The sequence below is a fragment of the Delphinus delphis genome, chromosome 1, assembly GCF_949987515.2.
Source record: "Delphinus delphis chromosome 1, mDelDel1.2, whole genome shotgun sequence".
Classification (NCBI taxonomy): Eukaryota; Metazoa; Chordata; class Mammalia; order Artiodactyla; family Delphinidae; genus Delphinus; species Delphinus delphis.
The window spans coordinates 27,684,971-27,829,149 of NC_082683.1; the positions used below are offsets into that span (position 1 = coordinate 27,684,971).

At 40.0% G+C, this 144,179-nt stretch overlaps 5 protein-coding genes and 1 pseudogene across 32 annotated transcripts; 1 reads left to right on the forward strand and 5 right to left on the reverse strand.

Annotated features, from left to right (window-relative positions):
- Positions 1-9,604: 9,604 nt before the first annotated feature.
- LOC132419751 (transmembrane protein-like) lies at positions 9,605-12,782 on the reverse strand. 2 transcript variants are annotated; one of them, XM_060003647.1, is made up of 2 exons: positions 12,113-12,782; positions 9,605-11,568 (listed from the first exon to the last, which is right to left on the reverse strand). In XM_060003647.1, the coding sequence occupies exon 2, from the start codon at positions 11,553-11,555 to the stop codon at positions 10,722-10,724; it is 834 nt and encodes a 277-aa protein (XP_059859630.1). In that variant the 5' UTR covers positions 11,556-11,568; positions 12,113-12,782; the 3' UTR covers positions 9,605-10,721. The 2 variants fall into 2 exon arrangements, with proteins under 2 accessions (XP_059859630.1, XP_059859624.1); XM_060003641.1 differs by lacking the exon at positions 12,113-12,782 and having other exon boundaries at positions 9,605-11,594.
- A 3,402-nt stretch (positions 12,783-16,184) lies between these two features.
- TMEM35B (transmembrane protein 35B) lies at positions 16,185-19,510 on the reverse strand. The gene is made up of 3 exons (XM_060003656.1): positions 19,370-19,510; positions 17,780-17,960; positions 16,185-16,800 (listed from the first exon to the last, which is right to left on the reverse strand). Exons 1-3 carry the CDS (start codon positions 19,475-19,477, stop codon positions 16,703-16,705), a joined length of 387 nt encoding a protein of 128 aa, XP_059859639.1. The 5' UTR covers positions 19,478-19,510; the 3' UTR covers positions 16,185-16,702.
- A 1,448-nt stretch (positions 19,511-20,958) lies between these two features.
- Positions 20,959-64,570, reverse strand: ZMYM6 (zinc finger MYM-type containing 6). Of its 13 annotated transcripts, none has more exons than XM_060018858.1 (17): positions 64,547-64,570; positions 63,228-63,394; positions 61,788-61,881; positions 52,779-52,863; positions 51,710-51,959; positions 48,395-48,569; positions 48,105-48,296; positions 43,425-43,575; positions 42,385-42,500; positions 41,291-41,566; positions 40,968-41,118; positions 37,741-37,913; positions 36,436-36,586; positions 35,075-35,209; positions 34,294-34,334; positions 25,476-25,620; positions 20,959-22,908 (listed from the first exon to the last, which is right to left on the reverse strand). In XM_060018858.1, exons 2-17 carry the CDS (start codon positions 63,302-63,304, stop codon positions 21,077-21,079), a joined length of 4,044 nt encoding a protein of 1,347 aa, XP_059874841.1. In that variant the 5' UTR covers positions 63,305-63,394; positions 64,547-64,570; the 3' UTR covers positions 20,959-21,076. The 13 variants fall into 13 exon arrangements, with proteins under 13 accessions (XP_059874841.1, XP_059874830.1, XP_059874808.1 ...); XM_060018847.1 differs by having other exon boundaries at positions 64,451-64,561; XM_060018825.1 differs by lacking the exon at positions 64,547-64,570 and adding an exon at positions 64,179-64,348.
- LOC132419774 (ribonuclease P protein subunit p20-like) lies at positions 54,914-56,449 on the reverse strand (annotated as a pseudogene).
- A 17,394-nt stretch (positions 64,571-81,964) lies between the features above and the next one.
- Positions 81,965-117,479, forward strand: ZMYM1 (zinc finger MYM-type containing 1). Of its 14 annotated transcripts, none has more exons than XM_069540951.1 (13): positions 81,986-82,043; positions 94,070-94,239; positions 95,360-95,432; positions 95,637-95,886; positions 102,293-102,467; positions 102,557-102,769; positions 105,470-105,623; positions 106,511-106,648; positions 106,828-106,862; positions 107,217-107,448; positions 112,116-112,170; positions 112,880-113,015; positions 117,341-117,479. In XM_069540951.1, exons 2-12 carry the CDS (start codon positions 94,144-94,146, stop codon positions 112,992-112,994), a joined length of 1,536 nt encoding a protein of 511 aa, XP_069397052.1. In that variant the 5' UTR covers positions 81,986-82,043; positions 94,070-94,143; the 3' UTR covers positions 112,995-113,015; positions 117,341-117,479. The 14 variants fall into 14 exon arrangements, with proteins under 14 accessions (XP_059874964.1, XP_069397052.1, XP_069397054.1 ...); XM_069540953.1 differs by lacking the exon at positions 117,341-117,479 and adding an exon at positions 114,357-115,617; XM_069540952.1 differs by lacking the exon at positions 117,341-117,479 and having other exon boundaries at positions 112,880-114,302.
- A 5,103-nt stretch (positions 117,480-122,582) lies between these two features.
- Positions 122,583-138,070, reverse strand: SFPQ (splicing factor proline and glutamine rich). Of its 2 annotated transcripts, XM_060019081.1 has the most exons (13): positions 137,148-138,069; positions 136,265-136,453; positions 135,596-135,897; positions 135,397-135,492; positions 134,307-134,503; positions 134,120-134,204; positions 133,675-133,792; positions 133,217-133,265; positions 133,015-133,136; positions 127,370-130,550; positions 124,222-124,269; positions 123,595-123,683; positions 122,583-122,672 (listed from the first exon to the last, which is right to left on the reverse strand). In XM_060019081.1, exons 1-10 carry the CDS (start codon positions 137,967-137,969, stop codon positions 130,413-130,415), a joined length of 2,118 nt encoding a protein of 705 aa, XP_059875064.1. In that variant the 5' UTR covers positions 137,970-138,069; the 3' UTR covers positions 122,583-122,672; positions 123,595-123,683; positions 124,222-124,269; positions 127,370-130,412. The 2 variants fall into 2 exon arrangements, with proteins under 2 accessions (XP_059875064.1, XP_059875071.1); XM_060019088.1 differs by lacking the exon at positions 127,370-130,550 and having other exon boundaries at positions 137,148-138,070.
- Positions 138,071-144,179: the final 6,109 nt, after the last annotated feature.

Sequence of the window (144,179 nt, forward strand, 5' to 3'; positions counted from 1 at the left end):
GGTTGGGAAACCTGATGTGGGGCTTAGAACCTTCACTCCAGTGGGTGGACTTTTGTGGTATAAGTGTTCTCCAGTTTGTGAGACACCCACCCAGTGGTTATGGGATTTGATTTTATTGTGATTGCACCCCTCCTACCATCTCATTGTGGCTTCTCCTTTGTCTTTGGATGTGAGGTATCTTTTTTGGGGAGTTCCAGTGTCTTCTTGTCAATGATTGTTCAGCAGTTAGTTGTGATTCTGGTGCTCTCGCAAGAGGGAGTGAGCACACGTCCTTCTACTCCGCCATCTTGAACCAATCTTAGGAAAACTCCAAACTCCAGAACTCCACACTCAAGAAGCCCTCCTTTGGACGTGTTCAGTTTTTGTCTTTATTTCACTTTTATTTTTGAAGGATTGTTTTTTTTAGGTTGTCAGTTTTTTTTCCCCCAGCACTTTGAAGATGTCATTCCATTGTCTTCTACCTTCCATATTTTCTTTGGAAAACTACATATTAATCTTATTATTGCTTCTTTAATTGTAATGTATCTTCTGTATGATTTTAAGATTTTCTACTGTCTTTGGATTCAAGTTCTTTGACTAGAATATGACTATGACATTTTTGCTTGGCTGGTTTGGTTTGTTTGTTCTTATTTATCCTACTTGGGGTTCACTGAAGTTCTCAAATCTGTGCGTCAATGTATTTCATCAATTTTGAAAAATTCTTGGCTCTAATTTCTTCAGATATGCCCTCTACCCCCATCTTCTCTCTTCTCTCTGGCTCTCCATTACAAGCATATTGGAGTTTTGATTGATCTCATCATTTGTGTTCTTTTCTTAAATTTTTTTGTTCTTTATTCTCTTTGTATTTCTATTTAGATATTTTCTATTGACATTTCTTGAATTTTATAATCTATGTCCAATCTGCTGTTAAATCTATCCAATGAGTTCTTAATTTCAGGCACTGTAATTTTCAGTCCTAGAATGTTTATTTGATTCCTTTTCTTTCTTTTTTTTCAAGTAAAGAAAGGAAACTCAAGTTTATTTTTCATTTTCTTGGTAAATGGTGATGCATGGGGGTTTTACACAAAAATGAGCTACAGGCTCAACTTGGAAGCCCCAGCTCCAACCAGTCATCTTCCATCAGTCCTCATCAGGAGGTAGTTCCAGAAGGAACTCTCCCTTCAAACAACATTCTCTGTACCATTTGCAATGGAAATCTGTGAGCACTTCTTTTAACAGAGGATATAAGCTATTGTCCCTGTTTGTTTAAGCCTGTCCCATCTCTTAATAACAGCAGCATTTTCAGAATTGTCAATCCACTCGGTTGGCCAGAGGAACCTGTTTTTTCAGCACATCCTCTTGTTTTAGTTAAAATTCATAATGCAGAAGATTAGTTATAACACAAAATCTCAAACATCTCCACTTCTGACATTGTACTACTAGTTTATTTCTGTTGTTACATTCCAGCTTCTCTGTTTTATTTTGAAAAATATATAGATGTAAATTCATTTTTACATGTCTAAATTTCCTATTTAATATTCAGAAGTAGGTGTATAGTTTTGTGTCTGTCCTGAGTGTGTGACCAGTGCTTAGATGCCACATTTTATATTCCATTATATTGCACTTTATTCCTACAGCATTGTAAAAGCAAATCTACTCAAAGAAGTCCAAATTAAGAACAAAGTCTTCAAAATGAGCATTTAATCTTCAAATATTAGTTCCACCACAATAGTAAGAATTAGTACCACCACCCATTGACACCTTTTTATATCCAAGTATTATATGACACACCTTACGGATACTGTCTCATCCTTTACATCTGGGTAAAACTGAGCATGTGAGGGGGCAGTACTTTGCCAAGGTCCTATATCTGGAACATGGTGGGGCTGGGATTTCATCCTAGGTCTCTCAAACTCCAGATCCCATGCTTTCCCCCTCTGTATCCCATGCTTCTGTCATGCCTTAATTTCCAAGAAAAATTTAACAATTCAAGCAAAATAACTTGAACTAACTGGAATATTAGATTTTTCATTTTCTTTCAAATCACAGTAATATATCATTTTTTTTCTCAGTTGACATTTTTACAAAGACAGTTTGCTCATACAAGTGACCCCTTCCCCATGAAAACTGCTGCTGTTTTTGAAGTTTCAAAGGTAACCTACCCCATCTCTGATTCCCTCTAATGCCCCAGAACAGAAGCCCTGGCAGGCTGCAACTAAAAAGGTTATTTGACCCCTCATTGTCTTAAGTGCCTGAGACCAATAAAGTATTTGATGACAGACTTTTCTTACGTTGTTGCCATCAGTGTTGAAATGCTAATGATCCTTTCTTCCCAGAAAAATTACCTTGGTAAAAATTTACCTTGTAACATTAATTACTCATGTTTATTGGTAGATTTGCTTCTAGCAAGAGCTCGATTAATTTGTTTTACTTTTTTTTTTTTTTTTTTTGCGGTACGTGGGCCTGTCACTGTTGTGGCCTCTCCCGTTGCGGAGCACAGGCTCCGGACGCGCAGGCTCAGCGGCCATGGCTCACAGGCCCAGCCACTCCGTGGCATGGGGGATTTTCCCGGACCGGGGCACGAACCCGTGTCCCCTGCATCGGCAGGCGGACTCTCAACCACTGTGCCACCAGGGAAGCCCTGTTTTACTTTTATATATAGTTTTTTGACTGGGTGAAATTATATGTGTGAATTCTGCTTATTAACTGTTATTCTGTTAATAAAAGAATCCCAAGTTTTGCCAATATTACCTTCTCTCTATTGTTCTCAAATCAATCACTTGATTCCTTTTGGGGAATTTCAATTCTCCATTGAAAATGTCTATTTTTAATTCATTTTGTCCATATTTTCCTCTATTTTCTTTAATCATTTTAATTAATTATAATTATTTAAAATCCTTGCCTTGGGGACTTCCCTGGTGGCACAGTGGTTAAGAATCTACCCACCAGTGCAGGGGACACAGGTTCAATCCCTGGTCCGGGAAGATCCCACATGCCACGGAGTAATTAAGCCCAGGCACCACAACTACTGAGTCTGCACTCTAGAGCCCACGAGCCACAACTACTGAGCCCATGTGCCACAACTACTGAAGCCCACGCACCTAGAGCCCATGCTATTCTACAAGAGAAGCCACCGCAATGAGAAGCCCGTGCACTGCAATGAAGAGTAGCCCCCACTCGCTGCAATTACATAAAGCCCGCATGCAGCAACAAAGACCCAATGCAGCCAAAAATAAATTAATTAATTAAAAATAAATAAAGTCTTTGTCTTATACGCCAACATCTGGATCACTTATTGATCAGTTTTTATTGTCTGTCTGATGATCAGTCTCATTTTCCTACCTCTTTGCATGTCTAGTGACTTTTTATTGTGTGCCAGACATTGTTAAAGTCATGTAGAAGGTCTGTATGATATCTCCTATCACAGAAAGTTCCATCTTTCCTCTGTTAGGCAGACAGGATAAGGGACTGGTCACCTCAATCCAGTTACAAGTTAACTATGACAGAGCTGGGTGACAACTTCAGTATGATTCAGTCCACCTCCGACTCATTGTTGCTTTCAGGTTGGGCTTTCCTGGGCTTTTGACTAAGAGTCTAATTGCTCTCTGTCACCCCAATCCTGAAAGACTCACTGGAGATTCGGTTCTGCCCTTTAGAGGCTCTGCACCTGGCACTTTAGCTTTTTTTCCTACCTCCTCTTTACTCCCACAGCTTCAAAGTCTAGAAATTTTCTTGAGGGGAATATCAGCTATGTTTTTGCATCAGGCCTCATTCCTCTAATTGGACTTTGTGTCCTAAGCATCTCAAGATTATGAGAGATTTCACTTGGCCTTTTGGAAGCCCTCAGCTTAGCTTCCCAGTCTTTCACACTCAGACTCAGAACTCAGAAAATGTCCTATGGTTACAAACAGCTGTGTTTTAGAGTCCCCAGTTTCTCACAACAGCCCCACTTAACTGCCAAAAGACATGTGGTTCCTTTTTCTACCAATATAAGGTCTCTGCATGGGTCAAGCTCAATACTCAACTCATGCACAGAATGAGCAAATGTTCCCAGGGAAGAAAACATCCAGTGACTACCAACTCTTCTACCAATTCTTCTAGTCATTGCTGCTTCCACAGCTCTTCAGTATCTTTAAAATATGGTATTTATAATTTATTTGGCTTTTTCCAGTTATTGCAACCAGAGTACAGTATGTGTTAGGGTGCTATACCCTATGCAAATCAGAATTCCAAAATACAAGTATGATTTGAATGAAGAACGAAAAAACAGCTTTCAGTTTTGAACATTGATTTAAAAGATTGCCAAGGGGCTTCCCTGGTGGTGCAGTGGTTGAGAGTCCGCCTGCCGATGCAGGGGACGCGGGTTCGTGCCCCGGTCCGGGAAGATCCCACATGCCACGGAGCGGCGGGGCCCGTGAGCCATGGCCGCTGAGCCTGCACGTCTGGAGCCTGTGCTCCACAACAGGAGAGGCCCATGTACCGCAAAAAAAAAAAGATTGCCAAGGATAAATCTATGGTCATAGTGCTAATGTGATTAACAAAGAAAGGTATACAAGGCAAAAGTTGGGCCAAAAATCCAGAAATATTCTTTGGCCATGTATTGTACATAGTTTGGATTTACTAAAAGACATAGTTTCAATTGTGCTGATAGCAATGACATTTTTTGGAGTAATTCAAAGATTATATGTAATATTTTCTGGACATGCCCAAAGATAGAATATATTGATGAAACACATCAAATATGACCTCAGAACCACTCTCAGACACATGGTAGAAATCTCAACTAAATGCCATTAAATCAATTACATTTAATTTACTTAAGATATGATATGTACCAGAAAAGTTAAATGAAACAAATAAAATTCTCCACTAAAGAACAAACTATGTTCATTGGTGGAAAAATATATTAATTTTAAAGAGATATTAGTAAAAAAAAATGTTAGTAAAAGTTTATAGAAACATAAGAGTTAACTATTTCACTTTTATTTATTTATTTATTGGCTGCGTCGGGTCTTTGTTGCTGCGCGCAGGCTTTTTCTAGTTGGGGTGAGCAGGGGCTACTCTTTGTTGCAGTGCCCAGGCTTCTCATTGCCGTGGCTTCCCTTGTTGCAGAGCACGTGTTCTAAGCGCGCGGGCTTCAGTAGTTGTGGCGAGCGGGCTTCAGCCCTAGGCCTCTGTAGCTGTGGTTCACAGGCTGTAGAGCGCAGACTCAGTAGCTGTGGCACACGGACTTAGTTGCTCTGCGGCATGTGGGATCTTCGTGGACCAGGGCTCGAACCCGTGTCCCCTGCATAGGCAGGCAGATTCTTAACCACTGTGCCACCAGGGAAGTCCCTGGACTGTTATTTTAAAATAACAGAAAATGACGACTCGTTGCTAAATTTGTTCAGATCTCTCTTCAATCAAGATTATACCTCAATCTATAGTACCCAAAAAGTAGTCTGTATTAAAAATTAGTTTTGAGATTTTTATGTCTGTGAATCTTATTCATTGTCAGACATTTTCCTTTCATTGTTCTAATTGCCTCATATTTTATTGAAATCTCACTTTGGTTGTATATTTCACATGCAGTGTTTCTCAATTTCAAAAAAAACATTTTCTGATATGTATAGATATATGTTTTAGTTTTAAAAGTGAAATAGGGCCTTCCCTGGTGGCGCAGTGGTTGGGAGTCCGCCTGCCAATGCAGGGGACACGGGTTCGAGCCCTGGTCCGCGAAGATCCCACATGCCACGGAGCAACTAAGCCCGAGCACCACAACTACTGAGCCTGCCCTCTAGAACCCGTGAGCCACAACTACTGAGCCCGAGTGCCACAACTACTGAAGCCCGCCTGCCTAGAGCCCGTGGTCTGCAACAAGAGAAGCCACCTCAATGAGAAGCCCGTGCACCGCAGCGAAGAGTAGCCCCCGCTCGCCGCAACTAAAGAAAGCCCGGGTGAAGCAACAAAGACCCAACCCAGCCATAAATAAATAAATAAATAAGTAAAATTAAATAAATAAAATAAAATAACAGTAAATTATTGAAATTTTTGAAAAAAAGAACTTAAGAATTTCTGTATGAGTATAGAAATGGCTTGAAGAAATGGTAAAAAAATATTTATATTATGAATAATGGTGATTTATATGATGAAATTAAAATAATTAATATTTTCTGTAATAATAATTTATCATACACCACCCAAACACAATGTTTGAACATAATATGTAAAATTAGATTCTCTCACCTTTGATAATTTGCTGATTTTCAGTCTTGAAAACCACAACTTTAAATGTATTTTTCTATTCTGTCATTATGAAGGTATATTTTTCAAGGAAGATGAATGGAATGCATTTCATTTAAAAATGTGCTTGCTTAATTTATAACTTGTAAATATTTAGACATATAGTATCTGGGCCTCCTTCTGCACGCTCACCCAGAACCCCACCAATGCTAGGGGCCAGCGTGAGCCCAGCACCCCAACCACTAGTACATTTCAGAGCTAGCCTGGTGCTCACGGAAAATTAGGGGCAAAGAAGCATGACTTAACGACAGCACTAGGGCCAGATGGTGGGCATGTTCCATACCAGCAGAGGGAAAGGGCAGGCCTGGGAGAGCCCTGGAGTGACTGGTCTGGGGAGGAGGTCCCAGTCCCTGAAGCTGGAATGTAGTCCATGGAGCTGGTTTCAGGACCAGTGAAAGACAGCTGCAGCCACAGGGGTATCTGCAAAACCCAGAGGGAAAACACTATCCTCCTTCCAAGGCTAGAGGAGAAGGAAATAGATGTCAAGGCAAAGAATCAGCTGCAGAGAGAGCGCCTGGGGCCAGGGCCTGAATACAATAGAGAAATCAAGCTGAGGTGTGACAGGCTTCCTGCAGGGGCTGAGGGAACAGGCGAGGCTGGTCTGGAGAGGCGGACTCAGGAAAAGCAAGCAGGGTCACTGAGGAAGCACGGCTGGCTGAGGGGCCCTAGGCTGGCGTGTGCAGAGCCGAGGACCTGGACCAGCCCTAGCCAAAGGCAGGAACGGGCTTGGGCTGGGTTCAGAGACCTGGACAGTAATTGAGCTGAAGGAGAGAGCGGGTTCCGGCAGGAAAGGAAGCGTTCTTCCTTCGGTGTCAGGAGCATCTTCTCTGCACCACGTTTGGACCCCACAGCTACAGGGTGTGGCCTGGGTGGGTAGGGGTGGGAATTGGGCGTTCCTGGCCCTACAAGAGGTAGCGGGGTCCAGGGCATACTGAAAACATACCCTAGACTCCCCCAGCTGCTGGGAACAGTTGGCAGATGAGTTTTCCCTGGATCCTGGAGAAAGAGGGTGTCCAGCATCTAATCAACGACCAACCTGGGCTCACTCTTCTCCATCCTGGACTGAGGGAGGGTCTTGGGTCAAATTCTTGAAAGTTTAGAATAAATAAGGCAAAAAGAATCCAAAAGGATTGACAGTACAAAGCCATCTGTTCTCTCTCATCCCTCAAGCTCTTTGCCTCTGGGTTCTCACCCCAGGTTCCTACTCTCCTGAATCACCAGGGAGAGGGGAGGGTGATTCCCAAATGCACTAACTCCAAACAGAGGCCTTCCTTCCACTGTGTCTGAGCTCCCAGAGGCAATCGACTCTCAAGTTCTTTTTCCTCAGGTCAGACACAGAAGACTAAGTTAGACATTTCCCAAAGGAAACTGACTACTAAGGGAAAAGTCACATCAAAAGCAAGATAGTACAAGACCACGGGGATGGATGATGCCACAGGGAATCATTTTTTTATTTGAACAGAATCAAATTTGGCCTCAGGAGATTCAGCTGGCTCTAGCGTGGACACGAGATCATTTCTCAGAGACCCAGCAAGAAGCAATTCATTCCACCAGAGCAAGTGAATTCATGACGTGGGCCCAGGCTGCCTCCTGGCCTTGGCCTGAGATGATGGTCAGTGTTGCATGGAATGAGCCAACCTAATTCCCAAGGAAGGAGAGATGACAATTACCAATGTGTATTTGGGCTTTTGTTTAATTCCTCTAGCAAGCAAGACAGGCGTTTGGCTGGTATGAGGTCTCAGGTGATACCCTTTCCCTTCCCACTTCTGCCCCCACTGGCAGGTTTCAGATATGGAGGAGACTGAGAAGACTTCTAGGAAAAAGAAGCAAATTAACCATGCCCACAGTTGAAATGCAGACAGGAGTCCAGATTCAAGGAGGAGGCAGGTGACAATATCCAGTCCTAGTGAGGGTGTGATAAAACAGGGACTGTTACGAGCTGTTGATGGGTGTGTAATTGGTGCTGCATTTTTGGAGGCAATTTGGTGATTTAATTAAACCATTTAAGTGCACACACATACTCCTTGACGCAGCGATTTCACTGCCAGGAATTTATTCTACAGATTTACAAGTATGCAAAGATTTGTGGACAGGGACACTCATTGCATTATTAGTTATCACAGTAAAGCAAATGCCCAAGGGGTGGGATAGGGAGGGTGGGAAGGAGACGAAAAGAGGGAGGAGAAATGGGAATATATGTATAGCTGATTCACTTTGTTATACTGCAGAAACTAATACACCATTGTAAAGCAATTATACTCCAATAAAGATGTTTAAAAAAATGCCCATCAACAGGGGGATCAATTGAGTGAAATCAATACTCTGCATCTATTAAAAAGAATGAGGTAGATCTATACGTGCTGATATAAAAAGAAGTACAAGATACATTAAATGAGGAAAAGTGCAGAAGAGCCTTGTAACACTATCCCATTTGTGGATTTTTGAAGGAAATTGACTATACCTATATCTGTACTGTAATAGAAAATCTCTGGAAAGATACACAAGAAACTGAATGGTGGTTACCACCGGGAGAAGCTTTATTTTTGATTTTGCATTTTTCTCTACTGCTTTGAATTTCTTTTCATGAGCATTATTTTTAAAATGTAAAAGAAAACAGTTAAAGGAGGAATAAGGGAACAATGAAAGGTAATGTATCAAAAATTAAAGAAATTTCTCAAACTTACCATTAGAAGGCAAATTCAGCAATAGGACCTGAGGTCAGTAAGACATGGTAGCTGACTGGTGAACCCTTCCTGACCCATCTGACTTGGCAACATGAACACGCTGCCCTCACTCATTAAGCTTGAGATCCAAGCAGCCTTGTTATGGGGCCCCCTATAACATGGCCGAGGAGAGGGAGTGGTTCCATTCCCCCACTTGAAGCCAACTGCTAAGTCATCAAGGCACGAGGAGGGAAAGCACTGGTGGCCAGAACCATTGCCAGGGATTTGCACCCAGTGACAGAGTCCCGGCTAAGCTGAAGCAGAAGGCAGCAAGTCTGACGGATCCCTGTCCCAGCTAATGGCAGGATGGATCTCCAGCTTGGTTATCACCAAGTCTTGGCACAGGACTCTTGGGACAGTGGAGGTGATGGCAGAGTCGTGGGTAACCAGCAACTGCAGACGGAAGCAATCATCAGGACTGCTTCAAGAATGCATCTGGGGGCTTCCCTGGTGGCGCAGTGGTTGGGAGTCTGCCTGCCGATGCAGGGGACGCGGGTTCGTGCCCCGGTCCGGGAGGATCTCACGAGTCGCGGGGCGGCTGGGCCTGTGAGCCATGGCCGCTGAGCCTGCGCGTCCGGAGCCTGTGCTCCGCAACGGGAGAGGCCACAACAGTGAGAGGCCCGCATACCGCAAAAAAACCAAAAACAAACAAACAAAAAGAATGCATCTGGTAATACAAGCTTGGAGAATCCCAGAAACACTTGAGGAAAATCTACCGGAGACTAGAATGTCTGAGTGAGTCCTTGAGCATTTTAAGCTAATGATATTCAGGTTTCATGCATTCATCTGACATACTGAAGTCTTACTACATGCAAGGCACAGTAGCAAGCAGTAAATATGACAAACATGGAATTTATTAAGTTGAATTGGATGAAAATAAAACTGCCACTATTCAACCCTTTTGGGTCTACAAAAATGGCACTCTCTTATGGATCGACATAAATACAGAGAAAAAGAACAACAGAAAAAAAAAAAAAGAACTAACCAGTTAATTGCTTGATTGCAATTGTGGAAAGAGCTATAAAGGCGCAACCAGATCTAACCCAGTCTAGGGAATGGTGTATGTGGTGCTGGTCAACAAAGGCTTCCCTACAGCTACGTTTGAGGAAGTGAGAATGGAAAGGAATTAACTTAGCAAAGGAGACGGAGGGACATCATTCCTGGCGGTCAGCTGCAAAGGCTTTGAAGAGGAGGAAACTGGTCTGTTCCAGGGACTGATAAGGTGACTCAACCCACGGAGACGGGCAGATGTGGTAGAGGAGAAGAGGGAAAATGAGGATGAGAGGATGCTGAGAGAGAAGCAGGAGGCAGTTAGCCCTTGTAGGCCCTGTTTAGGACTTTGGGGTTTATCCCCAGAGATTTTGAAAGCAATGGCATATTATCTGTATCCAAACACTGGCAAAGTCTAGGAAACATTCGGGTCAATAAAGAATGTTCTTTCCCCTTTTGACAGAGCCCGGAGGTCTACAACTACAGGCGGCTAGTATGTGGCTGCGTCAGGACTGGAGTCTAGGTCCTTGCAAAGAGCTTTCACCACCCAGGACGCCACTGGGAGGGTGGCAGGGGTGAAGCAGGCAGCAGGCCAGGGGACTCTCTAGGAGGAAGCCGTGGAGGCCGAGGAGACCGAGTGTGACCCGGACCTCCCTACCCCCGGGAGGCAGCTCAGAGCCCAGCAGTCCTGGCAGAAGCTGCGCACAGAGAAGCAGTAGATGAGCGGGTCCAGGCAGCCGTTGAGACTCAGCAGCGCCAGGCTGAGGGTGTGCAGGACGTCAAGCGTGGAGGTGGCCTGGCACCCTCTGTCGTCGCGGCCCACGGTGTCCTCCTGCCCGGCCACCCAGGGCGCCAGCAGCAGGTGGTAGGGCGCCAGGCAGAGGGCAAAGACCAACAGGTGCCCCGAGCACCATTGTCCTGGCCGCGCGCCGGTTTGGACCGTCTGGGGCGAGGGCCGGGCCCGGGCCCGAGGGCGCCGCGAGCACCCGCGCCAAGCTCACATAGGCCGCAAGCACCAGCAGGAAGGCGGCGGGGAAGGCGGCCACGGTGTCGTAGGCCAGGTCCGCGCTGGCGCTGCCCGGCCTGGGGCGCAGCGCATGCGGGGCGGCCAGCGAGGGTGCGGCACAGGCCTGGCCGGCCAGCCGGGCAGCAGCACACGTGGCGCGGGCGGGGCCCCAGCGGCGCAGGGCTGGGCGGCCGCACCGAGCCGCAGCGGCACACGCTGGTGAGCGCCGCGAAGGCCAAGACCGCGTAGGTGGACACGCAGTAGGTGGTCCCGGCCGCGCGGCAGGCAGCCTCCAGGAAGGGCCAGTGGGTCGGGCCCAGGTAGTACGTGAGCCGCAGCGCCAGTGTAAGCATGAAGAGCACGTCGGCCATGGCCAGGTTGAGCAGGTGGAGACGCAGGGCCTGGCCCAGGCGCCTGCCGCGGCGGACGAACACTGCCAGGGCCGCCACGTTGGCCGGCAGCCCCAGGCCCGGCGCCAAGGCGTAGGCTGTGGGCACCGCAATGAAGCCAGCAGGGTTGCCCCAGGGGCTGCGGCCGCCAGCACCAACACCCAGGTCCCCAGCGCTGCTGTTCATCTCAGACCTTGGGCTAGCAAGAGGAAGAGAGGTCACCATGGAGGTTAGCCATACAAGAGCCCTCCATCCCGCCTTCCCCCACCCGACCCCCGTCCTCTTTTCCTCAGTCGGTGGTGGTGGGAAGCCCGGCGAGGGGCTGAGGCCTGAGCACAGCCAGCACCAGCTGGGGATGGAGAGGAGGGGATGGGCTCCAGAGTTATCTGAAGTAGAATGAGCTTGGTGACAAGATGTAGAAATGAGGAAGAGACAGGAATCCCAGGTAGTTTGGAAATTTCCAACCTTGGCGACTGGGAGGGTGAAGGTGTCCCTCACAGATGGTGTACGGTTCTGACTTGTGGTGCCCAGGTATGTGCATTAATAAGCCTAAGCAAGGCTGAGCCAACAGGGAGTTATGGAGAAACCAGGCTGGAATATAGGGTCCTTCCTAGAAAAAGCCCACGCCTCCCTGCTCCAGTGCCATCCAGATCAGTAGGGGGGAGAGTGAGGCGTGGATGGAGTTATGGACTTAGGATGCAGTGACCCAGAGGCAGGCCCATGCACAGTGACCTTGGACTTACCTTGGTGAAGGTCCTCTCCTGGGGCTTGCCTGGAGCACCCTGGGCAGAGCTGAAAAGGTTTCACGTCTCACAGGCCTTCCAGTCGTGTTTCCTTCCCCCTTGCCTTTTGACCACAAAGAAGTCCTGGGTCTGATTTAAAACTTTGGACAGCAAAGCAAAAAGAGCACAGGCCCGGGAATCAGGCAGATCCTAGATACACACATTTATCTGCCATTATGACCTCGGGCACATTACTCAGCTTCACTGAGCCTGTCTTCTCTGCTGTAAAATGGAGATTAAAATACCTGCCTCACAGTGGTGTTGGGGGGATTATGAGAAAACATAAGTAAAACTCTGAGCACTGGCTGACACTGGGGAGATACGCTCCCTTCCCCTCTAGGCAGCACAGAGATAAATGTGTACACTCACACAGGCACACACACAGCGTTAGAGACACGGACACCCCAGTCAAACACAACAGCACAAACACATCTGGGCATATTCCCCCTCTCCCCAAGGGGGTAAGTGCACAAGCCAATGTCCTGTTCCTAGTTGTGGCACATAGTCACACTCCTAGGGTGTTCCAAAACATGGTTCCTCCAATACCAAAATTTGTACTTCTTACCTTTGAATCTCTCAGGCTCCAGTCCTTTCTGGGACCCTGAGTGAGTGTATTCCCTTCTGCCCCTCGCACTCAGCTCGGCCCACCATGGCTCTGGCCCTAACCATCCCACCCTGAACCTCTCCCCGCCTTCCCACCAGATCACTCCTCTCTTACCTCTTGCTGCTCTGGCTGCTGCAGATCTCTTTGGGTTCCTGGGGGCCTGGGTTTAAGGAGCTGAGACAGATGAGAATCCACTGCCACCCACATATCCTAGGCCCTCCCATCAACTGACTAATCCCAAGACACGACATGAAGAATGGGCTCAACAGCTGGAAGGGCTGGAGTCCACCTGTGGCAGCTGTGAGCAGGGTTTGTGGGGTGCAGCCAGGGCCCCAAGGGAAGGGAATGTCATTGCAAGGCAAGGGGGCACAGGGAGGGAGATAGCAAAGTATAAGGAAGGCCTCGCAGCTGAATGTCATTGTGCCAACCTGACCAAGGCTTAGGCTGTGGTTTGGGGGGCCCGTTTCCTAAGGCCTGGCTTCTCCTTGGGGTGAGGCAGCACAGCTAAAGCTAAGGATGCTCCTGCTGCTGTCAATCCCAACGGCTCCTCCATACCAGCTGGCCAGCCTACTCTTCCAGCACCCTGCCTTTCCTGAAGCTGCTAGGTGGGCCCTACAGCCAAGCCTGAAGGGCCCTGCAGCTGCTAAGTCAGCTTACAGGCCAAGCCTCGGTAAACAGGAGCCTTCAATCTAATACCAGCTGTGTGAGGTTTCACTCAAAGTCCTGGTTGGAGACAAGCTGGCTATGGAATCCTGGAAGGGGTAGAGATGGGAAGAGGCCAAGATCCCAGGCTTTCCAGGCTCTACTTTCAAGGGCTTCAAAATTTTCATGCAGAAGGGCAATTCTGGGAAGCAATGGAGATTTAATTACATTGAACCGATCATCCCATCTACCTTCAAGTTGAAGAGCAGGGGTGCCACACCTGCCCACTTCCAACTTTGGCAACTGGTGCAGTGGAAAGTGTGGGTTCTGGAGTCAACCAGGTCTTAATTCTAGTCTCAGGTCTGACACATAGGCACTTAAGCTTTCTGAATCCATTTTCTCATCTGTAGAACTGCTATTTAATAACAAACGCTATTTAATAATAGCATTTACTGAGCACTTATTATGTACCAGGCACTACTGTAAACACTTTAACTCACTAAATCTTCACAGCAACTCTATGAAAATATTTGCCATTATTATCCATATTTGCAAATAAGTTAATAAGTGGCACTATCTACTCTCTCCCTTCTTCTTTGCTGACCACTTGACCAGTGTGGCTAAATCTTAACTTGTCTAAGTCCAACTTGGAAATTCCATTCTCCTTGCCAGTGACTGGTCTAAGAATGGAAATGTGACATAATTCTGTACAGTGGGATGCAAGGGGAAACCTAGGGTCTTCTAAGAGAGCTTTCCTCTTTCTTTTCACCTTTGGATATTATGTGCAAATGTGTTGTCTGGAGCTGCTTCAGCTATTTTGTAACCCTGAGGGCAGAAGTCAATAAATTGAAAGCAGCACAACTACTGAGCCTGCGCTCTAGATCCCACGAGCCACAACTACGGAGCCTGTGAGCCACAACTACTGAAGCCCAGGCGCCCAGAGCCCGTGCTCCACAACAAGAGAAGCCACCACGATAAGAAGTCCGCACACCGCAACAAAGAGTAGCCCCCACTCACTGCAACTAGAGAAAGCCCATGCACAGCAACGAAGACCCAATGCAGAGAAAAATAAATAAATTTATTTTTTTTTAAAAAAGAAACTGAAGCTATGTTATCTCTGGACCTCTTATGTGACAGAAAGTTTCCTTATTGTTTTGACACACTGTACATGTAGTATACATATACTACTACATATATATGTATTAATATACATATATATGTATACACACACACATACATACACACACACACACCCCTAACTATAGAGAGGTTGCATCACTGTGCTTTCAGACACAAGAAGACCTAACTAAGAGTGCCAGCTTACCTGAGGTTCCCAGCTCATCAGTGTCAGAGCAGAAATTACCCTTCTATAGTGAAGATGAAATGGAGTAATATACATAGACTTCTCTCACTCCTGTGGGCTCCCAAAAGCCATTCCCTAACCCCCAAAGCAATTTGTAGGCTGGTGGCTAGAGTATTTGCATAAATAAATGATTTCTTTTTCTTCACTATTTTCCCTTATGGAGGTACATCACTTCCCAAAAGAACCCCACTGAGGTGAAGATGGTTGGTGATGTGATAGTAGGTACCCTAACATGGTCACTTGCCCTCGAGAATTGTCTCTCACACACACCCTTCCGACTCCCTAGGACCTCTGGGATTCATCACAGGTTCTGGCACTGCTTTAACGTGCAGCATGCCTTAGAGTTGGCTGTCCCCTGCCTCCATCTAGGTGCCAAGGAGCACTTCCCTGGCAGTTTCAGGTCCTGTAAAATGACTTAATGCCCATCTCTGTTAGCTTTACAACTCTCAAGTGCACAAGATAAAAAGGAATGGGAGGGGGCTTCCCTGGTGGCGCAGTGGTTGAGAGTCCGCCTGCCAATGCAGGGGACACAGGTCCTAGCCCTGGTCTGGGAGGATCCCACATGCCACAGAGCTACTGGGCCCGTAAGCCACAACTGCTGAGGCTGCGCATCTGGAGCCTGTGCGCCGCAACAAGAGAGGCCGCGACAGTGAGAGGCCCGCGCACCGTGATGAAGGGTGGCCCCCGCTTGCCGCAACTGGAGAAAGCCCTTGCGCAGAAACGAGGACCCAACACAGCCAAAAATAAATTAATTAATTTAAAAAAGGAATGGGAGGGACATCCCTGGTGGTACAGTGGTTAAGAATCTGCCTGCCAATGCAGCGGACACAGGTTCAATTCCTGGTCCAGAAGATCCCACATGCTGCGGAGCAACTAAGCCCATGAGACACAACTACGGAGCCCCCATGCCACAACTACTGAAGCCCACGCGCCCTAGAGCCCGCGCACTCTAGGGCCCACATGCCGCAGCTACTAAGCCTGTGTGCTCCAACTACTGAAGCCCGTGCGCCTAGAGCCCGTGCTCCGCAACGAGAAGCCACCACAATGAGAAGCCCATGCACCACAACAAAGAGTAGCTTCCGCTCACCACAACTAGAGAAAGACCGCGTGCAGCAACAAAGACCCAACGCAGCCAAAAACAAATAAAATTTAAAAGAAAAAAAAAGAATGGGGAGTACCCCACGTGGCTCAGCAGGCAGAAGCAGGTATACTCAGTACTCTGCCGTACTCGATGTGTAAATTCTGAGCATATAATAAAAACCTTAAAAACGTGCATGCCTTTTGAATCAGCACCCTCACTTTTAGGGAAAGAAAATAAATATGCAGAGATGATTAACTGTGAGGTTTACAATAGTTAAAAAATTGGGAATAATCCAAATGTTTCTCATTGGGGGCTTGTATAGATACATTACAGTACATCCTTACAATGGAATACTATGCACCCATTAACATCAATGAGGTAAAACAGACAGAGAATGGTATTACAGTGTATTAGGTTTAAAAAGCAGATAATAAAGTAGTATATATGGTCTCATTTTCATTTAAAAACATCTGTATAAAGGCACAGAAAAAACTGGGAGGTACAGTTATACAAAGGAATTGAAAGTAGTTATTTGGGGGCATTAAAAGTTTGGGTGATTTAAATTTATTTTCTATTTTCATATGACATGAGGAATGCTAGAATATGTAACATGTACCCCTCAAAAAAGAGCAGTAAATGTCCAAGAGACAAAGCAGGGCCAGGTAGACCAGATGTCTACTTCAACGCTGGCCAACCTTGGGTGTACTGGTAACAAGGTGACATTCTGTGTTCCACCATGTTCCTGCTTTGGCAGTGACATGGCATGAGGAGGCAAGACAGACTCTACTCCCAGGATTCCTTGAATGCACTTGGAGACTTCCTCCTAGGGTGTCTGAACATCTTTTTAGTTTGGACTAAGAGCTAGCAGATATCCAGCAGCAGCAGGAGCCCCAGGCAGACGATGGCTGGGATGCAGGTGTTCAGTGATTCTTTCAGAGACACCAAAGTGAAGATAGCCCCTGGAATGGAAAATGAGGTCCCTGAGGCTCCCTGGGAATGCTCAGGAGATCCAGGAGCTCAGGGCCCTCCAGCCAAGCTGACCCACTCTACCTTAAGCCCTCTCTTGAACACTGCCCCCCACCAACACACACACCCTAAACTAGCTGCACTCATCTCTCTGACCTCCCAGAGAAAGCAGAACCAGAAATCAAAAGTTTCTTGAACTAACGTAGACCCTCTCAGATGGCAAGAAATAGTAACAATCCAACCAAACAGGGCAAGGTGAGTAGGTGGGCATTTTGGAACAGATTCTCCCTGATCCTTCTCCTTTCTCAATCCTAGTGGAGGGAAGAAGGCCCAGGGATTGGTGGTGGAGGTAGTGGGAAAGATCTGAAAATGAAGGAAGCTGTGGAAATGGAAAGAAAGCCTGGAAGAAGGTTGGTAGTGGCAGCAGCAATGGTGACACAAGGCCAGGGGACATAGAAGAGCCTGAAGATGTCTGGCCTTTGAAGCAGCAGCTGTCTTTGTACATCAGCAGTTCCTGTGGGCAGAGCCACTAAGAGGAGGCCCTCTAGGAATGCCTGCCACAGGGAAATCCTCTGCCTTTCTGGTCAGGGGGCCCAGCTTCCTTGCTCTCTGTTTCCACCTGCCAGACACATGAGTCCAGTGGCAGCTGCTACTCCAACCCCTCATCTCAGGGTAGGGGTAATGAGAAAGGGGTAGGGGCTTTTAGGTTACAATATATCCTTATAATGGAAATACCATGCAGCCAATAGAATTGATGACATAGAAGGTATATCTGACATAGAAGAGGGTTATAGTATATTAAGTTTAAAAAGCACTTGGCCTAGTCTGAAGACCATGGAAACTGCAATAGAGCAGGAAATGCTTCTGGTTCCAGATGAAAAGAGTGGCAAAAGTAACGAGAACAGCCAGACTTTTTGCTATCACCCTCGCCTAGAAGTCCCCATTTCACCAGCCCAGTTGCACCCCCCTTACCCATCATGAGCAGTGTCAAAAGCAAGTTGCTGATCTCTTGCAGCATCGGTGGGCCCAGGACCAGCAGCAACCCAGCTAGCAGTTCCAGCCAGCCCACAGCCACTTGGTAGCTCATGGGATCTGGCTGGTAGCCGAACACCTTCAGTGGAAACACCTCAGCGAACTGCACGAACAGGGCTTTCTAGGGGCGGCAGGGAATGCCTGTCAGCCAGAGTCACCAAGGATCCACTGCCCAGATGCTCCACAGAGGCATTCTGTGCCAGTGCCCTCAACGCCCCCAGCAAAGGAGATACTACTCTAGGCCAGGTCCAGGGCTAAGGTCAGCCAGCCTGGAAAGGAGACGGCCTCCCTGGGGGGCTGAGCTTTGGAATCAGAAAACAGGCTTTACGCTCCAAGAAGGGTGGGATGGTGGTACAGAGATGGACTGATTTTCTCACCAGATTACAACCCAGCCCCAAATTCCGGGAAGAGGAAGCTAGGCTTGGGCTTTCTCATCTAGTGCCAAGGCCTTGGGAACTCCGGCGCTTCTCTTTCTGTTTGGCCTGGTTTCTCTTCAGGCTACTACGCAGGGAATATTTGGTGAGGAGGAAGGGAATGGAAGGGGAGATTCTTGTTCATTAAACAGATTCTACTCAATATCATATGCTGGGACCTGGCTCTCATTGCAGTAGACAGAAAGGGAGTTGAGGGGGTCAAAGTGAGTGACTCAGCTCGCTCGCTAAGTCAAGCTCTGTCCTGGGCCACATGACAACTTCACCTGGACCCTTAGGTTGGCTACCTTTGCTGGCTCTCCCACCTCAGCTCTACCTCCCCTACTCAGTGCTCTAAGGAAGAAACTCTAAGCTGTCCGGTTCTGAGGATGTACTTCCCCAAACAACCCCCCACCCTAAGCCAGGCCTGGAAGAAGGAAACTGGCAGAGATCTAGAAGTCTGGCTTATCTGAGGGACTGGGCAGATTGGTGGGCAGAAGGACATGACAGCTTTTCGGAGAGTCTGGAACTAGACAGGAAGTCGAAGGGCGACTTCTAGGCCTCCCTCTCAGGCTCTGGGAAGGGCTCTCTGGATTCTAAGTTAGGAGAGTATCTAAAGTTTGGGTCCTGCTTCTTGACTAGTTGTGTAACCTTTAGCAGATACACTTCACCTTCAGGGCAGGTTTCCTACTCTGATAAGCAGGGATTAATAACCCCCCGCCTCATGAACACCCCCAAGAACTCAAGCAAAGGAAGGAGGGCGCAAAGGGAGCTCGGTCCCTCTCTCTCCCCAAGGGTCCCAGAGTATTCCTCATCGGCTCCAGATTTGCCTGGGGCCAAAAATGCCCGAATGGAAGGGAATGTGACCGTCCCCTTCCAGGGAAAATCCAGAGAACTCGGAGGAACTCCCCAGGCAGGGGCCCACGCCTAAGTAGCTGTCCAGGTGCTCCCCCCAGCTCTAGCGCCGTCTGGCCCGAAGACAGGCGGGTCCGCGGGGCGCGGGCGGGCACGGAGAGGCGGGGGCCGGCCGGGCACCTGGGTAACGGCCGGGGTCGCAGCCCCCGCCGCCCTGCGGCCAGTCCCCCGCCCAACCGTCCGCCGCCCACCCCGCGCCGCTCACCATCTGCTCTGACACCGGAGCCGAGATCTGCTCCGAGAGCTTGGCCGCCCCCGTGAGCGCGAAGAAGCCGCCCAACAGGACGCGCAGAGCTGCGAGCGGGAGCGCCATGGCCGCGCCGGCCTCCGCGACGCGCCCGCCTCAGGGTAGGCCCCGCCGAAAACCCGCCCCCTGCCGCCCGTCCGTTTCCTCCCTCCCGGGGCGGCCGGAAGACCTGCGCCAGAGCCGCCGCTCCTCGCCCCCAAGGGGGTTGCCGCCCTCTTTTGGGCCAGCACCAAAAGGCTGAGGCAGGAGACGGCGCTTGGGCAGGGCAGCCCCATCTCACAGATGGGGATACTGAGGCCCACTTGCTCTTAACTAAACGGGCCCCTCCGAATTCAGGGAAAGTCTCCCAGCTAGTATGGACAGAGTAGAATCAAACATGGGTATATGGACGTGACGTGCAGAAGAGCTCTGTTACGGTCAAAAGACGTTGCGCGGCGGGGGTTAGGGAGGTAGGGGAGGAGGGAGTCGCTCCTGCCCTTGCCACACTAGCTTGGCGATCCGAGCTGTCACCTAACCTCTTTGGGCCTCAGTGGCGTCTGCATCTGTAAATGGGGATAATGCCGTTATCAGTTCCGAGCCTAGAGCAGGCCTAGCAGAACGCCTGGCACATGTAAGAACTCAGAATTATTTGTACATTAGTAAATTTATGAAATTATTAAGAATAAATCAATAACTAGTAATTTTAAAATAAGTTGTTCTTTTCTATCATTGCCTGAAATGTATTTTCCCTCTAATATCTCTCAGCTGAAGTTAAAATGGGAAAGGTGTTTGAAAATTCAGGTTCTTACAGCCATGGGTAGAGAGGCTTTCACTGAAAAAAACCCTACAGGCCACTCCTGGCCCATCTGCTTTTACCTGGAAATCTATCTAGACCTGGATGAGAAAACTGACAAATTCAGAAAGCGCTCTGGTTTTACTCCCTTCCCCGCCCTCAGCTAACAATGTTTGTTTACATTTTTTAATAAAAATTTTTAAGGCAGCTTTCATGACACATGAAAATTATATGAAATTCATGTTTCAGTGTTCATAAATAAGTTCATAAACTGTGGTTTATTGAACCACACTTTGCGTATGGTCTACTGCTTTTGTGCTGCAACAGCAGAATTGAGTAGTTCCCACCTTACAGCCTGCGAAGCCTAAAATGTTCATTACCCAGCCTTTTATGAAAAAGGTTTGCCAAGCCCTGGTCTAGAGAGCCAGAGAGGCCCCTAACAGGGGTCTCAAACTCTCCTGCTGCTTCCACTTCCTGATAGCCGAGCTGCTTGGATCTTTGTTTTCTACCTACCCACAACCTGCTGGGTAGGTAGCCGGCAGGCTGAAGACTGAAATGTCCTATGTGCTTCTAAAGACCAAGCAGTTTCAACATCCAGGTGTGCTAGCTATTACATTATAAACTGGGCCTTTCATTACCTACATCTTTGTCACTAATCCAAATTATCTGATCAGTTAATAAAATAGCTAAGTTCTCTACCTTGGACTATTATATATAATTATGTATAAATGCATAATTATTAAATTCCTCAATGAAAAGAGAAAAATTATTAAAACACTTATTTAATCACCGAGAACACACATCCACATTAGGAATTTATATTTTAGGATACTTATCTCATACAAAATTTAACACAAAAGTATAGACTTTGATAATAAGCAATATGCACATTACTATTCTTTCTCCTTTACTAATTTTTCTATCCTCGGAATTAAAGATGTGACTGCAAGTCGTAGGGCAGGGCCAGAAACCAACAGATTTCTTTGTTTTGACTCAGTCAAAGCTGAAAATGTAGCATCGCATAAATAAATAGTTGAAAAAGGCAATAAAAATTTCAGTGCCTTTTCATGGAGTTCTGGGTAACTTGCCTTTGCATTTATCCAAAACTGAGTTACAGACATTGATTTAAATACTGATTGTAATCCTAAATCTGACGATAACCGTGCTAGTTTTTCTTCTTCGAAGTCCGTGAGATTACTATTTTGGTGATTCATAAAAGGATTAATTATCCACAAATTTCCTGAACACAAGTCTTCTTCTGGTGGGTAACAGTCATTGAGCATTTGAGAAAGTCCTTCCAGGTGCTCAAAAATAATGCTTGCAATACTGCTCATATTTAAGCCTGATGAGTTTGAGAATTCAGAAAATGAAGGGAACATGTCATAATCATTCTCTTCCATGCGCTTCAACCACATTTTTAACTTTTTCTTAAGTATATCGATTTTATTATACAAATTGAAGAGAGTAGTCATAGATCCTTGGAGACTTAAATTTAGTTCATTTATAAGTGAAAAAATATCTGATAAGTAGGCCAGCTTTGCAACCCATTCCTCATCAAAAAAATATTTGGCCAAATCTGAATGGTTTTGATTTAAAAATATTTCAATTTCATGTCGTAATTCAAATAATCTTGTTAAAATTCTCCCTCTTGATATCCAACGTACTTCAGCATGAAGTGGTAAATTCACGTGCTCAGACCCCATCTCTTCACACAAAATTGTTAACATTCGTGAATTCAACGCATTGCTCTTTATAAAACTTAAAATTTGTGCTGACTGCATAAGAATTTCATGTAAGCACGGAGACAACTTTTCTGCTGCTAAATGTTCACGGTGAATAAAACAATGTGTAAATGCCACTGTATTCATGGCAACTTCTTGAATTTTTGCCCTTAAACCAGAACACCTACCAGTCATGCTTGCAGCCCCATCTGTACAGAGACCAACACAATGCTTCCAGTTCAGAGATTTACTATCAATATATTTATTTATTAGTTCAAATATTTCAAAACCAGTCATCTGAGAAGGCATTTCAATGCAACATAATAATTCTTCTTTTATATCACTACAACCATAATCAATGAAACGAATATAGCACAAAAGAAGGGTGGTATTTGAGATTTCTAATGACTCATCTATCTGAAGGGCAAACCACTTTGATTCTCTGACTTTCTGAATCAGCTGATCTTCAATGTCTGCAGATAGTTCATCAATCCTGTGTCCAATTGTACTATTAGAAAGAGGAATGGTTTTCATTTTGTCTCCAGCACTGGAACCCAAAACTTCTGAACACATTTCTGCTAAATATGGTTTAATTATTTCTTCAGCAATGGAAAATGGCTTTTTGCTGGCAGCAATTTGGAAAGCAATTAAATAAGAAGCTTTCACAAGTGACTTTTCAACTAGTAAACACTTTTTTAAAGCACTGTTTTGACATTCCATTTCAAGAGATTTTTGTTCAAAAAAATCTACTGGTTTGTTTTCTAATTCTGAATGCTTTGTCTTCAAATGATGAGAAAGATTTGCTGGCTTCATGTTTTCACTGGATAAAATTTCTCCACAGATGACACACTGTGGTCTTGGTGAGCTTTCTTTTGATCCCGGACAGATAATAAAACCAACTTTTAAATATTCCACATCATAAGTCTGGAAAAAACCTATTCTTTTTTTCTTTGCAGGTGGAGAATCAAGTTCCGCATCATTTTTCTCATTAGGCATAGATAAATCTGAATGAAATATTTGAATCACTGTTATTTTCAAGAACAAATAAGCAATGTTCTTTATGTTTTTCCCCCACGTTTAAAATTTATATTTTGTTACTATTCATATTTGTCAAAAGCATACACTAATTAAGGTTTAAACACAAACCATAATACTTCCATGATGCCATTAAAAACTGAATTTCTTGGGACTTCCCTAGTGCTCCAGTGGGTAAGACTCCACACTCCCAATGCAGGGGGCCAGAGTTCGATCCCTGGTCAGGGAACTAGATCCCGCATGCATGCCGCAACTAGGAGTCCACATGAGGCAACTAAGAAGGCTGCAGGCAACAACTAAAAGTCCACATGCCGCGACTAAGAAGCCCGCATGCCGCAACTAAAAGATCCTGCATACTGCAACGAAGACTAAGACCCGGCGCAGCCTAAATAAATATTTTTAAAAAACAAAAAAACAAAAAACTGAATTTCTCTTTGCCCAAAGCTTGGTCACTGACTGTAGTAAAACTGTAGGCAGTGGTATGTGTCCTAGCAGTGCCATGTATTCAGTAGATTAGTGGAATTAGGGCTGATGTCCATAGAATACACCAAGTTAAGAGTAAACTATTTTAGGGACTTCCCTGGTGGCTCAGTGGTTAAGAATCCGCCTGCCAATGCAGGGGACATGGGTTTAAGCCCTGGTCCGGGAGGATCCCACATGCTGCGGAGCAACTAAGCCCATGCGTCACAACTACTGAGCCTGCGCTCTAGAGCCCCCAAGCCACAACTACTAAGCCTGCGTGCCACAACTACTTAAGCCCGCGCACCTAGAGCCCATGCTCCACAACAAGAGAAGCCACCGCAATGAGAAGCCCACGCACCACAATGAAGAGTAGCCCGCACTCACCGCAACTAGAGAAAGCCTGTGTGCAGCAACAAAGACCCAACGCAGCCAAAAATTAATTAACACCAAAAAAAAAGAATATACTATTTTACTTTTTAAAAGATGGGGAAAAAAACTGAGAGGAGAAAAAAATTTGGCAAAAAGTTAACATTTGGTGAATCTAGATGAAGGGTATATTCATTATGTATATTCATCTAAGGGTGTTCATTGTGCTGTATTTTCAATCTTTCTGAATTTTGAATTTTTCAAAATTAAAGTTGAGGGTAAGGGGGTTAATTATTAGTTTTAATACCCAGTGTCAGTGAAGGTGTAGAGAAATGGATGCTCTCAAACATTGCTGATTGGAGCATAAATTCATATAACTTTTCAGGAGGGCAATTTTGCAATACATATCAAAATCTAAGCCTTAAAATTCTATGAGAGCTTTTGAATCAGTAATTCCACTACTTAGGATTTATCCTAAGGACATAATTAGACAAGTGGAGAAAGATCCATTTATACAGCTTAACTCAATACTGTTTATAATATTAAAAAACTAGAAGCAATCTAATGTCAACCTTAGGAGGATGGATATACATTATATATATCCATACGTTATATATACTGGAATCTATGCATCCATTAAGAATCTCAACGTATATTTAAATTTACGTTGATGTGGAATGATGTTTTCGTGCAATGTCAAGTGAAAAAGTAGTTTACAACAGTATACAGAAAACATCCTAATACTTAATCTAGAAATTCAAAAATGTATAAGCACACACATACCCACATATACAGCTGTCCACAGATCCCTTACTACCTTCCACATGTGAATGTGTATTTAATATAAATTCATGTAAACGAAGAGTGTATCATTTTTACAGGAATATAAAACAATCAAATTTACTGAGGAAGGAAAAGAGAATTCTCCTTGACTCCTACCAAAAGAAAGGCATCCTACATAAAAACTCATGGTTAGCTGTTGACAGACTAAGCTTTTACTTTCATCTTTTGGCTGCGCCGCACAGCACATGTGGGATCTCAGTTCCCCAACCAGGGAACGAACCCGCACCCCTCGCACTAGAAGCGCAGAGTCTTAACCACTGGACCACCAGGGAAGTCCCCCGACTAAGCTTTTAAATATATTCTATGAAGTAAAAGTAGCATTAAAAACAAAAATCAAAAAATGTTTTGGGCAGAGTAGCCTATAAAAGTAACTGAAAACATAAGGGTAGTGGGATTAAAAGCAGTTAACATGGATTGGGGCAAGAGTGTACAATATTTTCAAGTATGAATTCAAATAATTTTCCTAATCACCAATACCTCAGACATATAATTATACTCTTAGTAAGTCAATTCAGTATTTAAAAAAAGAACCAAGGTTAAATCACTAATACTTTTAACTAAATTCGTATCTTAGTAATTATAATAGCCTGTCTATACATTTGAAAAGCAGTGCACATGTACAGAAGATGCTTGTCCACTCTACACATAATGCTTTGCGTGCATATGGATTCAATTCAGTAGTTATTAGTGTTAATGACAATAAATACAAAAGGAATCAACTAGATGTTCAAAGTATGTGATCCAAGAATTGTTTTCACATTTAAGAAATTGTCAATGACTTTCTTTTCCTTTCTTAAAAAATCAAAAACAAGCACACAAAACAGAAAACAAACTTACTACATGTGGAAAGCACAACAACACATACCTGTCTGACATTCCTTGTGTTGTGTATGTGGTTTGCAAGAGGTGGCCTTGGTCTGTGTGACGGGTTTGCACAATAATGCTTTGTTCTTTAAAAGCTTCAAAGACTGGGAAGACAGAAGTTTCATGGCATCTGTCTGTGTACTTCCCTAGTTAAAAAAATCCAGAAACCAGAGAGATTTTTTTTAGTACCTTCTCACTGACTAATATTGCTATCAGTTGAAAGGTGACATATATCAAGAGAAATATAATTCTCTAAAAGAGTGGTACAAGAAAGTTGCTTTGGAAAATATATACTAATTCCTAATTCTTCAATCAGTATCAGTACCATTTATTGATTTAAAAAAATACTCTGCCAATAATAAGTACAATCAAAACAAAGAAAACAATCTGATTAGGACAATTGGCTATTCAGAAAACTTAGATCCAACTTCAGACCATATGCAAAAAAATATTCCACATCGATTAAAGACCTCAACGTGAAAAAAATAAAACTTTAAAATCAATGGAGAATTTTCAAATAACCAGAACTCAGAGGAAGTATTCTTAAATAAAACACAAAAGAGTTAAAAATATAGTAGAAAAGGTTGATACAACTGACCACCTTGAAGTTTTAAGCTTTTGCAAACAAAGGTCTTAAAGGGTGAAGGATAAACAACAGAGTGGGAGAACGTATTTAAAACATGTTCTTTCATTCAGTAAACATTTACTGAACGTTTACGACAAGCCAGGCACTGTCCTTAGACCTGGGCATACAGCAGAAGACAAGAAAAAGTCCTGCTCTTATGGGCCTTACCTTCTAGAGGGAGACACAGAATATAAACAAGTAAAACAAATACATAATGTATAATTCCAGGTAGTAATAACTGCTATGAAAGAAATAAAGCAGGATAAGAGAATGGAGAGTGACAGCGTGGAGCAGAGGTAATTCTGGAGTAAACATTTGAGCAAAGACCTTATGAATATTCAAAAGAGCATGTCATGCAATGCCTGAGGTCAGAGGATTCCAGGCAGAGGGACTGAGATGCAAAAGACCTGAAGTGGGAAAGAGCGTGACATGCTTAAGGAACATCAACAAGAACAAGGCTGAAATAAAGTTAAGCCAGGGCTAAAATGATACATTTGGAAAGGTCGGCAGAAGCCAACTTGTATAGGACCTGGAAGGTCTTAGTAAAAAAAACAACAGAAAATTAGGATTGTACTTTAAGCATGATGGGAAACCACCGAACGGTACACAGTAGCCTCCCTCATCTGCAGTTTTGCTTTCCTTCGTTTCAGTTACCCATGGTCAACTGCAGTCTGAAAATATTAAATGGAAAACTCCAGAAATAAACAATTCATAAGTTTTAAATTGTACACCATTCTGAGTAGCACTATGGAATCTCTTGCTGTCCCATTCTGTCCTGCCCAGGAAGTTAACCATCCCTTTGTCCAGCGTATCCTGCCCATTAGTCATTTAGCAGCCATCCTGGTTGTCAGCTTGATTGCCGTGGTGTCACAGCGCTTCTAGTCAAGTAACCCTTATTTTATTTCATAATGGCCCCAAAGTGCAAGAGCAGTGATGCTGGCAATTCAGATATGCCGAAGAAAAGCCCTAAAGTGTGTCCTTCAAGCGCAAAGGGAAAAGCTTAACACTTCATCACAACACCTACGTTTTTCACCTCACTTCATCACCTCATATCACCACCACAAAGGTGAATACAGTACAATAAGGTATTTTGAGACAGAGATCACATTCATATAACTTTTATTATAGTATACTGTTATAATTGTTCCATTTTGTTATTGTTAATCTCTTACTGTGCCTACTTTATAAATTAAACTTTATCATAGATATGTATGTATAGGAAAAACATAGTGTATATATAGGGTTCGGTACTGCCCATGGTTTCAGGCATCCACTGGGGGTCTTGGAACGTATCCCCCACGGATAAGGGAGTACTACTGTTATTTAAATTTACTTTTTAAATAGGTGATAGAGGCAGTAATTTTGAATGACGTAACAATTCAAAAGGTATAAAAGTGTATACATGAAAAGTAAGTTTTCCACACCTGTCTGCCATCTATCCAGACTCAGTCTTGAACACAGTGTTCCCAGTTTCGTATACATCCTTCTAGAGATGGGCTATGTAATTAAATAAGTTGCTTCTGACTACACATGGTAGCATATTATTAGCAAGGCTCAGCACCTTGCTTTGCCACTTAGCGAACTATCTTGGAGGTATTTTCATAAAACTTTATACAAAGCTGCCTAGTAACAGCTTTATACACTGAATGTACTACATGTAATTTGAAGAGTCCCTGCTGCTAAACATTTAAATGTTACAAATCTTTTGCTATTATAAACAATGCTACAATAAATATCCTTACATACAAATTGATTCTTCATGTGCCAGTGTATCTGTAGACCAAGGTCTTTCTCTTTTCCTGCAAAAGCTTTCTTGTTTCCATTGGGTCCATGGCTTGGGAGAGGGCTCCAGCGTGGTTAAAAAGCTGCCTAGTGGCTGCAGGAAGAGGCTCAGACAGAAGCCCTGACACCGGAGGATAACAGAGGGGCCCCTCAAAGGCAGCTGGGCTGGAGGCTCCTAGCCCTTCTTGAGTTGAGGGTGGCCCCCTCAAAGATATACTCGCCCAGCCCAGCCTAACACCAGCCAGTGTGTCAGGTGGTGGCCCATCTTCTTTATGAGTTTCATCTCCTCATCTATGAAGTGATTCTCCAGGACGTCACAGAGATGGGGGTCTGCACAGGCAGAACCAGGGTATGAAGATCCAAAAGGGCCTGGTTCAGGCTCTTCTCCACAACCATGGTGGCTTCCATGGCATCCAGGGTTTTACCCCACTCATCTTGGGACAGTTTCTGCACACCCTGGAAGAGGATACAGCCACTGCGCTGGTTTTGCATCTTCAGGAGACTCGGAAGAAGTGGCCCACACTCTCCAGAGCCACATGACCACGGCGGAAATGGATGCTCAGAGAGTGGTACGTGTAGGAGGCCAGCAGAGGCAGGCTGACCAGGCGATTGACGGAGGCCTCCACCTTGGTGGAATAATTCTGACCAGTCTGGGAGTTCTTGGTTGACTGGCAGTAAGGACGATGAATGTGCAAAATATACCTGAAAGATAAATTCTTAAAATTGGAGTTCCTGGGTAAAACGGTATTTATGTTTTAAATTTTAATAGGTTTTACTAAATTGCCCTCTGTAGCAGTTTTACCAACTGCCATTGGCAATATGTAAAAATGCCTTAACAGTGTAATTCATCATTTTTATCTTTGCCATCTGATAAAACTGTAGTTCTAAATGGCATTTCTCTAATCTTGAAGTTGAATTATGTTTGCATGTGTTTAAGAACTATTATTTCCTGGTCTGTAAACTGATGGATCATACTTTTGCCCATGTTCCTAATGGGTGTTGGGTCTTCTTACTGACTCACAGACACTCTCTACATATGGAAAAAAATAGCCTTTTATGGCATAAATTGCAACCTTGTTTTTTTCTGTGTCTTTGCCTTTGAAATGTAGTTGAATTTTCCTTACAAATCTTTTATGGCTTTTGGGTTCTGTGACATATTTAGACAGACTTTCCCCACTTCTGCACTAAAATTCTTTCCTATACTTTTTCCTAGTACTTTCATTATTTTTTAAAACTTAAAACTTTTCTCCATCTAGACATCATTTTGGTTTAAGAGGTAGAAATCCAACTGTATTTTCTTCCATATGTCTACTCAGTTGTCACAACACTATTTACTGAATAATCTAGATCTCTCCTACTGATCTGAACTGCCACCTAGATTGTTTCTAAATTCGCATATATATATATATATATATATATATATATATATTTTTTTTTAGGTCTATTTCTAGACTTCTTTTCTATTGAGCTGTCTATCCATGGCTTCTTGTTGTTTCAACTACGTAGCCTTATAAAGTCTGTTGTATAACTGATTCACTTTGCTGTACACCTGAAACTAACACAACCTTATAAATCAACTATACGCCAATAAAAATTTTAAAAACATTTTTTTAAATTTGTAGTTATCCTATAGTTTTGGGAACTAGCTCTTCCCCTTCTCTATTCTTCTTTTTTCAAAATTTCACTGAAGGTTTTTAAAGCACTGGAATGACAATCTGATTTGCGTTTTAAGATGATCATTCTGGCAATAGTGTGGAGAAAAAAACTGCAAAGGGCAAAAATGGAAGGAGGAAGACAAGTAGGAGGTCACTGCAATGCAGAAGAAAGGTGATGGTGGCTCAGACTAAGAAGACAGCAACAGGAGTGATAAGAAGGAACACTGGAGAGGAAGTGTGGGGGAAATAAAACAGCTCTGCTTTATTTGAGATGGCTATTCACAATCTAAGAGTAAATGTCAAGCAAGCAGTTGGATGGATACGTGAATCTAGAGCTCAGAGGTCAAGGCAAGAGAAATAAATCTGGTAATCAGCCACCATCTAGGTGGTTTAAAACCACAGGACTATAATGAGTCCCCTACAAAGAAATGTAGATTGACAAAAGGAACAAATGATTGACCTAGAAGCTGAAGAAGGTATTTCAAGGAATGAAGGAGAGATCAACTGTATCAAATGTTACTGAAAGGATGAGTAGAATAAGAACTGAAAATTGACCACTGGATTTGGCAAAATAAACACTGATGGAGATCTTGACAAGAATAGTTTCAGTGGAGTGGTGCAGACAAAAGCCTGACTAGAGTGAGCTAAGGGAAGATACAGATAAGGAAATGGTGGCAGCAAGTAGAGGCCACACTTAGAGGAGTTTTTCCAAAATGGAGAGCAGAGAAATGGGACAGTAGCTGAAAGGTCATGGTGTTAAAGAAGGATTTTTTTCAGGTAGGAAAGATTACTGCATGTTTTTGTGTTGGTAAAAATTGTAAGTAGAAAGGAAGGTAAATCCAGAATATATAAAGAAACCCAGGACTTCCCTGGTGCAGTGGTTAAGAATCTGCCTGCCAATGCACGGGACATGGGTTCAAGCCCTGGTCCAGGAAGATCCCACATGCCGCAGAGCAACTAAGCCCATGCACCACAACTACTGAGCCCACAAGCCAGAACTACTGAGCCCTGCGTGCAGCAATGAAAACCCAATGCAGCAAAAACTAAATAAATAAAAATAAACATATTAAAAAAAAGAAATCCATAAGAAAAAGACAAACACAAATATGGGGAAAAATTAAAAACAGGAAATTCAAAGAAAATTCAAATGTTCAAAAACAGAAATATAAGCAAACACACTAGTAATCAGTGACATGTAAAATAAAACAAGATATTACTAAACAGACTGGCAAAAGAAAGTTTAAATCTGACAACATAAAATAACAATAAGGCTGTGGGAAATAAGTACAAAAATAAACTGCTGGTGGGAATGAAAACTGGAACAGCCACTCTATAGGGCAATTTGAAAACTAAAAATGCAAATGCACTTTGTCGCCAAAATTCCATAATTCCATGTCTACACTAGACAAACACCTGCACACGTGCACAAGGAGACACAGAATGTCCACTGTAGCAGATATTTTTGATAGTGAAGCAATCTAATGTTTATCAATAGGCAATAGATAAATAAAATATGGTCCCTATATACAATATTATACAGCAGCAATGGGAATGTAACAAATCTATTAAATATCACATGGATATTTTAAAAAATAACATTATTTTCCATGGATGTGTATATATGAATGTGAAAGATTAAAAATGGTCTGAAAGGACACACACCAAACTCAGAACAGTAGTTGCATCTAGGGTTGTGAAAAAGGACTGAAGGTAGTGATTCATTTTTTAAAAAGGAGAAAAAAAGGGAGGGTAGAAGAAAAAACAAAAAAACTGTGAGCTAATAAGCCAAATCTATCAATGGTTAATTCTGGATGGAGGGAATACAGTAGAACAGGGAGTTGGCAAAATACGGTTCATGGGCCCACCACCTGTGTTTGTAAATAAAGTTTTACTGTTCCAGTGTTTTACTCACTCATGTATTGCTATGGCTACTTCTGCACTACAATGGCAGAGGTGAGAAATTGTAACAGAGACTGTATGCCCTGCAAAGTCTAAATATTTACTCTCTAGACCTTTATAGAAAAAGTTTGCTGACATCTGCAGTATATTCTCTTCTTTGCACTTCCCTGTATCTCACCTTTCCCCCAAATTTAAGACCACTTAAATAACCTGAAGAGATTCAGACCAAAGTCCCAGAGAAACAAAGAAAAAATTCTAAAACTGTCAGGTTTTTTTAATCATAAAAATACTACATTATTTATTATTATACTTTTTATAGACTAAACTGAAAATATTAATCAGAACTATTCTGTAACATAGTTTAAATGATTGGTGAATTACAGAAATACTCCATATAGGGAAAACATATATAGGGCAGTCACATTTAATATGAGGGATGTGTTCCTGAAAATCCTGAACAATTCAAAACCAACATAATTCAAGACTAATTGTCCCACACATATAAAGTAGAGGAGGGATGCATTATCAGAGTCATAAGCCTATAACCAATATAGAATATTTTTATAATACATATTAATAATACTTATTAATATAAGGTACATTAACAACGATTCATTATACAGTTAGGCAGTTAATAACAAAATTATTAATTCTACAACATGGCGATCTATTAATAATGTAATTTTAAGATATAATTTAATGTACAATACATAGCATACATATAGACACAAAATTAACTTACTGATAGTTCATTAACTAATGTAGTATACTGCCTGAAAATAATTAAGTAGAGTTATCACCATCTTCCAACAACACTAATAATGGGAGAGTTAAGAGATATCGAACTAAGTAGGATAAACTATCTCTCCACATTACGGCGAAAGCTGGTCTGATTCCCTGGAAGACTTTTGCTAAAGAATGAATCTAATGAATCTAACGTGGTTTGTTTTTTTTTTCTCATTTTTTCTTTTTTCACTGAGGATTTCTTGATATGCAGACACACTGTCCGTCTTTCGCCTTGCCACTGTGGAACCGCAATCCACATTTGGATCATCTTCAAATATAGCAACTGGTTGCTGAAATATGGTCAAAAGTCTATGCCAGTCACTTCACTGCTAGTTGATGTGTTAAAGGCCCAGGCTAATTGCTGGGGCCCTCTTCCTTTGTTTTTCTAATTCTAGCAAGTCTTCCTTTATTAATCCCTGGGCAACAACCCAAGCAAAATTTCAACATTCCTTTCAACAACCTTGCACAAATTTACCTTCTTTACCATTTTCATAGCTTTTTTTTTTTTTATTAATTCATTTAGTTTTGGCCGTGTTGGGTCCTCGTTGCTGCATGCGGGCTTTCTCTAGTTGTGGCGAGCAGGGGCTACTTTGTTGCGGTGCGCAGGCTTCTCATTGCAGTGGCTACTCTTGTTGCGGAGCACCGGCTATAGGCGAGAGGGCTTCAGTAGTTGTGGCTCATGGGCTCTAGAGTGCAGGCTCAGCAGTTGTGGCTCACAGGCTTAGCTGCTCCACGGCATGTGGGATCTTCCCAGACCAGGGATTGAACAAATGTCCCCCGCACTGGCAGGCGGATTCTTAGCCACTGCACCACCAGGGAAGTCCCTTATAGCTTCTTTATTAGCAGATGTTATGGTGTCTTCCAAGTTAAAGCCTCTTTAAATTCTGGTAAAGCTGAAATGTTTTGATAGCTTCAGTGTTAGCAGATACAGCTGGCCTGCTCATTTTTATATTCTTAAAACCTTGGTGGGCTTTAAAATTGGAAAGCCAGCCATGACTTGCAGTAAACCTTTTTGTCTCAGTGTCGCCTCCTTTCAAATCATCAAAAATACTTCATGCCGTAGCACAGATGATAGCTTGGCCTTAGGGACGCATTATGGCAGCACTGATTTTGCAGCTGTGTTGCCAGGATTTCTTCCATTTATTCCATTATCCTTGCCTGGTTACAAGATAATTTTGTGAACTAAAGAATGTACCTGCTTTAATACTGCTTTGGGGTTTTTTGAGCATTATCTCTAATACTCTGCAGGGTGCACTCTCCTAAATTAACAGCATGAGATATCATAGCAATGGTCTGGCCTTCTTCACAAAGTTTTATCACATCTAACTTCTGCTCCAAATTTAGAATTTGGGGCACATTTTTTAGTATAGCAACACCACTTAATGAACATGAATGACGCTGTTATATGATATCAATATTTAAAAAAAGATTTGAATTGTATCAAGAGCAAATGTTAAGAGAGCAACACAACAGTCACTGAAAACATTAACTCAAGATCTGACACATTAGGTTCGTGTGATACTGATAAAGGATGATAGGAATTTTGTTTTCCTGCTAAAGTGATGCTGACATAGGACAACAATGAGATAGTCTGCAATTCTTTCAGCCTGCCAGATTTGAAATTATATATTTCTTTAAATTTTTTTTTAAATCTTGGGAAGTTTCACAATAAAGTGGGAATTTAAATATATTTTTATTTTGCACTATTTTCAGCCTCACGTAATTCAAAGATGCATAAAACAACAATATACTGAACTTTTTCAAGAGACCTTCTAGTCTAAAAGAAAAATACTTGAATGTAGTAAAAGAGAAAAATAAGCAACCAGACGGAATTAACAAGTATTTAAAGAAACTCAGGAACCAGAACACAAACAATAAAATCAGGAATGCATTCTTATTAATGATCTAACTTTAAGATTCAAAAACAAAAATCAGTGTATAATATATTACTCTACTTTTTAAAAAGACTAAGCAGCAAATAGACATGAACTCAGACATATATTAGAAGGCTATATCCAAAATGAAACTAAACCCAAGGGGCATTAATCAGGAAAATATTTAATAAAACTTACATCTTCAATGATCTTTGCTGCCTCTTTAGTATTAACTGCACCTGTTATAAATTAAAACATACATTATCCCTAGAATATACAGAAGTAAACACTAAAACCAAGAGGTTACTTTCCTCTTGCTAAGGTGGTCTACAGCCTAGTCCAGAATTTCTCAAAAAGTGGTACAAGGAAACTTGGCATCAATACTACCTGGGGTGCTTGGTAAAGGTAGGGATTCCTGGGCCTAATCCCATCCTACTGTATTAGAATCTCCGAAGGTAAAGGCAGTGATATTAAAATCAATTGGGAGATTGGGACTGACATATATACACTAATATGTATAAAATGGATAACTAATAAGAACCTGCTGTATAAAAAAATAAATAAAATAAAATTCAAAAAAAGGGCTTCCCTGGTGGCACAGTGGTTGAGAGTCCGCCTGCCGATGCAGGGGACGTGGGTTCGTGCCCCGGTCTGGGAAGATCCCACATGCCGCAGAGTGGCTGAGCCCGTGAGCCATGGCCGCTGAGCCTGCGCTCCACAACGGGAGAGGCCACAACAGTGAGAGGCCCGCGTACCGCACAAAAAAAAAAAAAAAAAAAAAAAAAGAGATAAATAAATAAAATCAATTGGGTTCTTAAAAAAATAAACTATACATGCCGCTTGCTACCCACTTCCCTCAGAGACAGAGGGGCATGTTTCCTCATATAAACATATATGTAAACATTACCAATAAGAGCTATTTACCCTAGACAACACTCACCTCTACAGTCTACCCAAATGCCTTTACATCAAGTCATACCTTTTAAAACAACATTCTCTGTGAGCTGGGCAGGAGATATTTTTGCCAATGACACCACATTGGTTATAACTGGTATTGTATTTGTCCTTGCAGAAGGGAGCTCCACTGAAGCAGTTTGTGCCTTAGAAATATTTACTGATTAAAATAGACAAAAAGGTAAGACCTAGTATAAACAAAAGGATCACACACACACATTAAAAAAAACCCTGTTTAACAGCTAAGTTTCAAGGTACAATGCAAATATCTAACTCTGTATAATGTTGGGTTGGGTGATTCTGTTCAGATTAGTGTTCATTAGGACTTAAAGGGTACCTGATTCTCTAAAATTATAAACTTCAACTGATACTTAATAGGTGAAAATACAGGTATCAGCTTCAGGATTAACCGGACTTTTCCGTTAGTGAATACTAAAATTCCTACACCTAAGCTTGATTCAAATAAAAATTTAACATGCTGATTTTTATAAGTAAGTTGGTGATGTAGCTGTCCATCCACATAAAAACAGTGACTTTGTTAACCCACATTATACAATGAAAATTCTACCACCACCCTAACTGGTCTTACGGAATGAATGATAACACAAAAGATTAGTGCAAGGCATATGTGATTAAGGTGATGATTAATAAGATTGCAAAGGCAGACAAAGGCCAGACTTTAATGTCAAAGCACATGAATTCTGTCAATTCAGCAGCATGCCAGGCTTTGAGGAGAGAACATAACATCAGATGTTTTTAGTCTAACTCAGAGAAGTGCTACTTCAGAGAGCTACTTTCAGAACATGCCACATATCTATTCATCTGGATATTCTGACCACATTAGCTGTCCTACTTGCAAAATTATTTTATTCTTAGCCAGGAAAAACTTCGCTACCTGTGAAGAACTGGTCTACTTTATTTTTTCTGATATAATTAATGTGTTGTTCTTTTTTCCTTGGCTACAAGCAAGCTCTGGATCAAATCTGACACCAGTCACAACAACCATATTAACATACTTATATCCTCTTCCTTTGTTTGCCCTGATGTTCTGTTTTTATTTCTGGTTTATTAACTGAATAGCATATATCCCTTAGTGTAAGTTATTTATGTACAGATAATTCAATCAAAAGCAATCAAATCTAATTTTCCTACAAAATCAGTGCTTATATGTTTACTGATTCCTTGGTGTGTTTGATTTTGATAGCAAAAGGCATCAGGATTAATTTTCCCTCAAGAGCAATCTTTAAGAATTCTTACAGGAAAATTTAAGGAAATTCAGGCTATTTGACTCCAGTGAAATTTGTTTTATTATATTATTTACAACTGTGTGTGCTGATAGTAACTTAGGACTGACATAAAGACCCCCTTAGCCAAGTTTAACTTTACCTTTATTTTGTGACAGAGGGTCATTCATAATTTGCTGACGATGACAAAACTCCATGACACAAAATAGGTTACAGAAATGTTTGATGTTTCCTCGCCATTTTATGGACTCACTTAGCTTACCCTGTCGTTTACAACCATCACACTTGGCCATCTGAGAAAGAAACGTAAAACAGGATAGGCTTAAAACTGTAAAATAATGAAAATATAACAATAATCATAAAATCGGAGGAACTATGAAAACAGGATACGTGAGTCAGTTGAGATCACAAAATGTAAGGTTCCTACCTTAAGACACTGTACTTAAAAATATATACACTATTTGTTTCGTATAGATGCCCTCAATTGAGAGGATATAAAAGTTATCTCCTGTTTTCAAAATTACTGATGAAGGAATCTAAAGATAGGCTTTTTTTTTTTAACGTTAAGAGGTAGCCTACTGCAGTATAAAGAATATGGGCTTTGGAGTCATAAAGATTTTGACTCATTCAACAAATATCTAACTAGATATCCTTCGTCTTGAGCATTGAGATAGGTCTTGGTCATATAATTATGAAAAAGACCCCCAAAGAAAGTTATATGTTAGGAAGGTAGACAAGTAAACAGGTGATTTCACTGGAATGTTACAGGTGCTGTCCATCACCTACCAGCTTCTTCAGGGGCACATTACTTAACCTCCCTGGACCTTACTTTTTTTCCTTATTTATAAACAGGTAATACTATACCTACCTCTTAGGATTGTGGTGAGGAGTAAATGAAATAACACTTATGAAGCACTGGACATGTATTAGTGGTTCAATTAATTATAGCTTTCTTTGTTAGCCTTTCAAAAAAAAATTTTTTTAAGAAGGCAGGTGAGGGTTAAGGAGGTCAGAGTCATTTGACCTATGAAGTGAGAACAAGGTCTGACTTCAAATTTCTCAGAGTAACTTTCTGAATGAGAGAGCAACTTAAGGCAACATAACTATGTAAAGTTCTAACTAAAAAAAACCCAAAGTTATAAATAAGGTCCGTGTGCCTTATAAGAAAGCAAAAATTAAAGGAACATATCTTCAAACAACAACAAAGTCTCCCGAAATTCTATACTCTTTTTTTAAAATTCTTTTATTTATTTATTTATTTATTTTAATTCTATACTCTTTACCCCAAAGATTTCATGTTTATATTCAATTGAATTTTGCTTTAGGAGCCCATAATTTATTTACCCAATTCTAAACACCCAATTTTTCTTCACATAATCTGAATATATTTCAAATAGAAAATAATTTGTATGAACTTCAGAAAGCCAAAGAGATATATTACATTTACCTGATAAAACAGAACAGTAAATTTGGTCATGCAGTCTTCACAACAAAACTCTTCTAACTTGCCCTCCAATCGATTTTCTACCAAATTAGGGGATGTCTGTGAACAATAACTGCACATCTTACAGTAGTTTCCCCATCGTTCTCCAAAGTCACGGGCAGAGAGGAATTTGCAAACTGAGAACCAGAGGGATAAAAGCAAGAAACATCAAGTTTATATAAACTTGAAGACAGTAAAGTGAGTTTCTACAGTCTTAGATAGCAACTTTAAGCTAATTTCTAAATACTTGACACAATTATTTGCCTCTAGGTTAAAAGACAGTCTTATCTATATTCACAAAACAAATATATCACTTTTGAAACATATACTCTAAATATTAGGTCGTCTATATTCAGAAACATCAGAGGTATTGGGTTGGCCAAAAAGTGTCTTCAGTTTTTAAGTAAAAATAAAAGACACATTTTTCATTTCCACCAAGAACTTCATTGAACAACGTATTCACCCTTTTGTTCCACTACCTTCTGACATTTTTCAGGCAACTTCACAATTCCATCTTCACAAAACTTTTTTATCTTTTTGAGCAAAGAACTGTTCAGGTGCCTTTTACTGTCTTCCAGGAAAATGAAATTTTTCCCATTAAAAGAATTTTGTAAAGACCAAAATAAAAGGAAATCCGAAGGTGCAATGTCTGGTGAATACAGTGGATGAATCAAAACTTCCCAGCCAAGTTGTAACAGTTTTTGCCAGGTCATCAAAGAAACATGCGGTCTTGCGTTATCCTGATGGAAGGTTATGCATTTTCTGTTGACTAATTCTAGACACTTTTCATCAAGTGCTGCTTTCAGTTGGTCTAACTGGAAGCAGTACTTGTTGGAATTAATCGTTTGGTTTTTCCAGAAGGAGCTCATAATAGAGGGCTCCCTTCCAATGTCACCATATACACAACATCACCTTCTTTGGATGAAGACTGGTCTTTGGTGTGGCTGGTGGTGGTTCGTTTTGCTTGTCCCACAGTCTCTTCCATTCCACATTACTGTACAGTATCCACTTTTCATCGCCCGTCACAATTTGTTTTAAAAATGGAACACTGGGGCTTCCCTGGTGGCGCAGTGGTTGAGAGTCCGCTTGCCAATGCAGGGGACACGGGTTCGTGTCCCAGTCCGGGAAGATCCCACATGCCGCGGAGCAGCTGGGCCCGTGAGCCATGGCCACTGAGCCTGCGCGTCCGGAGCCTGTGCTCCACAACAGGAGAGGCCACAACAGTGAGAGGCCCGCATACCGCAAAAAAAAAAAAAAAAGGAACACTGGGACTTCCCTAGTGGTGTAGTGGTTAAGAATCTGCCTGCCAATGCAGGGGACACAGGTTCGAGCCCTGGTCCGGGAAGATCCCACATATCACGGAGCAACTAAGCCTATGTGTCACAACTACTGAACCTGCTCTCTAGAGCCCATGAGCCACAACTACTGAAGCCCACGTGCCTAGAGCCCGTGCTCCGCAGCAAAGACAAGCCAGTGCAATGAGAAGCCTACGTACCACAACGAAGAGTAGCCCCTGCTCACCGCAACTAGAGAAAGCCCGCGCACAGCAACAAAGACCCAACGCAGACAAAAATAAGTAAATAAATAAATTTATTTAAAAAAAAAGAGAAAAAAGCCAAGTTCAAAAAAACAAAACAAGGGCTTCCCTGGTGGCACAGTGGTTGAGAGTCCGCCTGCCGATGCAGGGGACACAGGTTTGTGCCCCGGTCCGGGAAGATCCCACATGCCGTGGAGCGGCTGGGCCCGTGAGCCATGGCTGCTGAGCCTGTGTGTCCAGAGCCTGTGTTCCGCAACAGGAGAGGCCACAACAGTGAGAGGCCCGCGTACCGCAAAACACAAACAAACAAACAAACAAAAATAAGAACGTCTTCCTTACGTTTAAGTAGAGAATTGCATGCGGAAATACAGTCAAGGTTTTTTTCGCTTAACTTATGTGGAACCCAAACATCAAAGCGATTAACGTAAGCAACGTGGTGCAAATGATTTTCAGTGCTTGATTTGGATATTTTGAGTATGTCAGCTGTCTCCCGCGTGGTATAATGCTGATTGTTCTCAATGTCTCAATTTGATCACTATCAACTTCAACTGGTCTACCCAACCGTGGAGCATCGTCCAGAGAGAAATCTCCAGCACGAAACTTCGCAAACCACTTTTGACACATTCGATCAGTCACAGCACCTTCTCCATACACTGCGCAAATCTTTTTGTGTTTCAGTTGCATTTTTACTTCCTTGAAATAATAAAGCATAATATGCCAAAAATGCTTTTTTCTTCCATCTTCAATATTAAAATGGTTACATAAAAATTCACCAATTTTTTTATTTTTTTAATTTTTGCCCGTGTCGGATCTTAGTTGTGGCACACAGAATCTTCGTTGAGGCATGCGAGATCTCCTCGTTGCAGCACGCAGACTTCTCTCCAGTTGTGGCATGCGGGTTTTCTCTTCTCTAGTTGTGGCACGCAGGCTCCAGGGCACGTGGGCTCTGTAGTTTGCGGCACACAGCCTCTCTAGTTGAGGTGCGCAAGCTCAGTAGTTGTGGCGCATGGGCTTAGTTGCCCCGCGGCACGTGGAACCTTAGTTCCCTGATCAGGAATCAAACCTGTGCCCCCTGCGTTGAAAGGTGGATTCTTTACTACTAGACTACCAGGGAAGTCCCCCAAAATTCACCAATTTTCATAAGTCTTTTTTTAAATGCACGCTGATATGACAGCTGTCACATACAATCTAACAAAATTGTTTCAAATGAAGTTAAAGAAAACTAAGTGCTACAAGAGCCATCATACAGAAAAAAACGAAGCAACCTTTTGGCCAACCCAATATAAAAGTTTCTTAAGCCAAGAAGCAGTAATTGCCTAAGTACCCTCTTTATGAATGGGTGCAAAAACAAAAAGATCTCTGAAGTCATAGCTAAACTTACAAAGAGATTTTCTATATACGAATACCATTGACCTAATTATATTTTTTTTTTGACCTAATTATATTTTGAAAGTTTTTCTTTATTGAGATTATTATAACATTTAAAAGGATAGAATTTAAAGTGAATTAAGTATAAACTCAATAAAAAAGCTTCAAATTATACTTCATAAAAGAAATTACTTGAAAATTAATTGTGGATTAACAGCTCAACTCATCATGAATTACTTCATAACAACCATATGCTCTGCGGCCAAAACTGAGCTTTTTTCTTTACCTTCACTACAGAATGGCTTATCAACCCCTGAGAATCGTACAGTCTCCTTTATAATTTTCTGCAGTTTACAGTAGTCACACATTGCCATAACTTTATTTCTCTTTTTGTATTCATCAGAGCAAATCTTGCCACAAAACAGAAACATTTTACCCTGCAGAGGAAGAACAGTCATTAATATCTAATTAAATTAAACAGTTGCTTTATTGTTAAGAAATCCTTTTCTTTCTCATTTCAAAGCAAACCAAGGGACTGTCAAAGATGAAAAGACGAAAATACTTCTTTAGATAAACTCATATTCAATCCCTTCCACGATCTCTCTTTACCTTGTAGAAAAGAAGTTCTGGTTTTGTGGCAAACAGATGGTTACAGTGCTGACACTTGAGTTTAACAACTGTATGGGTTAAAGCAACTTGCTGGGACTGAGCAGAAGGAGGCTGGAGATTGGCTGCGGCAGAGCCACTGACGGAGCTGGGGGAAACGGCAGAGGTGTTACCTCCTCCTGCTGACACTGCTGACCCAGAGGGTGGACTTACAACCACTTGGCCCTGAGACAAGGGCACTGCTGAAGAGTTTGTTCCTTTTGGCTTGTTAAATACATTCTGAATGAATACAAATAAGGCAAAGATTTTATCAACTGAGAAATAAGGTAACTTGATCAATTTCATTTTCTCATTTTAATAAATTAATTCCCCCCAAACGTTTCTTGAAAATTTTATTGAGTAGTTCACAGAAAGAGTTGAAATGGCATACTTCCAGAATAGGACTGAGAAATGCAAATTAAAAGATTGAGGACTAAAATTCAGGCTTTCCAGACAAAGATCTCTAGTACATGACTAATTAATAAATTAAAGCAGCCCTCTCCTTTCCCCCAAGATACCCCTTCACCTGCACTCCCATTACCAACCAGCCTCTCATGGCTATTAAGAGCACAGTGGCCACCAGTAGTCTCTTTCTCCCTGGTGCCAGGGATACTACATCAGGCATCTTCCCACCCAGGAGGATGGGAAACTCTACCCTTTCCCTGTGTATCAGAGAGAAGAGAATGGGACAAGTACGTGGAAGCTTCCATATCCACACCAGGACTCATTATGTATCTGGCCCAGGATGAAACAAAGGGACACATGAGCACATCACCATGCCACCTATCCAAACCATAGCCTAGCTTCCATTCTTTTGAAAGGGAGAGAGCCAAGGGAGAAAGTGGGAGAGAAAGGTAGTTTAGGTGAGCACTCTGAATTAAGAAGGACTGAGGGTCAAATCTTGGGCTCAGACATTTTGCAGAAATGACCTCTTGGATCACAGCTGAATAGAATTTTTTTCTTTCTAACTTAATAAGCATGGTCCTTCAGCAGTTAACATTTGCCATAGACCAACGCCTAAGAGAACTGCAAGGGTAAAGTACTACCTTAGCTCATACCTGGAAAGCCACCACACAACTGGAGCTGCAGAAGCTGTATATAGTTCCATTGGACATGGCTAGGTGATACTGAGGGACTGCTGAGGTTTTGCAACTATGACACAAAACCTGGACACCTTGGTAGCAAAAAATAAAAACCAATGAGTAAGTTACACAGATGAACAAATGATCCAAAAATGTATTAGGAGAGTAAAAAAACCAAATATGCAGTAATATGCAAAACAAAAAAGAAGAAACTTTACAATAATATGTAAAGCTAACCTCAATTAAGTCCCACTTACGCAAAAATTAACTTGGAACTTATACGTGTTTTTTCTCTCTTTCACATATGAAATTACAAAATAAATACTTCAATCAAGAGAATCACTGAAAAACTTTGTCACTTAAAAATCAGCTCTTGGGCTTCCCTGGTGGCGCAGTGGTCGAGAGTCCACCTGCCGATGCAGGAAACGCGGGTTCGTGCCCCGGTCCAGGAAGATCCCACATGCCGCAAAGCGGCTGGGCCCGTGAGCCATGGTCACTGAGCCTGTGTGTCTGGAGCCTGTGCTCTGCAACGGGAGAGGCCACAACAGTGAGAGGCCTGCATATCGCAAAAAAAAAAAAAAAAAATCAGCTCTTTGTGGGACTTCCCTGGTGGTCCAGTGGTTAAGAATCCGCCTTCCAATGCAGGGAATATGGGTTTGGTCCCTGGTGGGGAAACTAAGATCCCACATGCCACGGGGCAACTAAGCCCGTGCGCCACAACTATTCAGCCCGTGTGCCACAACTAGAGAGAAGCCTGTGCACCACCACAAAATATCTCACATGCTGCAACTAAGACCCAACGCAGCCTAAAATAAATTAATTAATTACTTAAAAAAAATACTGCATGGATCCTTCAAAGAAAATAAAAATAAAAATCAGCTCTTTGAAACTAAAATAACCTTGGGTCTTTATTTAACCACATAGATCAGTTTAGTTTGTAACGAAGTGAAAGAAAAGCAGTCACATTCTTCTTTAACAGTTACGAAATCTATAAATTTATCAAACTTAAACATTACCTGAAGAAATAACTGTCTTAACTCTGTAAGCAGATAAGCAATTAATAGAGCAGAAAAGCTCTGTTTTTCCTGAGTCGTTCGTAGTCTCAATCATTTCAGCTGAGGGCCTCAATGATTTCCCCAAGGCATATGGAGGAGTTTGGGCTGAATTCTATTAAAATAAAATAAGATTTAGATACCTAGTACAAGCACACGTATATATATATGGTTTAAGGAAGGAAAAATAAAATCTACCTACAACCAAAGCCTTTGGCTAAAATATTTGAGCATGACAATGATAGCAGCTACACTAAGTACAGACTTTCCTAAAAGTTGGGATGTAGGAAAAATAAGTTCTTTTAGACAATAATACAGGCATACCTCATTTTATTGTGCTTCACTTTATTATGCTTTGCAGATACTGCATTTTTTACAAATTGAAGATCTGTGGCAACCCTGTGTCTATCAGTGCCATTTTTCCAACAGCATTTGCTCACTGTGTCACATTTTGGTAATTCCCACAATATTTCAAAATTTTTCATTATTATTGTATATTTTATGGTGATCTGTAATCAGTGATCTTTGATGTTACCACTGTAACTATTTTGGGGCACCATAAACCACGCCCATTTAAGACTAGCTAAATTGATAAACGTTGTATGTGTTCTGACTGCTCCACTGACCAGCTATTTCCCATCTCTCTCCCTCTCCTCAGGCCCCCTATTCCCTGAGACACAACAATATTGAAATTAGGCCAGTTAATAACCCTACAATGGTCTCTAGGTAGTCAAGGGAAAGGAACAGTTACACGTTTCTCACTTCAAATCAAAAGCTAGAAATGATTAAACTTAGTGAGGAAGGCATGTGGAAAGCTAAGAGAGGCCTAAGGCTAGGCCTCTTGTGCCAGTTAGCCAAGTTGTAAATGCAAAGGAGAAGCTCTTGAAGGAAATTAAAAGTGCTACTCCAGTGAAGACACAAACGATAAGAAAGCAAAACAGTCTTACTGCTGATATGGATAAAGTTTTAGTGTCTGGACAGAAGATCAAACCAGCCACAATATTCCCTTAAGCCAAAGCCTAATCCAAAGCAAGGCCCTACCTCTCTTCAATTCTATGAAGGCTGAGACAGGTGAGGAAGCTGCAGAAGAAAAGTCTGAAGGTGGCAGAGGTTGGTTCGTGAGTTTTAAGGAAAGAAGCCATCTCTAAAACATCAAAGTACAATGTGAAGCAGCAAGTGCTGATGCGGAAGCTACAAGTTATTCAGAAGATCTAGCTAAGATAATTAATGAAGGTGGCTACATTAAACAACAGATTTTCAATGCAGATGAAATAGCCTTCCATTGGAAGAAGATTCCATCTAGGACTTTCATGCTAGAGAGAAGTCAATGCCTGGCTTCAAAGCTTCAAGGACAGGCCAACTCTCTTGTTAGGGGCTACTGCACCTGGTGACTTTAAGTTGAAGCCAATGCTCATTTATTATTCTAAAAATCCTAGGGCCCTTAAGAATTATGCTAAATCTACTCTGCCTGTGTTCTATAAATGGAAAAACAATGCCTAGATAACAGCACATCTGCTGACAACACGGTTTACTGAATATTTTAAGCCCACTGTTGAGACCTACTCCTCAGAAGAAAAGATTCCTTTCAAAATATTATTGCTCATTGACAATGCATCTGGTCACCCAGGAGCTCTGATGGAGATGTACAATGATATTAATGTTGTTTTCACACCTGCTAACAAATCATCCATTCTGCAGCCCATGGATCAAAGAGTAATTTTGACTTTCAAGTCTTATTATTTAAGAAATACATTTCGTAACGCTATTGCTGCCATAGATTGTGATTCTTCTGATAGAGCTGGACAAAGTAAATTAAAAGCCTTCTGGAAAAGATTCACCATTCTAGATGACATTAAAAGCATAAGTGATTCATGGGAAGAGGTCAAAATATCTACATTAACAGGAGTTTAGAAGAAGTTGACTCCAACTATCATGGATGACTTTGAGGGGTTTAAGACGTCAGTGAATAAAGTAACTGCAGATTGGTGGAAATAGCAAAAGGACAAGAATTAGAGGTGAAGCCCGAAAGATGTGACTCAATTTCCACAATCTCAGGACAAAACTTTAATGAACAAGGAGTTGCTTCTTACGGCTGAGCAAAAACAAGTGGTGTCTTGAGATGGAATCTACTCCTGGTGAAGATGACTGTTGAAATGACAACAAAGGATTTAGAATATTACATAAATTTAGTTGATAAAGCAGCAACAGGGTTTGACAGGATTGATTCCCATTCTGAAAGAAGTTCTACTGAGGGTCAAATGCTATCAAACAGCTCTGCATACCACAGAGAAATCGTTTATGAAAGGAAGAGTCAATCCATGCAGCAAACTTAATTGTTTTATTTTAAGAAACTGCCACAGCCACCCCAGTAATCACCTTCAGTAATCACCACCCTGAGCAGTCGGCAGTCATCAACATCGAGGCAAGACCCTCCACCAGCAAAAAGATTACAACTCGCTGAAGGCTCAGAGGAATGTTAGCATTTTTAAGCAATAAAGTATTTTTAAATTAAGGTATGCACATTGTTTTTCTAAGACATAATGTTATCGCACACTTCACAGACTACAGTATAGTGTAAACATAACTGTTATATGCACTGGGAAACCAAAAATTTGTGTGTCACTTTATTGCATTATTTGCTTTATTGTGGTGGTCTGTAACTGAACATGCAGTATCTCTGAGGTATGTCTATAAATGCCCTCTCTTTCTAAAGGTGAAGAAAAGACATAATCTATCTAAGTTAGTTATCTAGTAAGCTGCTTTCCTAGCTACAGAAACTGGATGAACTCAATCACATGTCTCTAAAACTCTTAACTGATGAAATGTCTATTAACACTATTTTAGAATTATTTAAGGATTAGCTCTTTACTTTTTGAAAGGACCCACATAGACCAGAAACATACCTCTTTCAACCAAGAATATATATCAATTATATATATAATATGTATATATATAAATTATATTCGTGTGTATGTGTATATAAGAATTGATACATATAATCTTGCTTTATCGCAGTGGTCTAGAACCAAACCCACAATATTTCTGAGGTATGCCTGTAAAATGTAAACTGAAAAATATTAGTAACTACTCATCTATATTAGCAACAACAAAACACATTAAAAGTAATAACTAATTAGTCATAACATACTTCTCTTATCACAAATAATCAGAGAGGACCAAGTAATCCATGAACCGAAGGACCACCCTCAGGACAGACCTGGACATCAATCTAGGATAGAGTCTACCACCTTGAAGGTTACTTAACTAGGAAGACTCTTTATCAGGAGATAGAAAAGATGTTTAATGTATATTAGGAGATTCTACAGAACTACCTGTAGTTCAAGCTGAGTTTCATAATAAAATTTGCCTGTAAGGTTATTCATGTTTTAAGAAACAACAACAATAATAATGCTACCATTTATATAAATTACCAATGTTATTACTTACTGAGTGCTTACCATGAGCAGGCCCCACACTAAGCAATTTACATACACTGTACCATAAAATCCTTTCAATAACATAGTGAGATACTTTAAAAAAATTATATATATATTTTTAATTTAAACAAACTTTAAATTAACAAATAAACAATAAAGTAGGAGACTAAACTTACTTCATCTGGCTCCTAAGTCCAAGCTCCTAACTGCTACCCTGTCACTGACACAATATAAGGTCTTTTAGTAATGAATTAAATAGGGAAGTAAAAGGTAGGAAAATATAAATTGCAAAGTTACAATACATAATCTTCCTGGTAAAAGACGAACATCATTCATGCAGTTGATAGGGTATAATACCAGTAACAAAATCAGGAATGGAAATGATTTTTGGAATACATATATATATGTATATATATATACACACACACATATATATAAAACATGGATTTTATTCTTGTGAAAGTAGTAGCCAGACTGCAAAAAGTGGCTAAGTTTCTAGAAAAGAGATACTTTCCAAAGATGAACATCTATTACCAACTGCTCAAAGGAATTAAAAATAAACCAAACATCCTAACTGAAAAAAACTTTTAATTATCATTTATACCTGTTTAAAAAATAACTTTTTAAAGACCCCATATTATTCAGCAATAATTAAACTGACACAAATTAATATATTTAGTAACGAAACTAATAAATAAAAATTAGCTAAAATTTTAAAAAGGCAGTTGGAAAATAGAAAAAAGAAAACAAAAAAGCTACAGTATTCTAATAAGGCAATGTTGCCAGAATAATTACAATTCATTCCAAAACACATTTAAAATATATATTTTCTAAAAGGAAAAAGATGTTTTATATTTGCTGATTTTATCATCTTTTAACTCTTGGTCATAGTTTATTCACAATAATATGGGGTTTTCTTCACTATCAATATGTCACAGAATATTTCAGACTCATAGCAAATCATGAAATTATATTTGTGAATTCTTGGCCATGAAGGAAACCCTAAAAAATGACCTAGTTCACCTATATCATCTCACTGTCAAATCAACCCTTACAGCATCAGAATCTATCCCATTTTTCAGGAGGGGAAATCACACACCAAGATCAACTGATGGGAAGAGCTCACTCTTTTACGCTGCACTTCATCCCTGTGCAGCCATCTCAGAAGGGGTAAGCCCAACTGTACACAACAGACTGATATTCATACCTGTTTATATGCTGTGATACTTGTTGAACTAAAAACCTTCTGGGACTGGCAAGGACCAGAGCTACTATAGCAATAGCTTCCACAGTTCTCACAACAGTTCATGGTAAGGTTGTTGGTAGAATGAAATTTTGAAAAACAGGCATCACTACAAAGACCATGTACCACATTTTGATATTTAACTTCAAATCGAATCTAGGAAATAAAAACACATACAGATACAAAATAAGCAAAGCCAGTTAAAAACATCTAATCTGTGAAGAGAATCCCAATAAAGGTGAAATTCAACTTACATCAGCATTCTTCTGGCACATACTGCACCTAGTTGAAATGCTATTGGTATATATGGTAACAACAGGTTTTTTCTTTAGCTCATAAGAAGAAAGGCATGATTGGCTGCAGAAATCCTTGCTAGGAGAGGAATTTTCAAATCGGGTTGTGATCACATCCTTTGGATTTAAAATGTCTCTAAAAATAAATAACAAAGGCAAAATGAAATGTGTTCTTCGTAATTGTAATTTCTTCCTCTTTGTGAGCTAAAATAACTACATTTACTAAGGGCAGCTATTGTATAGTAGTAAATGGGCAGCCCTGGAAAAGGCATCTGGGAAACTGGGTTTGATGATTAGTTCTATTACTTATCATCTGAGTGACAATGAGTGAGGCAATTACTGTCTCAATTTCCTCATGTATAAAACGGAGTTTATAATACTGAATTCATAGATGTGTTGAAGGAGAGCTACATTTAAAATATATCTAGCCAGATGCTCATGAAAAAAACATTGAGGCTTCCAGCTCCAACCAACTTTCATCCACTGGAGCCAACAGAACAAGTGGCCATCCCACAACTCCAGACCACAAAACACTTGTCCTCTTACTACCCAGTAGCTGCCAAGAGTAGAAACATGAATGAAATAAGGAATGAAAAAACTTTTTATTTAAATGTAAGATTTGGGAAACAGATGAACTACCAAAGATTAGCATTAAAAATTAGCATGGTATATAAATCTTCACTATAACTGAAGAGACCGAAGAAACAAATGACAGACAAAAGCACTATTAAGGCTTGGTATCAGAGGACAGATGGAAACAAGAATGAAACAAAAAGGATACAAATAACTGAGTTGTTCTATGAGACTTGTAGAGTTATTCTGTAAGAGCTAATTGTTACAATAAGCACTGCCAGTAAAAACAGAGACTAAGTTATTGCCATTCTTCTGACAAGTATAAAAACTGAAGGAAATAGTCATTAATTAGAAACACTAGTTTCTAATTAATGACCACACAGTAAAGAAAATTAATGGCAATAATATTATGTACTACAATAATGTACTGGGTAATTTCTATGTGCCACACACTGGTCTCTTTACTCAAATTATCCAATTTAATTATCAAAAAACTCTGTAAGGTAAGTATTATTAGGACACCAAATCAGAAAGGTTAAATAATGACTTGCCAAAGTCATTCAGCTGGTAAGCAGTGAAGCCAGAATACAAATCGAGGCAGTCTGATTCTACAGTCCATGGACTTCATCATTCCACTATTCTGCCTTCCATCCTGTACCTTTATTATACAGAACTCCATGGTAAACTACAAAAGAATAACAACAGCAACAGGGACTCCCCTGGTGGTCCAGTGGTTAAGACTCCGTGCTCCCAATGCAGGGGGCTCAGGTTTGATCCCTGGTCAGGGAACTAAGATCCCGCATGCTAAGATCCTGCATGCCGCACCACACAGCCAAAATAAAAAAAAATTAAAAATATAAAAAAACAGCAATAGAGCACTACTTTAATGTTCTAAAACTCACCTAGCCTTACTAATATGACAGTGAATCTTGGAAACCAAGTGGATATGCCTACATGCAGATGAAGTATTAATTTTGAAAAGTAATTTTTCTACTAAAATGAAAGCAATTAAGAATTTTATTTAATAATGTAAATCTGCCAGTGCTATATATATATAAGTAAACCAATGAGAATGACTTTTTAATGAAAATCTGTGCACATAAATATAAATGCATTCTAAACTTTATACATCCAAATATATGTTTCCTCTTAACATTCACCTTAGAGAAACCATACCTCTCCCAACAACATGGCTCAAACATTTTTTCTAATTTCTCTTTTAAGTTATAAGAACTCTAAGCACAACTTTTTAATTTTATAGTCAGAGACCATGTTTAACAGTATGACTCAGTTTAATCATCTACACTAGTCAGCTGGTAAGACATCAAGTAACTTTTGGCAATGTGCAAAAATCAAACCCCAGCTTGAAAGATAGATTTATCACCTAACTTAGTCTAAAGGAATGTTTCACAGCCTCTGAAGGCAATGCAAAATCAAGAGACAAAAAAAAATTTTGAATAACAACAGCATTGTGGTAAAAAGCCAATGACAAGAGTCTCTACTTTTAAGAGAATATGTATTTGGATGTATAGGCGGTGTTATGTTCTTTAAAATTTAATTAATTTCCTTTTGATATTTGATATGTTGAGATTGAATATCTAAAAACAAAAAACTAAATTTACTCTTCCAGATCAGTTTCATGAGAATGACATAAAAGAGTTAAAGTAAGGTATTAGAGGGGCATTTTGGAACAAAACTAAATTTGAATATTTAAGTAAAATGTTTTAAAATGCCTCTTTGCTTTTAGTCGGGGATTTCCATTTTAACAGGATCTACTTTTAGATACCTAAGGCCAACACACCAAGCAGATAAAGAAACTATCATATATCGCCAAAGACAAAATAGAGACCTATAAATTATGTTAAATATACATAATACCAAATTTATTATTAAAAATAATAGGATCCCACTTATTAAGCATTTGCTATGTGCTAGGTCCTGTGCCAACACTGTCTCATTAAAACCTGAGGAAGTAGATATTATTTACCAATGAAGAAACTAAGGCTTAGAAAGGTTAAATATCTGACCCAAGGTCATATAGCTGGTAAGTGATAGAGCTACAATCTAAAACCAAGCTCTTAACTTTCCTTGCTCTACATTAGTGACTACTGACAACACACTGTATTCCTAGAATTGCACTACCACACAAATAGGTAAAACGTGCCAAATTCTTCAAACTTACTGAGGCAGAGAAAGAAGTTTATATAACTTCATTGCTATTTCTTCCTTTCTCTGCATCTATGCATTATTATAAAGTAACAATGACCCCCAACAAAAGCTCACAAGGACTTTTCAGGAATAAATGCATTATTTTTGTGGCCATTTACCTTCTAAAGAATTAAATAACTTTCATATACTATTATATGGGTGATATTATTTCATTCTATACTTCAATAACATTCACGATAACAATTTTGAGTATTGTTGTCTACAATTACAGTAGACGTACAATATAGGAGTGGTCCTATAGTTTCTCACAAATAATTTATTTCTTTCTAATTGAAAGAGATAGGAAAACTGGTCTAAACAATACTTTTTTACATCAAGTCACTTATTTAACTTTACAAAACTTTAGAATTTGCAAACTTCTCAATTAGCTAAAAAGTATTTCCAGGGAAATGAGCTAAAGAGATTTAAAATAGCAATAGCATATTTGAACTAAAAACACTTAAAAAGTAAGGGATATAATTAAGAATTTCATACTTTGAGCAGTTTGCACAGGTTTTCTTGGGAGGAGGTGGTAGGCAGACAGGTGAAGAATATCCGATGATGCACCTTGTGGAGCAAAAGAGCTGAGTAGATCCTGTCTTATGAAATGCAGTTTGCCCCTTATAAAGCATTTTTTTGCAACCAGAACAAAAAACCTGAATAGCTACGGCTGGAACTGAAGGAAGCGATATATTTGGGCCAGATGACGCAAGAGAGAGCTGAAAGCCTGGGGTCAACTGTTGGGCTATAAAAACAAAATAAGAAAAAACAACAACAACAACAAAAACTGTTTTCACATCAACATGAACATATACACATTCTCTATTTTTTAGGACAAATTCCCTCAGTCTTGAAATCCAATATTGAGGCAATAACCACTCTAAAACAGGCAGCTTCAAACTTTTGAACCATGACACATAGTTAGAACTACATTTCACATTATAACCCGAGACACACACATACATCTGTATGTGCATGTGTGTGTATATGTATATAAAATTTAATAACTGAAACAGTAGTTTCATGAAATAATATGCTTCCTTACTATATGCACCACACTCTGATATACAGTTGACCCTTAAACAACTCAGAGGTTAGGGGTGCCGACCCCACGCAGTCAAAAATCTGTGTCCTGCTATCTCTGTCTCAAAAACAAAAGAATTGATAAATGACTCATCCAAGGGCAGGAAGCTGAAACAGTCTGGATAGAATCAGGACTCAAACCCTAGTTCTTCTGATTCCACATACTGTGATCTCCAATAGAACATAAAAATGTCCCCACACTTAGTTAATTTACAGATCTGTAGAATAAAAATACAGGTACTATATTTATTGAAAAAAATCACCTGTAAGTGGAACTGCGTAGTTCAAACCCATGTTGTTCAAGGACCAACTGTAATTATATTCCACTTTTTAAAATACTGGTCAAGACCAGCTAGCCAGTTTGAAAAGCACTGCTTTGTCTAAAGGAAGAAAAAGATTTACATGAGGTACTTTCCCTCAATTCTACTGGTCAGAATATAACAAATACTGATTCTAACTAACTTACAGTTCTGTTTCTTACCAAGAGGACTGTCACTGACTGAAAAGACAGCACTAATTTTCAGTTCACTTTCTTGAGTTTTCGGCTTTGAAGCATGTACATATTCCTTAAAGAAAAAAAGAAGAGACAGAGAAATGAATACAGTGTTAGTACTGAGGAAACTAGAAATTCAAACAAAAAAATAACTGTCATATTCATCTCTTCTACATTATAGTCGTAATCACCTTCAAATACCTCAAAAGTCAAAATTTACAAGTTATTAGACTAGATTTAATCTTTTTCTTTCTTTTTTTTTGGCTGCATTGGGTCTTCGTTGCTGCGCGCAGGCTTTTTCTAGTTGCGGCGAGCATTGGCTACTCTTCGTTGCGGTGGGCAGGCTTCTCATTGAGATGGCTTCTCTTGTTGCAGAGCACAGGCTCTAGGTGCACAGGCTTCAGTAGTTGTAGCACACAGGCTCAGTAGTTGTGGCTCGCGGGCTGTAGAGCACAGGCTCAGCAGTTGTGGCGCACAGGCTTAGTTGCTCCGCAGCATGTGTGATCTTCCCAGACCAGGGCTCAAACCTGTGTACCCGGCATTGGCAGGCAGATTCTTAACCACTGCACCACTAGGGAAGCCCTAGATTTAATCTTTACAAAAAGGATCTTTAGAACTGAAGAATCTTTTATGATAGTTATATCTACTTCTCAAATGTAATCTTGTTATATGGGAGTAATACACAGCTATTTCAATGCTGAGCACTACCCCTTTTATAGGCTGTGTTTATAACGGAGCAATAAATGAAATTAAATCTGAATGATTTAGAGTTTGGATCAAATTAGTAATTTTAGCCAACAGATTTGCAAGTGGCATATCTCTTAATGTCAGAAGACACGAGTTTCAATGCAATCTGCTCATTACACAAAAAATCAACACAGCCTAAATCAGGTTTATCTTTAATGTATTCTTCAAAATGCTTTAAAATAACACGTAATCATGAAAGAAATTAAAATACATATACCTAACTTGAAAAAGAGTGCCCTTTATTCTGAGATCAGAACTACCCTACATTTTGGAGCGGCGGGGGGGGGGTGGGTTGTTAAAACAGCCTTACGTATTTCAAATAAAGTTTATTTATTTTTTTAAATGACAGTGTTCTTTTTTTTTTTAGTTATAGTATTTTATTTATTTTATTTGTGACTGCGTTGGGTCTTCCTTGCTGTGCACAGGCTTTCTCTAGTTGTGGCGAGTGGAGGCTCCTCTTCGTTGCAGTGCGCAGGCTTCTCATTGCGGTGGCTTCTCTTGTTACAGAGCACGGGCTCTAGGCGCGTGGGCTTCAGTAGTTGTGGCTCGCGGGCTCCGTAGTTGTGGTGCATGGGCTCAGTAGTTGTGGCATGCGGGCTTCAGTAGTTGTGGTTCGCGGGCTCTAGAGCGCAGGCTCAGTAATTGTGGTGCACGGGCTTAGCTGCTTCATGGCATGTGGGATCTTCCCGGACCAGGGCTCGAACCCGTGTGGCCTGCACTGGCAGGCGGATTCTTAACCACTGCGCCACCAGGGAAGCCCTCAAAGTTTTTTGGGTTTTTTTTTTTGCGGTACGCAGGCCTCTCACTGTTGTGGCCTCTCCCATTGCAGAGCACAGGCTCCGGATGTGCAGGCTCAACGGCCATGGCTCACGGGCCTAGCCGCTCTGCGGCATGTGGGATCTTCCCAGACCGGGGCACAAACCCATGTCCCCTGCATCGGCAGGTGGACTCTCAACCACTGCGCCACCAGGGAAGCCCGCCCTCAAAGTTTTTTGAAACAATGGTGATAATAAATGGTAGTTGTATTTTTAATCTCCCTGTACTTAGCAAAATAAATGACAAATGTATCGGTTCCCAAAGTTACTTTGGAATTTCTTTGGAATATTAAATGCCAAAGATTAAGAACCACTGCATTAATTTACCACTTCCCATGATGTACGTTATGGCACCAAACAAACTGCTGCCTATAAGGTAAGAATTATTGAACCTTCTTTATGGATGAGGAAAGTGAGGCTTAGAGATGTTCATCAACTTGTCCAAGGTCACAAAGATACTAAGTGCACAGATGGGAATCAAACCCAGGTCTCTCTGTTTCAAAATCCATGCTGTCTCCCTCCTAAATGTACAAATACAATATAACATAATTACTATAATGAATTCAAACTCTGGTCCCCAATGGAAATTAAGTTCCCCTGTTGTAGCTTCTCCCATCTCCTTTCACTCACAGCACTTGTCATAATACATCATATCATATTTATTTGGGTGATAATCTGTTTAATGTCTAACACCCCTCCTCCTCCCCCACACATACACTAGACCAAAAGGACCATGTCCACTAGGGACAGGGACCATATCTGTTTTTCCACCTCTGTACATTCAACACCCAGCACAGTCAACATAACAAAGAAGACTGTGGGTTCCGGGAGCAGACAGAAACAGGTGTGGTCCTGGTTTTTTTTTTTTTTTTTTTTGCAGTGGGGTGGCCGGGCACCAACACAACTTGATACGTTTGACTGTACAGGACAATGGTTACAGCACACAAAGATTCAGAAAGACCCACTGCTTGGGCCCAACAAAAGACAATATTCGCCCTCTGAATTCATAGTCCTCGGGGCTGCAAGGAGGACAGGCTTTTTCCTACATGTCTCTGGTAGAAGGTCCATGACAGTACTCAGTAGAGCCACATCTGAGCCTAGCTGTATGCAGGGGGTGGATAAGACAGGACAGCCTCATTTCAATTACTTGGGTGCGACCCTGAAGACACAGATGTGGATGGCTGAGTTGTTGTAGATCTGGGTCAGCAGCGCTCACGTGTAAGTCTCTGGTTCCAGTTCAACGACAAGCTCCACAGTGGAGGTACTGGCACCACCTGCCGGAACCTGAAGCTGCCAGCCTGAAGCTGTAGGGCAATGTTGATGGTGCAGTTGATGGCCAGTGCATGTAGATCTCAGTGCATGAGTTCTGACCCCATGCCCGTCCGTCCAGCAGTTTCTGGCAGTGGGCCAGCTGGGCCTTAACCTCAGTCTTCATGTTGACAGAAATGTCATTGGGCTTCCGGTGCAGGCAGTGGGGAAGCCGCTTCCACAGGGTGTACTAAACCGGGTCCAGCTCAGCCTCGATGGCCCCGCGGGGCTCTCGATTTTCAGCCATGCTGTGTGCCTCCCTCCGGTCCACAGTGTCCTCCACGCGCATGTGGCCCACTCCCCTGCCAGGCCACTCAAGCATTGCGCCAACCAGCCAGAATACAGAATGCTGCCCATGACCCCAAGGCCCCAAGAAGGGGAGAAAAGGAAAGGGGTATGCCGCAGGAATGCCAGAACACTAGCGATCCCGGTTCTTAAACAAGTTATTTAATCTTTCTCAGTTTCAACTTCCTTATCTATAAAGATAATATTACCTAACCCACTGGACTAGATTTATGGGGGATAAATGATTTAATACAAATAAAGTGTGTAGTGTGATGCCTTGCAGTTAGCCAGAAGTTAAACATGATTTAAGAACAAAAATGCTAGCTCTTACTCTTTTCATAATTATGACATTGAATAAATATTTGTTGAATGAATGAATCTAAGTTAGTTCAATTCAAAGTGGACATTCAAGTTCATTCAATTCAAATGTTCTTAAACATTATACTCAAATAACAGTATTTACTTATTGGCACTTGCAAAAAGAAGAGGAAGTTAAAGTACCTATATACACCTCCTTCAACTTACCAAAAAGAACACTTAAGACTCAATAAAAAATTGTCTTACCATCAATTCAATCTCTAGTATTTTTCTAATATGCCTGTTACATTTCCCTAGTCAGTTTCTTTTACTTCATAAAGTAACTGTTCCACACCTCCATCACTCATAAGTCCCAACCCCACATTCTTCCTGCTCAGTAATGTTTCTATTTCACCAAGAAAATAGAAGCAGCTAAGTAAGAATTCCTGCAACATTCTGATTCCCCCCCGCCACCATGCCTACAAATTGATCAGCAAACTGTCCTTGAACCTTACAGGAAAAGGCAACCTTCTCAGTCATGACTAAAACAGCGCTTATGTTCAGGATCTCTTTCCCTCTCCCTTCTTACAGCACTTCATACTGATTTTGTGTATCCTCAGCCTCTATCTTGTCAACTAAAAGCAGCATGAACTGTAAAGAGGCAAAAAGGTAGTTTATTTAGGTTCTTAGAATTGTAATTCAGGGATCACAGATTCTGGAAGAACCCAGAATAGTGTCCCAGTGGAGGAAAATGGGTGGAGGTTTTTATGGGGAAAAGGAGGAAGCTCACACAGGCTTACACAAGCTGTTTACCAAGAATTTGGATTGGACGATAAAACTGTTCTGTTCATACGATTGGGTTATCAAGCACGTCTCATCCATTACTAGGGAAAGGTATGGTTTCCTTAGTCCAGAAAGAGTCCAGTTCTCAGCATTGTTCTTTCCTTTTGGCAACTCAGCAACTATTCAGCAGTTTTATGTTAGAGAGTTCAGCAAAAGTTCAGCATGGGCAGCAAATGTGGAGATCCTCAAGACAGTCTCAGTCATTCTTGCCTTTGTTCCTTTCACAACCTCCATATAGGTTTCTTCCCTTCGGCTTACAAGGAACCTATTCCCTAAGGAACTACTGCCCTCTCTTCTCTCTCCCTTTACAACCGAACTTAGAGAAAAAGTATTCCATTCTTTCTCTACTTCCTCACTTCGATGCCCTCCTGAACACAATGCAATCAGGCTACTGCTTCAACTGAAGGTGTTTTAAGATAACCGATCATCTCACTATTGTGTAATTCAACAAACAATTTTAGGTTTTATCTTACTTGGCTTCTCAGATACATCTGACACTGCCAATGATTCCACTGGTTGTCTTCGGATTATGTTATTACTTCAATTCATCATTACTATTTCTTAGTATCCTTCATTGATCTTATATTCACCCCTGAAGTCAATGGTTCCAAATTCAGTGGCATCAGAAGCCCCTAAAAGTCTTATTAAGACATAGAGTGTTGGGTTTCAGCCTCAGAATTTCTGATTCAGCAGGTCTGGAGCAGGGCCCAAGAATATACGTTTTTAACAAGTTCCCAGGTAATGATGAGGCTGCTGCTTGAGGGACTACTTTGAAGCCATTTTGAAGCACTAAATTAATCTAGTTCCCAGCTTTCTATCCTGAGCTCTACTCTCTTTTCTCTACTTTTGTTCCCTGAACAATCTCATCCACCTTCATGACTTCAACTATCACCTATATAGGGTCATCAGATATAGCAAATAAAAATATAAAATGACCAGTTAAATTTGAATTTCAAATAAACAACAAATAATTCTTTAGTATAAGTAAGTCCCAAACATTGCATGTAACATACTTATATGAAAAAATATTCATTGTTCATTTGGTAGTCAAATTTAACTGAGCATTCTACATTTTTATCTGGCAACACTATACCTACAGGTAGATAACTCTCTAATCTCTAAATACCACATCCATATGGGCAAATGCCTCCCAGTGCAAATTACCACTTGAATGTCCCACGAGCCCCTTAACACAACAGATTCCAACACTTATTACTTCCCCCCAAATCCTGTTCCTAGCCCCTCAGTAAATGGTACTGTCACAAACTCAACTTACTGAAGCCAGAAACCTCCTGAGTATTCCTGGATCCTCCTTGACCCTCATACTTCATTTGCTATCTCTAAGTTGGATCAATTCTACCTGAACATCTAAAATCTATTCTCTTCTCCCACTTTACTAGTGAAATACTCAACCACTAAACACACCACATTCTCTCACTCCTCCATGACTTGGCACATGCTCTTCTCTGTCTGAAGCTCTTCATCAATTGCTATTAACTCAAGCGCTACCCATCCTGTGAAGCCTTCCTCTCCTCCCTAGACAGACATAAGGGATCCTTTCCCTGTGCTCCCAATGCACCTTACACAATATTTAAAATTACAGTAATTACATAATACTGTGATTTTATATCTGTATAGAAGTGGCACAAAGCAACAGAAAGAATATATGCTTGAAGCCAGTCAAAACTAAGTTCCTATTCTAGTTCTGATGCTTCCTTTGAGTTTGTAAGTTACTTAACCTGTCCTTCCCTCAGTTCCCTCCTTTGTAAAATGGGGTAAGGATACTTCCCTCCTATGTTTGTAGAGTTTAAATGAGAATAGGTAAGACATACGTAGCATACCTTCTGGCAGGGAGAAGTCACCCAGCAAATAATTACCTCTCCCATTTCCATACCTTTATTCCCCCTTACTATCAATTCTCTTGAGAGCAGAGGCCCTATCTTTTCATCTTTGTAGCTCCTCTGAAAACAAAATAACTAACAAAGCTTAGCATCCTAGTTAAGGGTTTGGGCTCTTGAACCAGACTGCCTGGGTTCAAATGCTAACTCACCCATTTACTAGTTGTGTTACATTTAGTTTAGCAAGTTACCATCTGTGTCTCTGTTTCCTTGTATGTAAAGTGGGAATAATAACATACTTAACTCGTAGGGTTGTAAGCGTCACATGTAAACTGCTTACAATGGTGTTCAACAAGTGCTTTAGATTATATAAACAGAAATAAAAGTCACTGAACGACTGAATGAGAGCTCAACTATAGCTTTAATATCCAGAACAGACCCTTAGTATATCATAAAATACTCAACTTTTCAATTTTTTGTCTATTTTCCAATATTCAAATACGACATGAAAAATTGCACATACTATTTGTTCAATTGGCTTTTCCACCATAGGTCACACTCTCAATCATGAAAAATTATAGCCTATTCACCTTGAAGCATTAATATAAACCAAAAGGAACTAAGTAGGTCCCTATCCACTTAAATTTACAATGTAAGCTGTTAACGGGATTTTCATTATCACAATTTTTATACAGAAAGAATACTCAATTAACTCACAGTACAATATTTCTTAAATTTTTATACTACAGGCAAGGTACGATGAAAGAAATATTGGATCTGGAATTTTAAAAAACTGGTTTTGTATCCCAGCTTTGCCATGAGACCTTGGTGAAGTCACTTATTCCTTCAGGCTCAGTTTCCTCATCTGTGAAACACAGCCTCTTTTATTTTGATTATTGAGCATGTGCCAGTCATTGTGCAAGGAACTGAGATCAAATAAGACGAGACCCAGGAAACCAAATTCATTGACCTCCAGATGCCATAATAAATGTAAAAGCACTACATGATTTAAAAAAAAAGACAGAGGAAGAATGGCTAATTCTACCTGAGTGACAGTTAAACTATATCTTAAAAGAGGAGGAACTTTTTGCCAAGCTAAAGTATCCAGTTTAGGATACACAGGCAGAAGAAATGGCATGTGCAAAGGCAAGGAAATAAAAATCAACAGAATATACCTTCCTGTGAAATGCAAATAGTTTGCAGGAGCATAGATTAGAAAAGGTGGGAAGCACTACTGGGCATATATCCTGAGAAGACCATAATTCAAAAAGAGTCATGTACCACAATGTTCATTGCAGCTCTATTTACAATAGCCAGGACATGGAAGCAACCTAAGTGTCCATCAACAGATGAATGGATAAAGAAGATGTGGCACATATATACAATGGAATATTACTCAGCCATAAAAAGAAACGAAATTGAGTTATTTGTAGTGAGGTGGATGGACCTAGAGTCCGTCATACAGAGTGAAGTCAGAAAGAGAAAAACAAATACCGTATGCTAACACATATATATGGAATCTTAAAAAAAAAAAAAAAAAAAAAGGTTCTGAAGAACCTAGGGGTAGGACAGGAATAAAGACACAGACATAGAGAATGGACTTGAGGACATGGGGAGGGGGAAGGGTAAGCTGGGACGAAGTGAGAGAGTGGCATTGACATATACACATTACCAAATGTAAAACAGATAGCTAACGGGAAGCAGCCACATAGCACAGGGAGATCAGCTCGGTGCTTTGTGTTCACCTAGAGGGGTGGGTTAGGGAGGGTGGGAGGGAGATGCAAGAGGGAGGAGCTATGGGGATATATGTTTATGTATAGCTGATTCACTTTGTTATACAGCAGAAACTAACACACCACTGTAAAGCAATTATACTCCAATAAAGATGTTAAAAAAAAAAGAAAGAAAAAAAAGGTGGGAAGGATGAGTGACGACACTGAAGAGGAAAACAAAGGCCTAAACATGGATAGTTCGGATGCCACACTAAAAAGTTTATGTTTTATCCCTCATGAGGAGACAGGGTCTTTAAAGAGAGCAGTGTCATCAGATCTATAAAGAGCACCATAGTGCTCTTTCCCTGTTGCTGGGGAATTGCATGGGAGGTAGAGGCACCGGTGCATTCAAGATTCGGCTCCACCCATAACCCATTGCTGTGGCCATAACCCACCGCCTTGGTGGAGGAAAGCATTTCCACTGGAGGTGTAATGGACATTAATACTGCTTTACAAGAGATGCTGAAGACCACCCTCATCCAGGACAGCCTAGCATGTGGGATTCCAAAGCTGCCAAAGCCTTAGACAAGTGCCAATCCCATCTCTGTGTGCTTGCATCCAATTCTGATGAGCTTATGTCAAGTTGGTAAAGGCCCTTGTACTGAATGACAAATCAACCTAATTAAGGTTGATGGTAACAAGAAACTAGGGGAATGGGTAGGCCTCTGTAAAACTGACAGACAGGAAAATCCCTGTAAAGCGGATGGTTGCAGTTGTGTGGTGGTTAAGCAAAGAGTCTCAGGCCAAGGATGTCATTAAGGAGTACTTCTAATAGAAGAAATGATCAAATTAAAAACTTGGCTCTTGTTCCTCAAAAAAAAAAAAAAAAAAAAATCACTATACAGAGTTTTGGTGAGATATGTGACTGAAGACATGACGATGAATAGGAAACTGTTATAAAAGTCCAGATGAGAAATAATAAAACAGGGAGGAAAGGGCAAGGTAAAAAAAATATTCTTAAAAGGCAGAACCCACAAAACTTGACAAACAAATGGTTACTTCTGGCAAAAAAAGAGAAAGAATTTACCATCTGGAGAGAAAATAAGTGTCATGGATACCACCATCCCCCACCCCACATCCTGTAGACACTACCTCAGAACCCTTCGCAGCACAGCATTTTAGGAAGGCGTGGAGTGGATGAACAAGACAACATCTACTTGACATCCCTGTCCTGGAATGACACTGCCTTTGAGATAATAAGAGAAATAGAGTATTATCACTATGACTTATTTTATTATTTATATTTTCAATATTATTGATTTGCTTATGCAATGAAGCCAATAACTAGAGTATAAAGCAAAAGAACTGTCCATGAAGGAAAAAAAAATCATTTTTTGCCAAAACAACTAACTGGTCTCTCCACACTAATCTCCACAGATTTCCAATCTGGGTCCCTAAAAGGTAGCCATATGATCTTTCCAAACATGTTTATCTTATTCTCCCAAGTAAAACCCTACAATGGCTTCCCAAAGCTCTCAGGAGAAGACCAAAATTCGTAACAAGGTCCACAAGGTTCTGCATAATCTGGCCCCAAACTACTTACACTGCCTCATCCTAGAAGTAGGATAGCATAGGCTCTGAAGTCTGATACCTGGGTTTGAATCCAATCTTTGCTATTTATGAGCTGTGATCTGTGGTAAACTGCTTGACCTCTTTGTACCTGGTTTCCTCATCTCTAAAATGGGGATAATAATATGGTTGTGAGAATGGTGCCTGGCACAGTCTAAGTACATATAAGTGTTAATAGTAATAAGTTAGTATTTATAAGATCATGTTATTATGATATAATATACTCTACATATTGACATATTAATATCACTATTAGTATTGTTATTATGATCATCATTATCATCGTCATCACCATTTTTGCACCTCTTCTGTTCCAGGCCCACTGGTCCTGCAGTCCTTCAAAAGAACCAAGCATCTTCCCAAATCAGAGCTTTCCTGTATGGAGATTACTCTACCTGGAACACTCTCCTCCATGCCTTCACCTAGTCAATTCATTCTTCATAATGCGGCTGACAAATCCTTCTCTAGCCCCCTGCCCCCAATCAAAACTAGGTCAGATTCCCCATTTCAGGCTTTTCTTCCACAGCACTTGTCTTAGTTTGTAATTATATATATCATGTGATCAATTACTTGTGTAATGTCTATCTCCTCTACTAACCTGCAAGCTCTATGAAGGAAGGGACTAAACTGATTTTGCTCACTCCTGGATCCCCAGAGCCTGGCATAGAGTAGACCACAAATACTTACAGAATAAATGGAAACTACTATCAGATACAAGAGAGCTTTTTAAAAAGGTACCAATGGAAAAAGGGTAATACACATTACTTTCTTCCCACAAAAAGAAATATAATAGAGTTACCAAGATTTTTTTTCATTCAAAGAGCAGAATAGGTGATTTACTCATCTAATGGGGAAAAAATCAGTTTGGGTTACCTTACAAGTCAGAAACTAACTAAAAATTTGAATTCACCAGGTAGAAAGGAAGACATTTTTTAAAATTTAAAATAAATATGAAATGCTTACTTGAGCATTGTCAGGTTCTTCTTTAATTTTGTCCAGAAGCCCCCGCTGCGGTGCCATTGCTTTGCCACATTCACCATCCAAAGGTTCTTTCATTCTAATTTTTTAGGTAAAGGAATTCCCCGGTCTAAAACTAATAGATTTCTTCTTGGTGATGGATAGTTGGATTCCTAAAACACAACATAAAGGATTGGTACTCAGGCTTTTTTTTTTTTTTTCATGTTTATCTATATCAAAAGCTTTGTTTTGAGCACAAGGTTTTAGGGCTAAGCATTTGGAAAAAAAACAACTCTTCTGGGGCCATGACTCTTCTCCTTTCTTCCTGCCTTCTGCTTCTTTGGTAGCTGCCTTCACATAAAGTCTTACAGCAATAGCTCCCGCTTCCCTGATAGCTTTAAAGACAAATACTCTGGTCTTTTATATGTTGAAAGTTACTGAGGTAATTAGACTGGCAGACCAACACGTGAGAGAACGTTACCAAGCTCTTAGAAGAAAGGACTCAGAAATACTGTTTCTGAGTCCATGAGAATTAGTACTTGGAGGCCCACCTCAGCTTACATTTCTCAAAATGGGGCACACCAAACTCCCCACCCCCACCTCTAACTCAGCCTTCACTAGAGGCCTCCATAAGGGCCCCAACTCTCGGCTTAAAGATAGATAAGAGCGCAAGTTGCCACCACAAATGAACAGGTATGCCCTTACTTAAAGTGGACCACCTGCAGGGTCTCACGAAGGCCATGCCCAGGAATGAGCCCCTCTGAGATCCGCTTCCCAATCTCCTTCTTGTAAACAAGATTAGTCATTCAGCGGACTTCCCTTCCCCTAAACAGGACGTAGTACACCTAAAGCAAAAAGGAAACTCTCCAAAGTTGTCTTTACCCAAACAGGCAAGCCAGACATGGAAATGGGCAACTGGCTTAATAACCAGTGCGAGGGATGAGAATTTAGGACTACCTGCCACAGTTACAACAATCTATGGGCTCTCGTGTCGTAATCGCTCCCAAAATCTCGTCCCCACCAATAATTCCCACGCCTGTCACAGGGTACAAACGCTGCAACGTTGTATCTTTCGGAGAGAACGCGACCCGCAAATGCCTGTCAGCGTGTCCCTGCAGCGAAACCGCAACGCCCGACTGCGCTGCTTCCGCCCAGCGCCCGCCTCGTCACGTGGCGCGGCCGCCGCCCCGCCCCACGCGGCCCCTCCCGCTGCTACCGGCCGCGCTCACCTTCTGGTGGCTTCCCTGCTCCCGGGGAGCACCGACCGGGGAAGGAGGAGTAGAACCCAAGGCCCCCACCCTGGGACGAAGATTATTTTCTCTTACGGGAATTTTTCCGCCTAATCCATCGCAACGCAACACCCGGACAACTGCGCGTGCGCAACCCTGGTCTCCGCCCCCTTTCCCATTATGCTCCAGACCTGAGCTGAGTGGATTTCCCAGCATTCCTCTTTCCTCAGTTATGGTTGACTTCTTAAAGAGACCAAAACCCAATGGTGAGAAGATAGAGGAAGAGGTTGGGAAGAAACTAAGGGGCGTAAGATGACGCTGTTAAGTGCCCTGCACCATTCTTTATTGCCCATGTCTGGAAAGGTGACCTGCCAAGAGAACATGAATAAATAATAGCTGATATTTATTAAGCCAAGTGTTTGGTAAACACTTGATATGAATCTTTCCACTTAATGCTCACCACAACTCCAAGAGGTACAATTTTTGTCTGGGAGCTGTAAATGAAGACATCAACTTGTTCAAAGTCAAGATTTGATGTGTTTTCACTCAACATTGTTTTGGAGATACATCTATGATCTGTGAGGCTGTCGTTTATTTGTTTTGACTGCTGTATAGTATTCCACTTTATGAATGCGCTGCAGTTTAACTGTCTACTTCTGATGGACATTTGAGTTATTTCCAATGTTCGGCCATTAGGAATAATAGTGCTGTGAACATTCCTGCCTCTTGTGACACATATGCTAGGTTTATACCTAGCAGTGAAATTGCTTGTTGTGTATATATGAAACTTAAGTGGATAATTTCAAACAACTTTAGAAAGTGGTTGTTTCAGTTTGTACTTCCACCAGCCATTTATAAGAATTCCATTTGCCCCACATCCTTGCCAGTAATTACTACTGTACATCTTTTTAATTTTAGCCATTCTGGTGGGGGTATAGTGGTATCTCGTTGTGATTTTACTTTGGATTTCCCAGATTTCTAATGAGGTTGAACCCATTTTCATGTTTTTTGATATATGGATAGCCTATTTTATGAAGTGCCTGTTCAAGTCTCTTACTCATTTTTGTATTGGACTGTCTGCCATTTTCTTATGGATATAAATTCTGGTGTCCTTTGATGAACATAAAAGACCTTTATGCTTAGTGTTTCTTGTGTCCTGTCAAGAAATATTTTCCTACCAAAGGTTCTGATTGACTTATGGAATTGTTATTACTTTGTCTTTCTCATTTAGATCTACAATCCATCTAAAATTGTATCTTCTGTATGCTGTGAAGTAAGTCAGGTTTCATTTTTCCATGTGAATGTTAAACTGATTAAGTGCTATTGTTTAAAAGTCTGTGCTTTCCCCCACTGTTCTTTATCATCACCTGTATATATATAAGTTGTCATAAATGCGGGTTTGTTTGAAGACTAGGTAATCTATTCCTTTTGTCTCTTTTTGTGGAAATATCACACTGTCTTTATTTCTGTAGTAGCTTTATAATAAAACTTGATATCTGGTAGAAAAAGTCCTTTGTCCCATTGTGTTCTTCAAGACTGTCTTGGCTTTTCTTGGTCCTTTGCATATTTATATACATTTTAGAATCATCTTGCCAAATGTGACAAAATTTTCCTTATAAATTTTAGAATCAGCAAGGATTTTGTTTACTACTACACTAAGGCTGTAGACCTGTTTTGGAGAATTGCCATTTGTTATTCACTGTGTTGAATTGTTTCCCCCAAAAAAATATGTTGAAGTACTAACCCTCAGAATGTGACCTCATTTGGGAATACAGTTGTTGCAGATGTAATTATTTAAGACAAGGTCATATTGGAGTAGGGTTGGCCTTAATCAAGTATGACTGGTGTCCTTATAAGAAGAGATGTAGAGATGGACACATGAAGGGAGAACACCAGTTGACAATTGGGGCAGAGATTGAAGTGCTGCAACTGCAAGCCAAGGAATGTCAAGGGTTGGTGTTAAACACAAGAAACTAGAAGAGGTAAGGAAAGATTCTCCCATACAGATTTCAAAGAGAGAATGGCCCTACTGAAACCTTGATTTTAGCCTTCAAGCCTCCCGAACTATGAGACAATAAATTTTTATTAGTAACACTTTATGACAGCAGGCCCAGGAAACTAAGATAGCATTATATAGGGTTGACTCCTCCAATCCATGAAAATGGTATATCTCTCCATTTATTTAAATGCCTGTAATTTAATATTGTTTTGTAGTTTTTAAGTATAGAGAGCTAACATCCTTTTAAGATGTTTTTCTGGATCTTTGCTATTTTATGTCATTTTAAATGGTAAAATTTCATTTTCTAATAGTTCATTTCAATTGTAGAACTACAATTGACTTTTGTATGTTGGTCTTGAAGCCAGCACAATTGCTAAATTCATTTATTAATTCTAACAGTTTATCTATATATTTTTTAAAATTTTTTTAGTTTTCCAACTATGTAGAGAATAATGACAAATCATCTCTTCCTTTCCAAACAGATGACTTTTATTTATTTAATTTTCTTGCCTTATTGTGCTGGCTAAAACCTCTAGCAATGTGTTAAATGGAAATAGTGACATTGGGCATCTGTATCTTCTTCCTGCTATGTTGCTTTCAACATAAAACCATTAAATACTTTATTTGCTTTAGAATTTTTGCAGTCACCTGTGGGGGGTTAAATATGTTGTATTGTTTGCAACTCCTCCCATCAAGAAAGGGAGTCTATTTCCCTACCCCTTGTTTCTGGGTTGGGCCTTGTGAATTATCTTGACTTATAGAGTATTACAGAACCGATGTCATGTGAATTCTCAAGCATAGGCCTTATAGTCCTTGCAGCTTCTGGTTTTTCTTTTGGCTGCACTGGGTCTTTGTTGCTGCACATGAGCTTTCTCTAGTTGTAGCAAGTGGGAGCTACTCTTTGTTGCAGTGTGCGGGCTTCTCATTGAGGTGGCTTCTCTTGTTGTGGAGCACAGGCTCTAGGCCCGCGGGCTTCAGTAGTTGTGGCACGCAGCCTCAGTAGTCGTCGCTTGTGGGCTCTAGAATGCAGGCTCAGTAGTTGTGGCACACAGGTTTAGTTGCTCCATGGCATGTGGGATCTTCCCGGACCAGGGCTCAAACCTGTGTCCCCTGCATTGGCAGGCAGATTCTTAACCATTGTGCCACCAGGGAAGTCCCACATCTTCTGCTTTTACTTTCTTGGAACATTCCTACAACATATCAAAGTTAGATGGGTTAAACTACTGAATGATGAAAAGTCATGCAAAGAGTGGCCCCATGGCCAGCACCAAGGCCCCATACCTGTGAGTGGAACCATCTTAGATCCTCCAGGTTGCTAGCTGACTGCAGCTTCATGAGCAAGCTCAGGCAGAAGAATTGCCTAACTAAGCCCAAATTGTAGAATCACAAGTAAGTAAATGGTTTTTGTTTTAAGTAAATAACTTCTGGGCTGCTTTGTTATTTAGCAATAGGTATCTGTTCCAGAATTAATATCTAGAAGTGGAGTACTGCCAATCCTAAAACCTAAAACATACAACATTGGCTTTGGGACCAGGCAGCAGGCAGGGTCTGGAAAGACAGCAAGGAAACTCTTAGTGGAGTTTGGAAGAGCAGTCAAGAAATTGTTACTGGAGGCTAGAAAAAGACTAACCAGTGTTATGTAGTGACAAAATGTTTGGCAGTGCTGCCACCTGTACTAACTTAGAAGATAGAAAATGTACTTAATGAACTTGTGGACCTAGATTAGGGGATTTCCAGAAAGAATACTAAAAGTGCCTATTGATTTATTTTAACCGTCTGTGATAAGCTATTGTAAAAGAGAAATAAGCTAAAGAAGGAACTATTTTGTTTTCAAGCAGAAATTAGACAAAATATAAAGGGTCCAGGACAGTCTCTCCAGCTAGCACAATATCATCAAAATAAGAAATGGCGGGGGACTTCCCTGGTGGTCCAGTGGCTAAGACTCTGTGCTCCCAATGTAGGGGGCCTGGGTTCGATCCCGGGTCAGGGAACTAGATCCCACATGCCGCAACTAAGAGTTGGCATGGGCTTCCCTGGTGGTGCAGTGATTAAGAATCCACCTGCCAATGCAGGGGACACGGGTTCGAGCCCTGGTCTGGGAAGATCCCACATGCCGCGGGGCAACTGGGCCCATGAGCCACAACTACTGAGCCTGCACGTCTGGAGCCTGTGCTCCGCAAGAAGAGAGGCCGCGAAAGTGAGAGGCCCGTGCACCACGATGAAGAGTGGCCCCCGCTCGCCGCAACTAGAGAAAGCCCTCGCACAGAAACGAAGACCCAACACAGCCAAAAATAAATAAATAAATAAATAGATAGATTGGGCGTATCTTGTAAGTGGCTCTCACAGAATGGGTTTCTTTTTTAAAAAATTTTAATAGCTTTATTAAGATATAATTCACAAAAAAAAGATATAATTCACATACCATACAATATACCCATTTAAAGTGTACAATTCGGGACTTCCCTAGCAGTCCAGTGGTTAAGACTTTGCGCTTCCACTACAGGGGGCATAAGTTCTATCCCTGGTCGGGGAAGTAAGATCCCACATGCCACATGGCACAGCCAAATAAATAAATAAAAATAAAATGTACAATTCAATGGATTTTGTGTATTCACAAAATTGTGCGATCATTACCACAATCAACATCAGAACATTTTCATCACCCCAAAAAGAAACCCTGTATCTATTAGCCATCACTCCTCATTTCCTCCCAACTCCTAGGCAACTACCAGTCTACTTTATTTCTCTATAGATCTGCCTATTCTAAACATTTTTTATAAATAGAATCATACAACATGTGGTCTTTTGTGACTGACTTCTTTCACTTAGCATGTTTTCAAGGTTCATCCACATTTCAGCATGTATCAGTATTTTATTCTTATTGCCAATTAATATGGATGGATTACCATATTTTATTTATCCATTTATCATTTAATGGACTTTTGATTGTAATGAATAATGCTGCTATGTACAATCAGGTGCAAGTTCTTATGTGGACATAGGTTTTTATTTCTCTTGGGTATATACCTAAGAATGGCATTGCTAAATTATATGGTAGGTCTGTGTTTAACCACTTGAGATTGTTTTCCAAAGTGGTGTACCTTTTTTGCATTCCCTCTAGCAGTGTATGAGAGTTTCATTTTCTTCTCATCCCCTAAACGTTTATTATTATCTCTCTTTTTGCTGATAACTGTCTTAGTGGGTGTGGAGTTGTATCTCATTGTGTTTTTAATTTGCATTTCCCTGATGACTAATGATGTTGAGCATATTTTCATGTGCTTATTGGCCAATTGTTGATCTTCTTTGGAGAAATGTCTATTCAGATCATTTGTCCATTAACTGGCTTGTCTTTTTGTTATTGAGATATAAAAGTTCTTTATATATTCTTATTGCAATGCCCCATCAGATATGTGATTTGCAAAGATTTTATCCCATTCTGTGGGTTGCATTTTTACTCTCTTGATGGAATCTTTAATTTTACTGATGTCCAATTTATTTTCTTCTGTTGCTTGTGCTTTTCAGTGTCATATCTAAGAAACCATTGCCTAATCCAATGTCACAGAGATTTATGTCTATGTCTTCTTCAAGGATTTTATAGTTTTAGCTCTTACATTTAGGTCTTGATCTATTTTGAGTTAATTTTGTATATAGTGTGAGGTAGGGGGTCCAACTTCACTCTTTTGTATGTGGATACCAGTTGTCCCATACCCATTTGTTACAAAGACTGTTCTTTCCCCCACTGAATTATGTTGGAATGCTTGTGGAAATGAATTGACGTGAAGGTTTATTTCTGGTCTCACAATTTTTTTCCATTGACCTATATGTCAATACTTATGTCAGTACCATGTTGTTTTGATGACTACAGATTTGCCATAAGCTTAAAATACATATATTTTTCCAGGTTTTTCAATACTAAAAGAGGCCCAATAGCAGCTCTAATATTTTTGCCCAACATTTACTCTTGTGTACACCCTTGAAACCTAAATTTGGTCTCTGGTGTTTTTTTCCCACCAAAAGAATCTGGAACTCATTGCAGAATAGATGATTCTATGGGGCAGGAGAAAAATCAGTATGGCTTTGGAACATTCTGTTGTGTCAAGAGTGTTTCAAGGATGTCAGGGGCAGAGCTAAAAGGCCAAAGTTTAAAGATGTGCTCACTGACCAACTTGCAATTATTTTATTTTATTTTATTTTAAATTATTTACTTTTCAGTTTGTGTCTCTTAATTCCCTACTCTTATCTTGTCTCTCTCCCATTCCCTCTCCCCACTGGTAGCCACTAGTTTGTTGTCTATAACTGTGAGTCTGTTTTTGTTTTCTTGTATTCATTTGTTTGTTTTATTTTTCAGATTCCACATGTGAGTGATAACACAAAGTATTTGTCTTTCTTTGACTTATTTCACTAAGCATCATATCCTCTAGGTCTATCTATGTCATTGCAAATGGTAGAATTTCATTCTTTTTTTCATCATCAGTGATGACATATGGTCCTAGGCTTTTCTTTGTTGAGGATTTTCTTCTTATTACTGATTCAATTTCCCTACTGATTAGGTGTTTTTGTTTTTGTTTTTGTTTTGCCATGCCACACAGCTTATGGGATCTTAGTCCCCCACCAGTGATCGAAACTGGGCCCCAGCAGTGAAAGCACTGAGTCCTAACCACAGACCACCAGGGAATTCCCAAGACTTTCATTCTTTTTTATGGCTGAGTAATAATCCATTGTATATATATATACCACATTTTATTTATCCATTCATCTGTTGATGGACACTTAGGTAATTGTAAATAATGCTGCTATAGACTTTGAGGTGCATGTATGTTTTTGAATTAGTGTTTTCGTTTTCTTCATATATATAACCAAAGGATTGGAATTGCTGGATCATATAGTAGTTCTGTTTTTAGTTGAGGAACCTCCACACTGTTTTCCATAGTGGGTACACCAATTTACATTCCCACCAAGAGTGTGCTAAGGTTCCCTTTTCTTCACATCCTCACCAATATCTGTTATTTGTAGACTTTCTGATGATAGTCATTCTGAGAGGTGTGAGGTAATATCTCATTGTGGTTTTGGTTTGCATTTCTCTGACTGTTAGCAATGTTGAGTATCTCTTCATGTGCCTTTCAGCCATCTGATATATATTTTTCAGAAAAATGTCTATTCAGGTCTTCTGCCTATTTTTTAATCAGGTTGTTGGTTTAGTTTTGGGGTTTTTTTGTTACTGAGTTATATGAGCTGTTTGTATATTTTCAATATTAACCCCTATCGGTCATATCATTTGCAAATATTTTCTCCCATTCAGTATGTTGTTTTCTCACTGTTAATGGATTCCTTTGCTGTGCAAAAGTTTTTAAGTTTAATTTGGTCTCATTTGTTTATTTTTGCTCTTGTTTCTTTTGCCTTAGGAGGCATCCAAAAAATATTGCTATGATTTATGCCTATGTTTTCTTCTGACCAACTTGTAATAATTTGATTGTAAAACATCATGATTTGGGTTAATTGGAATAATTCAAATCTATAAAGGTTATACATCCATATTAAGACTGAAAAGAGAAAAATAGCTTTAATACAATAAAAGGATGAATACAATATGATACATTTAATAATGAGTTATATGTGTATCTGCAAGTAGAGGTGTGAATGCACATGTATTTTTTCTTCTGTAAAGGATATGTTGATTTAAATATACCTACATATAATTTACTTATGTTTATGCTCTATGTATGTATGTATGTATGTGTGTGTGTGTGTGTATATATATATATATATATATATACAAGCAAGTAAAAATAAACCAAAAATTTATGAATAAGCCAAAGCACCTTTAAAAAGTACCAAGTAGGGGACTTCCCTGGTGGCACAGTGGATAAAACTCCACGCTCCCAATGCAGGGGGCCCGGGTTCAATCCCTGGTCAGGGGGACACGCATGCTGCACTGCTGGTGGGAATGTGAATTGGTACAGCCACTATGGAGAACAGTATGGAGGTTCCTTAAAAAACTACAAATAGAACTACCATATGACCCAGCAATCCCACTACTGGGCATACACCCTGAGAAAACCATGATTCAAAAAGAGTCATGTACCACAATGTTCATTGCAGCTCTATTTACAATAGCCAGGACATGGAAGCAACCTAAGTGTCCATCAACAGATGAATGGATAAAGAAGATGTGGCACATATATACAATGGAATATTACTCAGCCATAAAAAGAAACAAAATTGAGTTATTTGTACTGAGGTGAATGGACCTAGAGTCCCTCATACAGAATGAAGTAAGTCAGAAAGAGAAAGACAAATACCGTATGCTAACACATATATATGGAATCTAAGAAAAAAAAATGTCATGAAGAACCTAGGGGTAAGACAGGAATAAAGACACAGACCTACTAGAGAATGGACTTGAGGATATGGGGAAGGGGAAGGGTAAGCTGTGACAAAGTGAGAGAGTGGCATGGACATATATACACTACCAAACGTAAAATAGATAGCTAGTGGGAAGCAGCCGCATAGCACAGGGAGGTAGCTTGGTGCTTTGTGACCACCTAGAGGGGTGGGATAGGGAGGGTGGGAGGAAGGGTGACACAAGAGGGAAGAGATATGGGAACATATGTATATGTATAACTGATTCACTTTGTTATAAAGCAGAAACTAACACACCATTGTAAAGCAATTATACTCCAATAAAGATAAAAAAAAAAAGAGTTTGCACGTCACAACTAAGGAGCCCTTGAGCTGTAACTAAGGAGCCCGCCTGCTGCAACTAAGACCCAGTGCAACCAAATAAATAAATATGTTTTAAAAATAAAAAAAATTAAAAGTACCAAGTCTAGGAAGGAGCCATCAGCACTAGTGATTTCATAAAATTATCATGACCCGATAAAAGACAGTCCAGCAGTTACTCAGCACCAGATTAACAGTAAGCAAGTAAAAATAGAGTTCAACAGATATTCTAAAGATGAGAAAAGTGAATCAAACTTTCATCTCTCAGGTGATAAAACAACTAAATGGCCCTACTACTTATAATAAAATACTGGTTAGAAATACCTAAGTTTTCAAGCAGAATGATGTTATGTAATGGCAGGATGATTGATTAGGGACTATTGATCATGCAAAACTTAGGGCTTACAAAGTTTCCAGTATAGACACTAAGCTTCAAAAATTAAAAACCATAAGGACGACAGAGAGTTATGTCTTATGATATTTTTTTAAATTTTACTACTTAAAAAAAGGCTTTTAAATTAGTCTAAATTACCTTGAACATCAAAACTAGGTCTTAAATCCCAACTAAGAAAGAATTAGTTGATATCGCAGATCCCAGAACCTCAACTGGTCTAAAATTGCATTTTTTTCCTATTGAATTTGGTAATATTTCTGAAATCCCAGAAATATTTAAAATAATATTACTGAAACCTTAAGAAGATAACGAAGTATAGGTATAAACTTAAGAGGTATAAAAACAGTGCAAAAATAATGCAGTAATATTTAACCTACGGCATTGAATAGGTTAAATATAAGTGTAGTCAATTGTGTAATCTTTGCATTTGTACATGCTTTGCTGATTTTTAAGGCATATGAGATATTCAAAAGTATCAACCAGGGACTTCCCTGGTGGTGCAGTGGTTAAGAATCCGCCTGCCAATGCAGGGGACACGGGTTCGAGCCCTGGTCCGGGAAGATCCCACATGCCATGGAGCAACTAAGCCTGTGCACCACAACTACAGAGCCTGTGCTCTAGAGCCCGCAAGCCACAACTACTGAGCCTGTGTGCCACAACTACTGAAGCCCGCATGCCTAGAGCCCATGCTCTGCAACAAGAGAAGCCACCGCAATGAGAAGCTCGCGCACCACAACAAAGAGTAGCCCCCGCTCGCTGCAACTAGATAAAGACAGCGCGCAGCAAGGAAGACCCAAAGCAGCCAAAAATAAATAAATAAAGTATCAGCCATATTAAATTTGTAACTGCAGTTTAAATTGTTTAAGGAAGTTAAAGTAATCAAACGTGTATTCCATGTTTAATGCTCAAGAAAAAGATGATTTCAACATATTGTTTATTAGAAATATGACTTTAGTAAATTGGGTGTTAAGCAACAAACAAGTAGCTGTGAGTATTCTCCCCCAGGCACAAAAGTCCCCTAGATGTAAAAGAATCCATCAAATATACTGAATCATGGGCTTCCCTGGTGGCGCAGTGGGTGAGAGTCTGCCTGCTGATGCAGGGGACACAGGTTCGAGCCCTGGTCTGGGAAGATCCCACATGCCGCGGAGCGGCTAGGCCCGTGAGCCATGGCCGCTGAGGCTGCAAATACTGAATCATAAGTCACAAAGTAGATAATATGCTTTTACTACTCCTTAGGAAGAAGGGAATGTAATAAATGGGGGACTGGAATAAAGGGTTGGTTGAAAGGATCAGGGAAACTGTGCCACATACACTTTCTGAGAAGGACAGACAACCAAACAGATAATTAGTCTACAGTGTGGTGAGTATTACAGAAGAGATACTCTGGGAGCACAAGGAAAGAGAAGTTAACTGAAAAAAAAAAAAAAAAAAAGAAGTTAACTCAACCTGTGTACCCTTTACATACCAGACATAATAAAATACTATGCAATTGGCCAGATGTTTGTAACCAAAATCACGGAAACCTCACATCCAATGGCCACAATCTGAATCCTTCGACCACCTAAATTTGCTCCACCTGTGAAATAATATATTAAGATATCCCACTTTCTGACTACAGCCTTCTATCTTTTCTATTTTCTCACTCAATTTCTCTCTCTAAAGCTATACTTCTATCTTATGAAGACATCTGGTTCCTTAATCAGTCTATTTTCATCCTATTAACCTTCCACTGTCTTCTCTTCCTTTTAGATTTTTGTACTAGTCACTTGCCAATACGCTCACCTTTCTCCTGTGGCCCTTCTGTTGTACCTACCTGGAAAAAACAACCCTGAATCAACTTCTCCATGCCTACACCTGGGCTGCTTACTATTGTTGGTAAAAAATCATACAGCCTACCAGGCTGGCATGAATATACATTCAAGTTCCTCAACCTCAACTGTGCTAATGGTATTGTCCAGAAATCTTCCCATGCCTTTTTTGTCAGTTCTCTCTTTCATTCTTCACAATGACTATTCAGAGTTTCTCCCTTCTCTTCAAATCTGTGACCCTTTCATCTCACTCATGGCAGATGACCTGACCTCTTAGTCCATAGAGAAAATACCATAGAAGCCATTAAATAAGAACTTCTTCAGTTCCTGGCACCAAACTCACAAGGTTTTCTGCAATTATACCAACCATTCTTTCTTTCCTCCAATTACAAAGGAGGGAGTGTCTCACCAGCTACCCCTTTATCTTCTTTGTCATAACAACACACCTCTTGGAAGAGCTGATTATACTCACTGTTTTCATTTCTTCATATCACACCCACTCTTCAATCCACTGCTATGATACCATATTCACTGCTTTGTGATACAATATTCTCGTACGCCTTGGTCATTTCTTTTTAATCTCTTTCCTATGTTCCCACATCTGTACTAATTTTTAAATTATCAGTGCTCCTCAAGGTCTCTCTCTTTGGTCTTCTTTTCACCTCATTGTACCCACAATAATTGTACTCTCATCACCCACTTCTGTGGCTATAATCATCAACACTGTGGTGACCCAATGCTATAACTCTTTCCCAGATGTTTCTTCTGAACTGTTCCAGCTGCCTATTAAACATTTTCCTTTGGGTATTCCATAGGACTTGAAACTCAACAAATCTAATATTGCACCCATTATTTGCCCCAGTGCCCCACCCCCTCAACTACTTCTCCTTCTCCTGTGTTCCCTATTTCATGGAATGATACCACCATCCACCAGGTTTTCTTTCCACCACCACCGCCCCCCCCCCAATTGGCAGTGGAAGTGCGAACTCCTAACCACTGGACTGCCAGGGAATTCCCTACCAGGTTTTCTGATCATCATGCTTAACTCCTTCATCTCATACTAATCCACAGTGATTTTCTCTTAAACATCTCTTTAATAGGTCCTTTTTTCTCCATCCCCACTTCTACTCCTGGGTCAGACCACCATCATCTCTGATTTGGATTACTACAGCAGTCTCTGAACTGGTCTTCAGAAGTGGTCTCTGTACCTACAGCTATTCTGCCCTTCCTACCCTTACCCCCAACCAGCCAAAGCAATTTTTCTAAAGTGTAAATCCGATCAAGTAACTTCCTTGATTAAAATTCTTTTGTCTTCCCACTACCCTTCCCACTCCCTAACCTAGTTTATAAGGCCCAACATGATGTGACCCCCATCTACTTCCAGCCTCAATTCTAGCTGCTACTTCCACTTTGTATAATAGGCTTCAATAATAGTGAATTTATTTCAATTCCTCAAATGCTTCAAGCTCTTTCTTGCCTCAGCCTTTGAACAGGCTGTTCCTGGAATACTCTTCCCCCTTCTCTTTGTCTGGCTAAGTCCTACTCAGACTTCTTATATCAACTTTTATGTTATTTTCTCCTGGAAGCCTTCCTTGACCTCCAAGCCTGAGCTAGATGGGAACTTTTATGGGCCTCCCAGCATCCCATACTTCCACTCTCATAGGGTCATGCTGGTAATACCTAGTTACATGTCAAAATCCCCCACTAGACCAGCTCTATGAAGGCAGGAATTTGTGTCTATCTTGGTGCTTTTTTTAATCCCTACCATCTAGTATAGTGCCTGTCACATAAACAACACTCAACAGATACCTGTTAATTAATAATAATAATTAATGATATTCAGCACTTACTTTTGGGCAGATACTATGCTTTATATACATTTTCCCGTTTGATCTTCTCAGCAACCCCATAAAGTATTATTGTCATTTCCATTTTACACATGAGGAAACTGAGGCTCACACAGGTTAACGCCCAAGGTCATTCAACTAGTAAATGAGAGAGGCAGAATTTACACATGGGCTGTCTGACTCCAAAGATAGTATTGTTATATGCTGATCTTTAAAATGGGAAGATGAGCTAGCAGGAAAAGAATACTATTATTTCAGATATTACCAACTAGGTTGGCCCAGATTAAGTGACTCCAAGAGTTCCATGGAGGTCATGATGGAAACACTGGGGAACAGTGCCAAATGCCAGGCCCCTGTAAGATTTAATATCAGCTGAAAAAAATAAGCCAATTTCAAGGTGAATTTATTTAGTATTTGGTCATTTGTATTCATAGTCCAGAGACCGTAACAATGAGAAATAGAAACAAAGACATCCTGAGGCAGAAATGATACATTCACTGATCCATTCATTAAACAAACATTTATGGAGTGACTCCTTGTCCACTATTGTGTTAAGTGCTAGGAAATAAGATGTAAGAGGCAAAGACACCCAGTTTCAGAAACAGAGAAAGTGCACGTGAGGCAGAGATGCAGAGCAAGACTCACACAAAGAGTTTCGTCTGAGTTTGTTTGTGTGATAACCAGCAAATAAAATCTAAAATGTATTTCAAAGAATTGTCCTGAGACACATAATTAAAGTGCTTTAAAAAAAATTTTTTTTTAGCATAAAGAACCTTGAGGAGGGAGAAGGGCTCTTCAAGGAGACAAACAGAATTGACACATTCTTACTCTCCCTGTGGCACATTGTTCCACATATTGCCAGTTAGCTACGTACTCACAAGCTGGTGAAATCTCACACTACAGTTTTGCATCATTCTTTGACTCTTGATTTCTTTTTCCCAGCAAATTTATGAGGATTTTTCCCCATTATAAAAGTGATACAAGGTTATGGTTGGGGTGGTGGGGGCGATAAATAAATAAAGAAATAAATATTTTAAGTTGTAAGGGAAAAAGAAATCTACCCTCAGTCTCATTGTCTCAAAGACAGCAATTCTTTACATTTAGCATATTTTCCCTTATCTTCTTTCCGTGAGTTATTTTTTAAAATGTATTTGAAATGATGCTACTTATGCAATCCTCCATTCCAACTGTCCTCACTGTGTGGTAGCCATGTGCTTCAAAGAGGACTGATACTACCACTCAATTCCAAGGGTTGTCCCTGATATAATTCAGTAACAGTATCCTAGACTCCTTACCACACTAATTGGTTCAAAATCAGCACAAGATCCCAGATAGGCCAGCTGGTTGTGAATGAGAAAGTATACTCCATGGTAATGAGCTTGCTACCATGAAGGAGGCCAGCTTGAAAATAAAGTCAATCAAAGAAGGCAGAGCTGGGGCTTCCCTGGTGGCTCAGTGGTTGAGAGTCCGCCTGCCGATGCAGGGGACACGGGTTCGTGCCCCAGTCCGGGAAGATCCCACATGCCGTGGAGCGGCTGGGCCCGTGAGCCATGGACGCTGAGCTTGCGCGTCCGGAGCCTGTGCTCCGCAAGGGGTGGGATAGGGAGGGTGGGAGGGAGACACAAGAGGAAGGGGATACAGGGATACATGTATATGTATAGTTGATTCACTTTGTTATACAGCAGAAACTAACACAACAATGTAAAGCAATTATACTTCAATAAAGATGTTTAAAATTTTTTTAAAAGGCAGAGCTTCATTATGTAATACACCTGAAACTAACGTACCTAAGTCAACTATATTTCAACTAAAAAAAAAAGAGGGTAGAGCTGAGAGAATTACAGAAAAATACAACCTAGTCCAGACAAGTATGGAGTTTATCTTCTTTCTATACTGTTCAATTTTATGACTCAATGCATTCCCTTTATTGTTTAAACCTGTTAAAGTTGAGTTATATAATACTTGCAAACAAGCATGCTAAATGGATATACTACCCAAATGGGATAATCAAATGAAGGAATTTTAGCACTAGACTCTAAAAAAATAAATGAAGCCTGTTTTTGGGGGGGGGCATAGAATACAAAGAATAAAGTTGTGGTATTAATTCCCATTCTTTCTGAACTCCTACTCTTGGGCCAAAAGCAGGATACTCTTAATATCTGGGTGTTTTCCTAAGGGTATGAATGTCATTGATTATGGATGAGATCCTGAGGGCTTTTCTTGGACTATGGCTTGACTCCTACTGGGCTTCTCTCTTTAGATACTTATTTCAAAGAGGTAAGTCAAGGAAACAAGTTGGGTTCCCATGCTTCATCCAAAAGTAACAGGTATGAATTTTAGGGCATATGCAAGTATGGAGGAAATAACTTACTTGTTTTCTCATAATCAGCTTAAATCTAAATCTGAGACCTCATGCTTACACTGGCAGAAAATTTAATCTCAGTCATTATTGGTGTTCCCAAGAAGAATGCCACCAGAGGTATGTATAGGTCCCATGGTGGGTCTTACTCGCCACCAAAGCATCATGGAATCTCTGCAGCTATTAGCTCAGTAGTCCAGACTGGTTACATCAGAGATGACCATTGCCCCAGTCTGCAGGTTCTCATCAGGACCAGTGGCTTGATCATGAGTATCTTCGGCAAGGATGTAACTCCTTATTCTCAGGGTCCAGCACTCTCCCCATAATGCGGTTGAAGAACATGTTGCAGGTCCCCTAAAATCACAGAACTATAGACCTTCATCCTCTTCCTGTAATTCTGAAATCTTTTCTTCCTTGGTTTCCTCTAAGGCATCTCTCTGCCTCCTGTCTCCCCTAACAACTCTCTCTCTCTCTCCCTCCCTCCCTGGATAATTTCATACTCTTTTCAGTCAGACTGAATTTTTACAAAACACGAGACCAGCTCTTGACTTCCAACAGCTTCTGCTTTTGGTCCTACTAAAATCCCTGAGATAATGATGCAAGGGAGGAAAAGTGTACAACAAATAACACAAATTAATATCTCAAAAATTAGATAACTGGGGCTTCCCTGGTGGTGCAGTGGTTGAGAGTCCGCCTGCCGATGCGGGGGACACGGGTTCGTGCCCTGGTCTGGGAAGATCCCACATGCCGCAGAGCGGCTGGGCCCGTGAGCCATGGCCGCTGAGCCTGCACGTCTGGGGCCTGTGCTCTGCAACAGGAGAGGCCACAGCAGTGAGAGGCCCACGTACTGCAAAAAAAAAAAAAAAAAAAAAATTAGATAACTGCCCCATGAACAAGCAGTTTGCACACCCGATGGAAGTCCTCACCCAGAACGAGGATTCAATTTTTTTTATAGTGTTTTTTTTCTTTTTCCTCAGTCCTGTTATCAGAAGCAGAGGTATGCACTCACTGCTCCAGTTCTCTTAAAGTTTCTACACAAAAGGTAAGGCTTTTCTCATGGATATTTTTTACTCGTAAGAGTCATTCATTAGAAACAGGAGCCTATACATCTTATAGGCTGAACTGCTTTATCTTGCTGAGTGAGACAAACTTTATGAACCTAGAAAGTAAAACACATTTATTGTTAGGAATTGCTCATGAGTACATTTATTAAAAGACAGGATTTTGTGGACTTCCCTGGTGGCACAGTGGTTAAGAATCTGCCTGCCAATGCAGGGGATAGGGGTCCCATCCCTGGTCTGGGAGGATTCCACATGCCACGGAACAACTAAGCCCATGCACCACAACTACTAAGCCTGCGGTCTAGAGCCCGCAAGCCACAACTACTGAAGCCCACGCTCCATAACTACTGAAGTCCATGCACCTAGAGCCCGTGCTCCGCAACAAGAGAAGCCATCACGAGAAGCCCACGAGTAGCCTCTGCTCGCCGCAACTAGAGAACGCCCATGCGCAGCAATGAAGACCCAACGCAACCAACAATAATTAAACAAATTTATTTAAAAAAAGACAGGATTTTGTACTGCAAGTGACAGAAAACCAAGTCAACATAGGTTAAGAAAACCTAGGGCTTCCCTGGTGGCGCAGTGGTTGAGAGTCCGCCTCCCGATGCAGGGGACACGGGTACGTGCCCCGGTCCGGGAAGATCCCACATGCCGCGGAGAGGCTGGTCCCGTGAGCCATGGCCACTGAGCCTGCGCGTCCAGAGCCTGTGCTCCGCAACGGGAGAGGCCACAACAGCGAGAGGCCCGCGTACAGCAAAAAAAAAAAAAAGAAAACCTAATGTCTCACATAATTTGAAAGTTCAAGAGTTGGACATCTGGGGCGTCCCTGGTGGCGCAGTGGCTAAGAATCCGCCTGCCAACGCAGGAGACAGGGGATCGAGCCCTGGTCCGGAAGATTCCACATGCCTCGGAGCAACTTAGCCCGTGCGCACAACTACTGAGCCTGCACTCTAGGGCCCCCCAAGCCACAACTACTGAAGCCCGTGCGCCCCAACAAAGAGAAGCCACCACAATGAGAAGCCTGCTCGCTGCAACTAGAGTAATCCTGTGCGCAGCAACGAAGACCCAACACAGCCAAAAACACAGCAAATAAATTAATTTATTTTAAAAAATAAAAAAAGAAATGTCCAAATCTGGCTGCCACCTATAATACATAGGGCTTCAGGGCTAAACTCCTAGTCCCTAGTCAGGGATCTGAACAGCCCCCTCACCCACCCCCAAGGTTGCCTTTTCCTATTGACAGAAAAGTGGCCCAGAGGCTGGGTGGGCGGGGGTGGGCGGCGGATGCACTGCGCATGCTCGGCCGCAGAGAACGCCGGGGAAGGGGTGGGGCCTGCGCGACCGTTTCCCGTTGAAGTTCTTTTGAGAAACGTAGCGCGGCGACCGTCGGTGAGAGAAATTAGTAAGCCTCCTTAAGCGCTTGTAGTGTCGGTCTTTATTTCTGTGCTTTACCAGAGACGGGCGGAGAGTTTGGCCAGTCGGAGGAAGGATGAAATGTCTGGGAGGGCCGGGGTTCCAGGGACTCAGCCCTGCGTGCGGATGCCGCCATGTGGGGGCCGGGAATTCGGGGTCAGGCCCCTGGATAGTGTTTGTCGTCTCCTTTAACCTAGTCTGCAGAGAGTCGGGGCGTTTTGCCCCCCCCTCGACTCCCCCGCCAGCTTCCTGCGTTTCTCAGCGCTTACTCTGCTCCTGCGCCGTAACTGCCTTCAGCCTTCGGTCTTTCTCCATGGCTTCCGTTTCTAAAACATTACTTTGATCCCACCTGTGGCTCTCCCTCGTTAAGCAGTGATTTTTTTTCAAACTGAAAAAAAAATCATGGAACTCCTTTTGCAAATAGAGTTGTACATGGGATCTTAAATAAAAGGTATTTTTTAATTGTTATAAATGTTTGGCTCGTCATGAAATGGGATTTGAAATTTTGATTAGATGAAGGTACAGTCTTTGTCATTTTATGTTATGTCATTTTGCTTTTGTGTACAAGATTGAATCGAAAGTATCTTGGTTGCATGGACTAATGTTTACAAACGGTGACGTTTTTAACTTTCTCAGGTTGCAATCTCATCATACTTTTAAATTAAACTGACTGGAAAGTAGGTAAGTGGAGAATTTTCTCTTTAAGTGTTGAATCACTGATAACATCTGACGATAGCTTGTATTCCTCATCACAAATATATAAGACAAGAAGCCCCCGAAATTTATAACAAGAACTACATTTAGTCCTAACACTTTGCACATTTAACTCTTAGGTTGAGGCAAGAGTATTAGTTAAAGGAGTAGATGCCCTTGCTAAAACAGTAAATTCACTTCTAGGATTTTCTGTGAGTGGACATATACAGTTCAGAACAAAAAGTGTAAGTGCAAAGCTGTAAACTTCCTCATCAATGACACAGCTACAAGGCATTGAATTATATTCACCCTGATGGCAGGAAAAGCTATTTTCTGAAGGTCTCTGTTAATCTAGCACAAATTAATGCTTTGGAGGTCACCAAAATACTTCACATTTGGTATGTAACACAGTTAAGTGTATCTCATAATTTTATTAGTTTTTTTAAAGTAAATTTTTACTTAAAGAAATATGAAGTGTTTGATGAACCCCAAAAGCTACTGATGTACAAGACTTAAGTTCAAGGTTTTTGGTATTTAAGGACTTTCCGGATATGAACCACATCTGCTTTTCCAACTTCATTTCCTTCCACTAGCACTCTTGCATTTTATCTTCATCAGTAACTCCACTTCTTATAGTTCCCATATATTTGTGTTTTTCCACATACTGTCCCTATATCTGAAATATCCCCCGTGATTGCTTCATAGACACCTACTTGAAAACCTAGCTCAAATATAACCTTCTAAGACTTCTTTGACCATCTTCTCTTACCTCATTTCTGCTTTGTACCTCATGTATGCTTACATTGTGCTAGGCAGAGTGTTATGAGAGTCTGCATGTGGTAATTATCTCTATAGCCCCAGCACCTATGCACTTCATCAGTAGTGGCTCCCCATTGCCTACAGAACTAAAAATGGACATTTTAGTTTGGTTTGAGAAGCGTTTAGCCTTCTGCCTCCAGTCTTCCTATCATTCCAGTAAAAGAGCTTGCAGAACTCAACGAATAAAACAAATCTTTGGAAAGTGTAATGCGTAAAGAAGTAGCTGTAATGCAAAGAAATAAGAGTATACCTGCTTCTGGACTCTTACATTACTCATTTTATTTTTGCTTGTGTCCATACCATACCATCTTAACTACTGTAGCTTTTTAGTAAGTCCTCAAATTTTTTTCTTTTTTGAGATTGTAGTGCCTATTTGAGGTTGTGTATACATTTTATGTACATTATGGTCATCTTGCAGGTTCAACAAAAACTGGGATTTTGATCTGTAGCTCAGTTTGGGGAAAACTGACTTAATATTGAGTCAATCACTGTCTCTCTCCATTTATTTAGATCTTACTTTATTTCTCTCAGCATTGTTTTGTTTTCAGTCTAGAGATCTTGACGTATTTCATTAGATTTATTCCAATATTTGATGTTTTATGACACTATAGAAAAGTTATTTTAAATTTTTAAATTTCTAATTCTACAAAGAAATATAATTGATTTTTTTAATATTGACCTTGCTAAATTTACTTAATAATTTCAGTAGTTATTTGGAAATCCTTTTGGATTTTCTATGTACACAATATGTCATCTATAAGTAATGATGATTTTAATTTTTTTTTTTTTTTTTCCTTCGGTACATGGGCTTCTCACTGTTGTGGCCTTTCCCGTTGCGGAGCACAGGCTCTGGACGCGCAGGCTCAGCGGCCATGGCTCATGGGCCTAGCCACTCCGCGGCATGTGGGATCTTCCCGGACCAGGGCACAAACCCGTGTCCCCTGCATCGGCAGGCGGACTCTCAACCACTGTACCACCAGGGAAGCCCTCACTTTTATTTTTGAAGGATGTTTTTACTGACTATAGAATTTTAGATAGATTTTTCCCCCCAGCATTTTAAAGTTATTCCATTGGCCTCTGGCCTTCATTGTTTCTGACAAGACAGCCTTCATTCTTATTTTTGTTACCCTGTATGTTAACGTCCTTTTTTTCTAGCTGCCTTTAAGATTTTCTTTTTATCTTTGGTTTTCACCAGTGTGATTATGATGTGCAGAGTTGTCTTTTCCTTATGTTTATCTTATTTTTATTCATAGAACTTCTTGAATTCGTGTGGTTTGAAATTTTTGTTCATTTTGGGGAAATTGTCCAGCCAGTATTTCTTTAAATGTTGCTCCTGTTTCATTGCCTGTTTTCTCTTATTCTCAGGCTCAGTTTACATGTGTGTCAGACCATTTTGCTATTTCCCACATGTTGCTTACATTATTTGTATCCTTTTATGTATCAGTCTGACTACTTTGTACTAACCTGTCTTCTAGTTCACTAATTTGATATTAAATTCATCTGTTGAATTCTTAATTTCCCTATTTTACTTTTCAATTCTCAAATTCCCACGATTTTTTTAAAAATTGAATTCCAGGATTCTGCTGAACTTTTCCATCTTTTTCTGTATTTTCTTAAACACATCAAAGTTCTTGCCTACTAACATCAGTATGAGCCACACTGTGGGTCTGTTTCTGTTGTCTTTTTTCCCCTTGGTTTTTAGTTTTGTTTTGTTTGATTAAATTATTTATTTGGTTGTGCTGGGTCTTAGTTGTGGCAGGCAGGCTCCCTAGTTGCGGCATGCAAACTCTTGGTTGCAGTATGCGAACTCTTAGTTGTGACATGCATGTGTGATCTAGTTCCCTGACCAGGGATTGAACCCGGGCCCCCTGCATTAGGAGCACGGAGTCTTAACCACTGCACCACCAGGGAAGTCCCTTCAGTTTTGTTTGTTGGGGGGTTGGGGGGAGTTTGCTCATACATTTTTATTCTGGACATTGTGGGTGAAAATTTTGAAAGACTCCTCCAGAGAGGACTGCAGTTCATTTAGGTGTGCAAATAGTACTAGCAGATTACATTGATCCTGTTGAGGGATTCTGTTAGGCATTAATTAGGGCTGATCTATTTAGGTTTGCCCTTTCTTCTAGGAAGTAGTCTTTTCTCCTGGGTTGTGGCCCTTACTCTTAGGGCTTGGCCTCCTGGAGTCTCAACTGAAAGTCCACATCTTTACCAAGTCCCCTCTTCCTTATCTGGGCTTAAATTTCAACTGTTCTTAGCTTTGCAAAGCTACTGTAATCTCTTTTAGCCTCCCAACTGCTGTTTTCTGCTAGGTTTTTTGGAGTCTTGCTCTGTAGATGTGCAGTTTAAGGGTTAGCTAATGAGTGGAGATGGGGAATATTTGTGTGCAAATTTGGGGGCTTATTTCTCTGAGGTTCTTTCCTCCCAGATTGTGCCTCTTGAGTTCCAGCTACTTAGGCACCCAGAACTCCTATCTCTGTAGCTCACTGTGCTGCTATTCTCTGCTTGGGCATTTTCCTTTATCCTGGAAGGTGCCCTCAGAGGTAAAGCCTGTTAATTTTTTTTTTTTTTTTTTTGCGGTACGCGGGCCTCTCACTGTTGCGGCCTCTCCCGTTGCGGAGCACAGGCTCCAGACGCCAGGCCCAGCGGCCATGGCTCACAGGCCCAGCCGCTCCGCGGTATGTGGGATCCTCCTGGACCGGGGTACGAACCCGCGTCCCCTGCATCGGCAGGCAGACCCCCAACCACTGCGCCACCAGGGAAGCCCAAGCCTGTTAATTTTATAATTGTTTCCAGTGGAAGAATTTAGCATACTAAAAGCTATTCTGTTATACCTAGATTTATCTTATCTAGGCATATCTTATTTTTAATTCTTGCCAATTTGATAAAATCTAGAGCTGAGTTGGTTTAGAAGCTGAGTAGAATTTGAATAGGCAGAAATGACTTTGCAAGTAGAACAGTAAGAGCACAAGTGTAGTGGGGAGGGAAATTCTCTCTTTCTTAGATTGACAATTAATTAATCTTTCATCGACAGGTTTATGTATGCAATATTGTACTAATTTTCCAGGAGGAAAGTATATACATTCCGTCTGGAGGTCTGTCTGTGTGTCTAGAAGTAACTGCTAATAGCTTGCCATTTCTTTGCAGTCTCAAGGGTTTTTGTTTGTTTTATTGAAGTATAGTTGATTTAAAATATTGTGTTAGTTTCAGGTGTACAGCAGAGTGATTCAGTTATATATATATTTCTTCAGATTATTTTCCATTATAGGTTATTACAAATATTGAATATATATATATATATTTACTGTGCTATACAGTAAATCCTTGTTGCTTAGCTATTTTATGTATAGAGGTTTGTATTACTTAATCCCATACTCCTAATTTATCCCTCCCCCTTCCCTTTCCTTTTGGTAACTGTAAGTTTGTTTTCTGTGTCTGCTTGTTTCTATTTTGTGTATAGACTTATTTGTATTATTTTTTAGATTCCACATATAAGTGATATCATACAATATTTGTCTTTGAGTGACTTACTTCACTTAGTATGATATTCTCTAGGTCCATCCTTGTTGCTGCAAATGCAATGTTTCATTCTTTTTTATGGCTTAATAATATTCCGTTGTATATATATACCAATCTTCTTAACCCAGCCATCTGTTAATGGGCACTTGGGTTGTTTCTATATCTTGGCTATTGTAAATAGTGCTGCTATGAACATTGGGGTGCATGTATGTTTTTGAATCAGAGTTTTCATCTTTTCCTGATATATGCCTGGAAGTGGAATTGCTGGATCACATGGTAGCTCTATTTTTAGCGTTTTTTTTAATTAATTAATTTATTTATTTTTCACTGTGTTGGGTTTTTGTTGCTGTGCGCCAGCTTTCTCTAGTGGCAGCAAGCAGGGGCTACTTTTCGTTGAGTGCGCAGGCTTCTCGTTATGGTGGCTTCTCTTGTTGAGGAGCACGGGCTCTAGGCGCACGAGCTTCAGTAGTTGTGGCTCACAGGTTCAGTAGTTGTGGTTCGTGGGCTCTAGAGTACAGACTCAGTAGTTGTGGTGCATGGGCTTAGTTGCTCCGTGGCATGTGGGATCTTCCTGGACCATGCCTCAAACCTGTGTCCCCTGCATTGGCAAGTGGATTCTTAACCACTGCGCCACCAGGGAAGCCCTATTTTTAGTTTTTTAAGGAACTTCCATACTGTTCTCCATAGTGCCTGCATCAATTTACATTCCCACTAAAGTGTAGGAGAGTTCCCTTTTCTCCACACCCTCTCCTGCATTTATTATTTGTAGACTTTTTGATGATAGCCATTCTGACTGGTGTGAGGTTATACCTTATTGTAGTTTTGATTTGCATTTCTCTAATAATGTTGAGCATCTTTTCATATGCCTGTTGGCTATCTGTATGTCTTCTTTGGAGAAATGTCTATTTAGGTCTTCTGCCCATTCTTTGATTGGGTTGTTTGGGGTTTTTGATGTTGAGTTGTATGACCTGTTTTTATATGTTGGAAGTTAAGGCCTTGTCGGTCACATCATTTGCAAATATTTTCTCCCATTCTGTAGGTTGTCTTTTTGTTTTGTTGATTGTTTCCTCTGCTGTGCCAAAGCTTTTGATGAGGTCCCGTTTATTTTTGCTTTTATTTGTTTTGCCTTGGGAGACTGATCTAAGAAAATACTGTTACGATTTATGTCAGAAAATGTTTTGCCTTTGTTCCTTTCTAGGAGTTTTATGGCGTCTTATATTTAGGTCTTTAAACCATTTGGAGTTTATTTTTGTATGTGGTTTGAGGGGGTGTTCTAATTTCATTGATTTACATGTAACTGTCCAGCTTTCCCAACACCAGTTGCTGAAAAGACTGTCTTTTCTCCATTGTATTTTCTTGCCTCCTTCGTCATAAATTAATTGACCATAGGTGTGTGGGTTTATTTCTGGGCTCTCTATTATGTTCCATTGATCTGTATGTCTGTTTTTGTGCCAATACCATGCTGTTTTGATAACTATAGATTTGTAGTATAGTCTGAAATCTGGAAGCATTATGCCTCTGGCTTTGTTCTTTGTCTTTTATGGTTCCCTATAAATTTTAGGATTATTTGTTCTACTTCTGTGAAAAGTGTCATGGGTGTTTTGATAGGGATTACATTAAATCTGTAGATTGCTTTAGGTAGTATGGCCATTTTAACAATATTAATTCTTCCAATCTAAGAGTATGGGATATCTTTCCATTTCTTTGAATCATGTTCAGTTTCTTTTATCAATGTTATATCGTTTTCAGTGTATTAGTCTTTTACTTCCTAGTATAAATTTATTCCTTAAGGTTTTATGGGAGTTTCTAACATGATTTTGAATGAGATTTTTTTTTTTTAACTTTCTCTTTCTGATACTCATGTTTTCCTTTAAAAACATGTGACTTTGGTTTTCTGCTCCATGATATATCCCTCTTTGGTTTAAATTAAAATGTTTTAAATTACTTATTACCAAGTAGTACTAACTAGCAGAAAGATATTTATCCTATGACGGCTAATAGTCTCCAACATACATAGTTTAGCCCCAGTTGGGGAAGATGGGTGCGACTATGTTAAAAAGAGGTCTCTAGGATTTATTTTACTCCTTTGTTCATTGTACTGAAAAAGGAAGTAATGAATTTGTTATTCGTATATGTCTTTTGCTCTTTTTGGTTTTTTAGTAGCTAAAGAAATGTTATATACCATTTTCCTCTACCTCAGAAGTATATATATATTTTTTAATATTTAACTGCTCTGCCTTTTTTATACTTTATTTATTTATTTATTTATTTATTTGGTTGTGCCAAGTGTTAGTTGCAGCACGCAGGATCTTCATTGCCGGGTGCAGGATTGCGGCGAGCCGTTTCTGACCGGCAGAATAACGAGCCGCCACACGCAAGATTCTTCTCGTATCACACTTTATTGGAGCACAGCTTGGTTGAAGAAAGATGGAAGGAAGACCCCGCAATCCTATAGCAGTCTGCTTATATAGGGATTAAGAACATGTGTCGCTCTGTGATTGGCTTTCGCCGATGGTGCGATTTGTGAGTCAGCATCGGATAGGTCGCTACTTTAAAACCTCATTAGTATACTTAGCGCAAGCGCAGTGGCCACAGGAAGGATGACTCAGCTTATTTCAGCTTCCTGCCGCGTAGCAGTTAGCTGACCGCGCCCTACACAGGATCTTCGTTGTGTGGCCTGCAGGATCTTTTAGTTGTGGCACGTGGGATGTTTAGTTGCAGCATGCGAACTCTTAGTTGCAGCATGTGAACTCTTAGTTGTGGGATGTGGGATCTAGTTCCCTGACCAGGGATCCAGCCCGGCCCCTTGCATTGGGAGTGCAGAGTCTTAGCCACTGGACCACCAGGGAAGTCCCAGAAATATATTTTAGATTAATTACACTTTCAGGGTACTTTCTATTCTTTGCCTATGTGATGACTGACATGTATGAAGGGATTCCTAGATGTTTTATTTTTAATTTTTAATTGATCTTTAGACTTAACATAGCATATTTACTTTCAGATGAAGGGAATATACAATCTAGTAGTTAATTTCCAGTGAGTTTTGCTTTGCTGGTTGTATGTAACACTCAGATGGGTTGAGCAGAGACTATATGAGCTTTTATTGCACTTCACAGTCAGGCCTTATTTAATTTTCTGCCTTGGGATAGGAGTATCAACTACAAATTAGCACTTGCCGTTGGCACTTGCCAACTACCTCTACAAGGATTAAATCATGAGCTGCTGCAGCTGCTGACTTTCAACACCCCCTGAAAGGAGTTCAGGGTGGAGAGCAGAAATGAGGCACTCTGTGCTCTGGGAAAAACTGGCAGAACAGGTCTTCAGATAGTTATATATTTTCAGGAGCCGATTTTATGAGCCCAATTCTTGTTATCTCCTCATATCTAGAAAAGCACTAAAATCCTTCATGGTGATGACTGCTCCTCCGACTAGCAGAAGTATACTCCCCCTTCACCAAAGTCACATATATACTGACCTTCCCCTCTACCTCTTTGGAGCAGTTTCTCAGAGCTATCTGAAATGCTGTCTCCCTGTCCTCATTTTGCCCCAAATAAAACTTAACTCGCAACTCTTACGTTGTGCATTTTTTAAGTCTACAGGAGCTTTCAGTAAGAGCTGAGTTAAAGATCAGTGAGTTGAGTGGCGGAGTCCCAACCTCAAAAATAAAAGACAATTACGGAACTTCGGGGTTTTCAACGTACTAACTCAGAATAAAACCAGAGACCTGGAGTTACTCCAGTAAGAACTTTAACTTAATCATATCTGTTTTACTTATCTCCTACCCTCCATAATCATTAGTTGTAAAGACCTTTTTTTAAAAGAGTATCCTTTTCTCTTGGAGGTGATGTAAGAGGAATCCAGGAGACTTGTCCTCTGCAGCCAAGTTAGGATTGCAGGAAGGGAAAGAGTTGCAAAGGATTTAGAATTGGAGGTGGCAGCTACAAGAAAAATGGAAAATAGACCTCAGTTAAGGAAAAAGAAGAACACAAGGAACCAGTCTGTCCTTAAGAGAAGAGGCCTTGGAGCTGAACAGTTGTTACCTGAAAACTGGGTTTGCCCCTTGGTGGGCGTCAAGCCAGTAGACGCAACCAAGCCAAAGATCTGGAGAAGGAAGGATTTATTTATTATTACTTGCAGCAAATAAGGAGAACACTGGGGATCTTTACCAAAGCAGTATCTCCCCAACAGCAAAATTGGGGAAGTTTTAAGCTAAGGGTACATGCCTGTTCATGAAGGGACTTGAGCAGAGGAGAATTCAGCGTAGAATTGGGGGAAAGGTCGACAGAGTCCAAGCTTTAGTTGATTGAAGTCTGGAGGCTCAGCATCATCTTTCCATCCTCCACCTGGGTGGGAGCCTTAGCTCTTACAGAACTGAAAGATATATTGTTATTCCCTTGAGGAACCAGGACCCTTGCCCCAAGGCTGCACTGTTGTTTCTTGACTGCTCCTCCCTTGTTTCTGTATTCCCTCAAGATCATTAATTACTGAGACCTGTCCAAGGCCAAGCATTGAGGCCAGGCTTAGATCACAAAATGGCTTAGGCCAAAATGGGTTCTCTTATGTCAGGAAAGCCATTCCTGGTTCTCTTCCTCCAGGGACCCCCTGAGCTATCTGCTTACACAATCCAAGGCTCCTGTAGTTCCTCAAAAGTTATAAAATGGAATTCTTTTTTAAGCTTGAGTGCACAGCAATCTTTTATATTGATTTTGGATTTTAGCTATTGTTTGGGGGTCTTTTTTGCAGTTTTTTGTTTGTTTGGCTGTATTGGGTCTTCATTGCGCGCGGGCTTTCTCTAGTTGAGGCGGGGTCTACTCTTCATTGCGGTGCGTGGGCTTCTCATTGTGGTGGCTTCTCTTTGTTGCGGAGCACGGGCTCTAGGCACACACGTTTCGGTAGTTGTGGCACATGAGCTCAGTAGTTGTGGCGCACAGGCTTAGTTGCTCTGCAGCATGTGGTATCTTCCCAGACCAGGGCTCGAACCCATGTCCCCTGCATTGGCAGGTGGATTCTTAACCACTGAGCCACCAGGGAAGTCCTTAGCTGTTGTTTAAAAAGAAAAAAAAAAGTCAACCCAGTAAATTTGAAGATCTAACTGACCTTATTCATGAATCTGGCAGTATCCCATCTAGTAAATAGCAGGGCACTCAAGGAACTGTACAAGATGGAACGTTTTTATAGGCAGAAAGAGGGTAGGACAAGAAAGCTAAAAGAGTGGACTAGTTTAGACAGGGTCACCTTCCCTTAGGGGAAAGCAGGGAGTCTTGGGCAGATTACCTCACTAGTGCTGACCAGGAAATTAAACTGATTGGCTTAAAATTCCACTCCTTGGAGAGGCTGAAACTACAGTTCTGTTAGGAATTATCAATAAGTCTTGGCGGGGCTTAGCACAGTTAAGGCCAGCTTGGGCTTGTTGTTTCTTCTTAACACTATTTACCAAAAAGGAATCCGTTGATGGGGGCGGGGGGATTAAGTATAATGGGGAAATAGCTTCAAGACATAATTAGAAGGTATATTTGATATAATTTGGTGATTAGATGTGGGAGAAGAGGCATTTAGGACTGTCCCTAGATTTCTGGCTTGGGAAATTGAGTATATACCATAGTGTCATTTCCCAAGAAAGGGAACATGTGTAAAGCAGGTTTATGTGGATAATATAAGAATATGATTTTAAATCTCCTGGACTTGAGGGACCTGTAGAACATACAAGTGGAGATATTTAATAGGCAATTGGGTATATGGGCTAGAGCTCAGGTATGTAGGGGAAAAATAGCCTATAGATGATAGTTGAATCCCAGGTTGTGCCCATAGAGCAAGCAAGAAGAGTCCTGAGGAATTGTGCTTTGGAGGAACACAGATGTTCAGAAGCAGGTGAAATAAATGTTTGAGAAAAAGACTGGCAAAGAGGTAGGAGGAGAGATAGGTCTTGGAGTCTTAAGAGTCAAGGAAGGAGAGGGACTTCCCTGGTGGTCCATTGGTAAAGAATCCACCTTCCAATGCACAAGACATGGGTTGGATCCCTAGTTGGGGAGCTAAGGTTCCATGTGCTGCGGGGCAACTAAGCTCATGCACCACAAGTACTGAGCTTGTGCACCTCAAGGAGAGAGCCCGCGTGCCACAAACTACAGAGCCCATGTGCTCTGGAGCCTGTGCGCCACAACAAAGAGCCCGCACCGCAATGAAAGATCCTGCAGCCTCAACAAAGACCCCTGCATGCTGCAACTAAGACCCGACGCAGCCAAACAAATAAAGAAAATAAATAAAAGAAATCCTTCACCTTTAAAAAAAAAAAAAGTCAAGGAAGGAGAGAATTTCAAAGACAAGTGAAGGAACAGTCAGAGGGAGGGCAGTAGCTTTAGAAATTTTTGAATGTATTTAAATGATTCTATGAGAGAAACCAATAAGGAGGGGAAGAGGCGACCTGAGGGAATAGAAATAGAGACTAGTCTCTATGCAAGAAAAAAGCATAAAGGTTTATCTACTGGAGAAGGCAGAAAGCAAAGCTATATTGGGGAGTAATGGATGAGGGAAGGAAGCTAGTGTTGTGAAAGAACGTTTTGTGCTTCCAGAAAATTACTATATTTGAAGGGACTAATGTTTAAAAATCAGATTCTTGAGACTTCCCTGGTGGTGCAGTGGTTAAGAATCCACCTGCCAATGCAGGGGACACACGTTCAATCCCTGGTCCAGAAAGACACCACATGCTGCAGAGCCAACTAAGCCCGTGTGCCACAACTACAGAGCCTGCTCTCTAGAGCCCTCAAGCCACAACTACTGAGCCCGCACACCACAACTACTGAAGCCCGCACGCCTAGAGCCCGTGATGCGCAACGAGAAGCCACCACAACGAGAAGCCCGCACACCACAACAAAGAGTAGCCCCCGCTCACCGCAACTAGAGAGAAAGCCTGCGTGCAGCAGCAAAGACCCAACACAGCCAAAATAAATAAAATTAAAATCAGACTCTTTATCAGTTCATATTTTATTTTAGGAATCTGGATACTGTTTTCCAAGAAAAAACCCATTAGTTTGGAACTGGAGGATTTCTTTGCATCAGACAGTAAGATGAAAGAATCAACAACAGATGGTGAATGTGACAAGGCAGTGGCGCCACAACTGAAGAGGCTAGATGAAATTAAGGCAGAACCTGACAATGCTCAGGTAAATATTTTACCTTATTTTCTATTTTCTAGAGTAGTATTTAATTATAAATTTTAGTTATGCAGGTGCTGGTTTATCAGTTGAAAATCTTAATTCCTTCCCGAAAGCAGTTGACCAAGTAACAACAGGGTGTGCAGTAAGTGCTGTAGTGAGCATATGCAAGAATATGAGAGAAGGTTGGACTGTTTGGAAGTGGGTTTGGGGGTTGATAAAAGGATTGCTTAGGGTATTAATGGGCCTAACTGAGGTTAACACATTTTTGTTTTCATTTTTCTTAACTTGAAACAATACAAATAATTACTTATATGTTTTTATGTTGCTGTCTCTATTAAGTAGTAGAATTATTTAGTACATTTTAAATTCTTAGAATTTTTCTTTATTATTTGTTTATCCAAATTAGTTTCATATTTATCCTTAAACTTCTTTAAACATGTCAGATGCTAAAGAACCTATAAAGGAAAAACTGAATCAAGCTGTGAGTGTTTTGTAAGTAGGGCCAAATTTCCTTAGAATGTTTATATATGAACCAGCTGAAATTTATAGTGAAATGAAAAGTAATTTCATTTTTAATTAATTTCTAGTATTCTGTTTACAAATAGCTAAAGTAAATCAATACCAAGTAAGGGTATGACTCCCACTGAGTTGGTGACAATGGGAATATTGTCCATCTAGGAAGTACCCATTGCTCCTTCAGCCCGTGGACATTCAAAGACATAGATCAAGTTTAGGTAAATTGCCTGCTGCTCTGAAAAAAATCCTCCTTCGTTAGACTCATTCAGCCTAACCTAACAATTTTTGTGTTTAAGGACTTTATGAAGACAATTAGCTATTGGTGATCAGAACAAGAAGGGAAAATAGGATCATTGAGTATGTCTACTCTCTTTTTGTAGTAGCTAGTGAGGGACTCTGTTAACAAAACTTTATAAAGTCATATCTAGGTACAGTAGGAAATATTGTAGTAATTGATGGGTGTTATCAGCCAAAGGTCACCAAAAGGGTAGTGCTTACTTATGTACCATGGTTCAATTCAATTATGCAATTCACTGAACAGACTTGAGCATAATATATCATTTTCTATTGATTGACTGGTCGTTTTCATTATTTTTCAACTCTTTTTTAGGAGTATTGTCAAGCCCAACAGCCCAAAACTCAGGAGAATGACCTGAAAATAAACACTACGTTTTCAGACAATGGTAATAGAATTACTTAAGTTAATCATATTTATTCTGACCAATGTGATAGCCAGTTTATTCTGCTTTTTTAGAATGCCTTTGAATAGTGCATTGATTGTTTTGGGTTTCAAGTCCAAGAGAAGTAACCTCTATGAGATAATGGAAGAATGCATGCTTAATATTATGTAAATACTAATTTTTTTCCTTCCTGTTTTGTGTTTATAGCTTCTCCGATGACTACAGGCATTCAGCTTTCTCTGGCATCATCTGGCATGAATAAGATGCTTCCCTCAGTTTCAACCACAGCTATTCAGGTTTCCTGTTCTGGCTGTAAAAAAATTCTTCAAAAGGGGCAAACTGCTTATCAGAGGAAAGGGTCTACTCAGCTTTTCTGCTCCACACCGTGCATCACTGAATACATTTCATCTCTCAATTCACCAGCTCTTCCGAAGAGAACTTGTTCAAACTGCTCAAAGTATATAATTTTAAATTATGGCCCCTTTTACTTCCCTACATAGATCTTGATCAGAATCTTGGTTGTAATTTTCTGCATGTTTTTTTTTTTTTTTTTCTGAAGAAGTAATCACCTAGGTTTAGGTAAAAGAAGCTACTTCTGCTTTTAGTTCCTCTAATAGATTCTTCAGAAATAGTTTTTTTTATCAAGAGATTTCCAGAAATTAAAATGATAGGAGCTGTGTTTCTCTTCACCTTTAAATAATGACTTCTGAAACTTATTTTCCTATTCTTTTCATTTGAAATTCTCTGTAAGTGGGGTTATTGCGTGCCCATTATATTTTATCATTTAACTGTATAGTGAGCAACCTACTAAAAATTTAATCATATAACAGTTATTTTTTTGACCTTCCAAGGTGTAAAGTTATTTAATGTTTATCTTGTAATGGCAAGTGAAGTAGTTTAATTGTTTTGAAAATTGAATAGCCTTAGGTAAACATAGATGTATGTATGTAATCTTTTTACGTTTTCTGTGAACTATTATTGGGGTCTTTTTTGCTAACGTTTTTACATATGTAAAGCAATTTAGATGAGAAGAAGGGAAGTAGTAGTGATTTCATAATGTCCAGAACTTTGAACACTACACTAAGATGTCTAAAGGATCAGTGCTTTGAGAGTCCCATAGTATTATAATTCTGGTTTGTTAGCACTCATTAAATGCTAGTGTTAAGTTTAAATGTCTTTGTTTCAGAACAAGAAAACGCATAGGCTACCAGTTTTGCCAGTAAATATAAATTCCTTTCAGATAATATCTTGTTTTGGAATCAGATTGCCACAATTTGAATCTTGCTTCCTCAATTTACATTTTGCTACTCTATGTGATCCCTGAGCCACTATACAGCATCATCATTTGGGAGCTTGTTAAAAATGCAGAATCTCAGGTGTCACCCAGGCCTATTGAATCAGAACTACATTTATCCCCAAATGATTCATATACGTGCTAAAGTTCGAAAAGCATTGAGAACTTCTTTTTTAGTATTCCCATCTATTTTGTTAAATGTATGTAAGAATTTTGATCATTAAATAATATATTTAAGTGATCAAAATAATATTTGCATGTAATAAGAACCCAGTAAATGTTGGCTGTCACTATTATTCTCTTAACAAACTCACATACCCTTTATACTGGTTGCTTCAGCTCCTCATTTGGCTGCTGCTTCAGGAGTTAACCTTTGCTTCAAGTCTTCCTCCCCAGAACTCTACTTACCTTTCTTTTGTGCTTTGTAAACCCTTTAACACTATACTGTGTCCTTTTTCTTTTTTGCTGTGAGCTGTATGGCACTCTCTTCAGCATGCTTTCTTTCTCTGCAGAGTCATAAAACTGGAAGGGACCTTAGAGATCATCCAGTCCAAATATTTTCTTTTGGTTTTGAGGAAACTGAGGCTCTGAGAAGTTAAAGTATCATGTTGCTGTGTTTGGAGTTTACCCATTATACATCTTCAGCGGAGCTCCCAGACAGATGACAGATTGAAAAGGCTGAAGCAGGAAAGATTTAGTGTGTAAGTTGTTCTCTAAGGCAAAGAAATCCAATATGAACAAAACATGAAATAAGTTTTACTTCCTTTGGAATAAAAATGTTTTGATAGAAAATACTATTTTATAGGTTGGTGGAAATGTGGTACAGTGATGCGTAGGCTGCGAGAGGCTGTCCATTGTTCAGAGTAACCTTTACTGTTTTCAGAACTTTTTACTGTACATTCATTAGCCTCTTGTATTAGGTATGTAGTTCTCAAGATTTTAGCTAATTATCAGTTGAGGTTTTTTTTTAATAGTGATTTTAAATCTGTTCTGAGTCGCTATAGGTTTTTTTTTTAATTGAAGTATAGTTGATTTACAATGTTGTGTTAGAGTCAATGTAGTTTTTACTATGTTTCATGAACCAAATGAAAGATAACTTTGAAAATGACATTTAAAGTCATGTTAGAAAGATAAGACTGTTCTTTTGAGAGCTATGTATTTAAGTGTATTTCTGTACTTCTGTATCCCAATTGAAGCTAACCAGAGGTCCTGAAAGAAATTAGTGGAGTTTAAAATAGGCCTATGCACTAATGATGTAACACTTATTTGTAAGAAAGTTGTTCAGACCTATGCTCAGCCTTTGGTTAAGCTAATTTTAGGCACTTTTAACAAAATTCATTTTTGATTTTTTTTTCTTTAAATAAGGCCTTAGTAGATTAGAAGCTAGCAATCTAATATGCTAATAGCAGTAAAAGCCAATAAGCATTTTCAGACTTCAGTGCTTCTGCCAGTGCTATTTCTTCTGCCTTCCTTCCCATCTGGCTAATTTCTTACTATCTTAAAGGTCTGCCTCAAATATCTGTACCCTTTGTCTATTCCCATACCATTCCTTCCTCTTATTCCCCCCAGCCACCCAGATAATTGTTCCATGGTCTGTGTTTCCATAGTGTTCATAACTCCCAAAACATTGATTGTAAAATTAATGTTATTAAAGAATTGATAATGCTATAGTTAGACTATGAACCTCTTGACATTAGGGACCAGATTATACTCATTTTTATGTCCCCAAGGCCTAAACACTGCTTGGCACACAGTGAATCCTAGAAAAAAATTTGTCACAACTCAGATACTGCATGTAGAGCTACATCTTAAGCCAGTAAAATGACTGGTGTTGTGATAATGAAAATTAACCTGTAATTTTGGTGCTGTTTAAGGAGGCAGAAAGATTATAGTACAGATAGTCCCTAACTTACAATTGTTCTACATAATGATTTTTCAACTTTACAGCAGTGCTAAAGTGATACACATTCAGTAGAAACCTACTTCGAATTTTGAATTTTGTTCTTTTGCTGGGCTAGTATGATAGTATGCAGTATGATATTCTCATGATGCCGGGCAGCGGCAGTGAGCCCCACCTCCCAGTCAGCCACGTGATCACAAGGGTAAACAACCCATACACTTAAAATCATTCTGTACAACCATTCTGTTTTTCATGTTCAGTACCATATTCAGTAAACCACATGATATGTTCATCACTTTATTATAAAACAGGCTTTGTGTTAGATGATTTTACCCAAGTGTAAGCTAAGGTAAGTGTTCTGAGCACCTTTAAGGTAGACTAGGCTAAGCTATGGTGTTCTGTAGGTTAGGTGTATTAAATGCGTCTTTGACTTATGATATTTTCAATTTAAGATGGGTTTATCTGGACATAACCCCATTGTAAGTCAAGGAAGATTTGTACACTAAAAATTTGTAAATATTGAGGTTTAAAATAGTGTTGATTTCAGGAGTATTTCATCTGGAAAACTTACCCTGAAAGATTGATATTCTGAGGGATCTAGGTAGCCAGATATCTTGGTATTTCCTGTAGTAGCAGTTCTCACATTTTCTGGTTTCTGGACCCCTTTACAATCTTAAAAATTTTTGAAGACCCAAAGAACTTTAGTTTTTTTTTTTTTTTTTTTTTTTTGTGGTACGCGGGCCTCTCACTGTTGTGGCCTCTCCCATTGCAGAGCAATGGCTCTGGACGCGCAGGCTCAGCGACCATGGCTCACGGGCGCAGCCGCTCCTCGGCATGTGGAATCTTCCTGGACCGGGGCACGAACCCGTGTCCCCTGCATCGGCAGGCAGACTCTCAACCACTGTGCCACCAGGGAAGCCCAGAACTTTAGTTTATGTAGCTTACATCTACCTATACATATATTGTGTTAGAAATTAAAACTGAGGAATTTTTAACTATTAACTCATTTAAAAGTAATAAACTCTGCATGTTGACCTAATTTTTTTTTTTTTGAATAATAGCGTTTTTTAAAATTTAGGAGAAATTTTAAGAAAAATTTAGTGAGCACTGTTTTATTAGTTTTACAAACTGCTTTACTGTCTGGCCGGGTTCTCATATCTGCTTCTGCATTCACTTGGTTATAAAATGTTGTTTTGGTTGAAGTCTGAAGAAAAGCTGACCTTACAAATAAGTATTTGGAAAAGGGAGGAGTGTTTTAATAGCATTTCATATAATTGTGGAAGTTCTTTGATACTACAATTTTCTTAAAGGATACTACAGTTTCTTAAAGGTTAGTTACAATGTAGAATCTGAAGCCATATCAATGAATTTTTTGTACTGTCACATTAAAATTTATTGGTCTAGGGCTTCCCTGGTGGCGCAGTGTTTGAGAGTCCGCCTGCCGATGCAGGGGACACAGGTTTGTGCCCCGGTCTGGGAAGATCCCACATGCCACGGAGCAGCTAGGCCTGTGAGCCATGGCCGCTGAGCCTGCGCGTCCGGAGGCTGTGCTCCGCAACGGGAGAGGCCACAACAGTGAGAGGCCCGCGTACCGCAAAAAAAAAAAAAAAAAAAAAAATGTATTGGTCTATTTGTACTTTGAATTGTTCTTCTACCCACAACTGATTTTTGCTTCATGCTATCATCATTTGGAAAATATTGATTCCTTGAGGTATACAGATCTAAATGTCGTGTTTCATTATGCAATATTTTAAAAATCACATTTTAGAAAATATCACTAATCTCACTAAGAAAGTCTACGTATTAGGAAGCTATCAAGCTGGAGGTTTTCCAAAATTCTAATTTTCAGTGAAAGCTCATATTTTATCATTGGCAATAACTACTGCCAGTTGTTTTCCTTGAGGTAACAGTCTTACTTTATTCATTTTTGAGAAAATATCTGCCAGATACCTACTTCTGGTTAATAGTTTCCCTGATAGTCATTCTTTGAAATAAATAGGTATTCCATGAAAAAAGTAGCTAACTCAGTTATTTGTTTGTTTGTTTGTTTGTTTATGGCTGCGTTGGGTCTTTGTTGCTGCGCGTGGGCTTTCTCTAGTTGTGGCGAGCAGGGGCTACTCGGGGGCTTCTCTTTGCGGTGGCTTCTCTTGTTGCGGAGCACGGGCTCTAGGCACTTGGGCTTCAGTAGCTGTGGCATGTGGGTTCTAGAGCACAGGCTCAGTAGTTGTGGCACACAGACTTAGTTGCTCCGTGGCATGTGGGATCTTCCCGGACCAGGGCTCGAACCCATGTCCCCTACTTTGGCAGTCAGATTCTTAACCACTATGCCACCAGGGAGGTCCCCTAACTCAGGTTTTAACTCTTAACATTCCTACATGAGATTTTCCTTGAAACAACCATCATACTTTGGTGTGCAGGAGAAATAATTTATGCCTCCGTCCCATTTCATCTCACAGAATCTTAAAAAGATGTACTGAAGGATTGAGTTTTAATAAAGTAAATAACTTACAACAAATTCATGGTTGTGAATAGTGCGAATACTGGTACCTTTTGGCGTCACTGCCTTGATTTATGCTAAATAAGGCTCTGGCAGTTTTACCCACCGTCGCTTTTTTTTTCTCTCTATTTATTGAGGTGAAATTCATATAACAAAAACCATTTCAGTACCTTTTAGTACATTTACAGTATTGTACAACTACCACCTCTATCTAGTTCCAAAACATTTCTATCATCCCAAAGTAAAATGCCTTATCTGTTAAGGAGTTTCTCCCCATTCCCCTATCTTCACTCCCCTCAACCCCTGGCAACCACCAATCTGCATTCTATCTATGGATTTATCTATTATGAATATTTTATATAGACGGAATCACAACTTGTGACCTTTTATGTCTGGCTTTTTTCCCTTAGCATAGTGTTTTCAAGATTCATTCATGTTGTGGCATGTGTATCAGTACTTCATTCTTTTTTTTTATAGCCGAATAATATACCACAATTTGTTTATCTGTTCATTTGTTGATGAACATTTAGGCTGTTGCTATCTGTTATAACTGTTAGGAACCCTTGTGTATATGTACTTTTTTGAGTACTTTTTTTCAGTTCTTTGGCGTATATACCTAGGAGTGGAATTGCAGGGGCCCACCGTTGCTTTTGCACCATCTGTTCAAATGTCAACACAGTGAAAAAGGCAAATAACATGTTAATATTATGAAAATAGTTTTGATCCTGTGGACCTCCTGAAAGTATCTGGAGAATCCCCAGGAATTTGTAGATCAAACTTCTAAATCCTCTGTCTTGTAGATTCCAAAGTTTGTCAGGTATGAATATGTGATTTCTCGTCATCACTCTATAATCACTAGCACCAACTAATACAGGCAAGGTAATCCTCAAACTGTACTATCAGATGTGTTTATAATCCTTAACGTTATAGATGAAGATATTAACATTTAGGGAATATAAATGACTGAATCACTGTTACTTAATGTAAGTGATAGAACTAGATACCAAATTCAGGTTTTCTTATTTCAAGGCTGATGTTCCTACTATTTCACAGTTCTTCAGGTAAATGAAACAACAGGGGAGAGGGTTATTTAAGGGAGTGATTTAGCTTATGAAAAGAAAGAAATAATTGTGGTAAAAGAGTTTAATGGTACCCTTGTTATTTATTTTTAGAGACATTGTAAATCTAAAGGATGTGATCAGTATGCAGCTGGAAGATACTACCACTAGCAAAACTTTTTGCAGCCAATCTTGTCTTTCATCATATGAAGAAAAAAGAAAACCATTTGATACCATATGTACTAATAGCATTCCAGCCAAGTGCAGCATGTGTCAGAAGACTACTGTTGTAAGTTGCAATATTTCTTAACCTTGAGGGACTCTGATTATTCTGCTTAAATATCAGAGTTTTTACTAAGTCTTTTTTTTAAATCCTAGATTCAGTATGAAGTAAAATACCAGAACATGAAACGTAGTCTTTGCAGTAATGCCTGTTTTTCAAAGTTTCACTCTGCTAACAACCTCATCATGAACTGTTGTGAGAACTGTGGAGCTTACTGTTCCACTAGCTCTAGTCTGTTCCATATACTTCACATGGAAGCACAGTCTCATTACTTTAATAGTTCAAAGCGTATTACAGCATATAAGCAGGTATGAATAAAGATCTATTGCATAAAGTGAGGACCACTCCATTTGAATTTGATTGCATAAGACTCAAATGAAAAATGGAAGGTTGAGTTCCTTCCATTAGTTGGCTTGTGAATGTTTCCACTTTAGGAAACTGGCGGTATAGATATTAGTACCATTGGGAATATTTTTCGTTGGTAAGATGATGAAGGAGATGATATAAAAGACTTCTGACAGTTGTTTTTCACATAACAATTCATGATAAATGCTGCATGGAGATTTTCCTAAAGAATCTCAGGGTGATGATCTTGTCTTGAAGAAAAGGCAATCAGAGGGAAGCTTATTTATAAGTTAGATAGCAAGCATAACAATAGTCTATTGGTCAGTAGGACTCAACCACAGAAATGTTTTTTATTTTTTAATTCCATGTATTTCTTACACCTAAGCAAGGTTAAGATAAATCAAGAATGTCACATGCTTTTTTCTGAATCAGGAGTCCTAGTAGGCAATAAACCAATGAGAAATAATCCCCTATTTCTGATAGGAGAGCCTTGGATGGGTGGCTCTGAGAGCAGAGAAGCTGGCCCTGCTTTGCAGGACTAAGTGAGCTGAACACAATAGTGGTCTGAGCCCCTTTCATGAGGTGGACTGTCCCATGTCTTGCTTGTTCTGGTGACGCTTTGAGACCCAATTGTATCCCTATAAATTCTTCCTTAAAAACAAGCAACTGAAGATAGGAGTCTTAACAAGCCACAGTTCAAATAGGTCATTTGTGAGCCACAGCTTTTCTATGACAGAATGCCCACACCATGAGAGTACCCTGCCTTGGGACCAGAAATGGGAGAACAGAGAGCATAGAACCCTTTGTCTGAAAGCAGTTAATGCCATTCCTTCTTTTCTTTCTTTACCCCTCACACTCAATAAATAGACCTTCTCCTGTTTTTAAGAGCCTGTATTTGAGTACTCAGTTATTCCGCATATGTGATGGGGCACGGCTTATTTGGCTAGATGAGTTAAGAAGCACCACCTAACACTATGCCCTGCTGCATTTAAGATATTGTGTGATTGTGATAATGTAGAAAATCCATATTGTTAGTGAACTGTAATCAAGAATTAGATTCCCCGGCGGTCCAGTGGCTGGGACTCTGCGCTTTTACTGACAAGGGCCTGGGTTCAGTCCCTGGTCAGGGAACTAGGATCCTGCAAGCTGCACAGCGTGGCCAAAAAAAAAAAAAAAAAAATAGTAAAGCACTCAAACTTATGAATCCAAAAATGCAAAAATGGGGTGGCTTTTTATTTTAAAAAGTTGATTGGTATAATTGTAATTATTTTGGCCACATCTTTTTAAAAATTAATTAACTTATTTATTTATTTATTGCTGCGTTGGGTCTTCACTGCCACGTGTGGGCTTTCTCTAGTTACAGTGAGCGGGGGCTACTCACTGCACGTTGTGGTGTGCGGGCTTCTCATTGCGGTGGCTTCTCTTGTTGCGGAGCATGGGCTCTAGGCACGTGGGCTTCAGTAGGTGTGGCACGCAGGCTCAGTAGTTGTGGCGCGTGGGCTTAGTTGCTCTGCAGCATGTGGGATCTTCCCAGACCAGGACTTGAACTGTGTCCCCTGCATTGGCAGGCGGATTCTTAACCACTGCACCACCAGGAAAGCCCCCAAAATTCTTAAAAGTATAAATTTCTGGGTCAACATACAGGGATACTTTAAATATTGATAGATATTAATGTTTTGTGAATCTTCTCAACCACTGTGCCACCAGGGAAGTCCCTGGCCATATCTTCTTACTAGAGTACATTAGTTAAGTATTAGCTTTCCCACATGAGTAATAAATTAGTTATAAATTATACCACTACTGTTGGTTAATGTAAACATTGGTGAGTTGTTATATTTCGTAAAATATGAAAATTCCTACTAATAAGGGACAAAAATAGTAATTTTCAAAATTACACTCTACTTTTTGTTTCATTGTTCCTTTGCCAATATCCCATTCTTTCCCAGAAAAAGAAAATCTGTGTAAGATATTTTCATTTGTCTTTGCACTTTGTGTACCCCTAAAAGCTGTTCCATTTCATCATTGTCGTTAGTGTTAACTTAGTATTAAGTCCAGGAATGATGGCTCCTGTTTCACCCGGAAGAGTAGGTGGTGAACCTCCCCATTTTCTATCCTTTTCCTTTGCAACCTTACTGCTTACAGAATGCACTATGTTCTGTACCTCTTACTGCTTGTGTGCTGCTTTTTTACAACGTGCTTGAATTTTCACCATGAAGTTAGGCTAGCAAAACAGTGTTTCCCACAGCATCTTGTAATGTGTGTTAGGCACCCTTTTTTGGCTCCTCCTTAGCACTAGTAAAAGGCTTTCCTTAGTTGATGCGCAAGTTGGCATTAAAGACAGACCTGTAATTATAAGACTTTTGTTGATTTGTCCAGTTGGCTTTAGTTGCCTGGGATGATGAACATCTTTTATGACCACTTTCTTCATTGCTTGCATATGTATTGTTATAGCTATTAATATACCTGACAAATAATACAAATAGTTACCTAATAGATTGATCAGTTCCCTTCACTTTAGTCATTACAATCTATAAGTGCCTTTTTTCTGTTTTTAAGAAAATACAAAAATATGACTTCATTGTTATTATAATATTTCAACTAAGCAATGGTTGTGAGCATATGTCATATACCAGGAATATGAATATTATTTTACTCTCTAACAGAAACCAGCCAAAACACTTACATCTGTTCTTTGCAAATCACTGAAACCCTCAGACGAAATGATTGAGACTACCAATGACTCGGGGAAGACAGAGCTTTTCTGCTCTGTTCATTGTTTCTCTGCTTACAGTAAAGCTAAGATGGAATCTTCTACAGGTACTATTTTTTTTAGCAGTTATCAAAGATTTAGTAACTGTTGAAGAATATTACTGCTTTCCTTTAATTTATAACCTTGATTCATTTCTAAATTAAACTGACTTAAAAGTCAAAACAATCTAAAACTTGTTTCAAAGAACAGTTTCCAGTATTTTTGCATAAAAGGAAGGCCACTTCATCACCAGAGATTTAATATTTATTTGTAAAGATTGTCATTTTAGAATATAGAATCTTCTAGTTAGCCCTGCTTTGTAAAAACAAGGCTATTAGTTACATTTTTCACATGGAGTAGAGCTAGTCGGAAATACTTTGATGTTCACTAATAGAAAGGGACAGAGAATCCAGAGCCAACTGTGTATTCTATCAAAGAGCCTCATATAGGACCAGTGGTGCTAATTTCATAGACGGTGGAATGAATGATTCCCCTGGGGCTTGTGCATCATGCAAACTGGCTTATTATAGAAAGCTCTTTAATACTAGCTTAGACACCAACTCAGCTCCATTCATATTGAGTTTATGAATCCTGGAATGGTTAGAAATGATACCCATTAGGAGATTCTCTAGCAATGTTCTTCATGGGTAATTTCACAGTAAAGATTTGCTTGACAGTTCAAGCAAATAATATAAAAGGACTGATAAACTGCGTGCAAAGGTAAAAGATATAAAATGATGGGAAATGTAAATTATCTGTTTAATGTTGATATTAATCTTATCCTAAAGAACCTGGATATTCCTAAGCCCTAATAAAAATTACTCCAGTACCCACTAATACTTAAAGCAATTATTGATAGATATTTGCGTTATTCGTTGAAACACTTGTAATTAAACAGTGCTTTCTGACTGATTGATTCTGCCTGGTTTATAAGATACCATTTAATTTTTATCAGTAAATGTTTCCATGGTGCATGATGCTTCAACAGATCTCCTTTCTCCGAAGAAAGATACAACTCCAGTTATAAGCAATATAGTGTCATTGGCAGATACTCATGAAGCCCTGCCCGTCATGAACTCTGATGTATTACAAGGTAAAAATTGATGTGACATTCTTTGACATATACACTGTTTTGCCATACTTGATTAGAATATAGAATCTGTCTTTAAGTTTTCTTTTGGTTGCCTAATATGAAATAAGCAATTACATAGTTAATGATGCTATTTTATAGATTATGGTATAAGATCTAGAATTTATGCTTTATTTTAACAGGTACAGTTTCTTCAGTAACAGCAAATGTTGAGGATGTAAGTTTTATTCTTAATTGTTTTTGCTACTATCTTTTTTAAGCTTTCTTTTATAAACATATTGTGCATGTGTGTATTTGAGCATATTCATTCCTGATTTGATCATAGAGCTCAAAAATGTAGAGCAATAAACACCTTTTGTTATTCACGTTCAGTTTCCCAAATCTCAAGTTTGACTTGAAATTATTAATAAGAATACTAAGTTATAAATAATTGTTAATGTTTCCCCCTAGTGGAGCACATACTGTTACCCACCCATTGATTTTTTTTGTTATTAGAATGGATATGTTCGATATTTTAATTGATTATTTGAAAACTGTTCAAAGAAATGTTATTTTGTCATTTTCTCCCAAGATTTCTAAGACTTCACCCAGTGAATCAAGTAATGGTGTTGCTAATAGTAATGTGGAACAGCCAAGCCTTGCACCATCTTCATCAGTACTCAGTCAGCATACAACTGGCTCCAGTATAGAAGTACAAAAAGATCATGTGTCAAACCAAGATGCTACAAACAGTATGAAATCCATGAAAATAAGAGATGGACTACGTCACCCAAAATTTACATCCAAAGTACAAAAAGTTAAAGGTAAATCACGAAGTATTAAAAAATCTTGGTGTTCAAATTTTCAGCAATTAGAAAACAGTATTAAAAAGGATGTGATATTCTGTTATTCGTGTCAGTTGTTCTGCCAAAAAAAATTTAGCTATGGAGGAGAGTCATTTGCAGCCCAAGGAATTTCCAATTGGAAAAAAACTCTGGAAAAATTCAGAAAGCATGAAAAAAGTGAAATGCATTCAAAGTCATTGCAATTTTGGAGGGAATACCAGTTTTGTGATGAAGCCGTTAATGACAGTTTATCTAATCATTCAAAACAGATTGAGGGAAATAAAAAGTACCTAAAGCTTATAATTGAAAATATTTTATTTCTTGGAAAGCAGTGTTTACTCTTAAGAGGAAATGACCAGTCTGTTTCATCTGTGAATAAAGGCAATTTTTTAGAATTGTTAGAAATCCGAGCAAAAGATAAAGGAGAAGAAATATTTCGACTTACGAATTCACAAGTTGACTTCTACAATAGTACACAAATTCAAAATGATATTATTGAAATAATAAAGACTGAAATGTTACAAGATATTGTAAATGAGATCAATGTCTCCTCAGCTTTTTCAATAATATGTGATGAAACAACTGATAGTGCCACTAAAGGGCAATTCTCTATTTGTGTAAGATACCCACAGAAAACATCAAAGGCTATATTAATTAAAGAAAGATTTTTGGGTTTCATAGATGTTGAAGAGATGACTGGAACCAACTTACACAGGAGTATTAAAACTTACCTGCAGCAAATTGGAGTTGATTTGGATAAAATACGAGGCCAGGCCTATGATAGCACCAGTAACTGGAGGGGAAAATTTAATAAAATTGCAGCAGAATTCAAGAAGGAAGAGCCAAGAGCTTTATACCTGCATTGTTATGCACATTTTTTGGATTTGGCGGTGATTAGGTTTTGCAAAGAAGTAAAAGAGCTCCGAAGTGCTCTAAATACTCTCAGTTCTTTGTTCAACACTATTCATGGGGAAATGTCTGTAAATTTTCAAAACATTTATAAGCTAAGTCAAAACAAAACATGCAAAAAACATACATCACAATCATGTTGGACAGTCCATGATCGTACGTTACTATCTGTGATTGAGGGTCTTCCAGAGGTTATTGAAACACTGGAAGTTCTATCAAGCCATTCTTCAAACACAAGTTTAGCTGATGAATTGAGTGATTTGTTGGCATTGGTTTCCAAATTTGAATTTATCTTTTGTTTGAAATTTCTTTATCGAGTACTAAGTGTTACAGGAATTCTTTCCAAAGAGCTTCAAAGTGAAACCATAGACATTTTTTCTTTGTCTTCAAAAATAGAAGCAATTTTGGAATGTTTATCATCTGAAAGAAATGATACTTATTTCAAAACTATCTGGGATGGAGCAGAGGAAGTATGTCAAAAAATAACCTGTAAAGGTTTTGAAGTTGAAAGGCCTTCATTTCAGAAAAGAAGAAAAATTCAGAAAACAATAGATCCTAGCAATTCAGACAGTATGTTTTTTCCTACCTCAACAGAAGAACAATATAAAATTAATATTTATTACCAAGGCTTGGATACTATATTACAAAATTTAAAATTGTGTTTTTCAGAGTTTGATTATTGTAAAATGAAGCAGATTTCAGAACTGTTACTTAAATGGAATGAACCGTTAAATGAAGCAACAGCTAAAGATGTCCAAGAATTTTATAAACTTGATGCAGACATCATCCCAGAACTTAGATTTTATCGGCAATATGCAAAGCTCAACTTTGTCCTAGATTATGATTGCATCAGCTTCAGCAATCTTGGCCATTTGTTTATTCAGCATGGTCTTCACAATAATATTCCTTGCATATCAGTGCTATTATATATTGCTTTGTCTTGGCCAGTTACTTCAGCAAGTGTTGAAAATTCATTTTCTACACTGTCTCGTCTTAAAACATATTTATGTCATACCAGGGGACAAGAAAAGCTTAGTGGCTTAGCCCTAATGGCTGTTGAGCAGGAATTGGTAAATAAACTGATGGAACCTGAAAGACTCAATGGAACTGTGGAAAAGTTTATCCTACAGGTGAAAGAAATATAAAACTTGCTAACTTGAATTTACCTGAAAGAATTTTGTATTTCTGTTGGCTATCAGTTTTTATTTCAAATTTTTGTCTTTTAAGAAAAGAAGTTTTTTCATCAGAACATGTAACATTCATTTGGTTCAAAATTCATGACACAGAATGATATACAGTGAAAAGTTTCCTTCCCTTTTTTAGTACCCAGTTTCCCCTCCCAGAAGTATTAACTGTTTTTTAAATATCCTTCTGGAGATACTTAATCATAAATGTACTGTGCAGTGCACATTGTTCTTCAGCTTGCCGTTTTCACTTAACATGATTTTTTGAGATTGTCCCATATCAGTACATAGAGTTTCTTGATTCTTTTTTTAATAACTGCGTAAGATTTAATTGTATGGATGTACCATAATATATTGGAGCAGCCCCTACTGACAAACATTTTCTTTCCAGTCTCTTACTCTTGCAAATAATGCTGCATTTAATAACCATGTACATAGGTCATGTTGCACATTAGTGAGTTGCTGTGAGAAAAAATTTTAAACTGAAGTTATTAGGTCAGAAGATTTGTACATTTTTATTTTTCGTAGATATTGGCAAATTGCTTTCTATAAGGATTGTATCATTTTATACTCCCACCAACGTGTGAGAGTTCCTATTTCCTCGAATCTTTATAAAGTATTAACAAACATTTTGATCTTTGCCAGTCTGTTGAATAATGATATGTTAATCTCTGTGGAGATTAAATCTCAATAGAATTTTTTATTTTCACTTAAAAATAAGGTTGCGTATCTGCTTGAGCCATTTGTATTTCCTTTTCTGTGAAACCTCATATATTAAACATTAAAACTCTAAATATCGCTGTGGTTTTGGTTGACTTAGCTGGGTGACACAATAGGAATTCCTAATCTACTTTATGAAAATATGACTAATTTTCAAATAATTCTGAAAGAAAGAACTCTTTCTGTCTTAACACTTTAGAAAAGTTTAGATAACAAGGGAAATGTGTTCCTCAGAGATTTGAAAGAATTTAGTGGTAGATATATCTGAGGCTGGTTTTCTTTTATAACTTGTAATTTTTCTAGAAAGAGCATCTATTTCATTGAGTCCTTCTTTCAAATGAATTTGCTTAGAGTTGTAGAAAGTATTCTCTTAATTTCTTCTATATACCTATACTTGCTTTCTTCATTGATCTTCTATACACATTTTCTTTCTTGATTAGGCCAAAACTAGTGATTTATTTTATTTAGTTGTTTTCCATACACATTCTTAGGTTTATTTATCAATCCTACTCTACTTTTTAATTATGGTTGATTTTTAACATAAAAATAAAAGAACGTAATAATTAACATTTAGTTCTATTAAATCCTAACATTTTGCCATGCTCCAGATTTTTATTTCAGAAATAAAATATTATAGATTGGGTTAAAGCTCCCTTGTAAATCTTTTCCTGATAATATTTTTGTTTTTCCACAGAGGCAATGATTATTTGGTGTGCATCATTCCATGCTTATATAATTTTATACTTAATACATAGCCTTGTTGCACATGATTGTAAACTTTATATAAAACTTTAAGTTGCATTGTGCTTATCTTTCTGCAATTTGCTTTCTTTCACTCAGTGTTGTTTGAGATTTATATGTGGATTTCTAGTTTGTTTATTCTAATTGCTGAATACCATTCCATTATATGAGTATACAAGTTCATCCTTTATTTATTTATTTATTTATTTTGTGTGCGCGCTGAAATTTTTTTTTTAACATCTTTATTGGAGTATAATTGCTTTACAGTGGTGTGTTTCTTTTGTATAACAAAGTAAATCAGCTATACATATACAGATATCCCTGTATCTCCTCCCTCTTGTGTCTCCCTCCCACCCTCTCTATACCACTCCTCTAGGGTGGACATCCTTTATTTAAATGGATATTTTATATGTCTGATTTTGCATTTTTATAATATTCCAGTGATCCTTTTTTTTATATAGTATGCACATTGAACAAATATTTATTGAGCAAGTACAATATACTAGATGCTATTCTAGCTGCTGGATATCCAGCAGAGAATAAAATAAGGCCTTGACTCCAATGAAACTTGGCTTTCTAATGTGGAAATCCAAGAAAGATATTAGAAGAGGTTGCTTACCAACTCTTCATGTAGATAGATAGATGATAATACAGAAAAGAATATTTGTATGCTTCATAGCATAAAAGATGAGGCTTTGAGAGCTGTGGCCACCTGAGGCTTTACCCTACTGGCCCACAAGTTGGGAAGGTCTGTTCTAAGGTACTTACTTAGAGGTGGACTTGATGGGCCAAGGCTATGTGCATCTTCCACTTTAATTAGACTTCTCAGTTATACCATTTTTCTACTCCCACCCACAGTATCTGTGTCTGTTGTTCCACATCCTTGCCAACATTTAATATGGTCATTTTACTCTTTTTAAAAAGTTCATTGATTTCTACTTTAATAGAAGGCAGTTAATCTTTAGTATTCAATGCTTATTGCTTACATTTTCATTCTTTTCTGTTTGGTAATGAAAGTGCTTAACACTATGAACTTTCCTCTGAAGTGACATTTGCCTACCATGTGTTCTTCTCATTTTCATTATTTTCTAGCTATTCGCATTTGTGATTTCTATCTTACTGTGGAAGCAAGAGTTAATTTCAAGAGGTAGGGTGGTTTTTTTCCCCTTTTTTTTTTTTTTTACTTTTTTAATAGTCTACTATAAAACCAGTAAAATAAGAGCTAGACCTGAAAAAGAAAAAAAGGATAACTACAGTAATTAAAACAGCTTTCCTGGGAATTCCCTGGTGGTCCAGTGGTTAGCATTCAGTGCTTCCACTGCTGGGGGCCTGGGTTCAATCCCTGGTCGGGGAACTAAGATCCTGCAAGTGTGGCCAAAAAAAAAAAACACACCAGCTTTCTTTGTTGAATACCTACTATGTAACCTAGTACTTTTCTCAGTGCTTTATGTTATTTCACTTCTCACAACCTATTATTTTATGGGAGAAACTAAGACACAGAGGTTAAATATCACATAATTAGTAAACAGTGAATCTAGGATTTGTACCCAGGCAGTGTGACTCCATAGCTCATGCTTCTAATCACTGTGCTCTACTACCTTTTATATAAACTGTTATCACAGATATTCCTAAATAAAAAATTAACTACCAGAAGTACATTGAAGAATAGAAGATGACAGAAATAGCAGTGTATTTTTTTAATCTCCCAAATCCCTTCATAAAAGCAAAAACCCATGCATGGCATCTATAGCAAGTCTTGGTGACAAGGTATCCCCACAATCCCAAAATAAAATTAGATAGTGACAAACTCAAAAGCAACTGTAAAACCTGAGTAGTGCCATTTATCTGTATGGAAGGTCATGGATGAAAATCAGTGGGACGTCTGATGGCCTTGAGAATAGATCTCCCAAATCAACAGGTTTCCATTGGAAAGCATGGCTGGCCAATTTGAAAACTGCAGCCAAAAAGTGACCTGGAGATGCCAATTTGCAGGTGAGTTAAGGGGACTGTGCTAAATTCCAAATTTGTTGGAGTTATCTAGGTCCTTATGGGCTCTTGAAACTAACAAATGTAAGATTCATTCCAAAACAGAACCCTTTCAAGGAGAAACTGCTGGCTGTATACACCAAATTCTGCAGGACAGGGACAGTAGGGTCAAAGGAAAGACAGTGTATAGTGTGAAGTGAGGGAGAGAGGCAAAGGAAGCAGGTCTCAGAACTAGGTCATTTATTTTAGTCACTTTGTGAAAATAATAGTATTTCATGAACCTTGAAGACGGAAAAGTTAATTCTGTCTCAAAAGTACAGGTAAATGTTTCACTTAAAACTTAGCAACAGAAAAGAATTGTGAAATATACAAAATTATAAGAATAAAGAACAGTAAATCCTTACAAAACAAAAACCTGTTTCAAACCAAGCTAAAAGAAATTAAATGATAAAAGCTATAAAAGAACTATAAACAAGAATTAGAAAAACTCAGATGAGTGGATAAAAGAAAGGTTTAAAAAGATAAATGACAAGAATTCAGGAAAGCATTAGAAATTAAAAGAAATAAAAGTCACTGTAAAAGTGAAAACTAATCTAGAAGGAACTCAAAAGTGAATAAACAATGGATAATCCCTAAGAGAAATAGAGGGTGGAAATGGAAAGAAGGAAAATGTTTTAAATCAAGAGAAGAGTGATATCACATATTGAAAACCTGATATCCATATAAATAGAGTCTGCAAAGAAATCCAAAGCAATGGGAAAGAGCAAATACTAAAAACTATGTGCCAGTTATTATGCTATTTTCTATGCACCCACCCCTCTATACTCGGCTTTGTGGTGATCATTTCTGCTTTAGCAGGATTTATGTTAGCCTCTGCCAATAGGAGTCACTAGAGGGAGACTGCAAGTCTGAAGGAAAGGATTTGTTCCATCCTGTCTACTTTCTGTGAGCTTTATGTCTGCTTGTGGTTCTTGTGAGCATTATGCCAGCAATGCTGTTTTCATCCAGCACTTCCTTCCCTAGCAGCAGCTGAATGTGGTTGCAGTTTCTATTACACTTGCAGAAGCCTTATCGTCATGCTTCCTTCTGTCAGAGACACCTGCAGCCCCTCTTCAGGGATCTAGGTCTTAGGCCCAAGCTCAGAGACCAGCACCAGCATCATCCCTCCTCAGAGCTGTAACTTCCAGCTCCATGAGGCCCCTCTAAATTTAAATTCCTATCTCCTTTCTTTGTTCTCTCATCTCAGGATATTAGCTGCTACCTCCATGACATCTTGATGTTCTCTTTATCCTTTCAGTAACTTAGTTAACTTTATACTTAACGTGTTTTTACATTCTCTCTGTTCAGATAACTAGTATGGCTTCTGCTTCCTGACTGAACCCTGGCTGATGCACTGAATTCAAGACAACTTGCTTGAAATTAGAAAGACTTTATGCATTGAAAAGACACACTGTGCACCTAGGAACACCGACCCAGGATGGTCAGTGCTGAGTAATGGCCTAAAAAAAGAATGAAAAAATTTTTAAAGGGTTTTTTGAAGAAAAAGTCCTTTGAGAGTCCATGCCAAAAAAAAAAAAAAAAAAAGCAGGTATAGGGAAGGTAAATCCGATTATTTTCACACTTTTCCATAATGACACTCTATGCCAAAAGACAATGAAGTAATGTGAACTTACTCAGGATTTTATATCCAACCAAATGGACTTTAAAGCGTAAGAGTCACAGGCTATCATCAATATGCAAATTCATGGAACATTGTTTCCATGACCCCTACCTGAGGAATGTATTAGAATAGGGTTCAGATAACCAGATTGACTGAGAGGCACTGATGTAAAGCATGGTAAAGTTTTGCAAGTATTAAATGACGAATAAAATTAAAATAGTACCTTGTTTAATTAATGCATCTAGGCAATGATCATCATTGGCTGCTAACATCACTAATACAGCCAGACATTGTGTACTTCTAATAGACATATTCACCAGCTGAGATATGCATCCTTCTCAGAGGTCTGAATTTAAGGACTCTTCTTCCAGGCTTCTAAGTATTAATAATTCCAACTTCTCTTTTTTCTCCCAGTCCTAGCAGCTTCCTACAGTTGCTGCTGCTGTAATACCTTAGTGCTCTAGCCTTTCTAGTTCTATAGTTCAAACAACATGTGGTTCCAGTCTCCTGGCTGGACTTTGACTGATATAGCACTACCTATGAAGTAATCTTGCCAAATAATTTGATCTTGAATCTTATCAAGACCCTAGATCTAGCTGCATGTTTACTGGAAATACAGTGGGTCAGAGGAACATATTAAACAACATCAATGGGATTAACCAGCAAAATTCAAATCCTAGGAGACTGCACAGGATAAACAAAAAACTTTAACAAAAACTTACAAGGAAAACATAAGATGGCAGAGAATCCTATAGATTAAAGAAGTAGGAGTCATGTCAATGAATTGCAGTGTGTAAACCATGTTTAGATCTTTAAGCAACTGTGAACAACGGATATTTGTAATGACGTTGTGGTTATGTGTTTTTTTTTAAGTCACTTTTAGGGACTTCCCTGGTGGTGCAGTGGTTAAGAATCTGCCTGCCGATGCAGGGGACACAGGTTCGAGTCCTGGTCCGGGAAGATCCCACATGCCGCGGAGCAACTAAGCCCGTGCACCACAACTAATGAGCCTGCGTTCTAGAGCCCACAAGCCACAACTACTGAGTCTGCGTGCCACAGCTACTGAAGCCCGCGTGCCTAGAGCCCATGCTCTGCACCAAAGAGAAACCACTGCAATGAGAAGCCAACACACCACAACGAAGAGTAGACCCCTTGCCACAACTAGAGAAAGCCCGGATGCAGCAACGAAGACCCAACGCAGCCAATAAATAAAAAGTCACTTTTAGACAAAAATACTTCAGGAATTAGTGGATGAAATTACATGAAATCTAGGGATTCAGAATAATAACGGGGGGGGGGGGAGTACTTGAGGGTCAAGATGAAACAAGATTGTCCGTGATTTCATAGTTGTTGAATCTAGGTGATAGGTACATAGGGATTCATTGTATTGTTACTCAGCTTTCTTTTTTGGCTGCATTGGGTCTTCATTGCTGCGCACGGACTTTCTCTAATTGTGGTGAGCGGGGGCTACTCTTCATTGCGGTGAGCGGGCTTCTCCCTGTAGTGGCTTCTTTTGTTGCGGAGCATGGGGTTTTGGTGCACGGGCCTCAGTGGTTGTGGCTCACAGGCTCTAGAGCACAGGTTTAGTAGTTGTGGCGCACAGGCTTAGCTACTACGCGGCACGTGGCATCTTCGCGGACCAAGGCTCGAACCCGTGTCCCCTTCATTGGCAGGCGGATTCTTAACCACTGCGCCACCAGGGAAGTCCCTGTTACTGAGCTTTTACATGTGAAGTTTTCTATTATAAAAAATTTTTTAAGTGATGCACTATTACCCATTCCAGTTCATCTCAAGAATGTAAAGGTGTTTCAATATTAGGAAATTTATTTATGAAATGCAACAAAATATATCAAATTAAGAAAATGATATCAATATATACAATAAAAGCATTGATAAAGCTTTAACTTTTGTGCCTGATTTTTAAAACCTTGGTAAAATTAGAATTAAAGGTTTTTTCTGTTAACAATAAAATGTTGGTAATATATTTATTAATGTGTATGTATAGACCTAGACAATAGTATGTATAACATCATGCTTAAAGGTGAAATACTGGGAGCACTACCACAAAAGTATCAGAAACAAGACATAGATACTATCAACCATCTTATGTAACACTTTTAAATTAAGATATTTTTAGATAAAGTAGCAAGAAATAATACAGAAGGATCTCATATATCATTCACCCAGCTTCCCCCTATGGTAACATCTTGCATAACTATAATACAGTATCACAACAGGAATTTAAACATTGATACCATCCACTGATCTTATTCAGATTCACCAGTTTTACATGTACTCGTGTACTTGTGTTTACTTTTATGCAGTTTTATCATGTATGGATTTATGTAATCACCACTATAGTCAAGATACGAAACAATTCCACCAACACAGTGCTCCCTTGTGATACTTATAAGTACACCAACCTTCCTCTCTCCCTTCTATCCCTAACCATTGGCAACTACTAATCTATACTCCATCTCTATAATTTTGTCTTTTCAAGAATGAATGGAATCATAGAGCATATAGCCTTTTGGGACTGCTTTTTTCACTCAGCATAATACCCTTAAAATCTACCCAAGTTGTTAACGTGTCTAAATAGTCCACTCCTGTTTGTCCCTGAATAATGTTATTGATGTACTTGTTTAACAGTTCACTATTTTTTTTTTTACAGTTCACGCTTTGAAGGACATTTGGATTGTTTCCAGTTTTAGACTATTACAAATAAAGCTGCTATGAACATTTGTATACATGATTTTTGTGTAAACATAAATTTTCATTTTTCTAGTCCAAATGCCCAGGAGTACCATTGCTGGTACAAACAAACAAAAAAAAAAATTGCTGGTATAAAAAAAAAAACAACCAAAAAAAATGCCAAACTATTTTCCAAAGTGGCTGTACCATTTTACATTCCACCAGCACTGTATGAGCGATCCAGATTCTCTACATCCCTTGCAACATTTGATGTTGTCACTACTTTTTATTTTAGCCATTCTGATAGGTGTGTAGTTATATCCCACTGGAGATTAGATGATAGATGATAGATGATGATAGATAGATATAGATATATATACCCCCATTAATTTGCATTTCTCTTAAGGTAATGATGTTGGGGATATTTCCATGTGGTTATTTGCCATCCTCTTTGGTGAAGAAGTTGGCCTCAGCTAGAAATATGGACAGTTCATCCATTATAACAGAAGAAAAAGAATATGTAGGTACAGGGACTTCCCTGGTGGTCCAGTGGGTAAGACTCTGCACTCCTCATGCAGGGGGCTGGGGTTCGATCCCTGGTCAGGGAATTGGATCCCACATGCATGCCGCAACTAAGAGTCCGCATGCTGCAACTATGAGCCCAGATGCCACAACTAAAGATCCTGCATGCCACAACGAAGATCCCACATGATGCAACTGGGACCCGGCACAGCCAAAATGAATAAGTACATTTTTTTTTTAAAAAAAAGGAAAATGTAGGTACAGATGTAGGTAGGTGGGGAGATATGACTGTAGAAGCTTGTGAAAGTTCTGAGTGTTTCTATTTTCTCAGTGAAACAGAAAAGGTCATCTTCTGAAAATGAGGATGAAAGAAGAGGCATTGGAGCTTTGAAGAAAGAGGATATGGCATGAAATAGAATTTAATAAAGACAAAAGTCGTGTGGTTGCTGGGCAGCAAAAAGGGATCCCTAGAGATCAGTAAGCAGACTTTAAAGACAGTCAATGTATATGGATTAGACAGAGAATTGGATTTTATCATGACTTTGATTTTTGCCAGATGAGTTCAATTAAGCAGAAGGCAGGCAGAGGAGTTAGAATGTATGCAATGCCAAATTAAACTTATCAGTATTAAGTATCTACCAGTTTCCCGAGTGCTTACCATCTACTAGGAACATTAAAAAGTAGCAAAGTATTGAAAGTAAACTTCTTATCTCAATCCATTCTTATATCTAGGAAATGGTGTTAACTCTTCATTCTGCTCCCTCTTTAGGCAGGCCAAATCTTCTAGGGAGATGGCAAGGGCAATAAGCACGCTGAAAAATGTTTCTAGATTACTACAATCCCAGGCCAGCTCACATGGGACAGTGGTAGAGAGCCTCCCTGTGAGCCTCCTTGCCCCTTTTCTTTAGTTCAAGGTTTTCTTCATGCAGTGATACTTACAAAATAGCAAACAGTCAAAACAAGGTGGGTATACAATTACGTGCTTCATTAATTACAATGACATTACTTGAGCCCTCAGGAGAAGCAGCACAGCTCCAATACCCTGAAAGTTCTCCAACACGCATGTTTAAATTTATATATGCATACAAAACCAAAAGCCCTCTCTTCTTTTTCCCTTGTTTGACTCCACCTGAGTGTCCACCAGTATGTCTCTTGGTAGAAGTCTATACCAGTTCCATGGACTACCCACTTTCACGCCCCAGAGACCTTTGCTTTTACACCCATCTTGTTTTATTACCTTTATTAGTATCTGCTCAGTTCTTCCTTAATGCTAGTTATAATGTTAGTTGGTTTTCCTCCAAATATGTGGAAGGTATATTTTGCTTTTTAATCAAAAGTATGCCCCCCCAAAAAAAGTATGCCCCCCAAAATATATATATGTGTGCGTATAATCTATTGCTTCTGTTTCTCTGAAGAACCCTAAGATGTATATACTTATTCCACTAAATAAAATGAGTCCATAGAAAACCAAAGAAAATCTTTTCTTTAGAAAAAAAAAAAACTACTGAAACTCATATAAAGCAATGAAATTTAAAATATGACATCTATGTAGGAATGGATAGTTCACTGGGCCAGATATATAAAGAAATCTAGTATATGATGAAGACAGCTGAACTAGTGAAGGCAATTTTGATTATCAAGTGACCGAAGCAATTCTATAAAGCAGTGTTGGTAACTAGAGTCACCATGTTATACATTAGATCCTCAGACATTCATCTTATAGCTGAAAGTTTGAAGTGGTATTTCGGGGTTTTGATTTGCTTTTTTTGTTTGTTTTTGGCCAGACCGAGCAGCTTTTGGGATCTTAGTTCCACGACCAGGAATCAAACCCAGGACCCCTGCAGTGGAAGCTCAGAGTCCTAACCACTGGACCACCAGGGAATTCCCTGCACTTTCTTATTGACTAATGATGCCAAGCAACGTTTCATGTACTTAATTGGCATTTCTGTATACCTTCCTTGCAGAAATTTCTATTTAAATCCTTTGCCTATTTCTCAATTGGGTTTATTTTTCACATATTCTGGATACAAGTCCCTAACCAGTTATGATTTACAAATATTTTCTTCCATTCCATGAGTTCTCACTTTCTTGATGATGTCCTTTGAAGCAGTGATTAATTTTGGTAAATCCAATTTGCCTTTTTTGTTGTTCATGTTTTTGGTGTCATTTAATAATCTAAGTTTTATAATTTCATTCTTACATTTAGGCATTTCACTCTTTTTTAGTTAACTTTTGTATGGGTGTGAAGTAAGGGTCCATATGAAACTTAGAATCAGCGTTATCAATTTCAAGAAGTCAGCTGGAACATGGTAAATGAGTAAATTATTTGGGGGAATGCTACGTCAGTGAACACGGAATGTTTTTCTATTTGGATCTTTGTCTTTTTCCCCTCATTCCCTCTTACCTCAAGCACGTTTAGAACCCAACCCACTTTAGATGCAAAACATTACATGCCTGATAAACCATTTGTTAAAAACCTTGAGGACTGGGGCTTCCCTGGTGGTGCAGTGGTTGAGAGTCCGCCTGCCGATGCAGGGGACACGGGTTCGTGCCCCGGTCCGGGAAGATCCCACGTGCCGCGGAGCGGCTAGGCCGACGAGCTATGGCCGCTGAGCCTGCGCGTCCGGAGCCTGTGCTCCGCAACGGGAGAGGCCACAACAGAGAGAGGCCCGCATACCGCGAAAAAAAAAAAAAAATCTTTGAGGACTTGTTTTGAGCTTAAGCTCCCCACTCGATTCCCCAATACACTTAAAATACCAACTAATCAACATACAACCCTGCTAGGCAGGGAATTTTTTTTTTTTTTTTTTGGCTGCACTGGGTCTTGTGACATGCAGGATCTTCAGTTGCTGCATGCAAGCTCTTGGTTGTGGCACGTGGGATCTAGTTCCCCGAACAGGGATGGAAGCTGGGCCCCCTGCATTTGGGGTGCAGAGTCTTAGCCACTGGACCACCAGGTAAGCCCCTAGGCAGGGATTCTTAATCCTATTATAACATCATGTTAAGAGGTTATGGAAAAACTCAAACTTTTTGGCCAAACCAATATACAACTTGTCCAAGTTAAATGGTCTCTCCCACGAATCCCAATCCTCAGTCCTAAGGATCTATTACTAATTTCCCCTTGTGGACTCCACAGTCTAAAAGCTTACCAAAATTAACAATTTCCTATTCTCTATAAAATATAAAAATCCTGGACCTGTTGCCTGTGAACCCTGATGACTACTAAATTTGAAAATGCCACATGCTCCTTTTTTGTCTTCGTGCAAGTTCATTTATGTACACCCACCTTTTACCCCAATGAAGAAAAAGTAGTATGTTCATCCTATTGATGACCAAACTGCAGTTCAGGCAACTTGCCAGATAATGCAACTGGGCAAATTTCAGAATACTTTAACTCCAGTAGCAAGACCCCGTAACTCCTAACCAATATATTATACTGTAGATTTTTGCCGTGAGACCCATAAAGATGCTAAGCAAGCTGGCAATCAGAAAGGAGTAACAGGGCTTCCCTGGTGGCGCAGTGGTTGGGAGTCCGCTTGCCGATGCAGGGGACGCGGGTTCTTGCCTGGTCCAGGAAGATCCCACATGCCGCGGAGCGGCTGGGCCCGTGAGCCATGGCCGCTGAGCCTGCGCGTCCCGGAGCCTGTGCTCCGCAATGGGAGAGGCCACAGCAGTGAGAGGCCCGCGTACCGCAAAAAAAAAAAAAGAGGAGTAACAGTTGAACCAAGACATGGACTCAGATGATTCTTGATTTGGGATCTCTCATTTGCCTCTCTGAAGATATGCCAATCACAGATAATCAGAATGATTATGAACACTTAGAGCAGGATCTTGGGCCTCATCCCTGGTACTGACTATACACAGCTTTTCAAAGCAAATTCCATGGGACCAGTGACTGCTGTGGCTTTCAACTCTCTCCCTCTGCAGTTACAAGGGAATTCCCCAGTGATCCAGTGATTAGGACTCTGTGCTTCCACTGCAGGGGGCACAGGTATGATCCCTGGTCAGGGAAACTAAGATCCTGCAGGCCATGTGGCACGGCTCCCCAAAAAAAACAAAACCAAAAAAAAAACACCAAAAAGCAAACCCCGAATTACTTTTAATACGTACCTCATATTAATTTGGTGTGAAAGATCCCTTTAACAGTTTGTCAAGTTTTAATGAGAGCTTCAAGAATGGAGGGGGCAAGCAGATTTTATAGCAAATTCCAGAATTTTACACTGCGTATAAAATTCAACTCCACTTTAAAGAAATTGCTACTCAGGGTAACCAAAATATGGTTATTTGGCAAGACGCAATTCAGTCTCTACTCGTTAGTGAAGTAATGTCTTGACTACCCATAACCATAATCTGATAATCCTTTTGTGATATACAAAATGCTTTTTAACTGCTAATCACATGGTAATCTCAGGAATAAAACTTACTAAGACTGAAGGCAATTTTAAAATAATGATGGCTAAATCAGGTGAGTTTGATAGTGTAGGGCCATCAGGTTGATTAGTAATTAAGAGGCTGAAGCAGCTCTGCCAAAAAGGCCTCAAGAAGTAGAGTCCTAAATTATGTAGTTTGTTTTATACTTACAACATGGAATGACTTTTTTAATGTCACCTAGAAACAAGTTGCTGACATATACAGAAAATTCTGGAAAACGGAAGAGTCCTCTAGTTAAAAACAAAACCAAAACAAATGGAAGGACAATCTGATTTTAAAATGTCTTTATTAAACAACAGGTTGTTTTAGTCCTCTTTGCTCTCTTCCTCACTGGTTTTCGGGACAGAGTTCACCGGATCCTGTCAATTAAAGGAAACAATTACTCCAAAAGACCTAAGAATCACATATCAAGGTCTCAAATATTTATCAGCATCAACCAAGTAAACTTCCTAACAGCAAAGTAACATTAATCAAGGAATGTGGTAGTAATAGTATTTAATGATCTTTAGATAACTAAGGATTAAAGAAGCAGAAATGATTTTAATATCAGACTCACCCAATGAGTTTATTAAATTTTACTTCCATTTTCTACAAGAACTTTCTTACAAGGCAGATCTCTAACATTCAAGACACTCCATTAATTGGCACCCTCTTTCTAGGTATAAGATATAGCCTCAATTCTTCCATTTTTGTTAATTTCAAACTGATTATGACAGCCCTTTATACCTAAGTGATACCTTGAACGAATGCAATTTCTGTAAGATGAAGGGACAGTAAGGTACCATCTACAAGTCACCTTTTTGTAAAAAAGTTTTATTGGAACACAGTCATGTCCATCTGTCTATGACTGCTTTCCAGCTAGAACAGCAGAGTTGTTGCCAACCCTTCTAGATCATCATCTGTATTTATTTTTTCTTCCATCTGTTCTCAACTATAGGTAATCCCACCATTTAACTATCTGATGAAAAACAGGGAACTTCAAATCTTCTGAACCTTCTTCTACATGGTCTTATGGACCCAGAGATGAATACAGATATATATTTTTATTTAAAACTTAAGTCCTGTTTTTGTGAGGCTTTAGCCAAACAGACAAGGTCTACCACACCTCAGAAGGCTGTAAAAATGTTTAAATATTTAAGCGTGTGCTATAAAAACATATTTCCTGTAAGAAAGTTTTAACGTAGAATAAATTAAAATGAGATATCCACACGAGTAGTTATTTTTATACCACCCGAGAGTCCTCCTGAAGGCAGTTTACAGAGTAAGAATCACTCAACTCACCTAGATATTTCATCAGTCTAACAAGTTGTAGCTTTCCTTCTTGATCAGCTCATGCTGTGTGATGTCTTGAGAACAAATATCTTATCCACCTATCATTAAAATATTAACTGTGTTAAAATAACATATTCAGTATATATTACATTTTTACTAACATGTACATTTTATTCTGACATCAACAGGTTGAATGAACCTGTTGAAAACAGGTTTTCCCTCCTACCAATGACTAGACAACTGTTCCTCACAATTTATTATGTAAAAAGGGATGGGATTTTGAATTGGTCCAAAGTTCATTTTAAGAGTACTGAAAATACATGTCTCCACTAATTCAAGCCTTCTTTTCTGATCTAAATCTTTCATCTTTTTCTTCTATTGTTTGACATCTTTGTAATAATTTGTAATAATTGGGATTTGTAATAATCCCAATCTTTTCTCTTTCCAACTCACATACACCCACACGCATGCACACACATTAAAAAAAATAAATAAGGGTATTATCTTAGGAGAGGCGAACATCTTAAAAAAGAGTCAAACAGTTTTCACCCCACATAGCTAAATCAAATTATTTAACCATTAAATAGAAGTCAAACCCAAAATCCTCTACAGGTTAAACCTTCCAAGGAAACTTACTTCAACGGAATGAACACTCCAATATCAGCCAACATCAATCATTCTTACCTAAAGAATAATAAGAAAAAGTTAATATAAAAGACAAGGGCATAAAGATTTGAAAATGCTAGTTAATTTCAAAATTTAAAGAGTAAATTCCAGAGACAAAGATTGGGGGCAAGTTACAGCATAAAAAATAGGAAGAGACTTCATGGGGGGAAAAAATCTAAAATCATTCTGACGTAAGGTAGCAGTAGACACCTGAGTTCGAATGAGAATTGTATCCTCTTTAAAATACAAAAGCCTAACTGCATTTTCACCAGTCTGACCACAATGAAGTTTGACTGCAATCCAAAATATACTATCCCTTATGTGAAGGTATGTGACAACGTTTACCTTACCAAATGAGTTTTAACATCGGCTCTTTTCATATAAAAGCACGTACCCTGCTCCCCACCAAGCATGTCTTCCATTCTCAGGTGGACTGACCACCTTCAGCAGGAGTCCACCAAGAGAGCCCTCCCCCTACCACAGTACACAACAATGCAGTTGTTATCCTGCAATCCTATATATTTGCCTCATTCTTTCCCTCTTAAGTCCTCACTGAGTTTTAAGTTAGGGCAGGGAAGCTATGCCTTATCGGGACAGCAAGGAACCTGAGTTTTTCTGAGGGAGAAGACATTCACCTTCACTATATATGCCTGGCAGGGCCACAGTGCACAAAAACCAGAAAGATCAGCCTTAATTCAAATTCCAGGTTTTTCTTCCTCCCTGATTATCAGCAACTGCCAAGGGTATATGAAATAGTTCCCTGTTGCACATGTACCATCCATAAGGGATACTATATCGTTTTGCATTCTTCCTCCATTCTCCAGATTATCCTATGCTGCATCCAGCCCCTTTTTCACCCTCCAAATAAATCTTTTCAGCACTGGTGTTCAAAAGCAACATTTTTATGTTTGATGGTTTACCAACTGTGAGCTTTCCACAGTTGAGTCTTAAAAATTGCCAATCATTATCTAGCAGCAATGACAGATGATTGGGAGCAGCCAAATCCTCTGAATTCTTTCCCTAATAGGCAGCCATTTGAGAACTGCACTAGCTGACAGAGCACTGAAACATTATCAGCTAAAGCCAAAACCAAATAAAGGCCCAGAACAAACATCCTGGCTCTCTAAAACCTGTCCAAAATCATTAAGGGAAAGGCAGTAAATGCAGGACTGTGTATCATGTCACTGCAGCTGACAATGATTAACAATAGGAAACATGCAACCCCCATTAAGGTTAAAAGTCCAAAACTAGTCACACGCATCTCTTTATTGGGGAAAAGTGAAACTATTATGCATTCTTTGCAGGTTTTGCAACCTTATGTGAAGAGCACCCATTGCATTTCTTTCATCTTTCATAAAGCACCGGTACCTGTTCCAAGGGCCTAACAGTACGAAAATGCATTCTGGCATCACACCTCTGAACTTCCGACCATTCTCATTAAAAATAATTTTGGTTTGTAACAAGAAAAGACTATGAAATACAATGCGAGCACCTCGGTATATAGAGTTATTACTGAAACCCATTTATCCCCAGCTTTTTGACTGAGTGATTTTTTTTAAGACCCTCTGCACTAAGATTCACAAATTACAGCTACATACAAATCAAAACTAGTAAGAATTGACTAAAGTCACAGGTTTCTCATCGAAAGTGCAAAAGCCTATTCATCGAGATAAGCAGAATGAAGCAAAATTACCCCCCCACCCCAATGATGTCCATATATTGTAACAAGTACATTCTCTCAAAATTGTTATTGACTGTTAAGAGACAAACCTGCGCTTTTATTTCTAAACAATCACTGAACCACGGTAGCAAGTGCTGGCCACCGACTTAATGGATTATGCCACAGGAAAACCCCATCAGGGATGCATGCCAATTTAGTGACACTCTTGTCACTAATACTGAGCATTATGTTTGATGTGCACTGTATTACTAATATAGAGAGCTAAACTAGTCACCATTTGCTCTTTCATCTAGCAGGAGAGTCAAGTCATTTGGTTGAATGGACTACGTATTAAAGTACAAATTTGTCCCCACCTTGTGAATCGCTTGCCAAAGAACAAGCCATTTGTCTTGATACAATGAAAGAAAATTCTCATAGTCATGAAGAGTTTTACCAACATTTATGCAAAATAAACCAAACTTTCCAGTTACAGAGCAGAAAACATTATACACGAAAGCTGTTTCTCATGCATGCTAGCTAAAAACCAGTTCATAGACCAAAGTTCAGTTGAATTGAGGTCTGGAACAACAGTCGATGCAAAGCTTAAATCCTAAGCAACAAAGGAAGGTGCTTTTGAAGACTTACTGTTTTGGTAGTCGAACAGTTTGGATTGTAACATCACATCCCTAAAGCTAAGGGAACCAAATTCAAAAAGCTACTCTGAACATTTGCAGTTATCCTACAGAATACGACGAAGTCTTATGATGGGGAAATGATTCCCAACATGTATTCAATAGGCAAGTCAACATGCCACACCACTTTCCCCCAGGTTTAGAGTATAAACATATTTAGACAAATCACAGAACTTGAACTATTCATGTTAGATTCCCATCTATGCCCCAAGTTAGTAACAGAGGTGTTCCGATGGAGCCCATTTAAAAAAATTTTTAAATCACATTACAAAAAAAACTGTACTTTTAGTCTTAATTCACTCAACCTGCAGAGTAATTACCAAGATTACACTCAAACTGATATTGCTGACCTATGAGCAGGTCAGTTTGCTACAACAGAAACTAATTATCACATGCTATACAGTCTGTGTCAAGATGCTTAAAAAGCACTCTTACTTCCGAAGTATGGTATGGTCCCCTCCCCCACACCACTGATGTGTTTCATGTTATCTTCAGTTACAATACAACTAAAAACCACACAACTGAATCAGATATACCAAATAATCAAGTTTGCACTTTTTATCTGAGAACTGCAACAGCACTGAATTCTGCCTGACAAATTACAGCTCTAAACCCAAACCCACGCAGTTTTGATATAAGCTAGCTTTATCATACAGGTGTTAGGTGCTGCACTGTAATTTCATTGTCAGAAGTATGATGTCAGAATGCCCACGGAATAAAAGTACATAGCAAGTCACCAAGTTAGATTATATTGCTTGTTACCTACCTGTATGCAGTCGGCAATGAGAATCTCGGAGCAAGCAGGAATACTACATCCGGGTCCTAATGTCCATTGCCATTTGCGGTACTACGTTCCTCACAGTTACGCACTGCAGAAATGCTGGCTAAATGCAGTTATGTAGCAGGCGACTACTTTAATAGTGCATAATTGCAGTCCAAGAACACCAGAAAATATTCCGCCACAACTTAGTGGCTTGCCCAAGAAAAGCCAAGTCTCTAAATTTTTATCTGCCATAATATGCCACTTATAAAAATTGCACAGGCGTAACATTACAATTTCCCAAATTATTATGTTTATATTAGTGGTATAATACATCTAATAAAGAGTGGTGGGGCTTATAGTATTTCTTAGAAGTTTACCTAAGCAAAGAGGATTATGGTTTCACTAAACGTTGAGCCAATGGGTTAAGTTTCTAAAACACCTATTAAATACACTGGGATCTCTTAGAGAATGCAGTTTTTAAAGATTAGGAATTATAAGAGGAGTAATAAGTTTAAAAACAATCAGTGTTCCTCTTAAAACAAAATTATGAGAGAAAGTGGAGGAGGAAACGGGGGCAGGTGGTTTCTTTAAATGAGAAAAATGGCTAAAATACTTCAAAAGTACTACTTTCCCTTTCCCACCCCCAAGTTTCATAAATCAGCTTTTAGGAATCTACTTTTAAAGATGATTCAAATTCCCATTAGGCTAAAAACTATCATATACATTCCAAGACTTGTTGAAAGTCTATTTGAGTAGCTTACGACCCTTGGTACGCTGCTGTTTCAGTGATTAAAGTCAAAACTTAGTTGAAACTAAGCAACATTACTTGCTAAACAACGTTTAGCAATTCTACACAATAAGGCTATCAAAACCACAACTTTCAGGAGATTATCCATTAGCATCCTTCACCACTCTTCAAAGGTACAGTACTACCAAAAGCTTATTTTAGGGGTCTGTGCCAGCATCCCTTATAAAGAAAGGCATGTAATCTGAAAAATAAACTGAAACATTAATTTTATAGGCAGATTTTTCCATTTCCCCACCAGCCCCCGCCCACACATTCAAGTTCACCCTCTGTGGGTGTCCCATGAACACCCCTTATTTTCTTATCATTAGTGGAGTCCCTACCATACAATTCAATCAAATTGTACTGGACTCCTTTCAAATCAAGACCCTTGTTTCCGGTACAGAAAATCTCATACATTATCACCAATTAATAACTTGACTTGGGACAAAACTTCCTCATTGATATAATTCTGGTAGAACTACTCATTTCCAAGTGTCTTGGTGAACAGAAATAATGAACATTTTCTAATGAGATTCTCTCCCTTAATTAGTACACCAGGTACCTGTCAGTCACACAACCAGAATTCGGTGGCATGCCTTTATACTCCACTAGTGTTTTACTTTTAGTATTAACAGGTTTCCTATGCACGAGTGCTCAATTGTTTCAACAACAGGTTTCCCTTTGTACTCAGGCACAATACTAAGCCTTCAGTATTTAAACAAAGATTTGGTTTAGAATTTTACTTTTGCCAATTAACACCAACAGAGGTGAAAAGGAGGAAGACACATTCCATAGTAAGAGTTCTATAATGTACAAATTTGAATGGAAACATAACTAAGAACAAAGCCAAACCATTCAGTTACCTTACCTACTACTTTTAGGAAGTTATTCCTCTGCTAACAATATAAGCATGGGAAAGCAGGTTCCCATTGTACTAACAGACAACAGTAACGATCTATTTTATTAATAAGTCAAAATGTCTCTAATGAAAGGAGATTCAATGAAGTTGACAATAAACTGACAACACCATCGAAAAGCTCCAAAGCTTTATGGTGGGAGGAAAGGATATTTGTACTGTGTAGCACGAGCAACTCTCCAGATTTAGTGCTACATCAAAAGGAAACTATGGAAAAACACGTTAAAAATATTTCACAGTAAGTATAGTTCTCTGCAACCCTATTTGTTATTAAGTCACTACCAGCTCTTAGAAAAGAAGTTTTTATAGTCCTACAGATTTTTGCCCAACAGAAGTACCACAAGGAGATGTAAAAGTTAGAGTACAAATGTATACATAGCCAAACCTACTTTATGATGACTATACCTTACTTTCGAGTTTAATTATTCAGACTAAACCCCATCTTTATAAATCACTTGAAGTAATACATGAAAAGACTTCATGTTTAACAATCTTTAATTCAGATGTGAATGTTCAATACAAGCCGTTCGTAGGGCTTGGGACTCGTTCTTTAAAAAACAAGAATGGAGGAATGCAACAAAATGATCTTTCCACTTGTTCTTCAGAAACTTTCAAGGAAAGGATAGATCATAGGGCCGTAAAAGATCCATTTAAGTCATACCCACTTTCTCCCCCTACCAATAGTCTTACACCCATTCCATAATCTTAATACACATTCCTGAATGAAGATTTACAGTTCAGCTTTGCTTACATAGCCATTTGAAAATACTAGCACCGGCTTGCTTCCTATAATGCCAAACAAATCAAATCATGAAACTATTCAATATGCATTTCTTCTTTTTAAAACAAGGGGGTACTTAAATGTAGAAAGCAATACTTAGCCTACAAATACATTTCCCAGAAATGGCATATGCCACTCAAAGGCCTAGACACTCTTATGCTTTCCAAGTGGAACACCTAGCCTAATGTGCATAGAAGCATGAATGGCAAAGTTGAAGATCAAAATCTTAACTATTTTTTCTATTTATTTGAAGCACAGTAAAAAAAAAAAATTGGTACACTTTGGAAATCAGTGGCACAAGGTACACTGCCATAAATTGAGGGACATTATACAGTTAAAAAAAAAAAAAAAAAAGGAAAAAAAGGAAAAAAAAATTCCCCTGTTTCAAACACTGCATTACATAATTTTACCTGCCCAAACAGACCATTTACAAATATTAGGTCAATAAACTGCTAACATCCATAAAAAGGTAGCTTTCTTACTAAAATGCAAGAATTTAAAAGATTGCTATCTAAACAAGAAAAGACAAAAACAAACTGGAATGAAAGCCTAGATATCACATCTAAAATCGGGGTTTCTTGTTTGGGCCTTCATACTCTTCTCTCCCTCTACCATATCCTGCCGGAGTTCCAGGCCCCATTCCTCTAGGACCCTGTCCACCCACAGGTCCCGCACCTCCCTGCCCAAAGCGCTCAGTACGCTATTGGAACAGTTAAGTAACAGTTCATTATATGTAGTTGATGTCCATGTGTGTTAAGTAAATATTTTAGAAGGTTCCGTAGTCAACGTTCGTCGATACAATCACCAATGAGTCGATCCACAGGTACCGGGAACATAGAAAGGAAAAAAGGGTAATTTGAAAATTAGTTTACGATAATACATGCCTTGTGGTATGTTCCCACTTGAGCCATTCTCATACACCTGTTTCAAAGAATAGATCTTCCCTGTAGTGCTAAAAAATTTAAGAATTAGTGCAGATGTGAAAACCCATTCCAAAATGAGTTTTAAGAAATTTCACATCAGATTAACCCACTGAAAAGCTTACACACTTCTCACTTTCAAGGTCTGAACAGGAAATTTAATTTCCAAGTAAGCCTAACAAGCCCAACCAGACAGATTCAATTCACTCAATGAAGTGACAAAGACCTACTCACCAGTTAGTGGTATGTGCTGCATAAGAAACCTTGTGCTTTTCAAGATCTTAAGACACATCTGCTAAGTTGCAGAAACCTTAAAAGGTTCAAAGTTTTAATAAAATGCTACCAGACTACAAAAAGAAAAAGAATAAAAGACTAATAGATTTAGTCACTTAACCGGCACAGTAACTTGATTTAAAAGTGTGTTGCCATATTCTCACAGGTATACCACCTTCAGAGCCATCACTGTATAACCAGAGACAATTATGTTCACAGTACTGTTCTCTACAATTGCAAATTGACTGTATATACAGCCCACCCTCATAACAGCCCAACTTTCCCCTTAGGTCTGTAAAAAGTCCACTGACAGTTATGATTCCGTGTTTTGGGTGTCTCCCAAACAGCATTAACACCAAGCTTAAGTGACTGCAATAAAGCAGGACTTCATTATTCCACCTAGTTTTAGGTACTTCTAGTCCTAGAAACCTATGTTCCCAAACAGAAAAACGCTACAGATATGCAAAAGCACAGCAGCCTGAACTATCTTTCAAATCCTATTTAAAACAGACCAGTTATTCTGAGTATTGCTAGGAAAAAAACAAAACAAAACCCGAAAACCAGAACAAAAACCCCCCAGAAACTAAAACGGCATCAGGGTTTAACTGTTCCCATAAATGATTTCAACATGCTTCCTACAAAATACTACAGGGTTACTATAAAAATACTAAATCCTAATCCTTCAAACTATTTCAAAATCCTAAAATTCTTAGGTTTTCAGCGCGTTGTATTGTATGTTTTATCTCAAAAAGGTAAAGAGGAAATTTGGGGGTTTTACAATTATGTTATTACAGTATCTTAGAACCCAGGAGCTACATGTCACATGGACTACAGAATCTTAACTGTGGGAACATCATGTCAAATTACAGTTACAAATCTGATACATACCTACACCTGCCTATTAAGAAGGATATAAACCAAAATGTTACCCACATTATTTTTAAAATTCAATTTGAAGAAAGCTAACAGCACTACGTTTAACCCAACCAGCTACTTATGATTCTAATTCTCAAAAGCCTTAAGTAGAGTTTAAATAGATGAGGCCCCATTCTAAATCCTTATGTTCTTATTTGTAAAATGAATCTAGTGAGCTATATGCTGCAGCTTCCCTCCTTTGCCAAAAGCCTGTAGGTGAACTAATCAGATTCAATTCAGTTGTGACAATGTACTTTTCTCCAAACCCACCTCTACAGCCAATACTCAGTTCTTCTAAGGATTGTAAAATCCTAATACAGCCACTCAGACCAACTCACTTGGTTGTTCTAAAGTATCCTGACAGACTATCTGTACAGCTAAAATATGACAGCATCAAGAAGGTTCAGATCAAATGCACACAACTAGTATGCTTAAAATTATCATTGACTTTTGCTACCCTGTAGCAAAACAGAGATGTCAGTTTATTTTAGAAGGTACACCTATAGACAGGCCCAACAGGTGGGAAACGACGAGTCCGAAGACTAAACAATTCCTTTTTCATGGGTAGAAGTCACACCAAATATAGGTCAAAGTCCTACACATTGCTAAAACATGCCTAAAGCTACAAACAAGTCTGATTCACACTTTTGGCAAATACCAGCTTAACGAATGACAGCTTGCCATTTGATTACTCTCACGTGGATGTAGAATAATGTTACATTATCTAACATTTAGAATTTGGATTTGCCATGAGCTATAGTGCAAAAGTACACAAGCAATATAATGGAAAGCACCTAAGTCTACTTATTGCCAAAGATAATTCCAACATACTACTAAAAGCATTGACTTTTTGTTGGCAACCTTATCTGTTTAGGTTACCACATTGAGTTCTTCTATGTTGCCAAAGTATTCCTCAATACTACGATTTACATGATAGGGGAACTAAAAGAGGTCCAGTCGCCTACTTAAAAACAAAAACAAAAACAAAAAAACACACACACATAAGTTGTGAAAACGAGAATTTCCTTTTGAACTATGTCCCACAGGATACATTACCATGTCGCTTCCCATCATGGAACCACTCATTGTTGCCGGTGGAACTCCAGGATTAGCTTCATAACCTATGCCACCACCACCACCTAGAGGTGGAAATTTCTGGCCTCCTGAACCATAGGGATCTAGGAAACAAAAATGCTGGTTACAACTCAACCAGAATACTGCTCTTCAGTGGTATTACTAATTTAATTTTCATTCTTACCTCCCATGTTCATTGCTCCTCCACCGCCCATTCTCATGTCTCTTTCTCTCTGAAAGAAAAAAAACCCGTTCATACACCTGTACTAAATCCATACCAAGCATTCTTGAATACAAAAGAATTTCCAAAGCTTAAAAAAAAAATTGTTTTTCAACTTAAGGGAAAACAACAATAAGGTAATTTTAAAAATCAGTAATCTGAAACCAGGTGAGACTCCATTATCAAAAGACCTATAAAGCAAGCTTCTTCCCAACCAATGAAATCTTTTGGCCCACCCAAGGAAAAGATAAAACTCAAAGGAAAAGGCATATCAATCATAATACACCACCTGGGTTAAAAAGAGAAAAAATGGCAGAATAGCTATAATATGAAAGGTTATATTTAACTGAATAAAATTTCATCCTAGATGTCTACAAACTTTGTAGAAAACTCCAATTACACTGCAAAAGAAGTTTACTTACCGGATCCATGTAGCCCATCCGGCTATAACTTTCCTCTCTTTGGCGTCTCATTTGTTCTTCCATCTCACGTTGACGAATCATCATCTCTTCTTCCCTCCTACGTCGTTCCTCCTCTTGCCTAGAAACATTCATCAAACATAAAAACTAAAGTTTTATCCACATTTTAAAAATTCAATTTGAAAAAAACTAGTAGTTTGCTTAAGAGCATTACAAAGTCTAGGTTAGAGCAAACACACACAAAGGCTGGGACAGTGACTAAGAAGAGCCCTAAAGGTATTTCAGCAAAGTAAGTGAGCCTTATAACAAAAATCTTACACTCTATTTCAATTTAAGCATTAAACCAAAGCTGCCACAGTATTTAACACCTCTGTATTTCATCTGACTCACCTGCAAAATTTAGGTACACTTAATGCAGAAGCAAAGACTTAATTTAACAAGATTTTACCTCAACTGCATCTCTTTACGTTTCTGCATTTCTTGATTGTGAAGTTCTTCCATGCGTCTTAATTCTTCCTGGCGTCTCATCAGATCTGAACATTGGAAAATTTTGTTATACATTCACATTAGTGAAATTCTAGTAAGTTCAAAAGGCAAACGACCCTAACGGTAATATTTCACAGAGAGTCCTTTACCTTGCCGCAAAAGATTTGCCTGATGCTCATGATAGGCATCTTCCATTTCACTTTCCAATTTGTCCTTTGCATCTTTCATGTTTTTTTCAACTTGTTCCCGCTGCTGTTTTTCCATTTCATCCAGGGACTTCCACCTCTGAGAATACTCATACTCAAATGTGCCATGCTGGGCAAAACGAGGAGGGGTTTCTCTCTCCCTGACAATATTTAAATATGAACCAATTTATAGATGCACACAAGAAATATATCTGATTTCCCCTAAAAACAATGGTCACTTCACTGGCCTGTTACTGCTAAGAAATACTGAAAGGTACAGATCACCTTGATTCTTAATAAGGTATTTTTACAGCAAAAACAATACATGTTCCAGAAAGACATAGTCAACAGTAACATGGGCACTGAAGATAAATCCTACCTTCCTCACTTTCTATTTCCCTAGCCAAATTCTGATTCAAGAAATATTTTTTCAACCCTTAAAAATGAGGATACCGGGCTTCCCTGGTGGCACACTGGTTAAGAACCCGCCTGCTAACGCAGGGGAAATAGGTTCAAGCCCTGGTCCGGGAAGATCCCACATGCCGCGGAGCAACTAAGCCCGTGCACCTCAACTACTGAGCCTGCGCTCTAGCACCCGTGAGCCACAACTACTGAGCCCGTGTGCCACAACTACTGAAGCCTGTGCACCTAGAGCCTCTGCTCCACAACAGGAGAAGCCACCACAATGAGAAGCCCACGCACCGCAACAAAGAGCAGCCCCCACTCGCCGCAACTGGAGAAAACCTGCGTGCAGCAACGAAGACCCAACGCAGACAAAAATAAATTAATTAAAAAAAAAAAGAGGATCCTTACAACACATCCTAACAACCATTAAGAACAAAACAAGAATGCATGTGAAATATACCTACCTCAGAAACAACACTAGGTATTTGAGTAACTGCTTCAAAACCTCTAGCTTTCTGAGCCTGAGGTTTTCATTATGCCCATCCATTTCAAAGAACTTTGCATATTTTAAGCAAAATTGAAAAATTACTCTAGCAAGTTCTCGTTTACACTTAAATTAAGAACTGCCCAAAAGTTCAACAGATCTTACTTTTGATACATTGGATTCTTCTGTGCAAGTTTTTCAGGAAGACCATCTTCATCATCTAACTGTTCAAGGGGTTCCACAATGACTGGACGAGGAGTTCTAACAACAAAAATGGTTCCATCTTAATTTTGTTCCAGTTTCATTGCATTTTCTTCATACAAGTTAATAAATAAAAGTTATTCGAATAAACATAAAAACTTACGTTGTTAGTAAGAAAACACCTTCACTGCATCTTTCAAATGCTTTTCTTGCTGCTGGTTTAGAAGCAAATTCAACAATGCCTTTCCCTGTAGATCTTCCACGATCATCCACAATTACAACAGCCCTTTCAATAGGACCAAACTGACTAAAGGCTTCTTCCAACAGTTCATTGGAAACATAAGGTGAAAGATTTCGGACAGAAAGGGCAGCAGCATGTGTGGCAAATCGAACCCGAAGCTGTCTACCTCTCATGGGTGTATCATCAAGTTCAGCTTTAGCAATTTCAGCTAATGCTCTAGATTCCTGAAAGCATCAAGACATACAGTCACGTTAATGACCTCAAAACTGGCTACTGCCCACCCTAAAATTGCCATAAGCCTAACTCCCGATCCTATTCTTCTGACAGCTCTCAGCTCAACTATCTCCAGACAGCCCACCCTAACACCATTCAGAGGAGGGAGGTAAACACCTTACCCACCCACTCCCTTCCTTTCTTAGATACCAACAATTATGCACTGTACAACAGCTGCAACTTTTGTGTGAGTGATGAAAAATTTAAAAACTAATTTATTCTTGTTGGTTTAAAACACACTATGTTTGTTGTAGAAAAAAAAGACCCTTTTAATTCCACCAAAAAAACACACAAACAAACAAAAACAAAAAAACTCACAAGCTTAATAAATCCAAATCCTTTGCCTTTGTTGATAAAAACTTCTCCTGGTTCTCCATATTTAGCAAATAATCTTTTGAATTCATCCTCCGTGATATCAGCAGGTAGATTACCAACAAACAACCGACAACGCTGCGTGTAAGTTTTCTCTCCAGGCCTCCTCAAGAGAGACAAGTTGGCTTTAAACCCCTAGTGAAAAAGGAAAGGAATTTTCAGATACCCGTTACCTCTGCAAATAGGAAGACCCAATAATAATTTTCGTTTTCCCCAAACAGGGTATGTTACAGTCAAGTTGCTCTCCTGTTCCATTTAAAGTCAAAGATGCTACTACATTTACGGGATTTCCAATGTAATTAGTCCGAACATCAAAGACCCTAAACCATCCAGAACAGTCTCGAGAACAGCCACAAACCTCTCTATAGAGTAGACTCTGTATCAGGAACCTCGTCAGCGATTTATGCTAAATGTCAAAATCAAAATCATAGTGGGCAAAAGTTAAAATGGTGGTGGGATATTAAACAAAGAAAACGACCAAAATTCCGTTGTCGACAAGCCCTGGGCCTGCGCGTGTAAGACCAGGACTACCTCGATCTCTCCAATCCTCCACCCTATTCTGGCTCCCAGGATCCACTAGCTTTAACAAGGCCCACCATAGCTTCTCAGCGCCTCCTTCCGTCAGTTCTCCGCCAGCCGGGAGGCCTAACCCGGGGTGGGGGGGGACAGCTGGCAGACCCGAGCCGTCCGCCCCTCACTGCAGCAGCCGGCCCCGCCCCCCCACCCCCGCGCGCAGGCGCCCTTTCCGGTCTCCAACAAAATGGAGGGCGGAAGGGGGGGGCCGCCGCCATCTTAGGGAAACCGACCCGTAGCGCAGGGAGACACTCACCTCGGAGTCAGAGATCTTCTCCTCACTGCGGCCCCCGGGCCCGCCGGGTGGCGGCCCTTGGTGGTGCTGCTGGTGGTAGGGCGGGTGGTGTTGCCGGCCCCCGCGGGGCTCCCCGCCGCCTCGGTGCGGCGGCTTGGGGTGGCCGCCAGGAGTGCTTAGGCCCGGGCCGCCGCCGGGCTTCGGCCCGCCTGGCATTTTGCCGCCTTTGGGGCCGCCGGCTCCTGGGCCCTGCTTAGGCCCGGGGCCCGGGACCCCCGCGGGTGGAGGCGGCGGGCCGCCAGCCTGAGGGGGGGTGGTGGGGACCCCGCTGCTCGGCGGCGCGGGCGGGGGCACCCCGGGGGGCGCCGAGGTGACAGCGGGCGGCGGGGTCGGGGTGGGGCCTGGCCCCGTGGGGGCCCCCGAAGTCGGGGGTGTGGCGGGCGGCGCCGAGCCGGAGGCCGGGGGAGCGCTGCCTACTCCGGGAGCAGGGCCGGGTCCCTGAGGGACGGCAGGCTTAGATGAGTCCTGTGGCGGCGGCGGCGGCTGATGCGGCGGCTGCGGATGCGGCGGCTGGTGCGGCGGCGGCTGAAGCGGCGGCGGCTGCTGTGGTGGTGGCTGCTGCGGCGGTGGCTGCTGCTGTTGCTGGTGCGGAGGCGGTGGCGGGATCGGAGGCTTGGGGCCGCCCTGGCCCGGGCCGGGCCCCAAAGGTCCGCGGTTCTGATTGAGGCCCATGCCGGGTGGCGGGGAGCGGAAATCGTGGAGGCCGCCGCGGCCGCCTCCCCCTCCGCGTCGGTGGAAACCGCCACCGCCACCGCCCCGACTTCGGAACCGGTCCCGAGACATGTCTGTTATCAAGGGGCGGTCGAGGCAGAAGCGAAGAAGACGTTCGGGGAACGTGGAGGCCACCTTGCTTCGCACAAGATGGCGGATGACACAGGCGGCGCGCCGCCTTTGTCCTCTTCTTATATAGGCCGGCTGGCACGGCCCCGCCTACTTCTCGATCTGTAGCTCCCAAAGCCAGTTGCAAGTACTGTACTTGATGACGCTAAGTTACGAGAAACTAATCTTTCCTATTGGCTCCCGATGAGAGGCGGGAGGCGTGGAGTGGTTGAAGTTTCCAGTCGGCCAATGAGCGGAAAAGGAGTTGGCTGTAGGCCACAGTGATTTGCTGGGAGATATTTGAATGGGTTCTCCAGAGCAATTTTCCCGTGAAAGCAAATAGCCAGGGCCCTATCAGCAGCTCCTAGGGAGAGATGTTAGAAGGCTCCTTCCTTTCTTGATTGCTCTTAGGAGCAGCCTGCTGGTATCCTTCCCCAGAAAGAACAGCAGTCTCTGGTTCAAAAGCATAAATGAAGTGCCTGCTATCTCTTCCACCTCGTGCTGGGCCAATAAAATTAGAGAAATAAAATCTTAACCGATTTCACACACACCATCTTACTGATTTTATTTTGGAACCTCATTGGAGTACTGGTTTGGTCTAGCAGTATAAATGGCTCAATAAGCTTCAGTGCCCTCTTTGTTAAAAGAGAAAGGCCTTGATTTTGTGTGTGTGTATATAGACTAGTAATTTACAAACACGAATCACAGAAAGAATTTAACATTTTTCTTAATTCTGCTACCTCAAAACACTTTATGAACAGATTAAGATACTTTAAAACTACAATATTAAAATATCTAGAATTGGGAGATTGGGATTGACATATATACACTAATATGTATAAAATGGATAACTAATAAGAACCTGCTGAATAAAAAAATAAATAAAATTCAAAAAAATATATATATGGGGCTTCCCTGGTGGCGTAGTGGTTAAGAATCCGCCTGCCAATGCAGGGGACACAGGTTCGAGCCCTGGTCCGGGAAGATCCCACATGCCGCGGGGCAGCCAAGCCTCTGTGCCACAACTACTGAGCCCGCGTGCCCGCCTAGCGCCTGTGCTCCACAACAAGAGAAGCCACCGCAGTGAGAAGCCCGCACACCACAACAGAGAGTAGACCCCACTCACCACAACTAGAGAAAGCCTGCGCACAGCACCGAAGACCCAACGCAGCCAAAAATAAATAAAATTAATAAATTTATTTTAAATAAATATATATATATATATGGAATCAACAAATGGACAGCATCCTTCTTACTTCAAAATCTCCAACTACTTTGAAGTGCATGAGACATTTCCCTTAATACCTCTCCTAGTTAGTGTCATCTATGGACCTTTGGGTGGATCATTCCTCCCTCAGTTAATACTAGCTCATGGCTCACTGTCTTTCTTTCTACTTCTGTACATCATTTAACATCTGTGTGGATGACCACCCAATACTCTGTTAATCCTTTACCTACTCACCTCCAACAATCTTTCCCTGCATCCTATGTCAGCCACCCCACCCACATCATATATAGTTATTCCTGTTTGTTATTGCCAGGAATAACATCCCTAAAAAATCTCTATTTCAAGCATCCCAACTAACATAGTAACTTTGATTCTTTGGCTTCGTCAAAACCTCCAAACCGGGACTCACCTAGCGGTCCAGTGGTTAAGACTCCATGCTCCCACTTTAGGGGGCATGGGTTAGATCCCTGGTGGAGGAATTAAGATCCCACAGGCTGCATGGCCAAAAGCAAAAAACAACAAACAAAACGCCAAACCATTAAATGTATGACTTTTTCACTCTCTCTCACATTTTTATATTCATAACTTGTGTTAACCCAGTTTAGATGTTACGATTGCCACAACTCTTGTTTTTCTCTTTCCCCATATACTCACCTGGTAAAACCCCAATTCTGGTTGGACCAAAGAATTCACCTTCTTTAACAAGGGCTGAGGCTTTCACTTTAAATTTTGACCACGGACCAGAAAAGGGCATTAGACTTTCCCTGGCAATCGTACTGAATTTCTCTAGTAAGTTCACTTTCCTACTTCCAGAGATAGTGTATTTCATGCTTTCTCTGTTCAAACTCCTACACCCTCTTCTCTCACTCTACCATAAATAATGACTTCTCATAGTTCTTTGAGAAAACAAAAATCAGGATCATTCTCATCCAACTAGGAGCTACAAGCCTACTTGCATCTGCACCCATTTCTGACTTCCTGGTACCATGAAAGATGTGTCTCTGCCCCTACCAAAGGGCAAACTCCACCCCCAGTGCTGTGGATCCCACACCACCACCCCCATACCTTCTCAAGGATTTTTCCTTGCTGTACCATCAGTTACTTCTACTGAATCACTTCCGTCTTAAAAATAAACAAACCCTCCCTTTTACCCAGTCATCTCATTTCTTCACTCCTCTTTGCAACAATACGAAAACAAATTGCCCACACTAGAGGTCTCCATATCCTCACCTCTGTTTCCTCTTCAATCCAACTCAATCTGTCCACCCTTCTCTTAAACCTGAGAAGGATACCAATAAGCCACAAGTTGCCAAATCCAATAAACAGTTCTCGATACTATCTCTTTTTACCTGTTAGCAGCATTCGACATAGGTGGTACTCTGTCTTTCATGAAACACTTTTCTTACTGGCCTCTGTGACACCACACCCTTGTGATTTTCCTCTTGCCTAAGTGTCCTGTCTCCTTTGCTGACTTCTCCATCTTAGGACCCCTAAATGATGAGATATTTCAGAGCTCAGTTCTGGGCCCGGTTTAACAACTAGGTTCTCTTATCTAGTCTCTTCAAGACTTCAAACACCATCTAAATGTTAATAATCTTTTTTTAAAAAGGGGTCTAGTTCCCCGACCAGGGATCGAACCCCTGCATTGGGAGCACGAAGTCTTAGCCACTGGACCACCAGGGAAAGCCCTAAATGTTAATAATTTTTACATTTTATTACCATGGTAGGATAGAGCTCTCCTCTGAGCTCCCAACTTATCCAACTACTTATTAGACACCTACATTTGGAGGTCTAGCTGGCATATCAGCTCATGCTCATGATTTTATCAACCTATCCTGTTCCTTCCAGTGTTCCCCAGCATGATAAATAGCATTATATAGTTAACAACAACAAGGATTTATCCTCTGCACGAAATCAAAAAATCAGTTCTACCTCCAACATATATCTTTTTTTTTTTGGCTGTGTTGGGTCTTCATTGCAGTGCACGGGATTCTCATTGCAGTGGCTTCTCTTATTGCAGACCACAGGCTCTAGGTGCATGGGCTTCCGTAGTTGCAGCACGCGGGCTCAGTAGTTGTGACACACGGGCCCTAGAGCATGTGGGCTTCAGTAGTTGCAGTGCGTGGGCTCAGTAGTTGTGGCACATAGGCTTAGTTACTCTGTGGCATGTGGAATCTTCCTGGACCACGGATCGAACCCGTGTCCCCTGCATTGGCAGATGGATTCTTAACCACTGCGCCACCAGGGAAGTCCCTGCTTTCCCAGTCTTATCTCTCTAGTTCTCAGACCCCGTCCACAGGGAGCCCTAATCTTTTCTTAGGATTTATCAAGTTACTTTGTCTGCATGCTTTTTGCCTCAAGGTATTTGGTCTTGCTGTTTGCTCAGCCCAAAGTGCTCTTCCCCCAACTTTCTGCAGTGTTATGGCTTCTTCATTCTTCTATTTCAGCTTGAATGTCACACAGAAAAGCCCTCCCTGCCTCTGTTACACCATCCTATATGTGATGTAATGTATATGAGATCTGTCTTCACAATTTGTAGTATTTATCTTGTTTATTTCTTCACTTGTTTATTGTCTGTCTTCTCTGTTAGGCTGGGATCCTGTCAACTTTTTTTTTTTAATTTATGTATTTGGTTGCACTGGGTCTTAGTTGTGGCAGGCGGCCTCCTTAGTTGTGGCATGCAAACTCTTAATTGCGGCATGCATGTGTGATCTAGTTCCCTAACTAGGGATCAAATCCTGGCCCCTTACATTGGGAGCTCGGAATCTTAACCACTGCGACACCAGGGAAGTCCCTCTGTCAGAGTTCTTTAAGGCTGTACCTTTGGTACCTAACAGACATGAGGACAGTGATGCTTAATAAATATGCCGAATGAATGAAAGAAAACGTAACCGTTTTCAGGCTCTGGTTTCATCTCCAGGGCCTTGTCCCAAGGTCCTTCACTTTTCTCCCACACTCCTTAGGGAAGTTGTGAGGATTATGTGAAGTGTTTTAGGGAAGTTGTGAGGATTATGTGAAGTGTTTAGTATACTTGCTAAGTGCTCAATAAATACTAGCTATTGTTATGAAAAAAATCAGAGGCTCTTGAATGTTATAGCCCAGAAGACAAATTGAGTTCAGTAATGAAAGTCTGGATAGGGCTTTCCTGGTGGCGCAGTGGTTGAGAGTCCGCCTGCCGATGCAGGGGACACGGGTTCGTGCCCCGGTCCGGGAAGATCCCACGTGCTACGGAGCGGCTGGGCCTGTGAGCCATGGCTGCTGGGCCTGCGTGTCCAGAGCCTGTGCTCCGCAACGGGAGAAGCCACAACAGTGAGAGGCCCGTGTACCGCAAGAAAAAAAAAAGTCTGGATAGTGTATTCTTCTTGAAGAGGCAAGGTTTGTAATGACTTTTATTTTTTTTTATATAAAGCTTATTGAAGTATAGTTGATTTACAATGTTGTATTAATTTCTGGTGTACAACAAAGTCAGTTATATACATATATATATAATATATTCTTTTTCACATTCTTTTGTGGTTTGTCACAGAATATTGAATATAGTTCCCTGTGCTATACAGCAGGACCTTGTTGTTTATCCATCCTATATATAATACTTTGCCTCTGCTAATCCCAAACTCCCATTCCTTCCCTCCCCTACCCACCCCGCCTTGGCAACCACAAGTCTGTTCTCTATATCTGTGAGTCTGTTTTTGTTTCATGGATACGTTGATTTGTACTGTATTTTATTCTTTTTTAAAAATTTTGCTTATTTATTTTTGGCTGTGTTGGGTCTTCATTGCTGTGTATGGGCTTTCTCTAGTTGCAGGGAGCAGGAGCTACTCTTCGTTGTGTTGCACGGGTTTCTTGTTGCGGTGTCTTCTGTTCTTGCAGAGCACGGTCTCTAGGCACTTGGGCTCAGTAGTTGTGGCACGCAGGCTCTAGAGCGCAGGCTCAGTAGCTGTGGTGCACGGGCTTAGTTTCTCCGTGGCATGTGGGATCTTCCTGGACCAGGGCTTGAACCCGCGTCCCCTGCATTGGCAGGCAGATTCTTAACCACTGCACCACCAGGGAAGTCCTGGAATGTCTTAATATTAGGAAAGTGATTAAGATTTTAGAGGAAAAGTATTAAGCTAATACATCCCATCAATAAATCAAATAAGAAAAAGCATTTGGATGAGAAAAAGGCATTTGATAAAATTCAACACTCACTGACTTTTGAATTTTTTTAAAATTTGGAACAGGAGGATAATTCTTATAAAAAATCTTTATTATTTTATTGGGTGAAGAAGTGTTCAGATTATACCAGTCACCTCTGGAAGTGGAAATGTGCTTATTTCCTCCATTTCACATAATGGAATAGCTGCCACTTAGTGACCATTTACTTTGTACCAGGCACTCCATTATCTCAATCTTCAAAACAATGCTATGATCTAGATACTATAATTATTCCCATTTTACAGATGAGGAAACTGGGGTTTACAGAAGCTAAATAACTTTCCCAGAGTTACACAGCTAATGATAGAGCTGGGATTTGAATCTAGATCTCTCTGACTAAATTTCAGGCTCTTAGCCATTCTGCTATACCTTTTCCTCTTTCATTCTGGATATTGACTCTTAGGTTCAATTACATGCTTAGTTATTAATTTTAAAAAATTACATGAGTAGTACATTAACTATAAAGGATTCAAGTAATGAATATGTTTCTAGTGTAAAATCCAATCCTCATTCACTCACTCACACCCTATTGTTAAAAGTTTAGTGTGTGTACCAGAAGGAAAATTCTTTAGTATGATAAGAAATATCTGCCTCAAATAATAGCCAACATTATAACAATAGCCAAAAATTTTTTAAATATTTATTTATTTATTTTGGCTGCACCGGGTCTTAGTTGTGGCATGTGGGCTTCTTAGTGGTGGCATGCGAACTCTTAGTTGCAGCATGCATGCGGGATCTAGTTCACCGACCAG

Excerpts from the sequence above, each read along its gene's own strand:
- LOC132419751 (XM_060003641.1), bottom strand. The coding sequence starts at position 11,594 with ATGGTGACCTCTCTTCCTCTTGCTAGCCCAAGGTCTGAGATGAACAGC.
- TMEM35B (XM_060003656.1), bottom strand. The coding sequence starts at position 19,477 with ATGGCGCTCCCGCTCGCAGCTCTGCGCGTCCTGTTGGGCGGCTTCTTC. Across the intron at positions 17,961-19,369 it reads CTCCGGTGTCAGAGCAGATG|AAAGCCCTGTTCGTGCAGTT; the intron begins GTGAGCGGCGCG and ends TGCCGCCCCTAG. Across the intron at positions 16,801-17,779 it reads TTTGACACTGCTCATGATGG|GGGCTATCTTCACTTTGGTG; the intron begins GTAAGGGGGGTG and ends TTTCCATTCCAG.
- ZMYM6 (XM_060018858.1), bottom strand. The coding sequence starts at position 63,304 with ATGGTGAATGTGGCAAAGCAATGGCACCGCAGCGGGGGCTTCTGGACA. Across the intron at positions 51,960-52,778 it reads AGTCAGTGACAGTCCTCTTG|CCCAACAGTTGACCCCAGGC; the intron begins GTAAGAAACAGA and ends TTGTTTTTATAG. Across the intron at positions 41,119-41,290 it reads CAGAACTTCTTTTCTACAAG|GGTAAAATGTTTCTGTTTTG; the intron begins GTAAAGAGAGAT and ends CTTCCTCTGCAG.
- ZMYM1 (XM_060018981.1), top strand. The coding sequence starts at position 94,144 with ATGAAAGAATCAACAACAGATGGTGAATGTGACAAGGCAGTGGCGCCA. Across the intron at positions 105,624-106,510 it reads TAAGATGGAATCTTCTACAG|TAAATGTTTCCATGGTGCAT; the intron begins GTACTATTTTTT and ends AATTTTTATCAG. Across the intron at positions 106,649-106,827 it reads GAACTCTGATGTATTACAAG|GTACAGTTTCTTCAGTAACA; the intron begins GTAAAAATTGAT and ends TTATTTTAACAG.
- SFPQ (XM_060019081.1), bottom strand. The coding sequence starts at position 137,969 with ATGTCTCGGGACCGGTTCCGAAGTCGGGGCGGTGGCGGTGGCGGTTTC. Across the intron at positions 135,493-135,595 it reads GGTGTTTTCTTACTAACAAC|AACTCCTCGTCCAGTCATTG; the intron begins GTAAGTTTTTAT and ends TTTTGTTGTTAG. Across the intron at positions 134,205-134,306 it reads GGCAAATCTTTTGCGGCAAG|ATCTGATGAGACGCCAGGAA; the intron begins GTAAAGGACTCT and ends TCCAATGTTCAG.